The 111,696-nt window shown below is 37.1% G+C and overlaps 4 protein-coding genes across 4 annotated transcripts; 3 read left to right on the forward strand and 1 right to left on the reverse strand.

The window, feature by feature from the left end:
- The first annotated feature begins 39,099 nt into the window (after positions 1 to 39,099).
- smad3b (SMAD family member 3b) lies at positions 39,100 to 62,454 on the forward strand. Its single transcript, XM_048168544.1, has 9 exons — positions 39,100 to 39,524; positions 56,082 to 56,275; positions 56,398 to 56,526; positions 57,937 to 58,011; positions 58,101 to 58,151; positions 59,966 to 60,178; positions 60,277 to 60,414; positions 60,583 to 60,727; positions 61,455 to 62,454. The coding sequence occupies exons 1-9, from the start codon at positions 39,322 to 39,324 to the stop codon at positions 61,576 to 61,578; spliced, it is 1,272 nt and encodes a 423-aa protein (XP_048024501.1). The 5' UTR covers positions 39,100 to 39,321; the 3' UTR covers positions 61,579 to 62,454.
- Positions 62,455 to 64,177: 1,723 nt separating this feature from the next.
- On the reverse strand, positions 64,178 to 68,286 carry aagab (alpha and gamma adaptin binding protein). Its single transcript, XM_048168483.1, has 10 exons — positions 68,054 to 68,286; positions 67,005 to 67,195; positions 66,828 to 66,924; positions 66,661 to 66,750; positions 66,492 to 66,575; positions 66,089 to 66,168; positions 65,543 to 65,633; positions 65,266 to 65,370; positions 64,837 to 64,886; positions 64,178 to 64,757 (listed from the first exon to the last, which is right to left on the reverse strand). The coding sequence occupies exons 1-10, from the start codon at positions 68,145 to 68,147 to the stop codon at positions 64,680 to 64,682; spliced, it is 960 nt and encodes a 319-aa protein (XP_048024440.1). The 5' UTR covers positions 68,148 to 68,286; the 3' UTR covers positions 64,178 to 64,679.
- Positions 68,287 to 68,396: 110 nt separating this feature from the next.
- iqch (IQ motif containing H) lies at positions 68,397 to 99,265 on the forward strand. The gene is given in 22 exon segments (XM_048168482.1): positions 68,397 to 68,568; positions 68,677 to 68,799; positions 69,113 to 69,216; positions 69,327 to 69,402; positions 69,488 to 69,607; positions 74,175 to 74,292; positions 74,914 to 75,015; positions 77,160 to 77,347; positions 78,095 to 78,646; positions 80,314 to 80,380; positions 80,819 to 80,902; positions 80,984 to 81,162; positions 82,662 to 82,934; positions 83,004 to 83,192; positions 88,069 to 88,189; positions 88,682 to 88,779; positions 88,781 to 88,969; positions 92,797 to 92,967; positions 95,425 to 95,550; positions 95,639 to 95,700; positions 96,106 to 96,214; positions 98,729 to 99,265. Coding segments are annotated over 22 exon segments (3,240 nt in total). The 5' UTR covers positions 68,397 to 68,517; the 3' UTR covers positions 98,867 to 99,265.
- A 168-nt stretch (positions 99,266 to 99,433) lies between these two features.
- lg19h15orf61 (linkage group 19 C15orf61 homolog) lies at positions 99,434 to 100,489 on the forward strand. The gene is made up of 2 exons (XM_048168484.1): positions 99,434 to 100,139; positions 100,224 to 100,489. Exons 1-2 carry the CDS (start codon positions 99,797 to 99,799, stop codon positions 100,349 to 100,351), a joined length of 471 nt encoding a protein of 156 aa, XP_048024441.1. The 5' UTR covers positions 99,434 to 99,796; the 3' UTR covers positions 100,352 to 100,489.
- The last annotated feature ends 11,207 nt before the right edge of the window (positions 100,490 to 111,696 follow it).

Here is a 111,696-nt window from a genome sequence, read left to right on the forward strand (position 1 = left end):
TGAACTAACCCTTTAATACATCAACACTCCCTGGTTCTGTTAATGAAAAAGCAGCTTGGGAGCAAGCAGCGTTGTCATAATTACAGTAGAAATACTAGAAGAAATATTTTAGCCAATATGGGGGGCCTTTTAAGATTTGTATTGGAGAGTCTTTCGAGTCTAAAAAGGTTGAGAGCCACTGGTCTATATCAACATGCTAGATTCTAAAAGGATGTCTTTGATAACTGTTCTTGCATTCACAAAACACTAAACTTAATATAACATGACACATGTGTTTGTGTTTTAACTTCACTAAAAACATTGCCCTCAGATGCAAAAATTAGATGTTTGATGCCCTATAGCATATTTATATATAAAATCACACAGTGCAAAAAAAAAAAAAAAAGTGTATAAACAGCCCATTTAAAGTGTGTTTATTGACACCTGCATTTTGTTCCATTTCTCTATGCTGTTCTGTTTTCGAACACAAAAACATGTCCTGTGTGAATGGCCTATTACACCAGTTCTTAAAAGGCCATTAAAGGGATAGTTTTTTTTTTGGTGGTGGTGGAAATGGGGATCAGTGTTGCTTGAACCCCAACATTCTTCAAAAGATCTTCTTTTGAAAGAAAGTCATACAGGTTTATAATGACATGAGATCAGTCAGATCAAATAATGACAAAATTTTCATTTTTGGTTAAAATATCCTCTTAAAGGTATAGTTCACCCAAAAATGAAAATTCTGTCTTCATTTACTCACCTTCAAGTTGTTCCAAACCTGTTTGAATTTCTTTCTTCTGCTGAACCCATAAGAAGATATTTTTTAAAGAAGTATGGGTAACCAAACAGTAGATGGGCCCATTGACTTCCATAAGGATGGAAAAAAATACTATGAAAGTCAATGGGGCCCATCAACTGTTTGGTTTCCAACATTCTTCAAAATATCCTCTTTTGTGGTCAGCAAAAGAAATAAATTCATACAGGTTTGGAACAACTTGAAGGTGAGTAAATGAAGACAGAATTTTCATTTTTGGGTGAACTATACCTTTAAGAGGATATTTTAACCAAAAATGAAAATTCTGTCATTATTTGATCTGACTGATCTCATGTCATTATAAACCTGTATGACTTTCTTTCAAAAGAAGATATTTTGAAGAATGTTGGGGTTCAAGCAACACTGATCCCCATTTCCACCACCACCAAAAAAAAAAAAAAAAAAAAAAAATATATATATATATATATATATATATATATATATATATATATATATATATTTTTTTTTTTATTTTTTTTTTTTTTTTGAAACGACATGAATAAACCGAATTTTCATTTTTGGATGAACTATCCCTTTAAGCACATGTGTCATTTGGATGGCATACTTTTTAAGATTATATTTAGCCTCAGCTTCTTTGTATTCCAGAGAAATCTGCCACCTCATTTACACAGTTACAGTGTTTGAGGAATTTTGGTGTCGACCTTGTAGATGTCAGGGTGCGATACCCGATGAAGTTCCCAGCGGGCACTGTATATGTCAATGGCATCAGTGTTGCAGGTTTCAGAAGGTGTTTGCTATGAGGAGACGGAGCAGAGGGACATACAGGTCGCAGCTGACTAAGCCCAGTTTATAAAATGTCAAAGAGCCATTTTTATTTTGTTTTGACTGGACAAATATTTGTGAGTCCATTATGGGGTTACACCTACAGACACCCGCTTAGGAGACAGTAGGAGTTTGTTTTCATCCTTTTCATCTTTTCACTCCCTCCGTCACTCCCCACTCTCCCTCCCTCACTCCAGAGTTTTTAATATCAAAGTGCACTGTCTGACAGGAGTAAGTCAGGAACAAGGGGGCTTTTGTTGGATCTTTCTAGAACCAGCCAGGGACGACAAGAGCTTGTCAACCCTTGTTCAGCGTGAAAGGGAGATGCGAGGGGGAAAAAAAGACCAGGATGGAGAGAGGTTCTTCTGTGGAGCACAAAAGAGATTTTTCTCTCTCTGTCTGGTTCAGGCACAGGTTTGAAACTGAATAACTTAATTTCACTTTGTCGGGGCAGACAAGAGATGGGTAACAAAGGTCTCCTTTTTCTTAAACCACCCCAGCACTTTGTTATTTACAAGATCATGACTTCTAACAGCATGAAAATAGCTGTACTCTCCCGAAGGCATTTGGATGAAGTGAGGAGGGTTTTTACAGTGGTTAAACTGTGTCCTGGCATATTAGAGATGAAAAGCATACTTCAGCACGACTGATTAAGTGAGACCTGTGTATAGCTGAAAACTAAAAGGCTGCTCAACTGCCAGGCATTGCCCGAGGATGTGGTTTGTGTTGTTTTGCACATTGCACAACTGCTAAACAAAACTCGGTGTTAAGGACGTTTTTGTGTGCTACAGACACAAAGGGAGCGAATGCAACATCCTCACTTCTTCAAAGCTCCTCAGGCAGTGCGGCACCTGTGTGGTGAGGAACTGAATAAGAGGTTTACCTTCCTCCTAAAACATGTTCAGAGTAGCTGCTCCTCCATTGTATTATTTATTGCCTGTAATTAAAATGTACAATCTCCTGTCACGTCAGCTATATACTTCACTATGGTTCTAAAAAAAAAAAAAAAGCAATAAGAGTTGTGTTTGTCTTTTGGTCTGGTCTCTGAAGTCAAATTTTCTTTCAAAGTTTGATTCAATTTGGGTTTTTTTGTTGTTGTTTTTTTTCTGGAGCTTCCTTTTCCCAGCACCTTCGTCTAAAGCCTTTCAACCCAGAATGTGACACAAATGCTATGAAAAGCATGTAAAATGTAATCGAGAAACCTTTGTGTGCTTCCAAATGCTGTTTCGCCAGATATCATTTCATTGTATGCGCCAATGAACAACACGACGTGATGTCTAATTCGTGGAGCAATGGCTGTATCTGAAATCGCATTCTCTGAGGAGGTACTTGAAATGTATGTTCTTCACGACCATTAAAAAAAATTGTACTTATATAGACAGAGTATAAATGTGTCAATTATGAATATAATCTGGAATTCAACAACTTGTTATAGTCATGTGACCTACCAGCATCAGTTGTGTCTCTAACATAGAGTACCTCAGAGATGACGTGTTTTTGTATGCAAAACCCAGAAGCGAGTTAGCATTTTAGGACTTCCATCGCCCTAAAGTCTATGGGTTTTTTTAATGGATTCTTGCTAAATCACCTGAAATAATGTCTGTGGTTAACAAAGCCTTTAAATATTTTCATGTTTTGATCTATGACATAAAACACACCAGTTATAACCCCCTTGTGATTTTTTAAACCTTTAATGTGTCTTAAAAACGGCGGTTGCTAATAAGTTGCTAAAAGGGACTACTTCCTTTAGTGTGGCCTTTAGACATGACATGACATGACATTTGGACAGATTTTCTCATAAAAAAGTGGATAAGTATTCATACACAGTGCCAGGGCTTGACATTAACTTTTTTGCTCACCAGCCACTGTACCTAGTGGTTTTCCAAAGTTACTAGCCACTGAGCATTTTCACTGGCCACAATTTTGATGTTGGTAAATTACATTTTATATGATAAAAGTTGACTTTGTTATGCTTAAATTACTTTATTTTGAGTCATTTTACTTGATTTAGAAGATTTAAAACCCTTTCAAACTTTTAAATGCAGATTGACCAATCTGCATTGACCAATAAAGTTTGAGGAATCTTGCTGGTGGTGACGTTGATCCGCGACCATGGTGTGCTGTAGTCCCTTTAGCCTACTGTTAGCTTTTTATAGCTGACGAGTTTAGGCCGTGTGTCCACCAAAGTGTTTTTTCCAGCTGCTAGCGCACTTTGCGCCGCGTTTTTTAAACGCCAGGAGCGTAACTGTGTGTTCACACCGCCGGCGGCGAGAGCGTCAAAGTGACGCTAGTCATTCATTTTCAATGAGAGCCAGTGGCGAGCTCCTGCGAGAGCGGCGCGGCGCGGCGCGTCTTGGACGGTGAGAGCGTCGAGGAGAGTTGAAATCAGGTTAACTTTATGGTAATTAGCTATGACGCGGTTCGGCGGCAACCAATTGGAATGTAGAGGTCCTCGCTTGAGAGGCTTCCGATTGGTTGACGCGACTTGTCATTTACTTTGACCCTCCCGTCGGCGGCGGTTTGAACGAACAGTACAGCGTTGTTGGCAGGGCGGCCAAGGCGACTGTTGACGCTCTCGCAGGCGGCGGTGTGAACGCACGGTAACGAGGCGCTGTCTGAGCGTCTTTTTCACGCTCAAATGCCGAGAGCTCGGCGTTTTATACCGGTCGCCTCGAGTTGAAGAATGTTCGACTTTGAGTAAAACGCGGCGCTGTCACTTTTTAGCCAGCCGTCCAATCAGAGTTGAGGAGGGGCGGGACAAATACAACACCAACCAACTGTCACAACATTCTTGCTGTACAACGACATTAACAAGCAGAGAACGGAACAAAATGAATTAGAAATTAATATTGCTGGTCTCCGAAAATACATAGCAAGTAATTTCACATTGTGTCAACATTTTTAGTCTGAAACAAATTACCTGCAAAATCAGTTATAAGTAACAGTGCCGCGGATATTCCGTATCATAGCAACAAAGCATCTCAACGGAAAAAAACGCTGAGCAGCTGAAGTGCTCTCAAGCGCTCACAGATAGGCGTTTTCAGCCGGCTAAAAACGCTTTGGTGGACACAAGGCCTAAATTGTGTTAACTTGTAAAGATTATCTTGATAGACAAAACGTGTAAGTGTCATAACCCTTTGTTAAACACAGAGCTTATTTTTTGCCATTTTCCAAAAGTCTATGGGAAAAATGCATAGGTTTTCGATCGAGGGAACCCGTGCGCCGCTAACTTCCGGGTTGGCCTACAAAAACACGTGGGCTGCGTCCGAAAACCTAGGTAGCTGTCTTGCTGCCTCGCTGTCTTATAAGAGAATGACTTATACGGCAGCGTTTGTGCATGAAGGTACCTCACGAAACGATTTCGGACAGACTTCTGAGGCAGCGTAACAGTTTAATGATCTACAGCAATATAGAGCGGGCTTTGGTGAGAACTAAACAAATAATTAATTACTACAGTAGTAATTTCTCAATAGAAATGATATCAAAATTGAAATATGTTGGTCAAAATCGTACATTTACACACAAACTGAGCAGCAAACGCAACTTTCGGACGCCATCTTTATTTTTCTAGCTCAAGTGTCACAGAATGGAAAGCGGATAATCTCTGAGGTACTCTATTCACACTACCAATCACAACTCATCAACCTATGGCCTCTCATGAGACTGTAATGGACTATATGCACAGGTTACTTCCTGGTTGTCGTTAAGCCAGCTCGGGCACTTCCGGTGAACTGTTAGCTGTTCATTCTGTAGTCGTTGTACATCGACACAAAACCATCTATGGTTGACTTTTTAATGTTGTATTTATATTTTAATGCAGTTATTACATTTACCTAATTTGCCAATAAACCAGTTTTATTGATTGCAATAAAGACGAAGCTATTGGGACTGTTTAAAAATGCCGTGTCTGTAATTAGACACCCACCCACACACACACACACATTTTTTCCCCAGCACTTTAAATGTTATTTTTAATGCGATGACCACAAACATAATTTGTTCATCCTTCTGAAATTGTCCCCATTGTAAAACCGAACGTTTAAAAATGTAGGAAATTTAACATTTGATAAAAAACACTTATTTAAAATAAAAAAGACAGTAATTAGCACTTTAACCAGCAGGTGGCGGCAAAGTAGCATTTATTTGCGCACATATCAGCCATTTCCTCTAAACGTTTTTCACTTCGTTTTTGACTAAATATTAAACATTATAAAATAAATAGGTTTGAAAAAAAAACATTTTGTCAATGTGAAGTATGAAATACTCACAAAATCTTATGAAAAACAATAACTTTTATTGTGAATTAATTACACAGAAAGCGAGCACCGCGCTCTCCCTTTGTAATCACAGCAGATGTCAGTCAGTGCAGCGCAAGATCAATGATTTCAGCACACTTGTGAAAACACACATTTTATTCAATTAATCTAACTAAAGTACACAATAAATATTTAATTTTTGAAGCTTTTTTTCACATAAAAGTGTGAAAACTAATGGTCGAATTGAATTTAGCCGAGGAGGAACATTGAGGTACGTCTTTATTTATTTATTTTCTAAGATGTCTTACGTTTGAATAACTAAATTAATGCTATGCCTGACTATTTAAGTGACTATATTCTGATTATAAACTAAGTATTACACTACTGATGCTCAACACACCAGCAAATGACATCTCACCGGAAGTTATCGAGCTGGCTTATATTAATGCGGAAGTTCTAAAGAACGCTCCGTGCATATAGTCCATTGTGTTCATGGATGCGTACGTTATAATCTCACCGGAAGAAGCAGGTCATCCGCGTACTGTTTGCCTACTGTTTTATGAATATTGTGAATTCGGATGTACTCTTTTCACTTACTGTTTTTGCCTGCTATATAGTAGGGAATTGGAATATTCGTATGCAGCCAATGAGCCAATGATTGGTTGTTCATACATAACACTGGTCTTCTATTTTTTTAATATTTAAAAAATACTATTAATTATTGTTGTAGCTACATATAAGATTGAATTATAATGTTTAATAGACTGTAAGAGAAGTTTCTCTTTGTTTGACATCTTTAAAAGGCTTAGATGAAATCAATATATTTATACCACTAACGTTTATTGAGAGACCAAAAGATTGTTGAGTTGCACACAAAGAAGACATGTTTCATCACCCTGAATGTAGGAATATGGCTGTAGTGCTGACAGATATCCCCATAAACACCCTGATAGAATAGAGAATGCATGCTGAATCCATCGCTCAAGGTGCTTCTCATTTTCAATGTTGCAGATGAAATATTTTCATCAGCTCTGACAAAAAAACATTGATGGAAGACAGTGATGATGTACGATGACAACAGCAAGTCTGCTTTGAAGTGCTTCACAGTGCAAATCTTGAACATCTAAGGCCTTGTCCCAAATTGCACACTTCATGTGCACTTCGCTGTTTTATTCAAGATAACTTAAAAGGGAGCGAGCAAACATGAGCATAACTGATGTCCCCCGCATATGCAGATTGATATTTTCATTTTTCTTCTTCACACTAATGTTTAGATATTTAATTAGAATAAAACACCTATAACAATGTGAACTAGATGTGTGAAAATGTGTAAATGTGAAATAGATATGCCATCAGTTCATACTACTTTTAACACTTTCTCTGACAAGCGGATGCAATGAGACCAGTTTTCCAGTTTGGTCATGTGACGTTCGACATATACCCTATGGCCACCAAGTGCGCTTGTCTGTTAAAGGGATAGTTAATTCAACAATGAAAATTATACCATGATTTACTCACCTTCAAGCCATCCTAGGTGTATATGACAATCTTCTTTCAGACAAACACAATCGAAGTTATATTAAAAAATATCCTTGCTCTTCTAAGCTTTATAATGGTAGTGAATGGCATCCAAAAAAGTGCATCCATCCTTCATAAAACTAATCCATACAACTCCAAGGGGTTAATAAAGGCCTTCGGAAGCAAAGTGATGGGTTTTTGTAAGAAAAATATCCATATTTAAAACTTTATAAACTAAAATAACAAGGTTCTGGCAGACGACCTACGCAAATCGAGTTACAACGGAAGAGTAACCCCTGACGCGATGTTTCAAATAGTCAGACCAATGAGGACAGAGGATTACAACAGATCATCTGTGTTGGCTGCATCCGAAAATGTAGGCAGCTAACTTGTTGCCTCGCTGCCCTGTCAAGCAATGATTTTGCAGGCAGCATTTGCACACAAAACTAAACTGATTTCAGACAGACTTCTGAGCATAACAGTTTAATTATCAAAAGCAAAATAAACTGAGCTTTGGTGATAAATTAGTGATTATTTAAAGGTGCCGTAGAATGTTTTTTCAAAAGATGTAATTAGGGCTGCAACTAACGATTATTTCAATAATCGATTAATCTGTCGATTATTTTTACGATTAATCGATGAATCGGGGGGGGGGGGCATTAATTTCCAACCTTTTATTCAAAAACAGAACTGACAGTGCAAATTCACAGTGCAAAAAATCCTCAGAACGTGCAAAAACAGGTTGCTCTTTTAACATCCCTGAGCTGTTAAAGTAATAAAAAACAAAAAACAAATGAACTAACACAAAAAACATACACATGTATGCTTTACATCTGCCAAATATATAGGTTTTTTTAAAGTGCACAAAAAGATGTATATTTTTGTTTAAAGGGACCTGAGCTGTCAGAACAATACATCTTTTTTTTTTAAATAAATTAAAATACAAATCAGAAAACTTAACAGGATTTGTTTGAACGGTAGAACTTCTTCTCTACACTACACTCACTCACTCACTCACTCCCTCCCAAATATATTTGTCAACAATAACCGATATGGGACAAAGCACAGAATAAATACATGACGACAGATCAGTGTTAATTTTGACAGCAAATTTTTATTTAGTTTTAGTCATAGTCTTTTGACTAAAATGCCATTCAGTTTTAATCATGTTTTAGTCATTTGAATTGTTTTAGTAGTTGACTAAATATCACAAGATTTTAGTTGACTAAATCGAACGGGTTTAGTGAAATTGTAATGCATTAAGAATTTCTCTAAAATTTCCAAACCCATTATATACTCCTGGAGAAAACATCTACTGTATTAACCTATTAATATGAATAATATTAAAATCTGAACATGCAATACAGACACAGATTTAACTGCTGTGACAAAAAAAAAACAAATACAAATAAAAATATTAAATAAATCCACTCCTCCTAAAGAAGAACACAATGTCTTCTTTTCAATGAATGATATATGCATTCTTTATAACAACTTGCATACAACATTCCTTATGGATTAAATATAATTAATATATAATAAATCCTTATTAAAGCTAAAGAGCAGTGAGTGATTTTCTCTGTCTTTTGTTGTTTGATTAATATTAACCCTTTCGAGCGTGAGTTTAAAATATTCTAACTGTCCCCCCAGAGTGAGTTTTTTTAAGGCGACCATTATTTTAGTACGTTTGCCTTTAATGTTTCCATAGCAACGCGTCTTGCGTGTCACGAGCGCTGAACGCAGCCACAATAACACTGTATGACAGATGGATCGCTATTATTTTGTTTTTCCTTGTTTATTTTAAATATTCACAAACTTGCTTACTCTCTGATGGTCTTTCCTCTACCTCCGCTCTGCTATTCATTTATTTATTTAACCGCGCTTTTTTATACTCAAACATCTCCGCGTCTTATTGAGAGGCGTAATAGTCGCGCGACACAACGAATCGATAATGAAATTCGATGCCAACTCTTTTAATAATCGAATTGTATCGATTTTATCAATTCGTTGTTGCAGCCCTAGATGTAATGTAATGTCTAAGGTGTCCCCTGAATGTGTCTGTGAAGTTTCAGCTCAAAGTACCCCATAGATTTTTTTTTATTAATTTTTTTAACTGCCTATTTTGGGGCATCATTAACTATGCACTGATTCAGGCTGCGCAGCCCCTTTAAATCTCTCGCTCCCTGCCCTCCCGAGCTCTCGACTATAAGTGTAGTTATACAGTGCATAAACAAAGTTCACACAGCTAATATAACCCTCAAATGGATCTTTACAAGATGTTCGTCATTCATGCTGCATGCATGCATCGATTCCTGTGAGTGTAGTATTTATTTGGATGTTTAGATTTGATTCTGAATGAGTTTGATAGTGCTCTGTGGCTAAACAGGCTAATGCTACACTCTTTGGAGAGATTTACAAAGATTGAAGTTGTGTTTATGAATTATACAGACTGCAAGTGTAATGAATGAAAATAGCGACGGCTCTTGTCTCCGCGAATACAGTAATAAACGATGGTAACTTTAACCACATTTAACAGTACATTAGCAACATGCTAATGAAACATTTAGAAAGACAATTTACAAGATATCACTAAAAATATAATGTAATCATGGATCATGTCAGTTATTATTGCTCCATCTGCCATTTTTCGCTATTTTCCTTGCTTGCTTACCTAGTCTGATGATTCTGCTGTGCACAGATCCAGACGTTAATACTGGCTGCCCTTGTGTAATGCCTTGAACATGGGCTGGCATATGCAAATATTGGGGTCATACATATTAATGATCTCGACAGTTACGTAACAGTCGGTGTTATGTTGAGATCATTTTACATCAGTAATGTATTTCAGAGTGAAACAGGATATTGGTAACACTTCACAATAACATAACGTTACATTATTTAATGTTAGTTAATGCATTAAAGATACATTTATGCATTGTTTACTGTTCACTGATGAATCATTCAGAATAAGACCAGAAGCATGCAGTTAGAAAGTGACTCAATTTTGATTTCATGTTGATTTAAAAAAAAAATCTGTGTAACATTATAAGTTCATAGAAATAAAGCTACAGTATAAACCAGCCCAAGTGTAAGTTTGGTTTGATTGAGTGCCGTGTGTTGTTGGCAAGGAAGAGCTTTGCTCGCTTTGATATGGATAGTAGCCATCAGTCACTGAGCCCTGCACTGACCTCTGTTGTGAGCTATAGATCCAAAGACATTACAACTGACTGAGCATGAAGGGGAAGCAGGCAAGAGCTTTAGGGGGCTGCTGGCCAGCTGATACCCCAGATGTGCAGCTCTGTTTGGGGCCATGTCTGGCAGTGGAATCATGTTCTTACAATAAGGGCTTACCCTGAACAGACCCTGCTGGTCTGCCGAGCATATGACAGATTTCATTTGATATTCTCTCCTGATCTGGCTGGTTACAAAAATGAGAAAACATTGAATAGATATGGAAAAACCCTCACCTTTAAAAGCCAAACTACTTCACAAGGGGCTCTTGTATCCCATATGTCTTCCTAAATTAACATCTACTGCTCATTTACTCAGCAGCATAACATTTCCGCAGCTCCGCACTTCTTTTTCCATATACAGCGCTCTAAACAAAGAAATGCTAAACAAATAGACACTGAAATAAGCTGCGGTGCCTTGTTTATCATCCACATTTGGCTGAGTTCATGTTAGGTCACGTTGCCTCTCTTTCCCCTTGTACTTCCTTCTCATCTCTCTTTCCAAACTCTCCCCCCTCAGGTTCCGTGTTGAAGGACACGACGTGTCCCTCTTCTCCACTTGGCCGAAGCGTTTTCCATGCGCTCAGAGAAGTGGCACTACTTCGGTTGTCCTTTCCCATAGAAATCCTAGAGGTCTCTCGTCTCTCCGTGTGTTTACTTTCCATTGCCCGGTATAGCAACCTTATACCAAACTCCAAGAATGAGTCCACTTACTATTTCTAGAATATACAGCTGAAAAAAGGTACCTTCTTCCAAAGGTTATGTAATTACAAATACAAAATTGTACAATTTTTCCACATTGGATGGGAATTTTTTTTATACGCCCTTTCACTTTTTTTGTTAATACTTTTATTAATGTTAGTCCTGTTTAAGAAGGTTTTTTTTATGAGGCATGGGGCTGGATGAAAGATGTGCTCTTTACTGTCCTGGAAGTGCCTCAGTTGCTGACAACTGCACACTGAGTAGCAAAACTGAGTGTGGAGTGTTTCATGCTCTAACAAGGGCGTCTGGTCACGATTAGAGCTCATTGGTTTCTGTCAGAGTGTGGGGCTACTCGCCTGTCCTGTGATAGATGAATTAGCGTAACTGAACGAGGCTCTTGGAGAGAGCCCTCCAACTAAAGATTAGATTCACACTGACAGTATAATGTAATGTGCAATTTCTGTGGCACTACCGTCTCAAAGTTGAGCCAATATTGTTATGCCGGGTTGGTCGAGATGCTCTCTTCAACAAATTTGAACATATTAAATTAGAACATGTTAACTACATGCAACACATTTTAACAATAAATTACAATAATTAACTATACAAATTAACACTGGTCCTAAATTTCTTTTTTTTTTCCCATTCCCAACTTGTAGGTGTACTTCATGATGTCACATCTAGCTACAACTTAATTACAATACATTCTTCCTTCCCTTTCAGGCCACAAGGGGGCCCTCATATAACTTTTTATTCTGAGCCATAACAGCTACCCCAGTCTTAATAGCAGCTTTTAGTATATATATTTTTTTAAAAATAACATAAAAAAAATACTACTTTGCTTTGTGGAGCCCTAAGTGACCGGTTATACTATTTATACAGCTTTAAATGTTAAAAAGCTTTAAAAAAAAGAAAAGGGACTGCACTTAAATATCAAGTGTGTACAAATTTGCAAAATTAAAGTCTGTTTTCAAACAGGTTTCCCCATTTTCCATTGGTCAACCAACAAATAATCCCACCTCAAACTCACACTATATATATATATATATATATATATATATATATATATATATATAATTTTTTTTTTTTTTTTTTTTGCACACTTTACCTAAAGTAAAACGTAATTTTTTAAAGGTACCATAGAATGGAAAACTGAATTTACCTTGGCATAGTTGAATAATAAGAGTTCTGTACATAGAAACGACATACCGTGAGCCTCAAACACCATTGTTTCCTCCTTCATACATGTAAATCTCATGCATGCAAAAGACCACTGAAAAAAGTCGGATCATTATTATTTGCACCCACAAAATTTGCATATACTCGCCCATGTTCTAGGCAAGGCAGTATTAACATCGTGGAGCTGCACAGCCGAATCATCAGAAGTTCTTCAGGTATTGAGAAGAAGCAAGCAAGGACAGCAAAAATGGCAGATGGATCAATACCAACTGTTCATGATTCATGATATCATGATATATTTTGTGATATTTGTAAATTGTCTTTCTGAATGTTTCGTTAGCGTGTTGCTAATGTACTGTTAAATTTGGTTAAAGTTACTAATTGTTTCTTACTGTATTCACGGAGACCAGAGCCATGTCGTTATTTTCATTTTTAACCCGAAAACGCTTGCAGTCGGTATAATTCATAAACGCATCTTTATTCTTATTGAGTCTCTCCAACAGTGTGTGCTTTAGCCACGTTAGCCATGCAGCACACTATCAAACTCATTCAGAATCGAATTTTAGCAAACATTCTCAAAATACATGCCATACTTACATGATCTGATATGCTGCATCACGAACAGTTTGTAATGATCCATGAGAGTTATATTTGTGAACTTCTGTATTATTTATTATAATGTATTATGGAGTCGCAAGCTTGGGGGCGGGGTGCACAAGCTCATTTGCATTTAAAGATACACACACCAAATAAGCGCATTTTTTCTCCCACCCCAAAATAGGCAGTTAAATCATTGTATAATAAAAAAAATCTAAGGGGTATTTTGAGCTGAAACTTCACAGACACATTCTGGGGACACCTTAGACACCTTATATTACATCTTGTGAAATGGCCATTCTATGGCACCTTTAAATAAATCAATATCATTGTAAAAGACAAAAAGCATTTGAACTGGGTGTGTAATGACAAGGGTAATAATTAAAGGTGGGATAAGTCATTTTTCAAAAACACTGTTTGCAAGTTAGTCGGGCTGACACACCATCAGCATTAGGGGTGTTTAACGGTTGAGGAGACAGAATGAGAAAGAGGGAGATTTGAAGAAAAACTGAAAGAGAGATGAGACACAATACAAAAGATCTCAAAAGAATATCACTGGAATGAAGGTTTATGACTGGGCAAGCGCTTTAGGACACACGTTTATATTAGAAAAGCTTTCCAGCCGCTGGAGAGAGCTAAGCGGGAAGGCCTGAAAACAGGCTGCCTTTGATTCCGCTTCACATGTGAGTAACATTGGGTTTGAGTGTCATTGATTGTCTGGAGCTGTTGTGCTGTTGGCGACTAACAACGCTTGTTTGTATTTACTCTTGTGTACTGTACGTAACATTTTTTTGTGTTTCCTTGTCGTTCGTTCATCATCTGAACTTTATTTTTCATAAAGCATTATTTTGTTGTGCGTCAGCTGCGATAAAAAGACATTCTCTCTCACATTGCGTGTGTAACAGAGGCCAGAGAGTAAGAGTTGTGCAGGTAAACCGCTGCGAACTGACGACCGCTAGAGAATGCGGTGTTTAGCATCATTGTTAGTGCTCTCACCTCACCTGCCAGCAGCGATCGAGCCGGGGTTCAAAACCAACTTGGAGCAGGGTGGTTAGGATTGGAGGGTGAGTTTTGGAGGTGGAGCAATGAAGAGAGGGGTGGGTTTGTTTGGGTTGATTTCAAATATCAACAATGTCCAACAGCGTTTTTTGAAAAATGGCTTAACCCACCTTTAAAACATTTCTCTATTATTTTTTAAATATATTATCTGCTTATCTCTATATTTCAATTTCTCTATTCTCTCTCACTTCTACTCCACATATGTCTTACTACCGTTTTCCACTTCCTCTGAATTCTGTCTCGGCTCTGACAGATAAATAATACACACATGCACACATACATGGCTGTCATTGTGGATAATGCATGTTGCTTTTCTAAAGAGAAGAGATAATGGCTGAAGAAAGAATGTAGAGTGCTGTAGAGTCCTCCTCCCTCTCTGTATCTCTCTCTCTCTCTCTCTCTCTCTCTCCCTGGCCTCCCCAAGGGGATCGGATGTTCTCAGCAGTTATAAGCAAGCAAAGCTGGCGGCCGGCAGACCGGCTGGCTCCACAGCAGCCTGGGCACAGAGACAATGCCAGACCTTCTGTCATGAGGCTCGCTTTCACTGAGGTCAGCTAAACCAGCCTGCGGGCCATAACACAGACATACACACCCACAAACACACACACATACTAATACACAATGACATAAACAGCTTCACATTTAGAATATTTGAAATGTTAGATTTATTATGTTTTGGATCATTGAGCAGTGGCACTAGTGAATGACCGAGCCGCGTCAACATGTCCCCACTATCTCTCTCGTTTAATCTGATGGTAGACAGAAATCTTTATAAATAACACTGTTTTTGCTTTCTGTTTTGGTTTTGAGTGACAATAACCCCAGTCTTAGGCATTCTCTATTATTTATAAAGATATTTACTGATGTGAAACATGAAGCTGTCTTTCCCCATGTTGTAGCATGTTACTGGTATTTTTATGGGGGAAATGATAATGAAAAGGGAAAAATTATACTTTTAAATAAAATTCATGAGGAACTGGCATTGAGTTTTCTTTTTTTTTTTTTTTATAATTATACTTTAAAATGTAACTCCTGAAATGTGTCATTTTAGGTATTTCTACAGATGTAGATGATATGTGTTAAACAGATAGGTAAGGTAAATGGGTCTTTTAGATCAATTGAGTGTTAAAAGTTTTTTTTGAAACATCATATATTCTTTTCATTCCTTTATAAGAGAGGATTTTAGACACGTTTCTCTATTTAGCTGTCTTGTACACATTGGAAGTAGGGTCAATTTGGACTTTCTGAAACATATTTGAGGTCAAGTCTCTGCATGCCGGGTCATGTACTGAGTGTAGCCTCATTCCCCAAAGTGTTGGGATGATAGAGTCCAAATGTAGAACACAGACTGCCAGAGCTCACAATATTACCACTGTGTCTTGCAAACTACATGTATGTAGATCAATTTGATATGGTTTTGTCCAGAACAAGCTATATGTATGCTACATATACAGTATATATATATATATATATATATATATATATATATATATATATATATATATGTATATATATATATATATATACAAACCCAATTCCAAAAAAGTTGGGACACTGTACAACTTGTGAATAAAAACAGAATGCAATGATGTGGAAGTTTCAAATTTCAATATTTTATTCAGAATACAACATAGATGACATATCAAATGTTTAAACTGAGAAAATGTATAATTTTAAGGGAAAAATAAGTTGATTTTAAATTTCATGGCATCAACACATCTCAAAAAAGTTGGGACAAGGCCATGTTTACCATTGTGTGGCATCCCCTCTTCTTATTATAACAGTCTGCAAACGTCTGGGGACTGAGGAGACAAGTTGCTCAAGTTTAGGAATAGGAATGTTGTCCCATTCTTGTCTAATACAGGCTTCTAGTTGCTCAAACTGTCTTAGGTCTTCTTTGTCGCATCTTCCTCTTTATGATGTGTCAAATGCTTTCTATGGGTGAAAGATCTGGACTGCAGGCTGGCCATTTCAGTACCCGGATCCTTCTTCTACGCAGCCATGATGTTGTAATTGATGCAGTATGTGGTCTGGCATTGTCATGTTGGAAAATGTAAGGTCTTCCCTGAAAGAGACAACATCTGGATGGGAGCATATGTTGTTCTAGAACTTGGATATACCTTTCAGCATTGATGGTGCCTTTCCAGATGTGTAAGCTGCCCATGCCACACGCACTCATGCAACCCCATACCATCAGAGATGCAGGCTTCTGAACTGAGCGCTGATAACAACTTGGGTTGTCCTTGTCCTCTTTAGTCCCGATGACATGGCGTCCCAGTTTTCCAAAAAGAACTTCAAATTTTGATTCGTCTGACCACAGAACAGTTTTCCACTTTGCCACAGTCCATTTTAAATGAGCCTTGGCCCAGAGAAAACATGCCTGCGCTTCTGGATCATGTTTAGATATGGCTTAATTTTTGACCTATAGAGTTTTAGCCAGCAACGGCGAATGGCACGGTGGATTGTGTTCACCGACAATGTTTTCTGGAAGTATTCCTGAGCCCATGTTGTGATTTCCATTACAGTAGCATTCCTGTATGTGATGCAGTGCCGTCTAAGGGCCCGAAGATCACTGGCATCCAGTATGGTTTTCCTGGCCTTGACCCTTACGCACAGAGATTGTTCCAGATTCTCTGAATCTTTGGATGATATTATGCACTGTAGATGATGATAACTTCAAACTCTTTGCAATTTTTCTCTGAGAAACTCCTTGTCTGATATTGCTCCTGCTATTTTTCGCCGCAGCATTGGGGGAATTGGTGATCCTCTGCCCATCTTGACTTCTGAGAGACACTGCCACTCTGAGAGGCCAGTTGACCTAATAAGTTGCAAATTGGTCCTCCAGCTGTTCCTTATATGTACATTTAACTTTTCCGGCCTCTTATTGCTACCTGTCCCAACTTTTTTGGAATGTGTAGCTCTCATGAAATCCAAAATGAGCCAATATTTGGCATGACATTTCAAAATGTCTCACTTTCAACATTTGATATGTTATCTATATTCTATTGTGAATAAAATATAAGTTTATGAGATATGTAAATTATTGCATTCCTTTTTTATTCACAATTTGTACAGTGTCCCAACTTTTTTGGAATCGGGTATATATATATATATATATATATATATATATATATATTTGACCCTGGACCACAAAACCAGTCATAAGTCGCACGGGTAGATTTGTAGCAATAGCCAACAATACATTGTATAGGTCATAATTATCGATTTTTCTTTTATGCCAAAAATCATTAGGATATTAAGTCAAGATATTTTGTAAATTTCCTTACCGTAAATTCATCAAAAATTTATTTTTGTGAGTGGATATGCATAGCTAGGACTACATTTGGACAACTTTAAAGGTGATTTTCTCAATATTTTTTAGTTTTTTGCACCCTCAGATTCCAGATTTTCAAATAGTTGTATCAAACAATAATAAATAATAATAAAAAATAAATAGTTGCCAAACCATACATCAATGCAAAGCTTATATATATATATATATATATATAAAGCTCTAGCAATCTATCTGGAAAGTGGAAACATTATAGAATAAATTAATTAATTTGTGTGTTCAATTAAATAATTTATTAAGTAAAAAACAAATAATAATTATAAGACAATTTATATTCAATTTATATAATTTGTATTATATAACTGTGACGAGAACATTTGTGAAAGCCAGAGCCAATTGTCATGAAATTGCATAAAAGTACTTATTCAAACTTGTTTTTAGACCAAAATAATGTTTACTGTAATCTGAGCCATAAGAGACGAGCTATTGAAACTAATAAAACTCCAGTGACAGCTCATAATGATGTGTTATTCAGGAGGGAGGCACATACTGTTTGGATCATATGACGTGCTGATAGTCAAGACTTAGTCTGTGTATTTCTTTCTCCATAGATGTCAGAAAAATCAGCATGGCTCCTGCGCCACAGTGTTAAGGCGTTGAACTAGGTAGACAGGATTTGCCCTCCTGGCTTTTGGGACAGACAAATCTGCTCACACTCCAGAGAGAAAGAGTAACTTTTTAGAGAGAGTTATTCCAGCTGAGCCTGCTATAGCAAAGATGTCTCGGCTGGTTTTAATTTTACCCATCTGCCACCCCCATCCCCCTTTTAACCTATCATGCCCTACCTCCCCCGGCTCACACACATATGCACCTCTCCTGTTTGAATTCTGACATGCACCACAACAGGTGTTTACACTTCCCTATCTGTCTGCACAGGTCTAATAGTGATTTATAGAGGATAAAGGGAAATTAAGCATGAAAGATTACTTTGTGTATAAGATACTACAAGCGCTGGTGGTGTGTGAGTGTGGTGTAAGCATGCCAGTGCTGCAGCTCCTGACACATTTATGTGTGAAAGCATTAAGCTTCTCTGACTGCATGTTTCATATGTACATAAAACACTGGTAAAATATGTGTTGCCATACATCTTGTTGTACACATTCAAGTTTTATTATAAATACACTTGCCAGTGAAAAGTTTGTATATACTTACTTATTCTTCATTATTTCTATATAAATTAATAAATATATAATGTTTTATGTTTAGGAAAAAAATAGGAATGTGTGTGTGTGTGTATATATATATATATATATATATATATATATATATATATATATATATATATATATATATATATGGATTCAGTGTGGATTCAACGAGGTGCTGGAAACTTGATAGCATCACACAGTTGCTGCAGATTTGTCGGCTGCACATCCAAGATGCAAATCTCCCGTTCCACCACATCCCAAAGGTACTCTATTGGATTGAGATCTGGTGACTGTGGAGGCCATTTGAGTGTAATGAACCCATTGTCATGTTCAAGAAACCAGTTTGAGATGATTTGAACTTTGTGATATGTCACGTTATCCTGCTGGAAGTAGCCATCAGAAGATGGGTACACTGTGGTCACAAAGGGATGGAACATAGACTGTATAAAAAAACGGACAACACTTCACTCTCTTCCATTGTAAGTGAAGTTGCCAGTGTGCCAATATGGCATCTTGAGTCTTGAGTCTGCACATAGTGAACTTGGAGCCCGAGTCTGCGCAGTAGTGAGTGCGAAGCGGAGCCGCAATATCAAGTTCCCGCAAAATCAGTTTATACAGTTTACTGCAGAACAACACATTATGTCGGTGTGAAATTAATGAAGTTTTATTTAACAAAATTCGGGAGGCGCAGTTCAGGTAATCTCACCTCTATCCCATGACAAGTTTTACAGCATCCCTCCACCATCCCATCACCACACTCTTGGCTGGTTTCTATCCCAGTTAAGGAGGGGGAGTACTCTGGGTTCGGGCCAAATTCCGAGCTCGGAGCTCTCCCCCAGACCGCATGCCAAATACGCATAAATTACTATACAAATTACTTTATTTTGATTTTATGTACGTGTAAACTAGTGAAACAGTTCTGGAAATGTAGAAATTAAAGTTAAAGCTCCAATCTCCTCCCAAATATCCAGAAAAAAGTCTGTTGGTGCTTCAGTGACTACTTTGCTCAGAGAAGCTGTCAATCATAACATCAAAACCTGCGTTTTTATAGCGTCAAATAACTAACTAAAGCCAAACTTATTTAAAGAACGAACACTTGAACTAACACCAGCTTGATAAAAACTGGCTAAAATGACAGAAACCATTTCTGAATAAAAAAATTTTGACATGTAATTTGATTGTTTAGTTTGTTCCACGTCCCATTACATTAAATGGAGAGGGCAGAGTTTATGACCTATACTGCATCCAGCCACCTGGGGGCGATCGAGATGCTTTACTTTTCAGGACTCGTGTGGCATGCTTGGGATGGACATGGACATGGTCAGCAACAATACTCAGGTTGAGGCATTTAAACAATGCTTAATTGGTACTAAGGGGCCCAAAATGTGCCAAGAAAATATCCCCCAACACCATTACACCACCACCAGCCTGAACCATTGATACAAGGCAGGATGGATCCATGCTTTCATGTTGTTTGCGCCAAATTCTGACCCTACCATCTGAAAGTTGCAATAGAAATTGAGACTTTTCAGGCCAGGCAACATTTTCCAATCTTCTTTTGTCTGGTTTTGGTGTGCCCGTGTGAATTATAGCCTCAGTTTCCTGCTCTTTGCTGACAGGATTGGCACCTGGTGTGGTCTTGCTGCTGTAGCCCATCTGCTTCAAGGTTCAACATGTTGTGTGTTCAGAGATGCTCTTTTTGCAGACCTCAGTTGTAGCAAGAGGTTATTTGAGTTACTGTTTCCTCTCTATCAGCTCGAACCAGTCTGGCCATTCTCCTCTGACCTCTGGCATCAACAAGGTGTTTTCGTTCACAGAACTGCCGCTCACTGGACATTTTCTCTCTTTCTGACCATTCTCTGTAAACCCTAGATATGGATGTGTCTGTGAAAATCCCAGTAGATCAGCAGTTTCTGAAATACTCAGACCAGCCCGTCTGGCACTAACAACCATGCCACGTTCAAAGTCACTAAAATCACCTTTCTTTCCCATTCTGATGCTCAGTTTGAACTTCAGAAGATTGTCTTTTGCTTTTGAACTTTAAATCTAAAGGTTTTAAAATCATGAAACATAAATTGAGTCAAATAAGACCACATTTTTGACATATTTCTCTGTGGTACTGTGCACAAATGCATGTATAAAATATGCTGCTAATGAAAAAGATTTATTTTTGCGTTTGTTAAATGAATAAAAATTGCACTCAGACTGTTCCCGAGCTCAGCTGCAAAAGTGAAAATAAGATGGAGGAGAGGAACAAAATGTGAATGGAGAGACCTTGAGGAGAGTTAAATCATTCGTTTGTTTCTCGGTGTGACCGAGAGAGCACATCAGCGTGTGATTGAGCAGTCTTTAAAGCATGCCCCAGAGAACGGCAGAGAGAAAATAAACTGTTTAGTGTTTCAGTGGAAACTTTTTTCTCCCCCCTCCTCCCACTCTCTCTCCCTCTCCCCCCATTTCTTTCTGAATGAGAGGCTGAGTAGGAGTGCTGTGGAGTGCTAAGGTCTATCAGAAACATATGTGTGGAGTTCAAGGGCGGTTGGAGGAAGAAAGCGGATAAGTCTCTCAAAATGGTCTACATTCAGTTCAAGACTTATACCCTCAGAGAGGAAAAACAAACGCTGAAATGCCATCTCCTTGTTCAAAAGAAACTAGTGGAATGCTTAAACCAGCTGAAACCATAAAACCAAACTTGCCTTCACATCAATTGCAAAGAGAGCTGTATTTTTCTCTCATTCTTTCCTTCGCTATGTTCTCTTAAGTCTCTTGTGTCTCAGTTGGTCATTTGTGGGCTTTTGAAGGACCGAACCGTCATACAGTTTTGAAAAAGGAAGCGTATGTACATTAAGTGTATGCATTAATCTAGGACTCGAGTGATTTTTCAAGCGTTTTATTGATAGAAAGCGATCTAGAAAATTCAGAACAGTGAAGAGTGCTGAGGTGGCACTCTCTCTGTCTTGTGTGTTTATTGTGAGTCAGTGGCTAACACACATCACATTGGGGACGTTTCATTACTGACACATGTTACCAGAGTACCATAGCTCCCTCTTTTGAAGGCACATTTGTGGAACTTGTGCTCATCGATCCTGCTTGGAAATGAACTTTAAAAGGAGATTTTATCCCCACCTTCTGGTGGTTTAGCACAATTCATGCAGTGCTCTTTTTATGAAAGTAATATCTTCTCTGTGTTTCCATATAATGTAGAGCCATTGTAATTTCTACTGAATAGGTGACATTCCATAGTTTTTCCCTATAGTATTTTTTTTAAAAAGAAATGAATAGCCTACATTTACTCTGCAAGGACACATTAAAGGAGTAGTCCACTTTTAAATACACTTTTCCTGATAAATTTACTCACCCCCATGCACTCAAAAAAATGATTCTAGCTGCTTGTTCAGTTTATTTAAATAAAATAAGCTGAACCAACACAAATCTTTAGTTTTTTACTTAATTGGCATTTGCACTCAATTGTATTATGTTAAATGAAATTAAATTTGCAAAATGTTAGGTCAACCTAAACCATTTGTGTTGGGACTACATGAATCATTTATGTTGCATTGATTGAACCTGGGCAGTGGATTTCTAGTTCCCAGCATGCTTTGCGTAGGGAAAGATTGGGACAGTAAATGTTGAACTTAAGTGCTGTTTAATGTGTTTTTTAGTAAAGGGAAATACCTTTTAAAGTTTGATGTTCAGTTATATTTGACATTTAAAAGAGTTTATGTTATGTCGATTTTTTGAGGTTACCATTATGCTGAAGTGTAGACCTTGTGGTTAGGCTTTAGGTGGCTACGTAGAATAAATTTATATTGTTCTCAACGAGCATTAACTGTGCTAAAGCCAGTGATGAAAAGTTTTTATCTGATCATTACTTGCATGCTATAAATGTTACTTAGCATATGAAAAAGTGTTATTTTAGTTTAGTTTTTATAGAAATATAAATAAATTAGTTTGAGGGCTAGCACATAATTTACACAGTCTACATATGGTCATCAGCTTTTCCCTCTCAATGGTCATGAAACATGTATGTCTGTGTACAACAGCTACTCAAAACCTAAGCACAAGCGCACATCACTCATCAGTACAATTAACCTAGCTTAAGTTTAAATAAATCAGTTCAACTGTGTGGAAATAGGTGTCATAATTAAATTAAGTTAGACCAACAAGTTATTTTTTTGAGTGTGTCATCCAAGATGTTCATGTCTTTCTTTCGTCAGTCGAAAAGAAATGAAGGTTTTTGAGGAAAACATTCCAGGATTATTCTCCTTACAGTGGATTTCAATGGCTACCAACAGATTGAAGGTCAAAATTACAGTTTCAGTGCAGCTTCAAGGGCTTTAAACGATACCAGATGAGTAATAAGGGTCTTATCTAGCGAATCGATCGGTCATTTTCGAAAAAAAATACAACCGTTTATGCTTTATAAACAAAATATCGCCTTGAACGTACTTTCCGCTTCCGCATTCTTCATAACACTTACGCTGAATGTTCTACGCCTTCCCTATTCTACTTACGGAACGAACGCGGCGTTTTTTCCGTAACTTGAATAGAGTGTATGCATCGACGTCACTTTCCCGCCGAAAACGCGCTCCCTCAGCTGGACTGAGTGGCAAACGAACCTGCTGCGTAACTGGATTAATAGGAGAAAGGGCGAAAACGCGAGTAAAACTAATGGATTACCCTAAAGGTTGGACTCGAAAGTGTTTCTTACAACTTGTCAAATAAACCTAATCCATGGATATTGACATGCAGCCAGGAGTGTGTTTCCTGACATTTATATGTGCCTGATTTGACGCCGGGGAAATACATAAAACAAATCTGGCTGTGAATATTTTATATAACTACAATATCGGTAGGTTTAAATCTGCTTAATCACTTATATCAATGTTATATCGTCATATTGTCCAGCCCTAAAACATATATAGTTTTATAGTATAGTTTTTGACAGTGTTGTTTATTTAAAAACACCCAATTATGCATAATATAAGATGGAAAATATATAATTGATGAGTCGTCAACATAATATATAACAATACAATATATAAGGTATGATATTACCTCAAAATCCAACAATTCGACACAAAATGATAACTGCAAATCCATGTTTCTTTGCCTGGAGTCCAGCTGTTTCTGTGAATTGCAGTGATCCATTTGCTTCTTTTTCTGTTGCTTTCTCTAGTTTTTAAATATATACCTCAGGGTTTGTGTCAAACTATTTGTACGGTCAGCCGCAAAGCTCTTTCCCGTTTTGAATGTGTTTTGTGTGTTTTTCGCGACATTCATGCTGAAAACCAATGCAGCTGCTCAGTCTTTTGCCACTCAGCGTGCGTAACCGCAGTCCTAACGGTCGACGGTGACGTCACGTGCATACCCTCTATAGGGAAGGCGTAGGACATTCAGCGTAAGCGTTATGAAGAATGCGGAAGCGGAAAGTACGTTCAAGGCGATATTTTGTTTATAAAGGATAAACGGTTGTCTTTTTTTCGAAAATGACCGATCGATTCGCTAGATAAGACCCTTATTACTCATCTGGTATCGTTTAAAGCCATTGAAGCTGCACTGAAACTGTAATTTTGACCTTCAACCTGTTGGTAGCCATTGAAATCCTCTGTAAGGAGAATAATCCTGGAATGTTTTCCTCAAAAACCTTCATTTCTTTTCGACTGACGAAAGAAAGACATGAACATCTTGAATGACATGGGGGTGAGTAGATTTATCAGGAAAAGTGTATTTAAAAGTGGACTAATCCTTTAAATAGATCGAATGTGACAAATGATGTTACAAAAGATTTATATTCCAAATAAATGCTGTTTTGAAAAAAGAAAATGAAAAAAGTATTACGGTTCCCACAAAAATATTAAAAGTATATGGAGTCAAATTAATGCCTTAAAGTTTTGCACAAAAATAAAGTTTTGCAAAACACAAAAAAGAATTGAGCAATAAAAAAAATGTTTTGCAAACAAAAATAAAGAATTGCAAAGGAAAAATAAAGTATTGAGCAGAAAAAAATAAGTTTGCAAACAAAAATAATAAATTGCTAAATAAAATAAAGTAGTGCAAAAATAAAAATATAATCAATTACAAAAAATCAATGACAGCTGTAATCCTATTTTATCTTTGCCACATATTTTTCATGCTCAAACCTACTAAATCATTTGCAACGCTCATTTTATTCTGCGTTTCAGTCAAGTGTGCGCTCACGATACTGGTTTTCTTTTGCGCTGCACTTTTCTGTGCGGATCTCTTTATGGCACTGGTTTGACGTGGGGGTGGAGTCAAGAAACGGGGGCACGCCCCCGCGAAATGCATTGGAGGGGAACGTAATCAGCGACAGGTGAAATAATTCTTTGACATGGTTAAAAATAATGAATGGTTTGTTTTTGTTGGTTTGTTTAGCATATGTTGTCGCCGATTACGACCCCCTCCAATGCATTTCTTATAGTAATATGACCTGTTGTGCTCTGTCTCACTGCCTGTATCCACTTTTGTGTCCTTAAACATTCGTTTTTTGGGGTCGACAGCTTATAAAAACTTATTTCTGGGGTTTTAGCTTGTTAGCTGTACACCTTGTCACACAGCAGCTTTTAGGCATTGTTCTGTTTTTTGTAATGAGTCAGAAAAGACAAGGAGGCAGCATCATGCATTACAAAGTCAATGGAGACGGTTGGATTGATTTTTCCCCGGTTGGATTGTTTTTCCCCCGGTGGGCATGGTTTTCAGATTATAATAAATGCGCTCTGTCTCTATGCTTGATCTGTTCTGTTGCGATCTGCGTCTCCTGTCGATGACGTGTTTCGCGGGGGCGTGCCCCCGTTTCTTGACTCCACCCCCACGTCAAACCAGTGCCATAAAGGGAACCGCACAGAACAGTGCAGCGCAAACGAAAGCCGGTATCGTGAGCGCACGCTTGACTGAAACGCAGAATAAAATGAGCGTTGCAAATGATTTAGTAGGTTTGAGCATGAAAAATATGTGGCAAAGATAAAATAGGATTACAGCTGTCATTGATTTTTGTAATTGATTATATTTCTATTTTTGCACTACGTTATTTTATTTTGCAATTTATTATTTTTGCTTGCAAAACTTATTTTTTTCTGCTCAATACTTTATTTTTCCTTTGCAATTCTTTATTTTTGTTTGCAAAACATTTTTTTATTGCTCAATTCTTTTTTTTGTTTTGCAAAACTTTATTTTTGTGCAAAACTTTAAGGCATTAATTTGACTCCATAATAATCAGCTGTCTCCTCAAAATAGTCTGTTTGCAAGCAGCGGAAAACCGTCTACATGCCGTGCACACACTGGAACCCTAAGTGTCGTTTACTCTGCTGCACATAATTGCACCAAATTAATAAAAAAACACAATTTACTGACCCATGTTCTGTTTTCTATCATGCGCCGTGCACATGTGATGACGTAAGATGAACGCAAACGCACTAGGGTTTGATAGAATCAATTTGAGTGTGAAACCAGACCAACGCTACGTGGTGGTGGGGGGGGGGGGGGGTTACTGGGAAAAATCACGCCCGGCTCGAACCCCTGAAAACGAGCCCAGTGTGAAAGCCCCTCATGCTGCATTCACACCATGTCATAACCGTAATTACGTCATTTTAGTCAGAGCTGTTCATGTCCTCAGACTCAGATTTTTGTGTTTCTTTGTCAATACAGCTGAAATGAATCTGTAGCAGTCAGGTGTTACAAGTAAGAGTTCTGAGTGTTGTTTATGTTTATTATTATTTTAATGTTATACGCTTTGAGACATGAGGTAATTTAACGCTGTCGCTCATGACACTTTGCAGACTCTGCTCTGGCTGTGCGCATTCATGTGTTTTGGAGGAGGTGTGGATTTGGAGAGCGCTCTGAATGGAGGGTGGGATCTTATGCTTTCAAAGCTAGCTTGCTATTGCTAGCCTCTCTAAAATTGCCTACCCTACCTTTATGGAGTCAAATTAATGCCTTAAAGTTTTGCACAAAAATAAAGTTTTGCAAAACAAAAAAAAGAATTGAGCAATAAAAAATGTTTTGCAAACAAAATAAAGAATTGCAAAGGAAAAATAAAGTATTGAGCAGAAAAAAATAAGTTTTGCAAGCAAAAATAATAAATTGCAAAATAAAATAACGTAGTGCAAAAATAGAAATATAATCAATTACAAAAATCAATGACAGCTGTAATCCTATTTTATCTTTGCCACATATTTTTCATGCTCAAACCTACTAAATCATTTGCAACGCTCATTTTATTCTGCGTTTCAGTCAAGCGTGCGCTCACGATACCGGCTTTCGTTTGCGCTGCACTGTTCTGTGCGGTTCCCTTTATGGCACTGGTTTGACGTGGGGGTGGAGTCAAGAAACGGGGGCACGCCCCCGCGAAACACGTCATCGACAGGAGACGCAGATCGCAACAGAACAGATCAAGCATAGAGACAGAGCGCATTTATTATAATCTGAAAACCATGCCCACCGGGGGAAAAACAATCCAACCGGGGGAAAAATCAATCCAACCGTCTCCATTGACTTTGTAATGCATGATGCTGCCTCCTTGTCTTTTCTGACTCATTACAAAAAACAGAACAATGCCTAAAAGCTGCTGTGTGACAAGGTGTACAGCTAACAAGCTAAAAACCCCAGAAATAAGTTTTTATAAGCTGTCGACCCCAAAAAACGAATGTTTAAGGACACAAAAGTGGATACAGGCAGTGAGACAGAGCACAACAGGTCATATTACTATAAGAAATGCATTGGAGGGGGTCGTAATCGGCGACAACATATGCTAAACAAACCAACAAAAACAAACCATTCATTATTTTTAACCATGTCAAAGAATTATTTCACCTGTCGCTGATTACGTTCCCCTCCAATGCATTTCGCGGGGGCGTGCCCCCGTTTCTTGACTCCACCCCCACGTCAAACCAGTGCCATAAAGAGATCCGCACAGAAAAGTGCAGCGCAAAAGAAAACCAGTATCGTGAGCGCACACTTGACTGAAACGCAGAATAAAATGAGCGTTGCAAATGATTTAGTAGGTTTGAGCATGAAAAATATGTGGCAAAGATAAAATAGGATTACAGCTGTCATTGATTTTTGTAATTGATTATATTTTTATTTTTGCACTACTTTATTTTATTTAGCAATTTATTATTTTGTTTGCAAAACTTATTTTTTTCTGCTCAATACTTTATTTTTCCTTTGCAATTCTTTATTTTTGTTTGCAAAACATTTTTTTATTGCTCAATTCTTTTTTGTGTTTTGCAAAACTTTATTTTTGTGCAAAACTTTAAGGCATTAATTTGACTCCATAGATTATCATTCATTTGACGCTCTGATTGCACTCGCAAAGCGCGAATACACTGCGATCGGGATGTGAAGAGAGTTTCAACCAGAGTAACAAAAAGTGTTTATAAAAAAATGCCCTAACAACTTTTTTAAACATGGTAATAAATGTTTCTTAAGCACCAAATCAGCATATTAGAATGATTTCTGAAGGATCATGTGACACTATGGACTGGAGTAATGATGCAGAAAATTCAGCTTTGCATCACAGAAATAAATTACATTTTATTATATATTCAAGTATATATTATTAATTATAAATACATATACACTGACAGTGTAGTTAAAGCGATATTGGCCATTCATGTTGTTCACACACAATGTATATTTGAATTTCTTGCCTCTGTCTTGCTAAGCATTGTGAGTTTTTGGTTTGCCAGTGTGTATTTGGGCTGAGCACAGGAATGGAAAAATCTGTGGCATTTAGGTAGAGCCATGTCATAAAGGCTGCGCTAATGAGGCCAGGCTTTTGGGAAGGGGGGAAATGGTTTACATATGGAACCGAGAGCATACAGCCATCACAGCTATGCAGTCTGTGTGTAATGAGACAGAACAAGCTCACACACAAGCTATTTCTAACATTTATGCAAAATCTAACAAACAGGAAAAGAGTTAGAAATGGAGAATGAAAGATAAAAGAGGAGAAAAATCAATTTCTCCTTCTCAACTTCTCCCCCTGTCGCAAAATCTAACACCGTATCGCTATATCCACATACATCATTGTCCAAACCAACCGAGTTTTACAGGTCTCTTGCTAAAATAAACAGTAGAGTTGCAATAACCAGTTAAAGTGCTCTCAACCTCGAGCTGCTTTCCTTCAGGCACCGTAGTTCAACCTTTGACCCCTACATGCAAACACATATGCTCTCACACACACAGGCTCTCATGTAACTACACGCTCGCAGGCACACATCATGTCAGGAAATACCATTGACTGCTCATTGCTCTGCCAGAGGAGGGAGATGAAGGCAACAGCAAACCGCCCATAAAACGGCATAAAGTGGATAACGGTGGTGGGCCGAGCATCAAAAGGTCATCGCCCTCCCTTTCAGCGGGGAAGAGGAACAAATGTGCTCATAAAAAGTCAATTAATGTACTCCAAGAGCGGCTCCTCAGGCAGCATTAAAAGAAGAAAGTGGATGTAAAAATTAAATAAGCTTAGAAAATCTATATTTTTTCAAAGCTACTCGCTTTGTAAATAACTTCTCAGTTAACCAAAGAGGAGATATTATTGATTCAGAGACTAGATTAAACCCGTTACTACCAGCAGGGCAAGATATAATTAGTCTGGTATACTTTATAGACACCAAAACCCATTTCAATATGCAATAGGATGAAAGCAAAGCAATTTACATCCATTGTGTTTATTAAACCATAAAATAGTATTGGTCTTTTTATTGCCGTAGTATTTTTATTACATTGCCTGAAGCTTCAGAAATCAATCAGATTAAGGGAACAATGCTATTCGTGGCTCTTCTGTATAGTAATCAACTGCTATAATGTGTCTTATTGTGGCTGACCAATTTACATATCAATTAATTTTTTAGAAAATAATGATTATTGATGCTCTGCTGCATCCGAATATCTCTCCAAGCCAGTGGTGCAGAAAAAAAGCTTATGAAAGATATAAAATGAGAGGGTAAAAGTGTAGTGATAGCTTAAGGGATTGTTTAACAATTGTTTTTTTTTTCTTCTATAATGTTTTTTTTTGCACCGCCATTACCGTTTAGAAACGTGTTGTTTCCATAACTTATAGTAGAATTTATCTTAAAGTGAAATGATGGTTTAGTTTTGCTTTGCCATTTAGAGTCAAATCTAAATCTGTGGTCAGTGTTGGGGAAAGTTACTTTTAAAAGTAATGCATTACAATATTGTGGTACTCCCTAATTACTTAGTTACTTTTATGAAGTAGTGTTACATTACTTTTTTCTCTTTGTTTGTTTTTTAATAACATCAAAAGGAATGGAGGAAATGCATTTTTACGCCTGTACAGTAGAGGGCACAGCTCTAACTAACTTTCAGCTGTGCTGCCATTCTGAAATAAAAAAGAACAGGATACAGGACGAGGAAGTTCAAAACTCTTTTTCTAAATCTAAAGTAATTTTTGCTTTTTAGTATGGTTGAATTAGATCATTAAATGTGCAGTGTGTACATTTTAGCAGCATCTAGCGGTGAGGTTGAGAACTGCAACTAACAGCGCACACCCCTCCCTTTCAAAGAAGCTACATTCATGTCTGGTCGACATGTCGTCGTCTGAGAAAGCAGAAAGTAGTCCGTGTGAAGCAATGAGGTTTCTTCTTACTTCTAACAAAGAACGGTCTCTGCTTCTAATAAACCAGATGACGATTACTACTACTACCAAAGTCCTTTTAAGACAAGTTATTTCACTTGGCGGCTATCTTTGAAATGCCTCTTGGGCATGCAAGTTCTGCTCCTGTCTCTTTGAATGGGGAAACATCAAATTATCCAAAGCTGTTTGCCAAGCTTTCGATTAAATTTCATATTTGAAATCACCAATGAAATCTTACAACAACTGTCTCATAAATTTTGTTTCTAAACGTTGGAATCATGACCAAAAACTGTATTTTTCAGGCTGGATCAAGCTAATGTGCACATGCAGTCCTAAACGCGCAGTGACGCGATGACTTTACCAATTGGCGATTGGCTCTTATTTAGAAGGCGGGACTTATTCTGCCGCGCATTGCACTTTCTCCCATTCAAAACAATATGAGTGACGCATCTTGTGTTATTCTATAGTACTATTACTACTTCATGCATATTCAAAGTAATGACCATGCAAGCTGCCTCTAAAAACACGAACGATTTAGAAGAAGAACATAGTGACTAAACGCACTCTGTGGAGTGTTTGTCTGTGGTCTTTATGTACTACAGAAAACACAGTTATGTATATTATATTGCATTTATGTCAATAGTTCCTCCCAAATTTTACACATTGCACCTTTACAACAGCAAATATGTGCATGTTCACATTTAGTCTAACTACTACAACCATCATGTTTACACAGCCCACACAACACGTCTGCACTTTATTTCTCTCAACATGGGGACAGGAGAGCTGTCAGTCAATAAATGTGAAAAAGTAACTTAGCTATTTTGTTGTAAATTGAAAAAGTAATGTGTTACTGTACTAGTTACTTGAAAAAGTAACCTGATTACGTAACTCAAGTTACTTGTAATGCATTACCCCCAGCACTGCCTGTGGTGACAGGCTATTTGCCAATAATCGAAATAGTAGGACACACAATTACACAATCCGTGTTGTTTTAAGAGGAAAAATTGTTATTACAGCCCTCCGGCAACTATGAGCTATGAAGAAGCTCTGCGTTCACACCACAGAGACATTAGTCACCACACGAGGAGACGTCCCTAGCCACTGCCCCTCCAAAATAAGCATGTTTTAATGTTCATGAGGAATGCTTAATTATCCGTAAATGGCAATTTACAAGCGTCTTGCTGTAAGGCACAGCCACTTCAGTAAGGAGACAGGCCCTAATTTAATGGAAAAAGCATTACTGGGTGTGCAGTGGAATTATCCACAGCATTACCCCCATTTCATAACCCACTTTAACATTAGCAATTTCATGCATATGGAAACTGGCTCCTAGCATGGGGCGATAGGGGGATGAGGTGGGGTTGATTGCACTCAAAGTAATTTCACAATGATTAGGTTAGTTGGGTAATTTTATATATATATATATATATATATATATATATATGTGTGTGTGTGTGTGTCAGCATATGTCTTATTGCATCACAGTATGTTTTTCGATGACTCAGCGAAGGCAAATGTCATTGACGCCCATAAGTCTCTTGTCTTGCCTGAAGGTAAATGCACTGTCATGTGCTCATTTACCATAAAGCGTAAGCTGATGCACGCATTAACACGATTCCTATCCTTCCGACTCCTCCTGGGATATTACAGTGTGAAAGGGCCTGTTCTGGAGATGGATAGGCATGATCATTGACAATTAACATCTGAATAGTGGTGTTAGGTTTAAAATGTCCCCAGAGAGAGGCACACTGGCTCATGAATTAAATGCGGTTCAGCACTCAAGCTTTAGAAACACTGTGTGGAAGTAGATCATGGTATCTATAGAGTATTTTCCTCCTACTAACATAATTCAAAATAGTATAGCACGCAATCAAAGGAAATGGGAGGCTGAGCTATCAGTAGGGCTTCAGTTAAAGATTATGCTTTACTGAAAAATTCATTCTGGTGTTAAAAGGCTCCAACTGAGAGTGTATCGACTGGTTGGTTGTGAAAGCTTAAGTAGGTTCATATCTGTTTCATGTATGAAGAAGGCAGTATAGTAGGTAAATGAGTAACTGCTCACAGTTATAAGCAAGTTATGGTCTTTTTGTGTAAAACATGCAGCTTATGCAGGCCTGTGTGTAATGTGATACAAAATTGATATTGATCATTTTATCAATTTAGCTAGCATTTTAAAAAGTTTCTTATGCTCACCAAGGTTGTATTTATTATCAAAAATACAGTAAAAATAGTACCATTGTAAGATATTATTACAAATTTAAAATATCATTTTTTTTTTTTTTGATATTTTGATATATTTTAAAATGTAATTTATTTCTGTGATGTCAAAGCTGAATTTTCAGCATCTGTGTCACGTGACCATTCAGAAATTGTTCTAATATTCTGATTTGGTGCTTAAGAAAAAATTCTTATTGTTATCAATGTTCAAAACAGTTGTGCTGCGTAATATTTTTGTGGAAACGGATACTTTTTTTTAGAATTCTTTGATGAAAATTTAAATTTTTATAACGTCTTTTCTGTCCCTTTTTTCATTAATTTAATGCGTCCTTACTAAATTAAAGTATTGATGTCTTTTTAAAAACAAATATACTAACTTCAAACAGTATGCATATTAAATATTCACATTTTAAAAAATTATATATAAATAACAATAAAAATATTCAAGCATTTTAATGACAGAATTTTCATTTAGGAAATTAAAATATTATGCTGATTTTCTTGTTGAAAAACTTAATATATTAATGTTAAATATGTAATATGTTTTAAAAAATGTTTAATATCATGTAACAATAATAATGAGGAAAATATTGCAATACTTTAATTGACCACTATGTGGAGACATTGCTATTTTTAAAAGCATAGCTTTTGCTTTGCAACAGGATGACTTACATAAATTAAGTTTTAGTCCTAGCTCTAGTTTCTAGCTCTTAATATCTTCATATGCGATATATTTTTATAAGTTTGCAAAGTAGGAAACATATTGAGTGATTTTAATTAATGACATTATGCAAAAATATCACTGTATAAGAGTTAAAGGGATAGTTCACCCAAAAATGAAAATGCGGTCATCATTTACTCACCCTCAATTTGTTCCAAACCTGAATGAGTTTCTTTTTTTCTGCTGAACACAAAAGAAGATATTTTGAAGAAAGTCGGTAACCAAATTGGGCCCCACTGACTTCCATGGGAAGTCATTTTTTTTCCATACCATTGAAGCCAATGGGGGCACATCAACTGTTTGGTTATCCCTATTTTTCTAAATCTCTTATTTTGTGTTTATCAGAAGAAAGAAATTCATACAGGTTTGAGTAAGTAAATGATGACAAAATATTTTTGGGTGAACTATCCCTTTAAGACTCTCCTCTTCCCTTATGCCTACAATAGTCAACAGTGTTGCAGTGCAAAGAAAAATAAAAATACTTTATTAAAAATAAAAGTAGTAAACTTATTAAAATCAGGTTACCATTGGGTTATATTGCTAGATGATGCAAAGTCAGACAGCAGATAGTCTTTATCTGTGAGGAAATAAGTAAATAAGGTATTTGGGGAAACAGATTATAAGGTGGGGAGTGTGTCTGAGGGGTTTATTATGGGGTCAGGGGAGAATGATATGGGATGGGGGTGTGGGGGACAGCTCAGACAAGACTGATGCTGCCCCAGATTTTGTTTGGTGCGACTGATACATATGGTCTGCAGTTATAAGTCTGAGGTGGCACCCTACTTACCCATTCTGAATTCGTGTAATTAAAACCTGTATATCCTACAGTATTTAAAAAACAACAACAACTAGGGTACACATTTACTTGGAATATTTTAAACACAACTGGCTACTAATTGATATATAAATATATCTATGGATGTCAATCACGAAACCCCCCCCCAAAAAACTCTAATCTAATTGTTGCGGTAAAGCACACAATCACTTTTAGGTTTCCATCAGTGTTATTAAGTTTTATTGTGGTTACACAAAAGCCCCATAATCCTTTGCCCCCTCCTATTCACACCATTGTGTAAAGTCCAGCTGATCCTCCCACTCCCCCTTTAAATCCGGACTGCTTCCCATATACCCAGTGTGGAGTCCAGCACAATACCATTGTTATCCATCGGATTGTCTGCGGTCATTACTCATTCGGCCATCCACTCTGCTTTTTGTCCACAGCTATCTTTCACTCTGGCCATGGACCTGAGACTCTGCAGCTCTCCCATCCTTCTCGGTCTCAGCCCATCTGCCCCCAACACACACACACACACACACACACACACACACACACACACTGACACTCTGTCCACACTCCGTACCAGCTGTCCCGGTGAAGTCCCTGGGGTGGAAACAGGTGCTGGGCTTGTGCGGGCCGAAGCAGACGGCACATGGCAGCACACGCTGCCTCCTCCTCACCCTCCCCAAAAACACATGAACTTGATGTTGCAAGAGTCCTTTTCAGATGCAATAAAACTACACTGCCATTCGGAAGTTTGCGGTCAGTAAGATTATTAAATATAAATTAATACTTTTATTCAGCAGTGATGCATTAAATTGATCAAAAGTGAAAGTAAATTTCAAAATACTGAAAAAAAAAGGATCATGGTTTCCACAAAGGTATTAAGCAGCAACTGCTTTCAACATTGATATTTATTAAAATCAACATATTAGAATGATTTCTGAAGGATCATGTTACACTGAAGACTGTAGTGTAATGGCTCCTGAAAAATCAGCTTTGTCATCACAGGAATAAATTACATTTTCAAAGATATTAAGTAGAAAAAAAGTAAAATAAAATAAAAAGTAATTTTTTTAATGTTTTACTGTATCAAATAAATGCTGTCTTGGTGAGTATAAGAATCTTTAAAAAAAAAAAAAAATCCTACTGACCCCAAAATTTTGAATGGTAGTTTACAATTTGCTGTGTCAGGTTAAATTATTCCAGGTGTAATGCTGGCAGGAACAAAAGAGATGGCAGGCATAGAGCGGGGTCTGTGTGTAGGGTTTATTATTGCAAACAAACAAAACATAAACAAAGAACTAAGAGCTAGGGAACACAAGGAACAAAAGAACGCAGACCATGCATGTAACAGCAAACAAAAACTGACAAGGAAACAAACACAATATAACAAGGGCTAACAAGGCACAGGTGAAGGTGATTAGTTGCTATGGTAACAAACAAGGGTAACTATAGAAACTAATAAGGCAGGTAATGAAACAAAGGAAGTCAGAACACAGGAAAAATAGGAACAAAATATACTTCAAAATAAGAGTCCACAACACAAGAAATCATGACACCAGGTTTACTCAGTTGACAGCATTTGTGTCATAATGCTTATCACAAAATGATTTTTGACTTGTCCCTTGTTTTCTTTAAAAAAGGCCACAATTGAGGTTATGATGAGGCAATTACAATGGAGGTGAATTTTTGGAGGATAAAGGCCAAAGTATAGTTCACACATACAGTGTGCGTGACGTGAATTTCATCATCAGAAGAGTATGCGCATACTGTATGCGCACCTTCAAATTTTTTGTAACTGGTCATAGGTCGCACATGCGCATTTTATTTTTTTATTTTTTTTATTTTTTTGCTGTACTGCCCTTATTGGAGTGTCTATTTACACTAATTGCAAATAGCGTCCCTTGTTGGCAAATGCTATTTACACTACCTCCGCCCATTAATGTCTGGTTGGGCCACTCAAGTTTTAAAAAAGAAAAAAATTCAATGTTTTTAGTGGGGTAGCAGTAGCGAGTAAGGCTTATAGATCTGGCTTTTTACACTATCGAAGTGGGTTCGAATCCGCCTTTTGCATTTATTTTCAATAAAAATGTAAATAATGTACTAAAAGTGGAAATAAACTGCGAACGAGTGTTTAATAATATTAAAAGTATTTATTGGGTAGGGTTAGGGGGGTTTTTATTCTCCCAATAAGGAAGCATCCATCTAATTATTTTAATAAATATATATAATCATTTACACTCTATGATATTATTGCATCCTGTTAACGTACAAAAACACTGAGGTGCAAATAGTATCTGCCAATATAAAGTATAGATAGCATCTAATTACTATTTACTTTTATTGCAAAGAACTGATACTTTTACATGGTGTAAATAGAATCTACCGCTATTTTCACCTAGTGTAAATGGCGTATCGCTAAGAAAATGCTGCTGTTGTCACTTAGTGTAAATAGAATATATTGCTATTTTCACTTAGTGTAAATAAAATATATTGCTGTAAATAGCCGCTGCCTTAGTTTATCCACAAGGTGGCAACCGTGCCATGGGGGCGTCGATTCACAAGATAGTCAAAGAAAAACTGCATAAAAAGAACAGACCGGAACACATGCAAGCTACAGCGACAATGGAGGCCTACATAGACGAGAGATTGTGCGAAGAGGTTAGAAAGTACCCTCATTTGTACAACTCTAGCATTAAAGAATACAAAGATGTTTACATGGGTTGTAACTCGTGGCGAGAGATTGCTCAAAACTGCGCATGCGTCGAACGCCTGTGTATGCATACGAGTCAAATGAAGCATACTTTGCAAGGCTGTGCGTAGGGCATTAGAAGCAGAAATGTTTTGCAGCACATAGTATTATATAAAAAACATTCATTCTTATATGAAATCTTGTGTATTATTTGAGCTGTAAAGATGTTTACTTTTTATGGTCATTTTGGGTTTTATGTGTTATATTGTCATGGCAATGAAGCTGTAAAATCGGATACAACTTTGCACAGAAAAGGTTAGTAAGGGATTTTTTTTCCACACTAATATCGTATTAACAATCATACTGTTTATATCTTGTGGCTATATTTGTGAAACAGAGAGAATAATTTGACTTCAGCGTTTCTCTTTAGGGCTGATTGAAGAGATATGAAACCGTGCCAGATCCCAGCATGAAATTATTACATGGTGTCCATTGATGGTAAGATATAAATAGATAAAAGGAAAAGGGGACTATCAGTATGGGCCTCTGGGTAGAGTTATTTATATCATAAGTGCAGGGGGAGGGGGATGGTATTCAGTACATACTGTATGAATAACAGCCCACAAACAGATCAGAATACCCACACCCCAGTCACCTTAACAATTTCCACAGGATGCATTCAAGGTGAAATTAAATCACTTTTATTGGGGGGATCAAAGGGTTAGCCAGAGAGGGGTCCTCTATTTTAGGACCTTACATTGTGGGTTGTAAAACAGGGAATGTGTCGACACTTCACATGCTGGGGCAACCGACATGCCATTTCTCTTTACTATGCCAGTGCAATCTGTTGCTCTCAGAGGACATGGCTTTAAAAATAAGTCAGAGCTGTTTTTGTTTCACTGGGTGATAAGGCAGTGTTTTCGGGGAATTCGGTCTTGCTTAATATTTGAATTACTGAATAAATGTTGAAAGAATTATGGGATTCTCAGTTACAGTTATTTGATTTATTAGAACAGGTGTTATTTAAGTAGTGATCGTGATAAAACCGGTCATATTTTTGTTATCCGTTTTGAGTCATCCAAACATGGATGTGATCTTTAAAATGTCTTGATTAATGTGTCACAGAGGAGAGTGTCAGACAGAGATGGATTTCTGTGGACTCAAAGCCCTTGTACTCCCTCCAGCTGGCCTGAATTGACAGCCTTCTCCTGAATGAACGTGAACTGATTCGGGACATTCCCAGTAGTGCATGCCCGAGGGCAAGCTGCAACAGGCCTGAATATGTATGCAAGTGCACACAGGACTGCTGTTGTCTCAACCCCTGCCCCCTCCCACCCCCGTCTCGAGTCCAGAACCATTGTACACAACTTGAGCCAGAGCTTCAGATGCAAATAATGATGTCTCAGAAAACTCTTTTTTATTTATTCCCATTTATTCGATCAGTTTGATTTGTGTTACAACAACTTAAAATAGCATATTTATGGAATTGAATTAAATGTGAGGCATTTTGCTTAAACAAATAAGACTAAATGTTTAAGCAAAAATAGTTCAAACACAACTAAATAAACAAAACAAACTAAAATAAAATAAAATATAGTCAACATGCAATGACGATTGTTAAAAATCCAAGCTAGGCCATCATTAAAAGTTGTATTTAGGCATTTTTGAAGAAGAAGAATATTTCAACCCACACTAAACTTTTTTCTTTACAAGATAATTAAATACAAATAATCTTAATTTAAAACTGACAGTACTAATATAATATAATATAATATAATATAATATAATATAATATAATATAATATAATATAATATTATGGATGTGGATAATATAATGTATAATATAAAATATTATCAAAAATATTTATTTTAAAGCTGACACTAAAATGTATCTTATTTCAACAAATAAATAAATAAATAAATAAATAAATGTGTTAAGCACATATATAATATAATATAATATAATATAATATAATATAATATAATATAATATAATATAATATAATATAGTGTTCATCCATTTCCAAAATGCTAGGGTTTTGGATAATATAATATATAATACAAAATAATATAAAAAATATTCATTTTAAAGCTGACACTACAATGTATCTTATTTCGACAAACAAACATATAAAATAAATAAATAAATGTGTTAAGCACATATAGAATTTGGGTTTTTGAATGAATGTTTTTATTTTCAAAATCTCTTCATTTCTAAAAGATAATTATATAATGTGCAAATACTCTTAATTTTATGTTAAAACGGACAGTGCTATATATATATATATATATATATATATATATATATATATATATATATATATATATATATATATATATATATATATATTATCATTTTTAAAACTGACACTAAAATGTATTATGTCTTATTTCCAAAATCTCTAGTCTAAACTAAAGAGGAGGAGGAGGAGGAGGAGGAGGAGGAGGGGCGGGTCCAGACAGCGCTGCGTCTCGCCGGATTTCATCTGTGTGCTGCTGTTCACTTTCCACAGACATGAGGGGCTGAACATCTCTCATCAACCGGCAATGTGACTGGCCTTAAAAAAAACTTTCTGTTCTTTTTGATCTGGCCATTTAAACAACGACTTTAAAAGCATAGAACCTTGTAGTCCCCTGATAAGGAATATATTTAGAGCTGTTGTTGATTTACTAAAGATGTCTATACTGCCTTTCACGCCACCGATTGTAAAGAGACTTCTGGGCTGGAAGAAGGGCGAGCAGAACGGACAGGAGGAGAAATGGTGTGAGAAGGCAGTGAAGAGTCTGGTGAAGAAGTTGAAGAAGACAGGACAGCTGGAGGAGTTGGAGAAGGCCATCACCACCCAGAATATCAACACCAAATGCATCACTATACCGAGGTACATACTGTAGGCTGTCTAAAACATAGTGAGCTGCTTACCTAGATGGCATTTTGGACATCTTATTCACATTGTAAACATTCCGAAAGCAAATTTGGTTCCCAAAAGGTTGTCTAATTAGACAGCTCACTAGTTTTTTGAGACACATCCATACACGACCAAGAACTGTGAGGCTAACGCTGCTAACTAGCAAAAGCCAGCGGGTATTCTCATTTTAACAGGCTTTTCTAATACTGCTTAAATTGTTAATGCGTTGAGTACTTCTCAGCCGTTTTTTGGGGGTTCATTTGTCAATAAAACATTAATTGTTTTGACAGTTACGTTACACTAAAGTGAGCGCGTCGTTTGTTGGCTAACTTGCTAAAGCCATTATTGCTTTGCAGTGTCATTTGTCGTTTGACAGTATCAAGAGAAGGAAAAAATGTTTTTGGTTAATGGGTCATTCTACAGAAACGTCCACTTTTCTGTCCCTAGACTTTACAGAAATATTACACTTGAAAAACACTTTAGGATTACAATTTTTTTATATTTTAATATGAAACAATATGTTATTTGAACAATGAAACCTTGTTGAGCCATCAATGTGGCAATATTTGTTTTTTAATTAATTATAAAAATTCCAAGCGCCACAGAAGTGCTCGTCCCCACAGTCATGTACAGAGGGAAAGTGCTTTATTTTGAGCTCACAAACAGGTTTTTCTACCATTTCAAATACAATAATGTATACATAACTATCAAATATATAATGTAAATGACATAAAAAAACAAATGCTAAATAAATATTATAAAATATATAATGAATGTAGTGGTCCCCTGGTGTTGTGTCACTGGTGTTACCTTTAACAAAAATCTCTTATTTTGAAAGAAAAAATCACACTGATGACATCACTTGACTTCCTTCTACCTGTTTCCTGAAGATCAATGAAGAAAGGCCAATGGAAAGTCCACTATCTCTTTTCAGTTATCAGATATTTTAATTATAAAATCATATTTTCATATGAAGCTTTTAGTTGAAGTCACTGGTGTGACCTACTTTATTGCTAGGGAATTTTAAAAAACTAGAATACAAATGGATTAAATTACTTGATTTAGTGAATATATCATGATTGACAACATGTGGGTTGACACCTTGCAGCAGCCATTTTGTAAAATGCATTTTTTATGAAAAATGTCACTGGTGTTACTGTCACTGGTGTTACCTTTTTATGAAAATATCACTGGTGGTACCGTCACTGGTGTTACCCGTTTATAGATAAACTTTGTTTAAAGCTATTCATTTAGTTATTTTGCATAAAAAAAGCACTAAGATTACATGATTCTAACTTTTCTATCTCATTGTTAATCCTCCTTTGGTCAGATATGGCTAAATTAAGGGGATTTGGCTAAATTCAGTGCAGCGACTTTACAGACAGTTTTAAAATGTTGTTTATAATCTTTTACTGACTGCTTTCACTAAGTGTCAATGACAGTCTTTTATTGTACACCAAATGTAAAAATTTAGTCCAAACTACTTAATTATAGTTGAAAAATTAAGGATCTTTGGTCTTATGTATATGTCACTGGTGATTCATTGTGTCACTGGTGTTACTGTTTTTTGTCTGTCACATTAAATAAAATGTCATATGTGACATGATAATAATTTTATATTCATTGAATTCTGCTACACTCAAGAATTAAGATGTAAAGGATTGTATCATTACTTGTTTATTATTGTTTTTCAAATATTTTTTATTGTTATAGCAAATACATGGTTGCGCAATTGAATTAACATCATTCAATCACACTTTTAACAAACCTGATTAAAATAAATAACACACAATCTCCTTATTTTTTGCATTATCATTATTATTCTGTAACTCTGACTGCATGTGCTGAAAAAAAATGAGAAATAATATTTCATAAAATGTTTAAAAATGCCAGAGAAGTAAGGTAACACCAGTGACAAAAAGAGGGGACATGCAGTATTTAAATAAATGTACAAAAAAAATAAAAAATCATTAAGCTGTCATTTATGTGTATTCATAAAGTCCAAGTGTAAAATAATAATGTGGTCTAAGTTTAAATGTTAAAAAAAGAAATAGTTCTCATTTTACCAGTTTGCTAGCATTCATACAAGCAGTTGCTAGCTAGCCAGAATGGCTGACTATGTTGAAAAATATTAGTTACTTTTAACTGTTGAGTTGGCTTTGAAAGCTTATATGGATGACCATAAACTTCACCCATCTTTATTCATAACAGAGAGACAGTTTAAGCGGTTGCGATAAAGTTAAATGTTCAGGCTCGTACTAGTGAATAAAATGCCAACCACCACTGTGTGCCAAGCTAAGCTGTTATATAACAGTCTGTGATATCTGGGGCAGACTGAGGCTTTTTTTTATTTTTAACAAATATTAATTTTGAGAGCTTGACTGTGCGTCTTTTAATGCTTACAGATCAAACCTTGAATTAGAGGTAATGCTGAAATAACGCCCTTCAGCAGGGCCGGTTCTAGACATTTGGAGGCCCTAGGCATAATTTATGTTGGAGGCCCCTGACTCTTCTCCCCTCTTTAATATTGTAATAATTTTACCGTTACTCTCCAAATTAATGTAGAAACAACTTAAAGCAACAGCTTTAAAAAAAAATGTATCTGTGGCCTGGCCCAAATAAATGTATCCATATATTTCCTACCTTTTAGACAGGTAGGAAATATATAGTAATTGAATAAATTTATCAAACACTTTATGCAGTCTTCACTGCATAAATTATAAATTAAACATAAGCCTTATTAAAGCAATTGTCTCTGTTGGCTTTGTTCTTTGATGAACATTAATGACAGACATCACAGTAACTGGTTTATTAGGCTGCTGTCACTTTAAGAGCTCCCGCTGATGTGACGCGCATCTCATTTTCTCACAACTCTTTAAGTTCATTTAAGACGTTATTTAACTCTTTTAAGACTACTCTATGAGGATACTTGACAAAACAGGCATAATTCTGTGTGTTATTGTTTGTTCAAGAGTGAAAGGGAACTTGATATTGCTGCGCATTTCTGTCTTTTCTTTTCTGTGAGTCTTGTGTGTCAAATGCAGTGCACGTTATTAAAAAAGTAATTAGTTATAGTTATTAGTTACTTCTCACAAATAGTAAATGAGTTAATAACCGAGTTACATTATTATAAAAGGAACTAAATACCAGGGAAAGTAACTATTGTTTTTTACTTTAAAAAAAATGCCCCCAATATTGAATATTTAAAATAAATGAAATGGACATGCAATTTCTCTGTACTGTATACGTGTTGGTAGCCATTAAATACGTATTTAGTTTAATATTTATGTTTAAATAGGCCTATTATAATGTTATTTTTAAATTTAATCTATTTGATTATGAAAAGTGAACAGCATGAGTAAGATGCATCATGCGCAATATATCGGGACACATGGAATGGGTCAGACATGATTTTAAACACTTCATTAAGTTTTGTTTTGTAGAAAGCCTCTCTTTAAAGTGAATTTCGTTTTGTAAAAATTGTATCTTAATTTTAATCAATGTTTCATCAACCAATTGCCTGGATTTAATAAATAAGAAGCAAATATAGCAGGCAATATAATAATGACATGGAGGTGCCGGCGCGATCACTGGCGCATGAACTGGCGCGTCTTATAAATGAACCGAAACTCAGCGGCTGCTTGCCTCACAGACATGAGAAATATATAGAAAGCTTGAAATGTCTACTTTTAAACAAAATAATTCAAAACGAAAAGAAATAGGCTCTCTGATGATCATCCGAATGAAATGTGCATTCTCTCTCTAAGCGCGTCCACGGAGATGATGCGAGTCAGTAATGTCAACTTCATCTTCGCAGCCGACACTGATTCAGAAAACATTAGTTTATTAATAAACAATTAAAATGTCTCCTTGCTGTTTTTGTCACTTTCATAATCATTACTTTTGCAGGCTTTTTATGGCAAGCTTTATTTAGCATTTTGCTTCGCAACACCCACAGGATGTGTTCGTTTTGGCGAGTCCATCGGACCCACTCTGACTATGGTTAAGATAAACATCGTCACTATTTTTAGTTAATTAATAAATATTGAAATAAATTGTAGATAGGACATTTGTACATTTTATTTATTTATTTTTATTATTATTATTATTATTTTTTTTTTTTTGTCCCTCTGTCTGGGCCCCATCCCGCCAATCGGGCCCTAGGCACGTGCCTAGTTTGCCTTTGCGTTAATCCGGCTCTGCCCTTCAGTGAATATTTGACCAGTGGTGAGGTTAAAGACTATCAAAGCAAATAATTGAAACTAGTGGATGTGATGGCTCTTTATGTAATGTTAATGTTATTGGGTAAATTACCTGATGTTTTGTGTCTTTTGGTGTATTCAACATCGTCCATACACTGCCTTTGATAGTGTTTTTAAATCAATGTGCTGTGCTCTAGATGGTGCTGATGGAGGAGAGTAAAGCTTGTTATATCATAACCACTGTGGTAGTTCTATCCAATTGTACTCAGGACATTTTGTCATGGGTAAAAGGATTTGGAGAATTAGTAGCCCTACAGATGTAAACGCAAAGCCTTTGTGGCTGTTGAGAACTGCAATATGCATATTTTTACTTGACAATATCAGTACATGTAATTTACAGAGTACATGTAATTTTCATTCAATAATTTAGCAAGATAAAGTTGAAGAATTATATTGTGATTGCTAATTGAAAAAATATGCTTTGCATAGGTTAAGTCCAATGGCATTTAATTGTATCATTTATTTTGATGAAAAAATGGTTATCAGACATGTTTCTCGTACAACTCCCTCTGTATGCCATTTTGGTTCAGACAAACAGATAGCCTCGTTCCAAACTCGTGCCATTGGTTGAGTCAATGTTATTGTCTTGGCTGGCTAGTATTCTCAGATAAAACGGCAGTATTCACATTTTTTAGGGAAGTCAACCTTACAAATGACTTACTAATAGCTTTCTCTGTACATTAACCTGGGATATGGGATTTTAACATAAAAATGTTTATCACGGGTTAAAGAACTAGACTTCCACATCTTCAGCCTCATTTATGTTACTAATAAATAGGGCTGCTTGATTAAGGCAATTAATAATCACTGTTATTTTGGTCAATACTGAGAGCAAGATAACCACACACACACACACATATATATATATATATATATATATATATATATATATATATATATATATAATCTCACACATACGTACATGCGCGCTCATGTATATATATTTAGGAAGGGACATGTGAGCATTATTGTGAAACAGAATGCGACACAATAATTGTATTGTCTTAATTAGCCTTGTTTTCACAATCATGGGAAGCCAATTGTTTTCAGTAATTGAAAATAAAATGTAACTAATACCCCAGTCCTATTAATAATGTCAAAAAGTCACGTTAAGAACATTTTCAGTCCATACAGGTCTGTGTAAACAGATAAATGGTTGAGAATCAGGTCAAGAAATCTCAGTGGGATTCCCCTGGAGACAAACATAGTGTTAGTGGTGATATCAGCACGCAGCATTTGAGCCTGGGGTTACATACTTGAGCACGCAAGTGCATACCTTACCATCTGTGTCGATAAGAGCAGAGAATTCTGGAAAAAAATCTGTATTGTGTACCTTATCTCATCTTCCAGTTGTTTTCCATGTTTAGAGATCACAGATTATGGCAGGTCCGCTGGAATTGCTTAATCGTTACGCTGTGCTTGCTTACCACTGACATCCCACTGGGATATGTTCTTGTTTGCCGTCTTCCCGTTTGGCTTCTGATTTCCTCACACATCCCTCCATTATAGCTTGGCAAAGTTCAGGAATTACTCCAGCACTGTCCCTCAAAGGCTTTGAGGCTTTTAGTTCATGTGTGTTTGATGTCATCTAGTGTACTTAAAAACAGAACCAAAATATTGATTCTCACAATATGTCAGTATCAATATTATTGATTTTCACTACACACATTTTTGTCTGATCAAATCAGGGTTTATTCTAGCTTCATGCATTTAAAAAAAAAAAAAAAAAACATTTTGAACAAAAAAAGCTGAGAAAGTCGCATTTTTGTTAAAAGTCTATGTCCGGATCGAATTCAGAACGACAATCAAAACATAGAGTAGATTGCATCCATCAACACCCCCAAAGCTTCATAGTCCTGTACATCTTCATGGGTCAAAATTTCATTCACTAACGTTAGGCAGTTTTGATATATATCCTCTTTAATGTTTGATAGTCATGTTATTTTACATATGCAACTGTGCACAAGCAATGCTTCTATCACTTGTTTCTGCTGCTTCTTGATCCAGAGATTCTGTGCTGATTGCTCAGATTGACAGGTCTTGATTTATCATGCGCCATAGAATAAGAGCGCACAGCTGAAACAGCGCTGGAAGATCACTCATCCACCAGGATCTTATTACTTGTTTATTCTATGCACTTTTATTGTGCCGTTTACACAAGAAGTTCTTAGGCTCATTATATGACCTTGCTTAAAGGGGACCCATAATGCCCCTTTTACAAGATGTAATATAAGTCTCTGTTCTCCCCAGAATGTGTCTGTGAAGTTTCAGCTGAAAATACCCCACAGTTCATTTATTATAGCTTGTCAAATTTGCCCCTATTTGGGTGTGAGCATAAACGCACTGTTTTTGTGTGTGCCCCTTTAAATGCAAATGAGCTGCTGCTCTCGGCCCGCTTTCCAGAAGAGGGCGGAACTTTAACAGCTTGCGCTTCGGTTGCTCAACAACAACAACAACAAAGCTGGAGAATCTCATGCATCGAAAATGACGATTGCCAGTAACAGTGTTCAGCCTTACATTGTTCAAACCAGAGTCGAACACTGATGGAGAGACTCAGGAAGAAGTTTAGAATGCATCTGGATGTTTCTGAATGGTTGGTGGATAAATGTATGTAGTTGTTGTGGAGTTGATTCAACTTGACTCAACATGTTAATCTTTTGTGCAAATCCAGCAATTGAATTGACCCTCGTTTGTGAAGCAGTCCGGCGTAAAATGACGGCATGGCAACAACACTCTACTACAACAACTCTTCCTCTTCTCTAAAGCAGCCCAACATGGCCTCGCCCCCTTTGTTGTGTGTTCTCGGGGGCAGGGTTTATGTAAATTTTAGGGTTTGTGATGTCACCAACCTGGGAAGAAGCTCATTGTAGTCCCTACCAGCCATTTGTTATAGTCCTTAAAAAGCTATTTCTGTAAAAGAAAAATCTCTTTGCTTTGAACTTTGAGCGTCGTAAATTTGCAGATGTTGTTTATGCTCAAACAGCAACATTACACACTAACTAAAGTTAAAAAAGTGAAATCATAATCAAGGACCCCTTTAATAAGTTTTATTGATTTAAATTTTCGTCAATTAATCAATCGTCGATTAATCGTTAGCATACCTACTATCTACTCTACTACTTGTCACTTATGCAATATGTGCATTGTCAGTCATGAGCTACTATAATAAAAAGTGTCAAGAAGTTGTGCCTGACTTGATCGCTTGTGGTTTTAAATTTTGGCATTCTACAGTTTGACCACATACATCCTGCCCCTTTTAAAGAAGCATTCACACAGGAAATTAATGCTTCTCTGCTGCATCTCTTCTCTTGTCTTCACTGCTCTGTCAAGCAAACCTCCAAACTACTGTGTCATCTCTCATGGTATTATTTAACATTTTGTATTGATTTCTCATGTATATAGTCACAAAACACCATTTAAAACATTCACTTGGATGTCTATGTCACACACTCAAACTCAGACAGACTTTCTCTGTTCTTTAAACACAGCTGAGAGTGTGTTTATTCAACACACTATGTGGCGTGGTTATTCAGAGATCAAGAATGCAGTGCAAGGTCTGTGGAGGGCGTGGGTTGCTCTCTGGATTGTGGTTGAGTTTTGGAGTTAGGCTGGTCTGAATATACTCAACTGTGACATACAATCTGTGAGGTCCTGATGCTGCCTAAACTGATATGTTCTCTGCTCTTTTGGATGAAATCTTCTCTGCATTAGTGGCCAGCTGTGTGGCAAAGGGAGGACTGCACATATGTGCAACAGAACAAAAGCAGGAAATTAACACCTGCTCACAAGCTTCTCTTAGTTTCTGAGGTTACGCTACTTCCTGCTCCGCTCGCTTATTCAAATAGAGCACAGATATTCTGAGAGCCACTAACCAAAGTGAGACATGTTAACTGTTGAAAATATATTTTAATATAGGACTATCTCAGTTATGTTTACACATTCCAAAATAGTTTGATAATATTTAAATATTTAATAAATAATATTTAATCATCATAAATTATTTTACATTTAATTAAATAAATGCTCAAAAGTCTTATGTTCACCAAGGCTGATATTTTTTTAAATAAAAGTGCAAACAGTAATATTATGAATTACTGTTACAATTCAAAATGAATTTGTCTAGCGTAATTTCTGATCTTTTGCTTAGATAATTTAGCACAATGACAATTATGGAACAATTTCCTTAAATTGAGTAGTCAACAACAGCATAAAAAATTCAGTGGCAAAACTGGTTAGAGTTTAGGTCAGGGGCCTTTTAGGGGCCATGATGATGACTAATGGATTTAGTGTGACTCCACAGATGTGAATTGTGGGAGAGAGTAGATAACAAACACTGCTGCTCGAAGAGGAAGCTCCTGAGGTTACTGGTGAGCCACACACTCCCCGTCTTTCCTTCCAAATTCTCTTCGGTTGCCTTTTTTATTTTAAAACGCCCGTTTTATTCACCGTGTTGATTTCTGGTTTTAGTAATGTTGTTGTGAATGACTCCAGTGTTGATTTTAGAGAGGCAGTGTGTGTACAGGAGGGGGTGGGACAGAAAGAAGCTGCTCTTGGCTTTGACAGAAGGGTGAATGAGTTCTGCTGTGTGTGACTTTCAGGTCAGTCTGGAGGTCAGTTTGACTTGAACAGAAGGAATTGAAATTGTGTGTTTGTTTTCAGCTGAGCTGTGGCAGTGACTGTGGGAGACTCCAGGACTTTGCTTTGTCTACGTGGTCTGAGTCAGACAATGGGATAATCTGTCTTCTCTTTGTCAGGTTGCAAACTCGCAGAGGGTCTGGTCAACAGCTTTTTGTGCCGTGTCTGATGTTGCATTCAAGCATATGCAGTTGGCTGACTTGTTTCTTTAAATGTGATTTTGGTGTAGATGTTTAAAGAGCGAATTAAAGGAATAGTTCGCCCAAAACAGGCATGCTGTTGTTTTTCCTGTGATGCACAAAAAGTGCATTTTTAAAAAAAATTGTAAGCAGCTCATAGAGTTCATAGTGACGGTCAGGGTCCAAATATCCTGAAATGTTACTTTATTTAAAATCTTCCCTTCTCTAGTTCTCAACTCCAATATAGTTAAATGATGTAATTGGCATGCAACCTGATGCAATCCGTTGAAAGGTATCATATTCTAAAGTTCCAGTTGAGGGCAAGATTTGCAGTGACTAAACTAACTTCGGAAGACTTGTGGTGGTTGTGCATAGTGTTTGTTGCATTTCCTAGAGCTTGACAGATGTGGTCACTCTGAACTTTTTTTTTTTTTTTTATGGAACAGAGCATGTATGTGAATATTCTTCAAATTCTCCATTTGTGTTTTATGGAAAAAAAATACAGCATTCCATTTTGGAATGACATTAGAGTGACTAAATAATGACAGAATTTTAAATTTTTGGCAAACCATCCCTTTAAAGGATTAGTTCACTTTAGAATTAATATTTCCTGATAATTTACTCACCTCCGTGTCATCCAAGATGTCTTTCTTTCTTCAGTCGAAAAGAAATTAAGGTTTTTTAGGAACACATTCCAGGATTTTTCTCCATATTGGAATTGAAGGTCCAAATTGCAGTTTCAGTGCAGCTTCAAAGGGCTCTAACACGATCCCAGATGAAGAATAAGGGTCTTATCTAGCTAAACGATAATTTTCAAAAAAAACAAAAAAACAATTTATATACTTTTTAACCATAAACGCTCATCTTGCACTAGCTCTGGAATGCTCCACGCATTATGTAATCACGTTAGAAAGGTCACGCGTGATATAGGGACATTCTAAAACGCTTAACATGGCTTAATGTACTAAGACAGTGATTTTAACCGACCAAACTCACTAAATATCATGCTAATGAAGTATAATATGTACAAAAAACTCAGATGAGCCCAGAATATGATCTTAACGCATTTAATAACACGTTAAGCCTTTTCCTCCCATAGAAAACCCTTATAAGAAAAGGCTTAACGTGGCTTAATGTACTAAGACAGTGATTTTAACAGACCAAACTCATTATATCATGCTCATAAAGTATACTATGTGCAAAAAATCAGATGTGCCCAGAATATAACATACTATATACTTTATTAGTATGATATTTAGTGAGTTTGGTCAGTGGGAGGAAAAGGGAGGAAAAGGCTTAACGTGTTATTAAACGTGTTAAGATCATATTCTGGGCACATCTGATTTTCTGCACATAGTATACTTTATTAATATGATATTTAATGAGTTTGATCAGTTAAAATCACTGTCTTAGTACATTGAGCCACGTTAAGCCTTTTCTTATAACGGTTTTCTATGGGAGGAAAAGGCTTAACGTGTTATTAAATGCGTTAAGATCATATTCTGGGCACATCTGATTTTCTGCACATAGTATACTTTATTAGTATGATATTTAGTGAGTTTGGTCAGTTAAAATCACTGTCTTAGTACATTGAGCCACGTTAAGCCTTTTCTTATAACGGTTTTCTATGGGAGGAAAAGGCTTAACGTGTTATTAAATGCGTTAAGATCATATTCTGGGCACATCTGATTTTCTGCACATAGTATACTTTATTAGTATGATATTTAGTGAGTTTGGTCAGTTAAAATCACTGTCTTAGTACATTGAGCCACGTTAAGCCTTTTCTTATAACGGTTTTCTATGGGAGGAAAAGGCTTAACGTGTTATTAAACGCGTTAAGATCATATTCTGGGCACATCTGATTTTTTGCACATAGTATTAGTAGGGGTGTAACGATACACTCAGGTCACGATACGGTACATATCTCGATACGGAGTTCACGATACGATACGTATCACGATATTTTGAACAAAATGAAACTGAAATTCAAACAAGATTTATTAAAAAAACATGAACAAATTTCAATAATTTTCCTTGTTGTACATACAAGATCACATTTCAATCAAATAAATAAATTTTAATAAAAACCTTCTGTATTCAAATTAACAGTTGAATAGGGCTGTCTATCACTGAAAAAAAATGTTAAATTTAACATGAACTTAGAATTATGAATAGGGGCCGTTCACATATCGCGTCTAAAAACGCGTGGAAGGCGCGGCCGCACCGCTTCTCTTTCTTTCCAAAGCGCTTGCGCTCCCGTGGCGTCGGTCGTTGCTATGCAACCATGAACTGAGCTCTCCAAGAGGATCAGGATGTTTCTGCAAAGGATAAATGATTTCTAGCCCTTGCATTAGTTTTACTACGAGATATATTGATGGAGATAAGATATAAAAACCACCATGTACAGCTATGATCAGCTGTTCGGCTGAGCTTTTGATGTTTTGTTATGGAAAGGCCATAGCTGATCGGTTGATTCTTGTCACACGACCTGCGGTGCGCTTGCGGCATTCTGAGAAGTTGAGAATTGCATGCGCGTCGCGACCGTGTTGATCCCATTATGAGCGCGCCTGCCGCGCGGCTACATTTGAAAATAATAACTGACTTGCACGCGGAAAAGACGCAATATGTGAATGGCCCCACAGAATTTCTTAAAGCAAAGCATCGCAAGCGTCTTTTGCTTTTCTGTGAGCACAGCTGTTGCTGTGCACTGCGGTGAAAGAAAGCCACGACTTTTCTCACGCGACCATGCAAGAGACTGACATGAGAAACGTTTAAACCTGCTTGCAAGATTCAATGTGTGCCCGAAACACTTACTGAACTAGAGAGCTGATTGAGACACACCATCTACGATAAATCATTACACCCCTAATACTTATAGTAATTTAAAAATGTGGTAGCATTGGTTCTGGACAGGAAGGATAACTCTGGGAGTTGGAAGGGGTGTGTCGCGATTCTGCCTTCTCACATCGCGATACAGGTTCGTGGACCTGCGTATCGCGATTTCGGTTTCATATCGCATATCGTTACAGCCCTAAGTATTAGTCTTAGTACATTAAGCCACATTAGCGTTTTTCACGTTAAGTGTTTTAGAATGTCCCCGTGATATAGGCTGAATTACCGTGGTAGGGTGTTTGCACATTCACTTTTCTGGAACGGCCTACGTCACGTGTGACCTTTCCAACGTGATTACATAATGCTTGGAGCATTACAGAGCTAGTGCAAGATGAGCGTTTATGGTTAAAAAGTGTAATATATATATATATTCCAGGATTTTTCTCCATATAGTGGACTTCACTGAGGAACAACGTGTTGAAGGTCCAAATTGTAGTTTCAGTGCAGCTTCAAAGCACTCTATATGATCCCAGCCGAGGAATAAGGGTCTTATCTAGTGAAACGATCTGTCATTTTCTAAAAAAAAAAAAAAAAAAAAAAAAAAAAAAAAAAAAAAATATATATATATATATATATATATATATATATATATATATATATATAAAAAAAAAACTTCAACACGTTGTACCTCAGTGAAGTCCACTATATGGAGAAAAATCCTGGAATGTTTTCCTCAAAAACCTTAATTTTCTTTTCGACTGAAGAAAGAAAGACATAAACATCTTGGATGAAATGGGGGTGAGTAAATGAACAGGAAATTTTAATTCTAAAGTGAACTAATCCTTTAACCGATCTTTTGGAGATTGAAGATTTAAATATTTGGATTGACAGACCACTGAATTTCACACTATTGCAATTTAGGAATTTTCAGCAGATTTCAGCAGTTTTTTCTGAATTCATTTTATGTTCATATATTTTTCAGTCTTAAATGCATGTTTCACATTTGTTTTATAAGCAAAAATAACAAATTGTTGTAAATAATGTGTTTATTCAGGTAATCAGGTATCAGTCACCTTGTTCTCTATTTATAGGCTTCTACCTTTATATAGCTCATCAGTCAACCACTTCTTTTAAGTGCTATTGGGTTCAAGCTAAATTTACTAATATATTACGTAAAAGATGATAGGCAGCACATTAAATTCTGGGTTAATGTTTTTTGTTCTGTCTGGCAAATACAGACTTTTCTAGTGCAGAATGCTGGCATTCATACTGCTGGTGCATAGCTGAATGAATAGGTAAACATTACATTGGAAAAGTGTGCAGGCCTCGTCTGCTGTCTGCTCTGCCACGCTGTCTTTCCCCTCCTTCTGAACTCAAGTCAGGTACTTCCTCTAAATTCACTCACTCGCTTTCTCTGTTCGTCTTCTGTCAGTCCTCTGAGCCTGAGCTTTTTAAAGAATTAGGATAATCCTCCTGATGCTGGGTGAAAAATGCATTATTGTGATGAAATTCATTAGCAATGGCTGTCATGGTGCGTAGACCACAATAGCATGAGGATGATTCATGCTTTCTCTGTGGCTTTCTCTTCTCACAGCCGGTGACCTCTCCACCCTGTAGGAAAATAAGGCCTGATTCACTTTCCACCTAAAAGGGTCTCTTGCACCATTTGAATATCCTGACTTCTGCGAAAAATGAATGACCCAGTGCAAGGCTATTAAAAGACTCACAGGGTGTGATTTATAGGGCTTTCACTTTAATTACGTTGTACATTGGTGCAATCAGGGACGTTGTATTTTAGGAACAGTTTGGTTATAACATTTTAACTGAACTGTTTTCTGCAGTTATATATACAGTTTTGTAATGCAAATTTTGTGAATAGGAAACCAGTGAATTAATGTTAAAGGTGCAATATGTAAGAATTTTGCAGTAAAATATCCAAAAACCACTAGGCCAGTGTTATATATTTTGTTCACTTGAGTACTTAAAATATCCCAAATGTTTCCAACTATTTGAAAATCTTGAGAAAATTGCAATTTTAACCAAGGCTGCGGGACGTGTGAGGAGTCGCCTATCAATTGCGTCATACCCCGCGTTAACCCTCGGTTTCCAGTTTAATTTTGTAGAAACCATGGAAACACAAAAGACGCTTTAATATATTACATGTTTTAATAGACAAGGGAACAACTGTTTTGATATATTTATAGACATAAAACTAATTATTGTTATATTGCTCAACACGTTTACTCTTGTGTTCTAATTTTCTTGATTTTTTTTTTTTGAGTACCATGCTTTACCATGCCTCAGAGAAAAACACTATTTTGTGAAGTAGCTAACATAGCATAATCAGATGCAGCTTTATTTTCAGTAACAGTAATACAACATTTTCTCCATCATACAATATGTTTTTAAAATGAATTCCATGCCATTTATCAGCACAAGCCATCCAGCATTTATTAATATGATATTCTAAAATCGATCTAGCTTACCGCAGTGTGCAACAAGTGTCTCACAGCAGCCGCTGAGCGAACGCACAGAGTAACGTTATAGCATAATTTTAAACCCTCTCAAATGTATCTAATATAATAAACAGAGCTGTGTTACCTCATACTCATGACCGGAAAAACGGAAGCGGTGCTGACAACTGCGGCATAATAAAAGTCCCGCTGCTCGCGGCGTGTGTTGTGCAGTCGCTCCAGCTCCTCGTTCAGCTCCCACAACACTCGGTCCTGCTCTGCTTCATACTACAGTAATGTTAATAATCGCATCCATGAACATGATTTCTTCCCGAGTCCTATCCAAATTCTTTTCCACCGGCTGTGAGGTGAAGACCACATGTCCCAAGATTCCGTGCTCAAACTTGCACTAAAGCTACGCCTTTGTTTTGAATAGGCCTCTAGCGACCTTTAGCGGACAGAAAATTTTACATATTGCACCTTTAATAGCTTTGTCATTGTTTATTTTCCATTATTGTGGAATCATAAGGAATTTAATGAATCTGTTTCAAATTCTGTTCCACTAAATAGTACCATTAACGATTCTTCACTCCCCCTTTAATAATTAACAAACAAAAACATTACTATCAGCATTACTATTTATTTACATATTTTTCCTTATAAATGTTTTTTTTAAATCAGAATAAATTTAGCAAATCATGTAAAATGTCATCTTTTATTGAAAAATTAAACATTTTATCAAACTTTGATAACTGAGAAGATAGTGATCAAACTACATTTTATAAAAAATCATCTGTCAAGTTGATAATATATATTACATCAGCATATGAGTGTCAAATTGGACGACTACAGGGACTCGTCTCAAGATCACTTATTTAACATCTCACATCTATTACCAATTATGAATAAAGATCAGTTAAGAATAGGAAATGATTGAAAATGTTCAAATCAGGCATGTCAGAATCAGAATGCGTACTTCATGCATAAAAAATGTCAGTCAAAACCAACACGTTAACCGATATTCACTAACCTGGTGAAGTTTTTCAGTTGGACTGGCGTTTATTCTCTTTAGCATGCAGTGTGAAGTATTTAGTTCCCTGATCGTTCCGATTTAATCTCAGCGAGTAAAGAACAAATTTATACTCACGTGCGTTATGAATTGCATTTGTTATCGTCTGACAGACAGCATGTTGAAGCCACTCAGGCTGCCATTTTCTCCCTCTTCTCTGAAAGTGTTGACACATTCAAAACATCCTATAGTTTGGGTTTTCCAGAAAATGCGTGTACTCGCTGGACCTCTGCTTCTCGTAAATACTACCGCGTATTGTGCTCGTTATTTTTTGACAGACATCGATTTTGTGACGGATGTTATTTTTTGACAGATGTGATAACATGCGTGAGGGGTGAATTATGTTCATTATAACATAAGTAATTAAAAATCATGCTGAGGACTTTCTAAGTGCTTTTTGCGTAGTTCATTAAACTTAAGTTATGGAATGAAGTTTATTTTGTGGCTTAAATTACGTTACTCCGAGACTGACATGTTTGGCTTGCCAAAAATGTTACATTCAGCTGTCGCAAATTCATTGGCTTTTGATTTACCAGGAATGATACACAAAGTTGTTCTTCACAAAAATCTTTTATTTAAACCCATGAAAATGCAGATCCTGTTGTGAAGAAATCACTTTTTAAAAATGTTGTTCCTTTTTTAGCCCTTAGCCGATTTTGATTGATATATACTGTATTTCTATGTTTTTCTTTTTTAATTAGAGTACCATTCATTACAAAAAACTCAGTTGAGAATATTTACTTTATATACACTTTATCATATGTAAAAACAGTTAGTATTTAAACTGATTTAGATCTCATGGGCCATAAGTGAAACATAATGGTCACAGTTCTTGATTTGAATTTGACATTACTAACTGATATCTCACTGAAGAACTGCTTCAATTTAGTGATTCAGTGAGCAAGTGACTCATTAAATGGATTCAAACCAGTAATATGAGTCTTTGTTCAAAAAAAAAAAAAAAAAAAAAAAACAGTTTATAAATGGACTTTTCTAGTCATGCTGTATGTTTAATGTTCTGTCAGCATTAAGAAGGTAGAATGATTTTTTGTTAATTGTTAACTTTTATGGGACTGGTTGTTTAATTGTTACCTGTGCAGGTCTCTGGATGGCCGTCTGCAGGTATCGCACAGAAAAGGCCTCCCCCATGTGATCTACTGCCGGCTGTGGCGTTGGCCTGACCTGCAGTCCCACCATGAACTGCGTGCCGTAGACTTGTGCGAGTTTGCTTTCCATATGAAGAAGGACGAGGTGTGTGTGAACCCTTACCACTACCAGCGTGTAGAGACACCAGGTAAGCCCCGAAAGTGTTTTACCTGTAGTCAGTTTGCTTCCATAATCAGTTTTTCATTTGAAACTAATTTGAGTTATTTATTGGGATAAATTAGTTTTTTCCCCCTGTTTGTGTGTGTGCAGTTTTGCCTCCAGTCCTGGTTCCTCGGCATGCTGACATCCCCACAGACTTCCCTCCGCTGGATGATTACTCCATCCCTGAGAACACCATATTCCCAGCGGGCATTGAGCCTCCGAGCAACTATATACCGGGTGAAAATATGTTTTCTGTTTTCTCTCTGAAAATCACACATTAACTTTCACCCAGACATGCCCTCAGGACTACACAACAGGCATTACTCACTCTAACACACACACACACACACATGCTGGTTCATAGCCACATCTGCTTGAGTTGATTTTGTCACGTCTCGGTTCGTTTAAGCTGTTTTGTCAAAATCAAAGTGTTTAGTCTGGCGTCTTAATAAAGTTGGTAAAAGCGAATAAGACAGGGAGAGATCAAAGTGCTGATCTCATGACTGGTAACATCATATTGAGGATCAAGACTATTGGTGTTAAAAGTGTTTCACATGACTTGAGTGAAAGAATTCTTCTTTCTAGGTGGACCTTCTCTAGTCAATGGAATTTCATCATGCTGCATAATGTTTAAACTGATAATAATGATTTTTTTTGCTCAAAATGATTTGCAATGATTGTTGTCATTTTGAAAAAAAATATTCTGATTTCATCAGAATTATTACACTTTCACCAATAAGCACAAATCAATAAAATGTTGACTCATATGCATAGTTTATTTTACCTCACCTAGTGTACATATTTATTATAGGCTATTTATCATATAAATTAACATTCTCTGTCTACAAATAAAAACTGGTAAAACAACAAAAAGTTGAGAACCATGTTTGGATTTATTACAGTTCATCACTGAGAAGGTTTGATCGCAGATTTAGACGCAGACAGTGACAGAACGTAGACTGAATAACACTTTCATTTAAGCAGAATATCTCAAATGCAGATCGCTGAACTCCAGCTATCTTAACTTAACGGTAATTTCGGCACTTCTGCAGTGTAGAGAGAGCGTGTGCATGGTTGCCAGATTGCAAAGATTAATTAAAACACCGGGCAGAAAATGTAGCCTTTTAATAGAAAAGCTCTGATTGGGGGACTTAAACTCTTGACATCTGGTAACCGCAAACATGAAAGCTCGTAGTACAGGCTTGTACAGCAGTCTGTAATATTTTGTCTTCTTTTTTCTACACAAAAAATAGAGATTTTGGTAAAGTTTTTATTTTATAACTACATTTTAGTCTCATCTTTTTTGTCAACGATATTGCATGTTGATATAGTCACAGTTATCGTTTAATAATCTTACTGTCATCTTTGTCATGGGGAAAAAAAGGTTGTCAACGAACTTTTTTCATCATAGATTTAATTTAACGAAATTAACACTACTTTTAATTTTTAATTCTGCAACTACTATAGTTTCAGCCTCTGGTACCACAGTGTCAATTGATACTTAAAGCTGTAAATAATTGGTCAACGCACCCAAAACTGTTGAATCTTTAAATTTGTGCTCTGCAGGGAGACTGAATTATGTCTTGTATTGTACATTTGGCATAGGTGTGGTGATTAATAACACTACATGTCTGATTTATGTTTCAGAGACCCCTCCTCCAGGCTACCTAAGTGAGGATGGCGAAACTAGTGACCACCAAATGAACCACAGCATGGACACTGGTTAGAGCCCTGAGATCACAAACAAGCAGGTGCTATTAGATACCAGAGCTGAATATATTTATTTATAATTTTCTAATTCTATTTTTCAGGTTCCCCAAATCTTTCACCCAACCCTGTCTCTCCTGCAAACAGCAACCTAGGTAAGATCGCAGATTGTCAGAGTGATATAAATTTGTCATAGGTTCCTGATTGTCAAAGTGATATAGATTAATAAAATAACACTAATATTATATTAGTATAGGAATTATAGTTAAAACGTTAAACATCTTATGCTTAAAGTTTTTCAAAGTTGCCACATTTTGTTGCAAAATGCAACTTTGGCTTTCACTTTCGGCACCTTTCCCCTTGCATGTGTGGATGTGGTTGTTTTGTTTCATGAAGAAACAATCCTCTCCTTCAAGAGTGTTTGTTGTGATGGGAACCCTGGAGAGTCAGAGTGATTTCTGTAAGTACTCCACCCCACTGTGAGTCTGAGTTTAATCTGGCTGGATTATCTCCGACATATTATCTCCATAACGTTGGTCTGTGTGCCTGCCTGGTCCTGTGTGAGGTGATTAGTGAGAACGGAAGTCTGCTTCAGTGAGCCCATGAGAAAACGCTAGGACGAGTCACTGCCAGTAAAACAGATGAGTAACGTCACCAGCATCCTGTGCTATCTCCATTGAGCACGTCTACAGTTGTTAACTATAGGAAGGCATGGCTGAAAAAGAGAGAATGTTTTGGGGGAGTTAGCTGTTTAGATCATTTGGCCATATAACAAGTGGATTTGTGCATATACTTTCAAAATCAACTAGTTGAGGTGGTTCTCTGAACTATTAGTCAGATTAAGAAGTGTGATATAATGGTGCTGGCGTAGGGTCATGTTAAGCAGACACCAATCAGATACATTTCTTAAAAAAGGAACTCAGTAAGATTTGCGAAGCTCCCCCTACAGGTTCCTTCAGTGAATCACACTATCGTAAATACTCCAAGCGCAGCTCTGGACTACAACGACTACAACGCTTACCAGCGCAGTAGTTTTGCAAATACAGTACAAGAAAGAGGAGGTGGGTAATTTGCAAATACAGTACACTCGATGGAGGTGGGTCATTTTCGAAATTGTCTTATAAAGTCATAATATATACATTGTTTTTGAATTACCGCAAAGCATTTTGTCACTCTCGCGTGAACGTGAACATGAGGCGAGATTGTTTCGGGTCGGTGCAGCTCAATTTGCAAGTGCTGTATTCTGGCGTAGACGTGCCAGAGGGGGTTAGTGCTCGACTCAAACACACCACTACAAGTCAATTAACCATCGTAAGGACTTAGAAAACTATTTATGAAGGTAAAAAAGTTACTTAGTTCTGCTTTAAGGATTGACTGTATACTACCTTTCAAAAGTTTACAGTCTATAAGAATTTTTAAAGATTTTGAACAGTTTCTTATGCTCTCCAAAGCTGCATTTATTTGATGATAAATTCTGCAAAAAAAGTAATATTGCTAAATATAATCAAATTAAAAATAACAGTTTTTCTAGTGTTTTAGTATATTTTATAAATTGTTGTAATTTATCCCTATGTCATCCCATCCCTGAATATATTTTAATAGTTAGGGAGCCCCAGTCCCAGGCTTTGCCTCTCAGCTGTGCAAAAGGAAACCTCATATAAAAGAAGCCTTTGTTTCTGTCCTCTCAGTCAGCCCAGGGTAATGTAATAATAATAATATCCTGTCGCTGGGTTGTTCTATCTCTGCAGTGAGACACCAGGAGGCCCTGTAATAAAAATAACAAATAACCCATTTCACATGAGCTGCCTGCTGTTTTCAAAGGGCCACATTCTGTCAACAGTGTGATCACTATACACTGATTTACACCAGGATCCAAAGTCCAGTGCTTTTCCTGTTGTTTCACACTTTGTTCTGCACTTGTTTTGTTTCTCTCATCCTCTCTCATGCTCGTATATGTGTGTTTTTTTAGATCTGCAGCCGGTAACATATTGTGAATCCGCATTTTGGTGCTCGATTTCCTACTACGAGCTGAATCAGCGTGTGGGTGAAACTTTCCACGCCTCGCAACCATCTCTGACTGTGGACGGCTTTACAGACCCCTCTAATGCAGAGCGCTTCTGCCTAGGCCTGCTGTCCAACGTCAACCGCAACGCAGCCGTGGAGCTGACGCGCAGACACATCGGTACATTTAGCTCACATTTCTGAAAAATGTACAGAAAATACTGGAATTAGAGATTCTGAAATCTGTTTTTGCTCTTAAACCGCATTACCTTTCCCCAGGCCGAGGCGTGCGTTTGTATTACATCGGCGGTGAGGTGTTTGCTGAGTGTCTGAGTGACAGCGCTATTTTCGTCCAGAGTCCGAACTGTAACCAGCGGTATGGCTGGCACCCCGCCACAGTGTGTAAGATTCCTCCAGGTGAGTCAGTCTGTCTGTACACTGTGATTGGATGAATGTGCAGCTGTGTATATATACATCCTATGAGTCACTCAGGCATGTTCTAGTGTCAAGCCTTCCTCGTTATGTTCCATGGAAGCACTTAAGCATACATATTTTGTGTGTTTTTTGCTTTTGACTTCCTCTCAGGCTGTAATCTGAAGATCTTCAATAATCAGGAATTTGCAGCTCTGTTGGCCCAATCAGTTAATCAGGGATTCGAGGCCGTGTACCAGCTCACCCGCATGTGCACCATTCGCATGAGTTTTGTTAAAGGCTGGGGGGCAGAATACAGGTAAGCAAAGACACACATCACAGGAGACACATATAAATACATGCATATATTACATATAAACATCAAAATAACAGTGAAGATATTTTAATGTTGCCTTTTAATGTTATCATGATTTCCACAAAAATATTAAGCAGCACATCTGTTTCAAAATTAATAAGAATTTTTCTTGAGCAGCAAATCAGAATATTAGAGTGATTTCTGAAGGATCATATGATGCTGAATATTTGGAGTAATGAAGAATCATGTGACACTGAAGATTTGTAATAATGACTGCTGAAAATTAAACTTTGCCATCACAGGAATAAACAGTATTTTAAAAATATATTAAAATAGAACAGTTATTTTAAAAGTATTTTCCTGGAAGGTGTGTGTGTATGCACATATATATATATATATATATATATATATATATATATATATATATATATATATATATATATATATATATATATATATATATATATATATATATATAAATACAATTTTATATTTGTTTGTGTGAATTAAAATGTATTTCTTATTGCTCTGTACATGTAAATGCTGAGTACTTAAAAAAAAAAAACACACAAATGGCACTTAATCACTTTATTTCTGTGACAGTAGCACACAAAAAGCTAATGGCTGCCCTTGATTATGTAAAACGGTTATTCTGGGCTGCTCTGTAGTGTGTTAAAAATGATTGGCAGGCATGGAAGCACATTACTGACCCAGATTCTCCTTCCTGCAGGCGGCAGACAGTGACCAGCACCCCCTGCTGGATAGAGCTGCATCTCAATGGCCCCCTGCAATGGCTGGACAAGGTGCTCACTCAGATGGGCTCTCCAAACCTCCGCTGCTCCAGCGTGTCATAGGATGAACCCTCAGCTCATTTCATGTAACCATAATCATCTAATGACATCCAGGACCCACCCTCTATTACTGCTTAATGCCAAGCAAACAGAGCAAGGACGGGGGAGACAAACACCTGCTGGACTCAGTGTCACTTTATCAATTACAGATCCCAATGTTTTGCTGTGAGCAAAAATGGACACGTACAGTTTGAAGCACTTTGAACAATGACACTCATGGAACATGGCTGATATTTCCTAAAATGAGGCATTTTCCTCATTGTGAATTTAATGTGATCATGAAATTATGATTCTGTCAGTTTTTGTTCTGATCGAGAAATGTATCACACATTTAATTTGATCTTAAGGTATTAGAATCATGGGCTCATAATATGATTGCTCAAAATCATAAATGTCCTCACAGGGGGCCTAGTCGACATTTCTGGCGACTTAGTGCTGCACCAGACAAGCCTTCAGAGAAGAGTTCTTTGTTTCCACCACCTTCAGTGAAGGGGTCTTGAGTGAACTGTTACAGTATGTTAGCCTGGGCAGCTTTGTCTAGTTGTTGTGTCTAGTTGTGTTGTGCTCAAGTAAATTGCACTGCACTGGACAGATCTTAACGTGATTGTTGTCTTTTTAAAATACAACGGTCGACCAGGTTATACTTCTGACAGGAACTGAGTGTGTAAAAGCTGCTTTGCCTTGATTATGAAAAGCACTTGTTTTTACAACCTAATGACGCGGTAAACAATAGCTTTGCAAATTTGTCAATGACAAATGCTAGTAGCTAATAGTGCCATATTTCTTGAACTTGATGGTTACCATTTGATTTTTGCTCAGCAAAGACATTTTTGTAAAAAGTATTTTTGCATAATAAACCGAATGGAGATTGCGAAAGTATATTTTTACTGCTGCCCTAGAGTATTGTAATTAAGATTGTGTAGTAAAGTATTTATCACCCACATCTACAGGTGGCCATCGCTGTCATAGTATACATAGATTTTTAGAAAAATGTACACCCTTAAACGGATAGTTCACCCAAAAATTAACATTTTGTCATTTATTGCTTACCCTCAAATTGTTCCAAACTTGTATGAGTTTCTTTCTTCTGTTTAACACAAAACGAAGATATGTGGGTAACCAGACAGTTGATAGACCCCATTGACTTCCATAGTAGGAAAAAAAATACTATAGAAGTCAATGGGTGCCATCAACTGTCTGGTTACCCACATATCTTCTTTTGTGTTAAACAGAAGAAAGAAACTCATACAAGTTTGAAACAAAATGAGGGTAAGTAAATGATGACAAAATTTTCATTTTTAGGTAAACTATACCTCTAAGGTGTAGCGAAATTTGTGCAAAATTTCGGGGGTAAAACAACATTTCACTTGTCCATTGTATGGTAGGCTTCGGGGAAAAAAAAGCGTCTGATAAATGCATAAATGTAAACGTATGAAGCACTGGTCTCACAGAAGTCACTTTTGCGCATGAATCCATGTGACCAACTTGAACCTGATGTTATCCGAGTAGTGAAATCTTTAGCAAATTCATATCAAAATGACTGGATTTTTCAGACAAAAATTTGCCAAACAATGGTAAATGTGACCGCTATATTATTCACCATTTTTCTTTACAACATTCACTTGATTTCTTTGTCTTCTGTGTGCATGAAAGGGAAGTTTTAGACACAGGACTGTCAATCCATTAACTGATTTTTAAGCTCATGAAGTCATCTAACAACTAACAGCATTTCATATCTCTACATACTACACTATTTTACAGTAAGTGATTTTTGAGTGGGTAAAAATATTCACTATTGTATTTAGAGGGGTTTTTTTCACAGAAAAATGGAGGGCAAGTACTGCTGGCAGCTCTTGGAAAGCTTGTATTTTTACATAAAGATTGATTTCACTAGAGAACAGTGTCAATGGCTAGATTTTTGTGTGTACACTTTGATCTTCAGGTTATTTAAATCCCTGCATTTGTTGTACTGACATTTAACAACTAAATCAACGCATGGTCAGAAATCAGCAGTCCGTATGCATTTCTTATTTAATTGGGCGATGCCTGGTTTCTCAAGGAATAAGCACTGAATCGTGAAAGTCCTGACAATCTCCGCTTGATTTTGAAAATCAAATCGGATGTTTCATGAAACAACTGACGCTTGTGTTTGATTCCCCTCCAAGCTGTGTCTTTTGCTCTGAATCTTGCCGGCTCTTCATCTGAGACTCAACAGGGCCAAAGGATTGACAATGGACTGTTGATATTATTTAGATTTCTCCTTTTTGCTGGAATGTTGCTTATATTCTGTTTCTTTTCTTGCACTCTTGATTTGGAAGCAAATACAAATTTTTTTGTCTAGTAGTGTCAGTAAATCAATTCATATTCTTAAACCGGTGCTTAATTCTTGTTTTTCCTGAATTTCCCTTTTGCTTTTCTGTAATGTACACTCACTTCACTTTTCTTGTGAAGTCAAGACTTCACTTTTCTTGTTATATTGACTTTTGTTAAGTACGTTTTAATAATAAAATGTTTTAAGAGCATCGTTTTCAGTTTTTGCACTCACTTGTTTCTTATGTAAAGAATCAAATGTATTTCCAAACAAAACAAAAGAAAATCTAAATTGATTTGACAGATTATTCTTTTAATTGATGAAGAGCTAATGACATGCTCAAGCATAGTCCGTAATTGTGACTTATATCAAGAAAAATAAGGAAAACTAAGTTTAAAAACAATCCATATTTGTCAGCTCATCTGTCATATGATTTACAACAACTCTTGACAGAACCATAGGCTTCATCCTTGCATGTGGCTTGCACCAGAGAGCAGACAAGATAATTCTTCCCGCCTGCAACCCATCCAATGGCTCTGAGATTACAATGTTTAAAGCCAAAAGCCCATAATGACTCTGTACTGCCTGATTGAGGTGTTGGACGTTTAGATTATAGTAACAGCAGTAACATTAAAATCTCAGTTGCTGTTTTTGCCCACTTTCTTGCATGTTCCTCACGTCGGATCTTGGGTTCTTGGGCAGGACATGGCTTGGCTGGGCAGATTTGGGACGACGGGGTTCGAAGGGTGGGCTGAGTATCAACATTTTAAGCTGGTTAAGAGTAACTCTGGCCTTAACTCTCCTCCCCTGATGACAAGCCATCAATCTCATCCTGGTCTCCACCAATAGCCATCCAGAATGCTTTAGCAACCTGATTGAGGGTAAATCAACTGTTAGTTCAAGATTTAAAATTAAAAGTATTCGCATTAGTGTTAATAAGATAATATTACCTTCTCTGCATGTACTTTCCTCTGTTCATGTGGCAACGAAGAGGCCTTGTCTACAAGAAATGTAAGAATATAGTGAATACTATTTGTAAAAAAGGCCTTCAATCAAATGTTTCAATTCAATATATGCATACAAAATATAAATTGACAGTAAAGACAATTATATATACAACATTGACGATGATAAAAAAAGAAAAATTCAGCTTTACCATTACAGGAATACATTACATTTTTAAATATATTAATATAGAAAACAGTTATTTTAAATCATACTAATATTTCACAATATTACTGTTTTTACTGTATTTTTGATCAAATGAATGCAGCCTTGGTGAACAGAAGAGACTTCTTTGAAAATCTTACTGATCCCAAACATTTGAACGGTAATGTATATATATATATATATATATATATATATATGATTCTTTTTACCTTTCATCTCTTTCAATTTTGTAAAGAGTCGTTCAAAATTCTCCACATCTGCATCCCCAGCTGTTAGATTAGCCAACTCTTGGATATCTATGTCAATCATGGGATCTGTGACAGATTGGCAAATATTTCATTAAACACTGAACAGATATTCAAATACAAAAAAAAACAAAACAAAAACAGCTTGTTTCATTTGTACTTTATATGCTAATATGCTATTTTACCATTAATTTACCTCCAAAATGAGTATAAATATATAGCCCTTAACAAAAGTACATACCAACTGCTGTGTCTACTGTATTATTCTGGTTATTCTCTACTCTCTGGCTCTCAGTGCCTTCATCTGTACTGTTGGATGGGGATTGAGATGTCTAATAACAGGGGAAAAAAATAGCCTGTTACAACGAGATGACCTTAAAAGGGACAATTCACCCAAAAATGAAAATTCTGTCATCATTTACTCACCCTTAAGCTATTCCAAACCCGTATGAGTTTCTTTCTTCTGCTGAACACAAAAGAAGATATTTTAAACAATGTTGGTAACCAAACAGTTGACGGGCCCCATTGACGTTCATTGTATGGAAAAAATACCATGGAAGTCAATGGGGACCAACAACTGATTGGTTGTCAACATTCTATAAAATATCTTCTTTTGTGCTAAGCAGAAGAAATAAATCCATACAGGTTTGGAACAATTCAAGGGCGAGTAAATGATGACAGAATTTTCATTTTTGGGTGAACTATCCCTTTAAGACACTAACATACCCAGACAAAGCTAAATAATGTTCATCTATGTAATTTAAAGAGTAGAAAATTAGAGGCTAACCAGTGTTTCTTGACTGGGCCGTGGGTTGTTGTGATGAGAGGCCACCAGGCTGCTCATTAGCCCAAATCCCTGACTATGTTCTGAAGGGAATAAATGATAATCAGAAGAAAAGTTAATAAACATTGCTTAGAATGAACCTGTGAACATGGTTTGTTGTAGATGATAATGGCATTTCATAATGAATGATCTTTACACAGTTGAACTGAATTGAGCTGAATAATGACTCAGTTTGTGAATAATGAAAGAATTTGTCTCATATTTCATAAAGTTTGCATCATTAATTCTGCTACTTTCCTGTTTATTACTGTGAAGCTGCTTTGAAACAATTTCTATTGTATAAAGTGCTATAAAAACACAGGTGACTTGACATTGTACATTTTGCATTAGGACAGTACAATCTCACCATCTTTCATCTCGACACTGGACCACACGTTGGCGTTGAGGGCCTGCAGTATTCGTTTTATTCCAGTGGATTCTGGGAAGTCATCTACGGGATACACAACATAAACAATACACTGTAAACAAAACCATTTTTGTGCATAATCATGACTTCACCGTGATTTCTCTCTCACCATCTTCATCAGGTAGATCTTGAGGGTTGAGCTCTACTAATTCAAATGCGTGAGCCAGACACCATTGCTGGGCTTCATGTCTGCTAACACCTGTAACGGTACATTCACACCAAACTTAGCAACAACAAAAAAACACTAATGATGAACGATACCAAACACACACCCACCGCTGTCACACACATGGTCACACACTAGGATCAGCACTTCTGGAGCCAGTTCCTCCACTACTGATAACCAGGGGTTGACACTGTTAAGGCCGTCTTTCTGAAATACATAAAGAGGTGAATCAAAGCACATGCATAGAATGGCGAATTTGTAAGAAGATCAATATGTCCATCACTCACAGTTTTGCTGTCAAAATAAACGATGAATGCTTGCATAGAGCGGGCAACCTCTGCATTCATGTCGAATGTACTTGAAACCACACATAGACTGACATCTGCTGTGTAGTATTTGTTGTTAATTGTCCATGGAAACCAAGAAACTTTTTCCTCTATTTTGGAAGCTTGTGGTAGTGATTCTGAGCCCAAGATCTCTGGAATAAATACAGACAAAACTGTTATTGGCCAAGTGTGTATTTGATATCAATTAAAAAAACAAAACAAAAAAACATTGGCAGTGAAAACAGCCACTAAAATAAGCCATAATAAGTTAAATAAAGCTAAACACTGCCGCCTGCTGGACACATAAAAAAAATCACTGGATATAATGAATCAATAAATTTTTTTCCCTTAAAATGTGCTAAAAGTACACTTACACATGATTAGATAGATAGATAGATAGATAGATATATATAGATAGATAAACCATTGTCATTACAATAAACGTTATAAACATCATAGACAAGAATAAACCATACACAACCATTTTTACTGGATTTTATACATACACAGTCTAAACATGTGTTGTTTCACAAGAAGTACCCAACGTATAAGGTTATATATTGCATACATATTATGTAGTGTAGCACTGTATCAAGAATATCTGTATATATACCAGAAATTATTCACACATATTGTCCAATTGTATCGTGTTTTATCAATAATCCAAGAACAAAGTATTTCTAGACAACCACTACGAGAGACAAACGTGTAAAGAAAACAATTTAACTTTTAAGAAACACTTCAAGTTACATGAAATGAGCAAAAAGCCAGATGTATATTTCTAAGATGACAGTTGGGTAATCTTTACAAAAAATACTGCTTTATGCTATAGTTACACAATACATTAATGTACAATACATTTTATGCATTTAATAATTAAACAGTTATCGCGATCAACATATTTTAATCTGTAATCAGGAGACACCACGACGGATGTTTCTTGTTGACAGCTAACGTTAGCATAGCTGCAAGGCTAACGAGTCTTGGATACATTTCCCGCTTTTACTCACGTCTAATGAGCTCCTCTTCTTTAAAGCTTGAGTCACAACTTGTGACTAAGATACACGGCAGAGTAGGTACTTCATCTCCTTGATCATCTGCCATTTTAAGCTTTTAGACACTTAAAAACAGCTCCAAATGAAAGTTAGCACGTTAGCAGCAGCTGTCAACCTCCTCAAGGAAACCTTTCACCTCTAACCTCAACTTACTTCCGTGTCTGCGCGTGTGTGGGATAGAAAATCTAAAGTTTACTTCAAGAGTTAAAGCAAAGCGGCTTTTCAATGAAAAGATTAGTTTTTTCAATGAAATAGCGTAAGTTAGTAAGTGACACACACTACTTAATAACGAAATGATAATAATAATAATAAAAAAAATAAAAATAAAACTGCGTGACCGTGTTTCTCACAGAGAATGCGTCGTGTTGCCATAGTTACGGCCAGACCTTTGTTTAGAAGAAAAGTTATTTAGTTGAGGAATGGCCGACGTCCTTAAAAATAAGGATGAAGTTGGGCATATTTTAGTAAAGGTATAATAGACAAGAAGGCTTGACAACTATTGAAGTGTTAAATATACAAACTTACATTATATAACTGAATATGACATCATTATGTTTGTGAATTTTCTTGTGTCTTAGGTGCAGGATGATTTGAGACAACTAAAAAAGAACCTTGTTCGGTTGACTGTGCAACAGAACGGGGAAGTTTTGGACATTCAAGCTCTGGATACAGCCATCAGCAGGACAGAAAATGGAATAAGGGTATATAAATGACGACTTTATGACAACTTGATTAGAATATGTTTGTATAGTTGAGGTATATCCTAAATACACAACATACAGTACTAAATTACTGTATTGTCGTAGGGGGGGAGTGTGTAAAGAGTGAGGTGGGGACTTTATAAAATTGCTAAATATATTTTTTTCCCTCAAAGTAAACATATTTGAAATCAATATTAGGTCATCTTGCAGTCCCTGGCTTGTAAGATTCATGCAACAAATATGTGAAATGTGGATGTGTGAAGTGGAAGAATAATGTATTGTATGTAAATATGATCTGTTTATTGATTCATAGAGGCATGCAGACGATTATCTGAAAACCATTAACAATCAAGTTTTGACTTTACCGTGTATTGAAGAGCCTGAAAAGAAGAATGCCCCTGCCAAGCCTGTAAAATGGTATTTTAAAAAAACTCTGATACTCTCATAAATATATCAAAATCTACAATATCAGAAATAGTTCAATTACATAATGTAAAATTGTATGAACATATCTAACATTTGTGTAGGCAGCCACCATACGAGACAATACCAAATGCACGTCCTCAGAGAAGCCATATTTCTGGTCCATCACCAGGGGAAAAGGTTTCCATCTTTACACTTATTCATAACATTTGTGAAGATAAAAAATATCTGTATTCTGTACTCTATGTTTATATTTCCCACACAGCACAAGTCAGCATTTATCACGCGTCTCCTCAACAACCCTTTTCACCCGAAGAACAAGGAGCTCATGCAACAAAATTATGGGATTCAGTTTCCTAACCTGCACAAGAGAAACGAGGCTAGCGTGAGTTCCTGACAGGAATGATTTTATTTATTTCTATTCTTATTCAAAAAAGATCTATTAAAGGGACAGTTTACCCAAAAAGAAAATTTTGTTATAATTAAAGGGTTAGTTCACCCAAAAATGAAATTTATGTCATTAATTACTCACCTTCATGTCGTTCCACACCTTTGTTCATCTTCGGAACACAAATTAAGATATTTTTGATGAAATCCTAGAAGTTTCTGATTCCCCACAGAAAGCAATGAAATGACCACATTCTAGGTCCAGAAAGTTAGTAAAGACATCGTTAAAATAGTCCACGTGACTACAGTAGTTCAACCTTAGTATTATGAAGCGACGAGAATACTTTTTGTGTGCAAAAACAAAGCAAAAATAACAACTTTATTCAACAATTTCTTCACTTCCCTGTCATTTTCCTATGCTGTTTACATTGTAAACACAGTGCAGCGCTTCTGGGTTCTACATCAGAACGCCAGCTCATTATTGGCCGGCTCTTGCATCAGCATCACACGCATGCACCATGCTGCTCACGTGAACAGCATTGGCTAATACTGAGCTGGTTGAACCACTGTAGTCACATGGACTATTTTAACGATGTCTTTACTACCTTTCTAGACCTTGAATGTGGTAATTAAAGGAACACTCCACTTTTTTTGAAAATAGGCTCATTTTCCAACTCCCCTAGAGTTAAACAGTTGAGTTTTACCGTTTTCGAATCCATTCAGCCGATCTCCGGGTCTGGCGGTACCACTTTTAGCATAGCTTAGCATAGTTCATTGAATCTGATTAGACCGTTAGCATCTCGCTAATAATCAAGGAACTTTGCTGCCGTACCATGGGTGCAGCAGGCGCAATGATATTACGCAGCGCCTGTGACACCCTGCTTGCACAGGGAGCGTGCCTTGCAACCATGGAGACGTTTGTCATTGCGCCTGCTGCACCCATTGTACGGCAGCAAAGTTCCTTGATTATTACGCCGGAATGAGAGTATAGTTCCTAACCATATTGGCCTAGAAAATTGCAACTTTTCATTTTCCGTCGGACTTAGTACACAGTGTAACTACAGAAGAGTCAAGTTTTAAATAGGAAAAATATTGAAACTCTGGTCATTTTTGAGCGAGATGCTAACGGTCTAATCAGATTCAATGAACTATGCTAAGCTATGCTAAAAGTGGTACCGCCAGACCCGGAGATCGGCTGAATGGATTCGAAAACGGTAAAACTCAACTGTTTAACTCTAGGGGAGTTGGAAAATGAGCCTATTTTCAATAAAAGTGGAGTGTTCCTTTAAGCTGCTTTCTATGGGGTATCAGAAACCTCTCAGATTTCATCAAAAATATCTTAATTTGAGTTCAGAAGATGAACAAAGGTCTTAAGGGTGTGGAAAAAGTGTCGTGAGTGTAACCCTTTAACTCACTTTCGTGTTGTTCCAAACCTGTATGAATTTCTTTCTTCTGCAGAACACAAGAAAATATATATTTTGAAGAATATTGGTAGCCAACCCGTTTTTGTGACCATTGACATTGTAATGAAAAAAAAACAAAAAAACATTTCTCAGAATATCTTCCACAGAACACAGAAAGTCATACAGGTTTGTAACGACATGAGGGTGAGTAAATAATGACAGAATTTTATTTTTTTCAGTGAACTATCGCTTTAATACTATAGTGTTCTCATTCCTTTATTTTACATGTGTGTCTGCATTAGATTCCAACAGCTTTTATGATTAAGGCTTAATGATAGTGTTGATTATATGGTGGCCAGTGTTGACTGTTACCTTAACACCAGCGTCTGTCACATGAGCCTCACGAAAAGAAATGACGTGACTGGCGTGTAATAATAGATGACTCCAGTCACTTTGCTTTCAAAGAGGAGATGTGGATTTGAAGGTCACCTGATTTGGCAGTGACAGCTAAATCTGTCTGTTGGTAAACAAATTAATCTTTCTAAAGGTCACCATTTGTTTTGGTGCTCTGTTTCCCCCCTTCTGCTTTCCGCTGCGGTTCTTCCTCTGTCTCCTGCATCCTCTGCCTGTCACTCGTGAGGAGGCTGTCATGTTGTTGAGAAGAAGGTATGAGACTTGGCTGCCGAAAGCAGACAGACGCAGATTGCGGCACATCAGCATTCTTCTGAGGACGGCCACCGCCTGATTGCAGTTGTATGGGCTGCTGCTTTACAGCTGTCTCAGGACAGGCACTGGTACCTGTTCCCGCATGCCAATAAGACAGCCGTGGCTTACCCAACTGGCACTCGCTGGCGCTCTGCCTGCTGCGTCAATATCTCTATGCTGTCGGCTAGTTCTCTGCTGAGTCTCCAAAGGAGCTCCCACTGTTGTCCCCTTGTACCACTTAAACAGCTGCGAGCCTCAAAACCACTCCAAACACCTGGCTGGTGCTCGTGGTTTGTCAAGGAGCTCAGTGGTGTGACAACAGGCAGGCCAGAGAACATCAGGGGGAGAATCCGGAACAGCAGGATGAGGAGTGTACAGAAGGGCTCTGTCTGGCATGTGCCCACAACTTGACAAACTCACAGTGCGCTCTCCATTATATGTTTTTCGGCAATGTGGAAGTGACTGACCTTCTTCTTTGATGCTGTTTTGTGTGCTATGATTAATGCACGTCCTACTCGTTGCATTTTTTTTTTTTCAACAAAATAAAAGAAAGTTTATCTTGCTTTTAATAGGCTATAAATTGTCGGTAGATAACATGTTTTTATTGGGCTTTTTGTCTTTTGAAGTGACATTATGTATAATTTGTGACTTTTGGTACTTGTTTTTATCAAAATGAGTGTAAAAATTAATGATGTATTATATTAGTCACCATATGACTATTGCGAAAATCCTAATTATTGCAGTACATCCATTTTATTGTGGAATGTGGAGCACGACTTTCATTTGATTTATGAACTATTATATGATAATGAGGAGGTAGGAGCATTTTAGGCATTGCTCTGATGGAATTTAATTCTAGAAGATTTCAAACAGCTGTTCACTTGAGAGAAGGTGCGAGACAAATAAACCAAGCCGTGCTCAAAGTATCCAGAAAGCATTGCCAGCATGTGATTGATTGCTTCAGGGAAGGGGGCTTATTGGCCAGTTTACAATGTCATTAACTGCCTGTATTTTAGCTCCAGCTTTATTTTAATGAATGCGGAAAATCTGTTGGTTGTAATCACACAACATCACCGCGCTCTCTCTCTCTCGCAAATGTGCACGCACTTGTGATTCGCTACAGCCAACGGAACAGAGAGAAAGAGAAACCATATTTCTTGACATCTACAAGCTGCCACCAGCCTGATTAATGGATAGTCGTCTCCAAGCCTTTTTCAACAAAGTTTTGTTTGGAGGGAGAAATCTGATCGGTGACCCGAAGCTAATAGCATTCTTCATGAGCAAGTTATTGAGTGAAGTATGTTCCCGCTCTCTCTTCTTCTAGTATTGGGTGAATGGTGGCTTTAGAGCCTGCAGGCAGGTCTTTTTGGCCCAGTGAGATGGGGCAGTAGGTTAATACCCTTTGTTCTGTCACTTTCAATACCTCTGACCTTTGACCACAGAGCTATCATTCAGGGCTCAGTAATTCCTCCATGTTTGGACAATGTTTTATTGCATTTTGGAGACATTCCCATTACTTCCCATTACTAGTTCATCCAAGCTTAAAGGGATAGTTCACCCAAAAATGAGAATTCTGTTACCATTTACCTTGTTGATGAAAGTGAATGGGGACCATGTTTGTCTTAACTGATCGGAACACAACAAACTTGAATAGCCACGTGAGATTTGAACGCTAAATTATGAATTTAATGTATCAAGTACAATGAAATAAATCATGACAGATTTTCATTTTCTTAACTACAGTGATTACGGAAAGTATTCAGACCCCCTTAAATTGTTCACTCTTTGTTATATTGCAGCCATTTGCTAAAATCATTTAAGTTCATTTTTTTTCCTCATTAATGTATACACAGCACCCCATATTGACAGAAAAACACAGAATTGTTGACATTTTTGCAGATTTATTAAAGAAGAAAAACTGTGCCTTGCCACAGTTCTGTCTCTGAGCTCTTCAGGCAGTTCCTTTGACCTCATGATTCTCATTTGCTCTGACATGCACTTTGAGCTGTAAGGTTTTATATAGACAGGTGTGTGGCTTTCCTAATCAAGTCTGATCAGTATAATCAAACACAGCTGGACTGAAATGAAGGTGTAGAACCATCTCAAGGATGATCAGAAGAAATGGACAGCACCTGAGTTAAATATATGAGTGTCACAGCAAAGGGTCTGAATACTTAGGACCATGTAATATTTCAGTTTTTCTTTTTTAATAAATCTGCAAAAATGTCAACAATTCTGTGTTTTTCTGTCAATATGGGGTGCTGTGTGTACATTAATGAGGAAAAAAATGAACTTAAATGATTTTAGCAAATGGCTGCAATATAACAAAGAGTGAAAAATTTAAGGGGGTCTGAATAGTTTCCGTACCCACTGTATATTCTAGCTTAGGTGACAAGGGTTAGAAAGAGTATAGTGTACTTTTATGTAATGAAAATTTGCTTGCCTTGGTTTTTCTAGGTTGGGACTCAAAGAGTGGTCACTGGCCCTGCTTTAGGGAATTTCGCCACAACACATGGAGCTCTGCCTAAACAACTACACCCCAAATCACCACCCGAATGTGAGCACACGAATGCAGGTATAAATCTCTTTGAACAACGGATATTTCTTCATACACTACTATTGTAAAAAAAGTTTTGAGTCAGTAAGATTTTTACTTTTTGAAAGAAGTCTTTTATGCTCACCAAAGCTGAATTTATACAGTAATATTTTTAAAAGTAATATTGTGAAGTATTATAAGAATTTAAAAAACAGTTTTCTATTTTAATATATTTTAAAATGTAGTTTATTCCTGTAATGGCAAAGCAGAATTTTCAGCATGTATTACTTCATTAATCATTCTAATACACTGATTTGGTTTTTAAGAAATTATTCCTATTATTATCAATGTTGTAAACAGTTGTACTGCGTAATATTTTTGTTCAAATGTTTTTTCAGTGGACAAAGTTCAAAAGAACAGCAGTTATTTTTTGAAATATATATATTTTTTTAACATGTAAAAGTCTTGCTGAATAAAAATCTTACTTAATTTTAAAAGAAAAAAAATCTTACTTTTGAATGCTAGTATATATGCATGTTTGCATAAATTTGTTTGTTTGTGCCCTCTTTTTGTGTTCATGAGTAATGTGCTGAAATATTTTGTGTACAGCTCCTCTCTGCAGATTGTAATGAGACTTGTTTGGTGTTTCATGCATTTCAGTGCTGCAACCCTCAGCAGCTGACCTCTCTTCAGTGCAAACTCCACCACAGCCCAAAGCTGTCCATGTGCTCCAGAGAGAGGACAGTGGCCAAAGTAAGATGGGTCAGTCTATTTCCATAATGCCATTATACACTTGCGGCTTACATTTAAAGTTAGAAGGTCAATTTTTATGTATCCAAAAAAATTAGCTTTTTTGTGTATTGGATCCCCACGATCTACATTCATAGATTAATTAAGGGGGTCACATAAATAGCTTTTTTGTTCAATTAACATTTGATTGTGATATCTGTGATATCTTATTTTAAGTGTCAGTCATGTATTTAGTATTTTTGGGGAAAAAAAAGAAGAAAACATTATATATACACTGTGTGCAGAATTATTAGGCAAGTTGATTTTCTGATCATATTTTTTTTTCCAAGCACATTTTACCAATTCCAATACACATCAATCTTAATAACTACTATTAATATTGTTTTTAATCATTTATAAGTGATATATAATTTTTCATGAAGGCTGGAAATGAAAAATGCCTTATATTCAGGTGTGCAGAATTATTAGGCAGGTTTTCTTTTACAGGCAAATGAGCCAAAAAAGAGATTTAACTCTGAAAAGTCAAAAATTATTAAATACTCATGAGAAGGATGCAATACTAATTGCGCTCTTAATAAGAATCACAAGCTGAAGTGTTATAAAATACATGAAGACTGGGTTTTTATAGGCCTTATAGACAGACAGCTTGAGAGTGACTCCTGAAGGACCAGCACCACATCCTCTTGTACCACTGTTTGAAGAATTTATCTTCCAAAATATGGCAGTAAGGTGTGGGAGTTCACTTTTAATCTCTTATCCTGAAATGTCCGTCTTGCAGATATGGACTAAAAATGATCTTCCAAAACTTACTGGCAGATTTTGGAAGATAAATTCTTCAAACAGTGGTACAAGAGGATGTGGTGCTGGTCCTTCAGGAGTCACTCTCAAGCTGTCAATCTGTATATATATTTATATATATATGTATATATATGCTGTCTGCATATATATATATATATATATATATATATATATATATATATATATATATATATATATATATATATATACGCCAATCATTCATAACATTATGATCATTATGACAGGTGTGACAGGTGAAGTGAATAAAACTGATTATCTTCACGGCACCTGTTACTGGGTGAGATATATATTAGGCAGCAAGTGAACAGGAAGAATTTGAGCGAATTTGACGAGGGCCAAATTGTGATGGCTAGATGACTGGGTCAGAACATCTCCAAAACTGCTGCTCTTGTGTGGTGTTCCGGGTCTGCAGTGGTCAGTATATCAAAAGCGGTCCAAGTAAGGAACAGTGGTGAACCGGCGACAGGGTCATGGACCCATGCTGTCCAGTCAGGGTGCCCATGCTGACCCCTGTCCACCGTGAAAGCGCCCACAGTGGGCACGTGAGCATCAGAACTGGACCACGGAGCAATGGAAGAAGGTGGCCTGGTCTGATAAATCACGTTTTCTTTTACATCATGTGGATGGCCGGGTGCGCGTGTGTCGCTTACCTGGTGAACACATGGCACCAGGATGCACTATGGGAAGAAGGCAAGCTGGCGGAGGCAGTGTGATGCTTTGGGCAACGTTTGCAGCATTGTTGCAGACCATGTACACACCTTCATTGAAACAATATTCCCTGGTGGCTGTGGCCTCTTTCAGCAGGATAATGCACCATGCCACAAAGCAAAAATGATTCAGGAATGGTTTGAGGAGCATAACAACGAGTTTGAGGTGTTGACTTGGCCTCCAAATTCCCCAGATCTCAATCCAATCGAGCATCTGTGGGATGTGCTGAACAAACAAGTCCGATCCATGGAGGCCCCACCTCGAAACTTACAGGACTTAAAGGATCTGCTGCTAACATCTTTGTGCCAGATACCACAGCACACCTTCAGGGGTCTAGTGGAGTCCATGCCTCGACAGGTCAGGGCTGTTTTGGCAGCAAAAGGGGGACCAACAAAATATTAGGAAGGTGGTCATAATGTTATGCCTAATCGGTGTGTATATATATATATATATATATATATATATATATATATATATATATATATATATATATATATAATAAAATGGTCAGCTTCAATGAAATAACTAAACAAATATTACATATATTTTATCATATTTTTTATTATCTGTTGTAGTTATAGTATTTGACATATGACTGTAGTATGTTCTTCTTACCTGGTTAATGATAGATGAGTCAGAAAAGGCTTGTAAACGGGAGATGGATGTTTGCAGAGACGGAATGGCTCTTGGAAGATCATCAACCGAGAGTCCAGCATCCAGGACCATGCGCACTCCCCCTCCTTCAGCTGCTTCTGCGAGCTCTGACAACAGAGTACTGACTCGTGGGTTTGCCCGACTCACCCCACTTAACCTGCAGGTATTATTTATTTATACTGAGGTGCATAAAGTTATTTATGACAAGGATATAGTGTGCTCTGCTCACTGAGGTAACAAACCGTTCATTTTCCATTCCCACTACTGTATGTGTCTTCTGTTTTAAATAATCGTTTGTTTCTCAAAAGTACTGTTATTTTATGCTGCATTTTACCTATGAACACATACTAAACATGCAATCTGGTCATGAAAGCTTACTGACTGATAATCAATTTTCCTTTTATGTGTAAATTGACCTTTTACCCCTAATGTAATGTTAAATGTGTCAGAAATAGCTTCAGGGCAGAAATAGGCAATGATTTGAAATGGTCAAGCTAGTGGCCTTTCGATTTATGACTGCAAAAAATAAGCTTTTACAGTTGCTTCATTGTTTTATTTATTTATTTATTTATATGTTACAGTTTTTACAACAAAAGTTGTGTCCCAAATGACATACTATACACTATGCACTTAGACTATGCACTATGTATTCAACCGTCTAGTGTCTGAATTTTATAAGGTTATATTTGTCATTCAGCATCAGAGTCTGACAGCCAGTTGCATGAAGTGTCCAACATTCTACACTTTTCGGTTAATTAAGTGCATCATTCGAAGTGAATTTTTTCTTTTTGGAATTTATACTATGTAATGGCATAGAGTAGTGTATAAGTATGCAAACCGGGACCTATCTATAGTTTTCTTAACCCTTTTTTTAATTATTAATTTCAATAATGTATTTCTCTCTCCTTAGAGCATTCCTGTGCCAGCTGCTGTCAGCAAATATCCTTTCACCATAGTTGAGGGTCAGATTGACACTGATGCTCCTGACTACTGTAGGTTTAAAAAGCAGTACTGTCTGTGCTGGGGTGCAATTGTGGAGGCTCTGGACCAGCTGCAGCGGATGCTACTGGACTTTGCGGTGCCATTGGCGCGGGTGTGCGGGGAGAGGCTGGCAGCTTGTGTCCAGAGCAGTGAGCTTGACTGGAGAGGCAGCAGAGGCTGGTGCGCCCATGTGGAGAATCTGCTCTCAGTGCTGGAGAACAGGGATGAGGTATGGGATCTGATGTGTCAGCCCGGCCAGCGCTACAAAGGCAACGGGGGGCATCAGACAGCGGCTGTGTGCATCCAGACCTGCTGGAGGCGTTACTCTGCCCGTACCGCCTACCTGCTCCAACTCAGGCCCAAATGGGCGGCACAAATTATTGCCATGTCTCTGCTGAAACGTGCCAAACTGGGCCATTTGAAGAAGAGTCTGCAGGCTTCACGTCTGCGCCAACTGGAAAACTACCGCATACGGGCAGAGGTAAATCATATACACATTTATACAACAGTTAGTTCTGGTCCTCAAATCTGATAGGTCGAACAGCATTCCAAAAGCATTGATATAACGTTTTAACAGTAGACTTTTCATTGTATCGCTAGATTCGCTATGCTTGTCTTTTTCTAATTCCAGATGGTCATTCTGATGAGGAACAAAGTATGAGGAACAAGTATGAATGTACATTATGTAATATAAATGAAATCTAGACATGCTATATTCACCATGTTGGCTTTGTCATGTGTTCACTGCCATTAACAACAACTTCCCTGTGACGTAATGAAATAGTAAAGTGTCTACTGGATGCAAACTTCAGAATCTCGCCAGAAATAGTAGGGTATCCGGGTACTTTTCACCTACTGTGTTATGAATACTACAAATTCAGACATACTATTTATTTCAGATTTTTTGCCTAGTACAGTATATAGTAGGGAAGTATGCATATTCAGTTGGACGGACTATATTATTAGTTAGTCATTAAATTGTTCAACCAATTGGTTCACTCAGGAACAAAACAATTGTTTCTATTAGTGAATCATTGAATCTTTCATTCAACCAATTCTTTTAAAAACGGTGATTCATTCAAGATCGAAACAACTGTTATTTTTTGTGAGTCATTATTCAACTGATTCAACTGATTCTTTGAATTGATTCTTTAATTGAATCATTCATTCAACCAATTCATTCAAAACACTGAATCAGTGTTGCACCGGTTCTGCTGTTGCTTTGTTTGAAAAAATAAAAGTAACTGACAATATTGTGTCTAAAATGTAAGTTACCCTATATTAACTTTGTTTATTATTGTATAAAAGAGCAAAATCACACAACCATGCTGCCTCCTTGTTATTTAGAATGATTTTTAAACACTGTATAATTAGTTATTGTTCTTGGTGTGACCAGGTCTTTACTCCAATAACTTTTCAGAAGCGGCTTAAGCTGTTATTGGTCAGATCTTATGAATGGCGTGACATAAGAAAGAGCAGTAGTTCTTCTCTCAAGACGTTTTCTGGGACATTCTTTGGTTTTATCCTTACTTATTTACATACTTGTTCACTAAAGTGTTGTATGAAATCAGGCTGTTGTGCAAACACACCTGTAAAGAACAAGTTTTGTCAATATAGCATTGGAGAGAACTCAACTTTCAATACAGAGGTGCTTATACAACGAGGAATTGTGATAGCACAAGCTCACGTTTAGATTAAGTTTCTATTTTTCAGAACAGATGTTTCATCTGTGCTGTCATTCCTGTAACATCTTTATGAATCTAGCATGTCTCTTAATTAGTGCCCACATGTTCATTTATCCTCACCGTCACTCACTGTGAGAGGAGACACAAGCTTGTGTATGTTTCCACCCTTTAAACACTCACATCCTTTTAATTAAGCCTTAATCTTCCCCTGGCAGAAAGCTTCATGTAGCCTGCTAATTGAATTAATAGAGGGAAGATGTTTCTAAGTATGCACTTAGCTGATTTAATTAATGTGATTTATGCTTGGTTTGTCTCCATGAGACCCAGGGAGAAAGACAAGCATAATTTCCTCACTTTGCTGCCATCGGTGGGCCGACAACATGATAAATCCATGTGCTGCTGGGTGCTGTCTGTCACTGATCACTTTTATTCTCTTTTATTCTCTGCTGTCTGTGATTCACAGAGTCTGGCCGCCAAATGGAAACACATCACCTCCGCCAAAAGGACTATCATCCACGTCCCATCATTGGGTAATTTCTTTGCGCCTGCTATGATGATTCCCCTGGTCACATAATTATTTTAAGGGAAGAATAATTGAATTTATGTGTACTTGCAGAAAAGGCCACAAATAAACACAAGTTTAGTTATCAAAGACTTGTCATTGAGACCTGCACTGGCTATTGAGATGATGCTGAGTGTGAATTGTAATCACCAGCAGATGGAGTGTGATTTTTGCACTGGGGGTGGCTGAGAAGAGGCCTGTGTGAGCTCAGATAATTAAGAAGTTGAACCCTATTGTTTTTATTGCCTCGCTCTGTTAGTTTGCATGCGTTTAATCATTTCATTACAAAGATTAGTTTCTTACAGTCTTTTTGAGGATTTCAAGTGTCCTGACTTAGAATAAAGTCATTAACTTATTGATAAAATGTTTTAAATCTCATTTCAAATCATTTTAATTTGTTTGACAGGATATTCCCAGCATCAGCGACTCAGTCTCAGGGGATTTGATGTACTTCAGAATACCCAGATGGGACGACTATGTGAGATCAGAGGTAAGGGTCTTAATCACGACACAATCAAATTGGATGAAAGACACATGAAAGCAAACACGGTAGTGTTTGTGTCACGTACAGATGAGAACATCGAGGTCATCTATGTGTCTCCGGTGTGCCTGGGAGAGGATGTTCTCCAGTACTACACTCACCTGCTGGGCCTGCAGACAGCCATTGAGCTGGGTGACGCTTCTGCGCCTGAGTCCAACTGTGCCAAACGCTTCACCATCCTCATGCCAGAAGCAATGGAGTATTTTTCGGTATGGTGCACTACATACACACACACGCAAAACCTAGATGTTTATACACAGACCTTTTGTCTTCCCTCAAAGTGATTTCTTAAATATGGTGAAGAACACAAATTTGTAAAGAAGAATTTGTTGTGTTATTTCTCGCCTGTAGAGGGTGACAGAGGTGACCTGTGTACACTGTGCAGATCTCCTATTAATGGATTAATATTAGCATTTTTCTACATTTATAAACATTTGATATTGTATGAAACTAAATGCATACATTGACTGAATGAACAGATAGATAGATAGATAGATAGATAGATAGATAGATAGATAGATAGATAGATGGTTGCCAAATTAAATAATTAGCTGTTATATATGGTAATTATAAAAATAAAAATGTAAATGTAATCTAAAATATTTAATTGTGTATCTTTGTCTATTCACTGTTAGTGTTAGATGTAGAAACCTGAAACAATTTCAATAAAATTCTAATTTATTTTAATAGCGTCTAATTTTATTTTAATAGCGTAATGGGTTAGTTTGCCCAAAAATGAAAATTCTGTCATTAATTACTCACCCTCATGTCGTTCCAAACCCTAAGTGGCAATAACGTTGCAGGTCAGAAAGCTCTCGGATTTCAGCAAAATTATCTTAATTTGTGTTCCGAAGATGAATGAAGGTCTTACGGGTTTGGAAAACATGAGGGTAAGTACTTAAAGACAGAATTTTCATTTTTGGGTGAACTAACGCTTTAAAACCCCGATTATCAAGCAGAAGGTGACGGTGGAAAAATTAGAAAAATACAACACAAATGTGAACTATTTTTGAAAACATCATTTGTACATTGCAAGGAGAGTTTTTTCACAACACTATGCAAATTTGTTTCTACAATTATTGTAGACCTGACTGCCTGCACGTGCAATACAACGCGCCTCTGTTATTTATTGCCGCATAGTGCACGAGTGGCATGCGCTGCCTCTTCCCTGTCGATTCCTCTCCGTGTGTAAACTCTGCCAGACGTGTCAGCAGGATAAATCTCTGTTAGCCGTTGCTGCCAGCGTGGTGTGCCAATGACAGACGGGACAATTCTGCTTGGATCAAACATACAGATGTGGAGTAATTAGTGCTTTCCCCACGGAGCCCATCACTAAGCACATAGTAAAGACAAGAGGCTACAGAGGTGTATGGCCCTCCCCTGACTCTCCTTTATCAATTTAACGTGTTGGAGTACAGGAGAGGTCATGACCCCTCCGGCTGCATGTAATGGGCCCAATGTGTTTGCACTCGTTCATAAATTACAGCCATAGACAAAGGGAGGGGTAAGACCTTAGAGCTGGAGTGGAGAGGACAGTTATTTATGTACACAAAGACCTCAGAGATTTCACCTTTGTGGGGGAAATATACATAATAACAATTTATTTTAGTAATGTATTCTCTTTATTAGAGCTTACTATCATTATACAGCTTTTGTGCTCGTCAAATTGACCATTAACTCACAACGGTGCATTATATTCCTCTTTCAGACCCGAAACATGTGTCTAGCTTCGCTTCTGAAGTACAGCCCACGAACACTAAAGCGCATCAAGAATTTAATCCAGGGGAAGCAGGCCTACATGGTTGGCGGTGTCATCCACATTGATGACCTGGCTGTGGCAGATGAGCTCGAAGTTCCTCTTCTGGGCACAGAGCCTGCGGTCGCCCAGCTATACGGCACTAAATCCGGAGGGAGAAGGATCTTCACTGGTGCAGGAGTCGATATGCCTCCGGGAAAGGAGGATATATACACCCTGGAGCAGGTCAGTGTGCCATCCTCCGGCCATAATATATATATAATATTAAGAGTAATTTATATGTCTGTCTCCCAGCTTTATGAAGGTCTGGCCCAGTTGATGACAGAACACATGGAAGTCCAGCGATGGCTATTCAAGGTAGATAGCGAAGTGGGTGGAAGGGGAACGGCTTATTGTGACGTCTGCTACCTAAAATGCCACCCATGGGCACAGCAGGAGTTCAGCCGCCACGGGCCTGAACAGTGGAGAGTGTCACTGCCTCAAGTAAGGGTAGGACTGCTTTATTTTTAATTGAATTAACTTTAAAGGCCCACTGAATTCCCTTGAAATGCGCAGCATTATTCAATTATTCAAGTGTTGACGTAATTTCCACTGAAACAGCAAGACAGGGCCGGACATATCGAACAGCTCCTCCCCTTTTTTAAAATAGCCAATAGCGTTTCGTTTATATCACAGCTTAGACAGAGCTGTTGAGCTTGGTAAAGCCTCAAAATCAAACCTAGCTTTTTTTTTATTCCAGCCTTTTATTGTAACTTTCTATCCCAGGGGCAATAGGAGGCCACGTTTCCAACCTCCAAGCTATTAGCTCATACCTATTAGGACATATCGAACAGCTCCTCCCCTTTTTTAAAATAGCCAATAGCGTTTTGTTTATATCACAGCTTAGACAGAGCTGTTGAGCTTGGTAAAGCCTCAGTTTCCTTCTAAGGTCTAGCCGTTTGTCCTCCTAATCTCCTCCATATCGCTTTTAAAATATAGCATTCTTTGTTGAATTCAAATGAGTCAGATATGTTTTCTGGTCTGCGCAGACTCGCGGATATTCCACTCTCTGCTATCGTGTCTCTGGGCCGGAGCAGACTGTGAGCACACTGTGGCGGTTCGCGTGACACTAACGTGAAACCAGACTTCATTCACCTCAATAGAAAGCAGATACACTCTCTTAATCGTTCCCTATGTGCCATTCACCATGTAGAAAATAGTAAATATGTGAACAAGTCACCGATTTTAGCCGCATCTTCAGTATCTATTTATAATGTAGAGGGTGGGACGCTTTAGATTCTAGAGAGCATTTGATTAGACAGAAAATCAGATGAGAAGCTGAAGTGCAGGGTGATGTCATCAAAATCATTGATCCATTCATTTAATTTCCTTGAACTATTTCAGTTCTAAAATACCGTAATATGTTAGCATTATGTCTAATAAAACCCAAATGCAATAGTGAAAATACTAAACATTTCACAAAAAACAAAGCTTTTGGGAAAGCAGGGTATATGCTAGTGGTTTTTCCCTTTATAACAAATAAAATAATCGTATTTGTTCTGATTTGTCCTAAACGCAGTTAGACCTTTAAAATGCACAGTCTGCATGAGTGCGTGCCTATTGTGCAACTGTAGCAATTTAAAAGTATCAAGTAGCTTGTTTTTAAATGCAAAATGAAATGTGCCATTTCTTTTATTTCGCAAATGCAGCTACACTTCAGTCACGAGCGCTGTTCATTAGAATTTCCGCTTTGCCTGTTTTTTATATTTATATTATGTACAAAATGCACCCTTGTCTCAATGGCAAGCCTGTCATTACTGACCAAGGCCAAACTTTGATGCCATCATCATGATTTGTCTAGAGAGTGCTTATGACTCAAATTCATGGGAAATAAATAATGAGTCATTTGAATTTTAGCATATTTATGTATTCTAATTCAAATGCGATGTATTCAACACTCTGTTGTGTGCTTTAAAACACATCAGTTTTATCCGCCGGTAATCATGTTCATAACCCTCTCCTGCATCATATGCTTACAATTGGCCCTTGATTTAAATACCGTGTTTTGCCATTACACCGTGAGCTTTGTATATACTAATTACAGGGTTATCATCATCATATGCGGCTGTGTGCAAAATCAGACCTAGCTTTTTTTTTTTATTCCAGCCTTTTATTGTAACCTTCTATCCCGGGGGCAATAGGAGGCCACGTGTCCAACCTCCAAGCTATTAGCTCAGTCCCTAATTCACACTGAGGCCGAAAGAGGAATCTGGGGCTGTAATTGTGGTGGCATTGGCGCTGTTAATTACAGAGGTAAGCGGTTGAGGCCCAGCCAAGCTCCATTATGGTGATGGCGGTGAAGGAGCTTTAAATGGGGGGCTCTTCACCAGCTGGGGTCCCAGTGAGAGGAGAGGGAGCTGGGTCCTGATGAGCTGGCCTGCACCCTTAGGGCTTCTAGGCCATATGGAAGCCAGTACGGGCTTTTATTCTACCTCTTCAACCTTTTTAATCAATGGCAAGCTCTGCTAACAGAATGGAGAGCGTAGAGGTTATTTCAGCGTGTCATTCATTTTCTACAAATCTGTATTCACTCTTTTAGTGGCAATTTTGCCGTTCCGCAGCGCCCCTCATGCCTGAATTTTGCTAAATGCTCACTGTTCTGTTTACGGTTGCGTATTTGCATGTCATTCGTTTTATTTATCTTTTTGTTATGCTCATTGCATTTTATCTTTATTACTCTAAGCTAATAAATTCAGCAACAAATGCGGAAATATTGTAGAGCAGATTTATCAGTGTAATGTTTTAATTGCAGTGGGTAATAAAGGGTAAATATTGCCTTTTGTTCTTTAAGTACAAAAATTAGTATGTATGATGTCTGCTGCATATTTGCAATTAAATTTTAAAACGTGCATTTGAAGGGCCACTATCCTCAGAGAAAAATATTATAATGATTTTATAATTATCAATGCTCAGTGGCTTCACTTACGTTTTGTGTTTGGCTTTAGTTATAGGAGTCATAAGAGTTTAAATGCTGTTTTGCTTCTCTAGGGAGCTGTTTTTTAGTATAATGCATCCTTTAATTTTCCCCCTGTCAAGCCCGGGCCTATGGTGAGCTCCTCCTCTATTTACCCTATTTACTTTGTGCACATTGTTTAATTATTGATTGTGTAAGGAGCCTCTTCTAATGCAGGCGGAAGAATAGCAGAACCCATGTGGTCCTATAGAGGAACAGTCACAGAGATAAGTGTGAAAACAAACCTAGAGGCAGTGTAAAGAAAGACCGTGTGACTCTTTGCAGTGTGTTTGGGAGGCCCACATCCCGAGGGGTGTTTCAGCCTGGGGCGAGCCTCGCAGCTATTCAGAGAAGATGGGTTAAAGACATGCGGATATCACTCTATTCAACGGCTGGGTGGACCCGTACACGCAACACTTTACACATTACAAACATGCACGTTCTGCCAGCACATGGGTCATTAGACACGAGGGAGCATTATACTAATAGCATCAACAGATAGACAGATTGTCTCCTACTTATTTTATTCAATGCATGTAGGATTACGTGTTGTACCATGTTTATTATATTCTATTTTGAATGTAACGACACTTTCTGTATTCCCCTTTGGTTAATGTTGCATTTGGGAAGTAATCCGCAAATACGTCCATATAATAGCCAGGCTTTATTTTCAGAACCATTCAAAATGTCGATTTACCTGATATCATCACTTTATATTTGTGCAGGAGTTTTTTGTATGTCTAACATCTGATGTATTAGAAAGTTATATCAGATGGCTTAAGCAAAAAAAAAAAAAAAAAGACGAATGTTTCACCTGTTTTTGTCCATATAATGAAAGTTAATGGGGTCCAAAACAACACTGGACCCAACTGAATGTCATTTTGTGGACATTTTTCAAAATATCTGCTTTTGTGTTCCACACAGCAAAAACAGGTTTGTAATGACATGGAAATTAGTAAATTATCGCAAAATGCTCATTTTCAAGTGAACTATCCCTTTAAGGAAAGCTTTGAAAAAGCCCCATTGTCCCTCTTAGGAGGTATGCTGTTGAACATGCTTGCAACTGCAATGTCGCTCTTCCTAATGTAGAGATCAAACAGCAATCAAAGCACACAGGAGACATTTATTTTATTTATATATTTTCAAATAGCTCATCTTTATGTGGAAGCCAAGCAAGGCCCGAATCCTCTCTCACAGTACAGTTCGCAGTTTAAGTCCAAATAAAGAATGGCAAAAATTATTCCCTCTCGCTTTTCTTCCCTCCCTGCTGTTTGTGTGAAGTGCATTGGCAAATTCTCAGAGCGCGCCTGCTCTTTCGCGGGGAACGAAGGCCGTTTCCTTACACTTTTTGCCGCACCATTGTGTGCTTTATGGCTTGTGTCGGGGGTGAAATCACTGCGCAGCGATTGACCCTGGCTCTTCTGGTACTTGAATATGATGATGGCTGTTTCATGACTTGAATATCAACAGCATCGTATCTCCGTTTTGAAACTTCTTCAGTTATGTCAGTGGTGACATTTGTTTGAATATGACAAATGTACTTGAAAAGGATAAAGACTTAATGAAGACCACAAACATAAAGAGCATAACCTGCTCTTCTCAAGGTTGTAAAACAGGACCTATTGACATTTTATATGCGCTTAAAATAAAAAAGATCTTTTATTAAATAGTTTCCCACCAAAAAGGTTCTTTACCCTTTTATGTTGTACTTAAGTAGAAACAGTTTTCTATATCTCATTGCAGCTGTAAGCACATAAATTATGTACTTACTGTGTTTGTGGTGGCAATCCTTAAGTGCTCTGTCCCATTCTTCTCAGTTCTGAGAGGTCCTTAAGGTGAAATTCTTTCCCTTACTAACCAACAGGTTTTAAGAGGCACTCCTGGAAAGTCAAACATTGCAATTAACAACTTAATTAAGTGTCAAAGCCATTATGGTGTTTTCTAGTTACAGAAACAAGGGCTGTATTGATCAGAAACAGACCCTGATTGATCTCTTGATCGATTGGCTTGCATAGGTATTTATCTGCCAGCATGTGTCAGTTCGTATTGGGGACAGGTGCAGTTACTATTGCCTTCAGTTAAAGCTATTAGACTACTGTGATGCCCTGGCAATGGGCTGTCAATCATTGTCCCCCACCCCCATACACAACCACCTTCTGTGCTTTTGTAAGGACATGTCAAATTAAGACACACTTCAGTAGTTACTGCTTCATTAGGGGTATCGACAATGTTTTTTTTTTTTTTTTTACATCAGAAATTGCTTTATGGCATAAAGGTTCAGATATTAGTTTTATTTAGGTCCCTATATGGAGTTTATAGGATTTTCAGTATGGCTGACTGTGCTTTTGTCTTTTATTTTTTGTGCAGGAGCCAGTGATGACCAAGTTCTTAGAGGAAGTTCCTCATCTTCTGGCATCCTATGCCCAGCCGGCCAACACATCCTGCTATTCCACATGGACCTGTTTCTTAGAACACTTCCTCAGGGAAGGTATTTTTGCAAAGTGCCTCCAACCGAAAACACAGTAAAAAAATGTTAAAAAGTAAAAGATTATTGGAGTACATTTCATGTTTAATTCAATGTGCTACTTTCCATTTCTTTGTAATTGTTTGGGAAATTTACTAGCAATTTCTTAGTGAAACTTTTTAGTGTACTTGGTGTACGCTTTCTTTTTCTTTTTGTACACTCTTACATTCCAACACTTTTTTTCATCCGGGTATTTAAAGTGCACTTTTTCTTTTTGAAATTTTCAGTGTGAACATAATACTCACACTATTTATACTACAAAACGGCATAGAATAGTGCACACTGTAAGAACGCAAATTGGGACGCACCTTTAGTGTGAAGAACATAATCTAAAGAAACTTTTTTCTACTATAAAGTACATTTTGTGCTACGGAAAGTTTTAAGTTTTCCATGAAGAAACCACAGATGACAAAAAAGAACCTTTATTTTTAAGAGTGTATCCATCTCCTTCCCCAGGTGGAGTGATAGAAGCGTTCCCTCCTTCGGATAGTGTGACTTGTCTGACGGTGGATCTTCTGGTGGAGCCGGGTGGAGATGTACACATGCTGTCCATGTGGAGATCAACTGCGTGGGCCCAGTGGGTTGGAAGTGGTGGGCTGCACTGTACCCCAGTCCTCCATCTGCCCTGACGTCCTGCACTCCGTCTGTAATCGCATAGGTCAGGCCTGTCAGCAGCGCTCCATCATGGGCCACCTTTCCCTTGATCTAGTCACCTTTTTGGATCCCAGCAACCTGGAGCAGCAGGTTAGAGAACCAACTCAGTCTTTAAAACACTTTCAATATAAAACACTTTATTTTTACACTACCATTTAAAAGTTTGCGGTCAGTAAGTTTTAGAGTTATAATACTTTTATTCAGCAGGGATGCATTCATTTTTTTGCATTACAAAAAAAATTGTAATGTAAAGATTTACGTTACAAAAATGTATTTCAAATAAATGCTGTTTTAAAGATTGATTATAATAATAAATGTTTCTTTAGCACTAAATTACCATATTAGAATGACTTCTGAAGGATCATGTGACACTGAAGACTGGAGTAATGATGCTGAAAATTCAGCTTTGCATCACAGAAATAAATTACATTATAAACTATATTGAAACGAAAACAGTTATTTTAATTCGTAATAATATTTCACAATATAACTATTTTTTACTGTATTTCAGATAAAATAAATGCAGAGACTTTTTTTAATTGAATGGTAGTGTATATTTTATTTTTTTATATTTTACAGATATGAAGCATTGAATAGTATTCACTTATAGTGTACAATTGAGTATGAATATAGATAAGATTTAGGTTAAATTTATAGGTATGACATTTCCATTCACATTTCTCAGACACTTTTATCCAAAGCAACTTGGTATACGTTTTTATTTGTAGAGTTTTCTAGAATCAAGCCCAAAACCTTGGTATTGCTAGCGCCATGCTCTACCATTTGAGATACAGGAACAATGGAAGCACTCAGCTCTATCTATCTTTCATCAAACAAGCTCGCTCAGAAACAAATTGACCCTTAAATGTCAGTGGTGTGTTTTACAGCTCTATGAAAACAGAACCTGCCATGTTAAGAAGCTGTTGAAAATGATATGGGATCTGACATGTGGCACTGTTCTGTCAGAGCCCATAACACCGTTCTCACCTTAGAATATAGATAGTGTGAGGGTTCAATCGACTGACCCGGGGCTCTTATTGAGATGTTATAAGATCACTCCTAGGTTCCCCTTAGGAGCTGTACAGCTGAGACAATGACGGGTGACTAATGTGCCAAAAGGCTATCTAATAAACCGTCAGGTCTTATTGTGTCAATAAACTAATTCGCCTTTTAAGGCCTTGCCCCCTGACCTTACAACACCCCAGCTATGTACTGGTGTCAGACAGAAGGTCAGGCTGGAGTGTCTTTTCCTTTAGACGTTGGGGTTCTTGGTCACTGTCGAAGACAGATTGAACAATATGTTGTTTTTCTAGCACATTACTGTTCTCAAGTAAATAGAAATAGAACATTTTGGCTTGGTTATTTGCAAGATTTTCCCCTTCCTTTTTTCAATTTCTGCAAAAAATACAGTAGGACGCTACATTGAGTAGATTTTAGGGACTATATGTACTTTAGAAATGCTATCTAAAGAGCATTTTATACCTAATTTTTAGACTGCATAAGCTAATGTAGTAAGGTTGTAAACAGTTAATTTAGATGTTAATTTAGACCTCATTTTTAAGGTTACTAAATAAACATTTTTTACAGTGCAGAGCCACCCCTAACAGTAGGAGGCTAACTAGCATTCCTCGCGTTTCAGATCGTGCACGGTTTGCTTTGCATCTCTGCCAAAGGACATGACAACTGAAAAATCTCTGTGGGGGAAAGGGAGGGGATACATTAAAATAAATTCAAGTCTAATGCAGAAAAAATGAAATGGATTTGACCTCACTGACCTTACTGTGTTGGATATTGATTTAGTCATTTTTCAAAACTTGTGTTCCTAAATTTAGGTCTGTTTATTAAGTCATGGGATGTTAATATCCCCTGTGGAAATGTTGTACATAGTGCAAATGATTAGTGAGCAAAGAAGTGATTATATAACTAGGCAACATGATGCATAATTAATTAGAGCACTGTGATTTTTATCAATGATCCTTGCTGGCAGGCCTAAGATGGAAATGTGTCTTGTCACATTGTTCTTTTAGCGGTCCAATTCCCTCTGCCACTAGAGGGTGGCAGAACACACTCGCATTGAATTCACTATATCTATCACTATTTCAAAAAGAAGACCTCCTCTCAATTGTTCTTAATGTTGGAGGGCCTGTCTGGAGATGGACAGACATTTTGGAGTGAGCCAAATCTTAGTGTTCTAATCACTCATGTATGTGCTTGAAGTGTAAGGGTTCAGAAAAATAGCTTATGATGTTTACTTAACACAGTGAAAGTCAGTGATTTATTTTTACAGCATCATATTCACATACTATTTATCACTCTGAAAGGGTTAGTCTAGTATGAAATGCTATAGAACAGATATGTTTTCAAATGAATGTCATATACTGCTGTTTTAATCATCGACTCAGTTGGCATGCTGTGATTTTAAAATAGATGATTGACTTCGGAAGGCAGAGAACAGCAGCTTTTTTGGATAAATTACTCATCGAGGTGGAGTGTACTTTTCCACAGAAAATTTCACACTTGAATCTCATACCCCAATAGAATGTCTTTTAGTCCTGCAAATGAAAGTAATTGATACATTCTTCTGATTGAATAGCACCAGGATTCTCCATATTGTGCATTCACAGAGGCACGGGATGAATTTTATTCAGCGTGTCTTACTGAGAATAAACTGCACACACAATTAAAACCGACAAAAGGAATTCGGGCGGATAAATCCAAACATCACTGTCCCATCTCTCCTGGCACAGAGGAAGACAGATCTGCCAGACTAGTGCTAACCTGTCTCTATTTAAACATCAATTTACATTCAAACCTGTTGCTAAAAGCAGTCTGTATTTTTTTGTATGTGTGGGGGAGAGGTGGGTCGCATGTGTTTGCCCTTGCAGGCTTGCCTCACATTGTGTGCGGAGGGAGGCTCAGCTGCAAGATTGCAGTTTTTAATGAAAGTGAAGGGGCTATAGAAGACAGGTACAATCTGGGCGTATATATCAAGCGCCTTTGTTGAGGTTGACAATGAAGCAGGCTTGGCTGATTCTACAGACTGGCTAAATGGTCCCACCTATCCCACAAGCACAGGTATTAAGTATGGACGGGAGGCACTGACTGCTGGATGAATTCAGCTCTATACTGAGGTCTTCCTGTGAGTCATCACTCTACTTGATTCCTTTACAAGGGCTTATTTGGACAGGGATTTGTGCTTAGTTTTTAAAGAGCTTTGAAATTGTCACATTTTGAATTAACTACTTTTGCAAGCAAAAAAAAAACATAAAAAGGTAAAAACAATGTGGTGGACATCATAACATTTTCTTTTAAATAGTTACAAAAAGGAATTTTTAGAAGTTATTATATACTGAAATTAATTCATGCTTGCAATTGAATTAAAGCCAGTGTAAGATGATGATGATTTAGTGCACTGTATATTTCAGCATGTGAACGCTGAGCACAATGCTGTGATCAGAAAGTGATTTCAGCAGCCGGCCCACCATTTGCATTTGCTGGCAGCAGCGTTTAGGTTGACAAATAGGGACGACAGGAGAGTCAGCCAACTGCCACTTAGTTATTAACAACTCCTTCAGTGGTGATTTATTTGCCACTTTTTGAAGAAAGGGCATAGCTATTAGATTATTATCAGGGAAAATTAGCCCTGTTTAAGCATAAGGCCACGACTGGGCCTGACCCCTTAATATCCTTATAATGATGCCATTAACCATACAGATGTGAAGAGTCTCCAGTTGGGCTTTAGACACAGTATGTTACTCTCTCTCTCTCTTTCTCTCTCTCTCTCTCTCTTTCATACACACATAATCTCTGATTTTGAGCTCTATTTTTTTCGCCCTGCAAATACAGTTGTTCATCTGTCTGTTTGTTTTGGATTTTTTGTCATTGTCTTTTTGTGTGCTGGTTTGTACTGTATTTAGGTATGGGCTATTGATCTTGACCTGGGCTACAGTAACCAGCTGGCCATGACTCAGATGATGCTCATGATGACGAGGGGGACGCTGGACTGCCGCACCAGTAAATTGGAGGTTTCTCCTCCAGTCAGAGATGTGAAGTCTTCCGTACGACATGTAGGAGTAAAGACCAAAGCTGTAAGGATCTCTAATTTCAAGTAAAATATCACTCTTTCTATTGGCATTAAAGGGTTAGTTCACCCAAAAATGCTCACCCTCATGTTGTTCCAAACCTGTAAGACTTTAGTTCATCTTCTGAACACAAATGAAGGTCTTTTTAATGAAATCTGAGAGCCTTAAACCCACTTTATTCACAAAATATTAATCCCTTAATATTAATAATATTAATGCATGTTCATGAGAGCACCACGATGCATGTGTGTTGTATTGATGCGAGAGCAGACGTTGTTGCGTGAATGCGCGTTGGAGATTAACGTTTTGTAAATAAAGTTGTAAAACAAAAATTTTGAGCAAACAAATCACTCGTGTCACTTCATAAAATTGGGGTTAAACCATTGAAGTTACATGGATTACTTTAATGATGTCTTTACTACCTTTCTGAGGCTTGAAAGTGGTAGTTGCGTAGGCTGTCAATGGAGGGACAGAAAGCTCTCAGATTTCATTAAAAAAGATCTTCATTTGTGTTCCGAAGATGAACGAAAGTCTTACAGGTTTGGAATAACATGTGGTTGAGTAATTCATAACAGAATTTTCATTTTTGGGTGAACGAACCCTTTAAGAAGAGATGATTGTTATATTCTGGATTTGAAATATGGTATTAAAACATTTGTCAGATATTCAAGACTTTATATAGTTTAGTAATAACCTCGTAGAGATCCAAAATTAAAAATTCTGCTACTTACTCACACTTATGATGTTCTAATCCTACTCTACCATTCTGAAGTTTGGGGTTGGTACGTTTTTTTGAAAGAAGATTCTTATGTTCTCGAAATGTGTCATGTGTCACATGATCCTTCAGGAATCATTCTAAAATGCTGATTTCATGCTCAAGAAACATTTCTTATTATTATCAATGTATAGTTGTGGAAACCGTGATAGATTTTTCAGGATTCTTTGATGAACAAAGTTCAAAAGAACAGCATTTATTTTAAATGGATGATTTTGTACAGTCTTTACTGTCACTTTTGATCAATTTAATTTAACATTTGAATGGTGGTATATATGACTTTCTTTTTTCTGTGGAAGGAGAAGTTTTAATGATCATGCTATTCTCATCCATACAAGAAAAGTGGACTATTGGCTGTCAAAAAACCAGCGTATGCACCTTGTGTGTTTTATTCCAAATCGTCTTTAGCCATGTGACAGTGTGAGGAAAAGACTGAAATTGAAGTAATTATTCTCTGAAAATCTTGCCTTGGAAATCTTGCTTGACAGCCTTGGTCACCATGGAAAATGGCAGCTTGTAAATTCTGCTATAAATAACAACCCTTTTATGTTCAACAGTAGAAATAAAGTCCTATGGGCCATAAGGGTGAGCAAATGATGACAGAATTTAAATTTTTGGCTGAACTATCACTTTAAACGTTAATGCTCTGAACTGGGATGCTTTCAGCTCTTTAAAGCACAAGAATGCTATTATCCAGAATGTGTTCCTTGAGACCGGACCAAAGAGCAATAAGAGTCCTCTGCTGGATATTATCCCGATAAATCACCGCATCCATAAAGATTGATCCAGCTAAGCTTTGTTGTTTTATTTTGGTTAAATACAACTAAACGCTGTAATTACGCTTCCGACCTGATTGGTGTTTAGAAGAAGCTGAATTCATTATCATTTTGATAGATGAGCCTAAATAATCAGCCCATAAATAATGCATACCATATTCATTATGCATGTGTATGCATGCCTGAGCACCTCATCAACCTGATGCCAGCCCCTAAACAATAGAGTTCCTTTATTAGCGGCAAACCGGAGTTTACGCTTGTTAATCTGCGACTTGTATTATTTTATCAAACATTCATTTAGTTTGTATGTCCTCATATCGCCTGGCTCCCGCCTGCCTGTCTTAATGGCTCCGGCTTTGGCCATCATTTAGGCCTAGAATATTACAAACACAATTAAAACCCTGCAGGAAAAGCTTTTTATTGTTGTTTGAGGATAGTGTGTCTGACAGCTGAAAACAGAGTTCCATAGAAGAGAATTACTCATGCCCCGCACACCGTGCGAGGGCTTTACCCTCCGCTTCATATCTGTCACTGAGAATATGCCTCATGCCCGCTACGAGTCCTGCGAGTCCTGCCACTCTTAACTAATCCGCTCCTGTGGCGTTCTTTTAGACACATCTTTTATCTGCCGTGTCTGTGAGCATCGTTGGGTTTTAGAGGAAACCTCTCTGTTTTCTGCAGCGGTGTAACCTAATAACACAGGACTCTGTCTCCCTAGTGCCCTATATGACTGTGAGACTAATGCCCCTTTCTCCATGTGGGCTTTTGAAACTCTTCTATTTGTTTCTAGCATGGCTGTTATTGCTGTCCCCGAGAGGTCAATTTATCATTTAGATGTACCGGTCAAATTTTTAGCAACAGAATCACGTGCAATTTGTTGTCTAACTCTCTGTGTGTATGTGCTCTCCTCAGCAAACCTCCGTGACCAGTCGCTTTGCAGTGATGTGCACCCGACTTCTTCACACCAATCTTTCTTTGGTGTATTATAGCACTTTTTTTCTGATGTGCAAAGCACAGGGCATAGGCTATGATGTCAAGGTAAAACCTCTGCTTGTGTCCCAATAATACAACTGGAGTTCTTTGATTGCAGAGCAAGTGTTTTTATATGCTTCTGCTAATGTTTCAGGCAAGGCAAGGCACCGTGTTCGCCCTCCATGACAGCAGAGATAGAAGGAGTCTTGGCATGCTGTGAGTTCCCACATGAAGCAGGCAGACGCATTACCCTTTCTCCAGCTCTGTTTTTCTTCCTCTGTCCCCATTACCACTAGAGATATATCTAGACCTTGAGCACACTCCCAAGAGCAGATTAAACATTATGTAGTGAATACCTCAACCTGAAATGTGTCAGCCCTACAAAATACTGCCGAGTCGAATTAAAGGCATTCATCACATAAATCCTATACCTATCGCATTGAAGCCCTGCTTTCCTTCCTCATTTCTCCCTAAAGAATAGCACACTCTTTAAGGCTGAGAGTTCTCATTAAGCTCCTTACAGCCCCACAGCCAAACAAGGTGATTGTTTTTTTGTTTTTCTCTGATGATGGTTCTGGGGGATCATTAGTAAGCTCGTTTGTTTCTGTGTGTCGTTAACAGAACAATCTCAGAGAATCTCCAGGGAGCGCTGCTGACCTTTGCTCGCAACCTGTCAGTCATTCATCAGGAAATATCAGCTCCAAATATGCAAGGAACAAACAATTTTAAGGTATGCGGATGTATTTTTTGGACCCTGCTCTGAAAAGTCCTTATGCTAATGGTATGTTCTCTGCTTCACTTTAGTCATTGAAAAAACACTATTCGGATGTTTCATGTTCAGGTCATGTATCTACAAATTAGGACAGAAATCATAAGCATTTTTGACAGTTTCACCACATTAAAGGGTTAGTTCATCAGAAAAAATGAAAATTCTGTCATTAATTACACACCATCATGTAGTTCCAAGCCTGTACGATTTTCATTCATCTTCGGAACACAAATTAAGATTTTTTTGATGATATTTTGATCTCCTCCATAGACAGCAGTTTAATTACCACTGTCAAGGCCTAGAAAGGTACTAAATACATTGTTAATACAGTGGTGCAACCTTAATGTTATGAAGCGACGAGAATACTTTTTGTGCGCAAAAAAAAAAAATTTAAAGCTGCAAGCAGCAATGAAAGGGTCCTTGCACCCTGGCTAACCATCACCTGGTGGCCTTAGGAAAACTGTGAACAGTGGACGATATTCATTTAAGATTAGACTGACCAAATATGATGTTGATCTGATTAAAGCTCTAGGAGGAGTTCATTAAAGTACAATGTCTGGAAATGGCAATAACTGCAAAAAAATTCCAGAGAAAATTCAAAATATCTCACTTCCTGTTGGGTTTTCAGTTTTTGTACTCAGGGACTTTTTTTGTAGGTATTGCGCTGTTACATGTGTCTCCTGAATTTCATACCTGTACGTGGAACTTAGCTCAAAAGGTGCGTAGTTAAAATTTTGTAGGTGGCGCTATAGAGCCATTTTGCCACACCTAATTCTGAAACCAATATCAGATGTAAAAGTTCACCACTTCTGACGCGTGTGCAAAGTTTCATGAGTTTTCGAGCATGTTTAGGCCCTCAAAAATGCGATTCATTTCAGAGAAGAAGAAGAATTGACCAAGCAATTACAATATGGTCTAATAACGACTTTATTCAACAATCTCTTCTCTCCCCTGTCAGCAGTGTTGTAGAAAAGTGTTTTAAAAGTAATGCATTACAATATTGCATTACTTCCTAAAAAAAAAGACATTACTTTCTATGAAAAGTAATGTTACATTACTTTTGCATTATTTTTTCTCACCTGGGCTGGTCTTGCTTTTTTGTTTTTTAATAACAACAAAAAAAGGAAAAGCCCTTTCACACCAAAAGTGAAATGAATATTCATGCATATTTACACCTGTACTTTATTCATTTCGAGGAATACTGAATGTTTTTGTGCAAGTGAGATGAGTAAATGTATATTTGTACATTTAGTCTAGAACTAAAATAACCATCATGTTTATACAGCGCACACAACACCTCTGCACTTTATTTCTCTCAACATGGGGACAGGAGAGCTGTCAGTCAATAAATGTGAAACAGTAACACGTTACTTATTTGAAAAAGTAACTTAGATATTTTGTTGTGAATTGAAAAAATGATGTTACTTTACTAGTTACTTGAAAAAGTAATCTGATTACATAACTCAAGTTACTTGTAATGAGCTACCCCAACACTGCCTGTCAGTCTCCTATGCTGTTGTACTCACAGTGCAGCGCTTCCGTGTTCTACATTAGAAAACTGACTCATTATTACTATGGGGGATAAAATCAAAAATATCTTAACGACATGAGGGTGAGTACTTAATTACAGAAATTTCATTTTTGTTTGAACTAACCCTTTAAAAAAAGAATAGTTTTAGTGCTTTTTGAACATTCAGGGTCACTTTACAAAGACAAAGAATGAACTGACAATCAAGTAATTAACACAAATATATCCACAACACAACAGTAAGAATCAGTCACTCAGTAGAGGAGTTCCTTCAAATCCACTTCTCCACTACTTGCTCCAAAAGGCTCTGCGAAACTTCATGCTTCACATTATTCAAGGTTGTTCAATTCAATTTGGGTGTTTTTTGGTTATTATTTGAGTCAAATTGAGTTTTGATACAACAATTGTCAGCATATCACCTTTGGCAAATGGTGAATAGACTGGACCATACAAGTGTAGTGAAAAAAAGGGTTAACGGTTTGCACAAAATATTTGTCACAATCTTGTTTATACATTCTATTCTAAATAAATTACTGTAAGTATTATAACTAAAGTTTATTATTATACTAGCATCATACCAAAGTTCTCAGCTGAGGGAATATTTTACTTGAGTACATTTTTTGAAAGAAAAAAAAAAACATGCCAATTGTCTGTCATAATAACATCTTATACAATACACAAGGTATTTATTACTTATTCATTTATTAAAGTCAAGGCTTTATCTCTGGCCATTATCTGCAGCTGAAGTCATACAAATGTAAAATGTTGTGGACATTGTCGGACATTGTGAGTGAATTGGAGATTCTTTGACACTTGCTAAATTACTGCATTCAACACACTATTACTTAATTTTATAGAGGAATTTTCATTCACTGTTCAGTGGTTAGAGGTTACGATGTCTGTAGTCAGACATATACTGAATGTTTGCTATTGTTTGCTTTTACAAGGGCCTTATCAAGGACATCGAGGAGGTCCTGGGCATGACTATACAAAACCAAACCACATCTCAAGAAGAAAAGGAGATTTCTGCAGTCAGAAACGAACAGATTTCACCTCATAAACCTCACAGACCAACCCCAAAATAAATCAACATAGTTATACCCTATCATACAATACCACATTTGTGCATTCAGTTATAATTGCTGTCAACAAACATTTCTGTAGAACTCGGTTATAGCTGTAAGGTGGTTAAGATACATCTTGTCCATGACCTTTTTTAGGTCACATTGTTATAGGGATCTAAAATGTTGTGCAGTTTTATTTTTGTTTGTAAACATTAACAATGCCAAAGCAAATGATTGATGTGCCATTTATGACATTTTCATAGCTCTTCACAGGTAGAGACTACCTGAATTATGTTCCAGGGACACAAAACATACTGTAACTATGCATTAATTATATATAATATATATAATTACATATAATTAATATATTAATTATATATAATACTTAGATGTACCATATATAGTCAATCTTAGGTTATAATGAATTGTATAACTAATGTTATATTACTATATTGTATTTTATGTGTAATTCCAGATATGATTGGAAGTAAGTGGGCATGAGAATAAAGATCCATACTACACATACTGCAGCCTCTATGCTAGAGCAAATAGGAACAAAAAAGCGCTTGGTTGTTTCTTCCCGGAGAAGATATTTATCGTACCGCTGAATGTTATATTGAACACCTCACAATAATTTCTGCGAAAAACTAACACATTAATCGTACTTTCGTCAAAGTAGCAATGTAAATGTTTGTAAGACGAGTTTTAAAGCCGCTCCGGTAAGTTGTGTAACCTTCACTGACAACCGAACCGGGGCTAAGTTATTTTAGCTCTGACTAAAGGTCACAAAGCTGCTGCTTGTTGCGGTTTGATACTCTTTATTTCTCGTGGCTATGTAAACAAGCTGTCACGTTGGTTAATTTATTTTTTATGATGAAATAATGACGTGACGCGCCAACAGTAGCTCTAGAAACGCATTTTTAATATCAGACTTTAAGGGTTTACTCAGAAATGACAGAAATTCTGCGGAGAATCCACAGCGGCATCCTAAAAGTGGCGTTGTTCCCCAGCACATTTGGGAATAAAGCGCTTCGTCCTGTCGCCTCTGAAGTATTAACATGTCACCTCACACAGCGCGCGCTCCCGCCCTGGACTTCGTTCTGCGTGCGCTACCGTGATGTCATCAATGACCAGTTCGGTCTGTCCAACTTCAACTGGCAGGTGAAGGGAGCGAACTACCACATCCTTAGGACTGGTGCTTTCCCTTTCATCAAATACCACTGCACCAAAGCGCCTCCACAGAACCTGGACTTTGAAAATATGTTTTTTGGTGCACTGAAAGTCATCAATCTTGGTGAGTTTAAATACACGTTCTATCTGATGCTTCTGAAAACACTCCAAAGCCATTTCTAATATGTTTTTCCTCTCTTTCTGTAAGGTATCCCATGCTTGGCATATGGCTTGGGCTCATGGATGGTAGTTGGTGTGACGGAGACAGTTCAGACATCTGCAGGACCTGTTACGGTTTACTTTGCATACAAGGAGGTGGAGGGCGCTCAGTTCTAACATCAGAGACACAAGGACACTCGAGTTTCACAGGCCAATTTTTGTCTTACAGAATCTCTGAAAATGTATGCAAATGGCCTGGAATGAACAAATGCACTTTTGCACAAATGATAATAAAATAAAATTATTAATTTTCAATTTTGGGTTTTTCTTTTCAATATAAAACAAGTTTGGTAACTACAAATTAATAAAGACAGTGAAAACAAAATAAAACTCCAAAAATAAAGTTCTATTAGCATTATTTAACAATAGTATTTGCCTAAACTATATTTTCCCTAAAGTTTGAGAGATATGTGAAGCTATTTAAATAACCAATTATATAACACTTTACAATAAGGTTTCATTAGTTAATATGAACTAAGAATGAACAATACTTCTATAGCATTTATTAATCTTAGTTAATGTTCATTTCAACATTTACTAATACATTATTAAAATCAAATGTATTTGTTAACATTAGTTAATGCACTATGAACTAATATGAACAATCAATGAACAGCTGGATTTTTATTAACTAACCTTAACAAAGATGAATAAATATTGTAACAAATGTAATGCTCATTGTTAGTTCATGTTAGTTAATACATGAACTAATGTTAACAAATGAGACCTTATTACCACATAAATTATAAAAGACATTAAATAATAAAAAATAAAAAAATTGAGGGGCAAAATTCTACTAAAAAAATTGACCAGGTTTTTTAAGAACTTCTGATCTTTTCAAAGTAAAGGCATAGACTTAATTACATGTCTTTTATTATTATTATTTATCAAATTAGTTATTGTCTCTTTCAGCCATTTGTTGCAAGTAGGCAATTTAAGTAGGCAAACATAGGATGCAGATCATTATGTCATTATTAGGCATTATTGTGATCTAAATGTATTCTTTGAAGTTTACAAGCTATGCAACTCCTCGTTTTCCCACTTGTTTTCCTCCCTAAAGCTAATGCAGAATTTTAAATACCTTCAGCTCATTTATTTAAAGTCAAATTAGAGCCCACGCCCTGCCTGGCACATTGTCAATAGGAAGCAAGAGGGATTGTTTAGAGGACAGGTCTGATAAAATGGTTTTTAATTACAATAGAGGAAGTGTGGCCTTCGTTCAGGGCCCACCCTAACCCCCTCCCCCTGTCATTCTCAGATGCTTTGATTTCTGATAATGTGCTTTGCTGACTCTAGCTCTCTTCTGCAGGATCTTTCGTCACATTACCTCTGAGATCGGCTTTGACAAACTACCATATTGATCCCTTAGACTTCTCAAAGCTTTCTGCTGGCCACATTAATCAGAGGCCTCGATTTTCTGGCCTTGCCGCCTTCTCTCTTAGTAGCAGTAGCAATGTAATAATTTCATGTATTACATGCAAATCAATGGACCTCTTGGCTCGTGTCTTGCAAATCGTAGCCATTTGATCGAGCCAATGTCTGATGGCTAAATCTCTTAAGAATTAAGGCCGTTTCAAACCATCAGGGGTGTATTGAATTACCAATAACCCTTATGAAGAATTTCATCAAATTTGACCACAAATAATGTAAAAGTCTTTTTTTGGCTGTATTACATACCTGCTTCCTCATTCCCAGGCAGGCAGCCCCTATATTACATCATCAGTGAGTGGGCTAATTGGCCTTAATGGAAATCATTTAGACACCCAGCGAAATCTGATCAGCACTATTAGCCTGAACGGCTGGCTCTTCCTTTTCATCTTTGAGTGTTGAACTGCTGCATGGGGAATGCTCAGGGAAGCATGTCTTAATTCCTCATTGACTCTTTGACCTTTTCCTCATCGCTGATACTGTAGCAGACCTGGAGGAGGAGTAGAGTGTCACAGCGTGGTGACAGGCCAGGCCTTTGTGGCTTTGACATGCTGACGTGAGCCCTGAGAAACTCGAGCCGATGTCGCGGTGTTCCTGTTTTTGGTCTGGTCCATGAGTGGTGCCAAGACACAGGAGACGACATTAGTCTGAGCTGGTGCTTATCGCTTACACCTCACCTCGGTCAACGGTCTAGGATAACGGAGCAGCAAATTGGCTACTGTAAAGTAACGGAAAATTTAACGGTGCCATGTTAAGAGATCAGTGCCTTGTTTTAAGGGCCGTGCAATCAAGACTCGTGTTTGTAATTGGAGGTCTAAATTACCCTCTCTTGAATATAAGGTACTAATCAACAAAGGATTAAGCACTTGTATTAACAAGTTCAATTACATGCAAATAAAGGAGACCAAGTTGAAATCTTTAAATACAAACACTATTTACATCTTAGGTAACTAATGAAAATGTGAAAGCTGGATTTGATTGTGATATGAGGGGGGGAAATCAGAGCTACATGGTGCATAATCTATTATTTAGCAAGAAAAATCACATTAATTTTTGGATGACATGGAGATGTATGGGTTTGGCAGAAACAATTATTGTATGAATAACCCCTGCAGCTAATTCTGTGAAGGTTATCATTGAGCTCCCAGACCAACTACAAGATCCTCTGCCTCGCAGGGTGCTCTATCAGCAGGGGAATGTCAGCTGCGTTACAGTTTGTCTCGTCTGTTTCAGGTATCATGATCTTCATGTCAGCAGAGGTGCTGAGACAAATAGGTTTGGAATTTAACTTCTGTTGTCATAAGTCATTAAATGATGGTGACAAACCAAGGTAAGCAATTATAGCTCAACTGAATCACATTCATGAGGACATCTTCAAGAATGTCACAAATCTGCCAGTGTATTAATTGCATTTGTGTCTCGTGATATTACAGTATTGGCTGCAGTCCTGAATTCTGATTAAATTCATTTTAGTGAGGAAAATGATTTTCTTATATAGAATAGGATTACTATTAAGAGTGTAATGAAACCATCATGTGAGTCTAGATAAAATAATAATAATATTTATCTATTTATATTTTTGTCAGTTGCTCTTTTTCCATTATTTAAACCCACAACTACAAACCCCATTCCAAAAAAGTTGGGACACTGTACAAATTGTGAATAAAAAAAGGAATGCAATAATTTACAAATCTCATAAACTTATTATGAATTATTTATTCACAATAGAATATAGATAACACATCAAATGTTGAAAGTGAGACATTTTGAAATGTCATGCCAAATATTGGCTCATTTTGGATTTCATGAGAGCTACACATTCCAAAAAAGTTGGGACAGGTAGCAATAAGAGGCCGGAAAAGTTAAATGTACATATAAGGAACAGCTGGAGGACCAATTTGAAACTTATTAGGTCAATTGGCAACATGATTGGGTAAAAAAAAGAGCCTCTCAGAGTGGCAGTGTCTCTCAGAAGTCAAAATGGGCAGAGGTTCACCAATTCCCCCAATGCTGCAGTGAAAAATAATGGAGCAATATCAGAAAGGAGTTTCTCAGAGAAAAATTGCAAAGAGTTTGAAATTATCATCATCTACAGTGCATAATATCATCCAAAGATTCAGAGAATCTGGAACAATCTCTGTGCGTAAGGGTCAAGGCCGGAAAACCATACTGGATGCCCGTGATCTTTGGGCCCTTAGACGGCACTGCATCACATACAGGAATGCTGCTGTAATGGAAATCACAACATGGGCTCAGGAATACTTCCAGAAAACATTGTCGGTGAACACAATCCACCGTGCCATTCGCTGTTGCTAAAAATCTATAGGTCAAAAAAGAAGCCATATCTAAACATGATCCAGAAGCGCAGGCGTTTTCTCTGGGCCAAGGCTCATTTAAAATGGACTGTGGCAAAGTGGAAAACTGTTCTTTGGTCAGACGAATCAAAATTTGAAGTTCTTTTTGGAAAACTGGGACGCCATGTCATCCGGACAAAAGAGGACAAGGACAACCAAGTTGTTATCAGCACTCAGTTCAGAAGCCTGCATTTCTGATGGTATGGGGTTGCATGAGTGCGTGTGGCATGGGCAGCTTACACATCTGGAAGGCACCATCAATGCTGAAAGGTATATCCAAGTTCCAGAACAACATATGCTCCCATCCAGACGTCGTCTCTTTCAGGGAAGACCTTGCATTTTCCAACATGACAATGCCAGTCCACATACTGCATCAATTACAACATCATGGCTGCGTAGAAGAAGGATCTGGGTACTGAAATGGCCAACCTGCAGTCCAGATCTTTCACCCATAGAAAACATTTGGCGCTTCATAAAGAGGAAGATGCAACAAAGAAGACCTAAGACAGTTGAGCAACTAGAAGCCTGTATTAGACAAGAATGGGACAACATTCCTATTCCTAAACTTGAGCAACTTGTCTCCTCAGTCCCCAGATGTTTGCAGACTGTTATAAAAAGAAGAGGGGATGCCACACAGTGGTAAACATGGCCTTGTCCCAACTTTTTGAGATGTGTTGATGCCATGACATTTAAAATCAACTTATTTTCCCTTAAAATGATACATTTTCTCAGTTTAAACATTTGATATGTCATCTATGTTGTATTCTGAATAAAATATTGAAATTTAAAATTTCCACATCATTGCATTCTGTTTTTATTCACAATTTGTACAGTGTCCCAACTTTTTTGGAATCGGGTTTGTATTTTCACATGTTCAATGCACAAATATCTTAGGGTTAGTTCACCCAAAAATGAAAATTCTGTTGTTAATTACTCACCCTCATGTCGTTCCAAACTTGTAAGACCTTTGTTTATCTTCGGAACACAAATTAAGATATTTTTGATGAAATCTGAGAGCTCTCTGACCCTCCATTGAGAACAACACGGCTACCACATTCAACTACACAAATGAAGATATTTTTAATGAAATCTGAGTGATTTCTGTCGCTCCATTGACATCTATGCAACTACCACTTTGACCCTTCAAAAAGTTCATAAAGAAATAGTAAAACTATAATCCATATGAATTGGGCGGTTCAGTCCAAATTTTCTGAAGAGACACGATTACTTTATATGATGAACAGATTGAATTTAGGCTTTTATTCACATATAATCATTGATCAGCAAAGATAAACAGAAGCTGAACCTGCTTGACACGCGAGAACAAACCTCTTGTGGGTGATGAACACGAGAATGAACCTCATTGATTCTCGCACGTCAAGCGAACATGCTTGAGCTTCCGTTTACCACAACTGATGTGTGTGCATTGATGAATGTTTACATGTGAATAAAAGCCTAAATTCAATCTGTTCAGCAGAAAATTTGGACTAAACCGCTCAATTCATATTGATCAGTTTTACAATCTCTTTATGAACTTTTTGAAGCTTCAAAGTGGTAGTTGCATAGCTGTCAATGGAGGGTCAGAAAGCTCTCAGATTTCATTAAAAATATCTTCATTTGTGTTCCGAAGATGAACGACAGTCTTATGAGGGTGAGTAATTAATGACAAATTTTTTTAATTTTTGGGTGAACTAACCCTTTAAATTTATGTCAAGTACAAATAGTGCTGCTGTTACAAACTGAGTAGTGACAATAGGTGAGGAGGGGTCGTAACACCATTAGAAAACAAGGACAGTTAACATTTCTACATGCATTGAATGTTTTAAAAAAAAAAAAAAAAAATCATTTTAAAATCATTACAAGTTAGAAAAACTACACTCAAAAAAATTAAGCCTTTTTTTAAGATTTATACAATTTAATTAATAGTACAATTCCATCAAATTGAATTGAATAATCCTTACACAATTTAATTGAGTAATTGAACAATCCTTAAACAATTATTCAATTAAATTGCATAAGGATTATTCAGTTCAATTTGATAGAATTTTACTATTAATTAATTAATTAACTTTATTACTATTAATAACTATTTCTAGTTGTGTGTGTATTATTTAACTTTTACAGTTGGTGATGGTTTTGAGTAAATGTTATATTTCAAACAATCAGATTCAGATAATACCATTTTGGCATTAACCTGATCAAATTAGATTCAAGAAGTGAAATGTTGCATCTCAAAATTGTTTTTCATCATGTAAATCCTTTATATTTTATATTTGACTGTCAGCTCAGGAGGAAGGTGGTCATGCATAATGGTTATTTCATCCCTGTACTTTCCAAGTGTTGTTGTTACAACTGACCCTGTCCTACAACCATCCCTGGTCTTCTCTATAGCCTTTGATAGTTAGTAAGTATATTTTAATGGAGATTTCCCTTATTGCATCATGTTAGCATAGCATTATCAGACTGAAAAATGAAAATGGATTTAGTGCAATTGTTAAAGCCTTAGTGATTTCTGTGTATTATAATTGCTGACCTCACACCACTGAGGCTGGAATTACTTGATGCTTTTTTCACATGCTGTTGGGTGCCGAGAGTGGTTCTTATAGAGAGGGGAAAAAAGCCATTAAAAATCTATTAAAGCAGATCTTTTTACCCAGAGGGGAAAGCCTTCTCATTACTAAGCAGATTGGAAGGGATGACAAGTGGCTGTATATTTCTATTTTATTTTCCTTTCTTCTTTTTTTTTCTCTCTGCATTTTTTATTTTGAAAAGGCCAGCTGAAAGGCAGCATGCCCACTGTGCCAATCAGTATTTCTACAGCTACAGGCTGCAGGTGGTTCCAGTGGCTGTCAGTCATGCGAGGCGCTGACCCTTTCAAGTCTGGATTCAGGCAAGTAATTCACGATTCTCGCAGAACAATTCCTCAAGGCCGTCTGTGAAGCGCTCTTTAGTTCGTGTTTAAATAAATGCAACATTAATTAATGCAGAAGTTCATTAAAAAGTTGTTCATTTGAAGTGCGCAGTGCAGATGATGTTATTTATGAATGTGTGATAAAACGTGCTTCATGTTAATGGCTCATCATCTGACTGACACATCCGTGTAAATGTATCCCGTCTGAATTCAAGTTTTCTGTTTTGATATTTAGCTTAATGCATTGTTTTTGGTTCTCCTTCGAGCTGATTACAACATCGCTTTTGCTTCTCCCTTGGAGCTTGGAAGATGCCTCGCTCATATTTACTGTTTACAGTGTTGACATTAAGAATAATGGATACTAATGGTGTCTCCATGAATTATTGTGAGAGTTAAATGAACTCTCCATTTTATTATATATTATGCAGTATTTAAAGTTTTGGGTCATTAAAAACCAGACGGCCCCCTCCCCCCACCCCAAGTTTGTCTTTTACCCCCTGCCAGTGTGCAGTGATGCCCTTGTTGCCACAGGCTACATCATATCTGTTCTTCAGAAAAGCATTATTACAATATTCTGAACTAATGCTTTGTTTTTTGATTCTGCATTCAGATACTCTTGTAGTTTTATTGGAAGAGTCTACACTAATCTAAGCAACCTGAGGTGCTATGACTTGTTTATGTTTAAAATAAGTATGAATGTTGTAAAGCTTGGTCAAAGACTATAAAATAACACAAGACGCGTCACCCTTATTGTTTTGAATGGGAGAAAGTGCCAGCCGCTGATTGGTAAAGTCATCGCATCACTGCAGCGGCCGTTAGAAGCTCCGGTTTCTATAGAAACAGCCAAACGCGCGCTTCCTACAGAGACGCGCTTAGGACTGTGTATGCGCATTAGCTTGATCCAGCCTAAAAAAAATAGCGTTTTTTTGTCATGATTGGAGCGTTCAGAAACAAAACTTATGAGACAGTTGTTGTCCGATTTCATTGGTGATTTCAAATATGAAATTTAATTAAAAGCTTGGCAAACAGCTTTGGAGAATTTGATGTTTCCCCATTCAAAGAGATAGGAGCTTCACTTGCATGCCCAAGAGGCGTTTCAAAGATGGCCGCCGAGTGAAATGACTTGTCTTAAAGGGACTTTGGCTTGGTCCAGTCGAATGTTTATCGACAGTCCCTAAGGCGTGTGTCCGCCAAAACGTTTTTTTTTCCAGTAGCTAGCGTACTTTTCCAATTGTTTTCAATGGGAGCGCCACGTTTTTTAAACGCTAGGAGCGTTTTTTTTTACCGGTCACCTCTCCCCCTAGAGGTCAATGTCATCTACCAAAGGTCAAGATTGAGTTTTATTCCTCTTAGAAATGTGTATGTGTGTGGATCCGCCTTCTATACATCCATATGTATGCATTCTCATAGTTACAGCAGGAATCGTGCCTAGCCAACGCAGCTCTTATAGTTGCATTCAGTGGAATCGCCATCCACTTTAAATACACTTTTTCAGAGAGCAAGCAGCAAAAGGCAATCCTTTACAAAGGTAAAATGTGGAGGAAAGAAAGTGAAATAAATCATTCCTGTTATCCACTTTGATACTCATTCTCTTTTTTTTTTCTCAAATGTGATGTTAGATCTCCAATCTTTCTGCAAATGAGCCCTGGCTCTCTGTAATGGCTTTCTGCTTCTCATGGGAAGTGTGAGTCGTACGCTCGACCCAAAAGCTGCTGATTGAAGAGGAAAATGTAATACAGGTGTAAAGCAGACTTGATGGGGGTCTTATGCAAGGGTTATGAATTTTAACCATTTTCATCTACACACTTGTATGTACATACATATCCAATTGGATGTGAATGTGCTGGCTGGACTGTTTGCTGCTCCACAGAGACCGAAGGGTTTCTGCTGGGCTGTCGCTAATTCCAGATGAGAGGATTGCTATTATGCTAAATTAATAGGAATTAAGGAGGATTGAGTTGGTTAAGCAAGCACTTGATTAAGCTTTACACAGTCCAGCAGCTTCATGAATGTAGGTGACACAGACTGTGACTATACAGGACAAAAGAGCTTGGACAGAGATCTTAAGATGCTTACTTTTTTTTTTTTCATTTTGGAAATCGTTAACATTTTCATAAGTAATGGTAATTTAATTATACTTTTTTTTTCTCAGTAACATTAACGGATTACAGTTACATTTATTTTGTAATTAAATTACATAACTGTTACATGTTGTAACCAGTTACCCCCTCAACACTGTATATATATATATATATATATATATATATATATATATATATATATATATACAGTCAAACCAAAATTTATTCAGACACCTTGAACATTTCATTCATTATTACAGTTTATTCACTATAGTTTAAAAAAATGGTAATAAAATATGACAAGATCTCAGAGTTAAACTGTGTCAGAAAAACATTATCTTAATTATGTCAGACAACACTTAAGCAAAACATGGTCAGATCAAAGTGTCTGAATAATTTTTGGTTCCAGATTTCTATCATTTTTACTGGTCGGCCACTGTATTTAGAATTTTTGGATATAATATTTCACAGTTTACTTTATTTTGCTATCCTCACTTACATAAATGAACTATAGTGTCCTGCACCCATTAGTAAAAATATATAAAAAATGTTTGAATAATTTTTGGACATATATACAGTGGCATGAAAAAGTATGTGAACCCCTTGCAGAATCTGTGAAAATGATAATTATTTTAATAAAATAAGAGGGATAATAAAAAAAATGCATGTTATTTTTTGTTTAGTACTGTCCTGAGTAAGATATTTTACATAAAAGATGTTTGTATTTAGTTCACAAGACAAAACAATAGCTGAATTTATTAAAATAACCCCATTCATAAGTATGTGAACCATTGATTCTCAATACTGTGTGTGGTTACCTGATGATCCATGACTGTTTTTGTGTTTTATGATGGTTGTTCATGAGTCTCTTGTTTGTCCTGAGCAGTTAAACTGAGCTCTGTTCTTCAGAAAAATCCTCCAGCTCCTGCTGATTCATCAGTTTTCAAGCATTTTTGCATTTTTGAACCCTTTCCAGCATTGGCTGTATGATTTTGATATCATCTTTTCACACTGAGGACAATTGAGGGACTCAAACTCAACTATTAAAAAAGGTTCAAACATTCACTGATGCTCCAGAAGGAAACACAATGCATTAAGAGCCGAGGGGTGAAAACTTTTGAATTCAAATATCAAGGTAAATTGTACTTAATTTTTCTGCCGGGAAACATGCAAGTATCTTCTGTTGGTTCCGAAGGGCAGTACTAAATGAAAAACAATGATATGTAAACAAAATAAGAATAATTGTGACATCTTCATCCTGTTCAAAAGTTTTCACACCCCGACTCTTAATGCATCGTGTTTCCTTCTGGAGCATCAGTGAATGTTTTAACCTTTTTTAATAGTTGTGTTAGAGTCCCTCAATTGTCCTCAGTATGAAAACACAGATCTCAAAATCCTACAGTCACTGCTGGAAAGGGTTCAAATATGCAAAAATGCTTGAAAACTGATGAATCTGCAGGAGCTGGAGGATTTTTCTAAAGAACAGAGCTCAGTTTAACTGCTCAGGACAAACAAGAGACTCATGAACAACCATCACAAAACATAAAAACAGTCGTGAATCATCAGGTAACCACACACAGTATTGAGAATCAATGGTTCACATACTTATGAATGGGGTTATTTTAATAAATTCAGCTATTGTTTTGTCTTGTGAACTAAATAAAATTTTTTTTAAATTAAATTAAATTAAATTAAATACAATACAACTTTTATGTAAAATATCTTACTCAGGACAGTACTAAACAAAAAATAACATGCATTTTTTATTATCCCTCTTATTTTATTAAAATAATTCTCATTTTCACAGATTCTGCAAGGGGTTCACATACTTTTTCATGCCACTGTATATTTATAGTTCATTCATGAAACTCTAGATGGCACAGGCTGATGGGTCCTTAACGCAAGCTGATGATAATTACAGCATTAACTACTTGGTACAAGTTGATTGGTTTATGTCACTTCTGCAGCCAATGAGCTTGTTGCTCACACATTTTAATGGCTGGTTACATTCACTATAGCAGTTTCCAGTGCGCTTCAGAGTTCCTCTGACACCCTCCACCTTCCCCAGCTCCACCTGTATAGATCTGCTATGGGTGATTTTATATATGCTATTTGTGCAGCAGCAGTATGTCGTACTCGCAGCAGCATGTTGGCGTATGTATTGGCAGTACCTGTACTTGCTCTGCAGCAGCAGCAATAATCTAACAACAGCAGCATAGCAGATCTATTCTGCCAAGACCAAATACATATACATTACCATGCCAAAAATCTTCCGAAAGTTGTCATGATTGAAATATGATATATATATATATATAAATATATACATAATAAATATACACAGTACACACACACACACACACATATATATATATAATGTAAACAAACTTTTATTTTGGATGTGATTAATCAAGATTAATAATTAATAAAAATAAAAAATATTATTTTCATCTTTGTTATGGGCTATGCATATTTGTTAAGTTTAAAATGCTACATACTTTTCACTTAAGAAGGAATGGCTGTAAAAAAAAAAAGGAAAAAAAAGTAGTTAATATTAGTAATTATGAGAAGAGTACATTAAGTAAGTTTCTACATCTGTGCACAGTGTTTTTTCCTTTTGAAATGTCAGGTGTGTGATGACGTTTGTGGGCATTATTTTTCATAGATCCACCAAATTTATTGATTTATTGA

Source organism: Megalobrama amblycephala, linkage group LG19 (genome assembly GCF_018812025.1).
Source record: "Megalobrama amblycephala isolate DHTTF-2021 linkage group LG19, ASM1881202v1, whole genome shotgun sequence".
NCBI lineage: Eukaryota > Metazoa > Chordata > Actinopteri > Cypriniformes > Xenocyprididae > Megalobrama > Megalobrama amblycephala.

Coding starts and splice junctions, on each gene's coding strand:
- smad3b (XM_048168544.1), top strand. CDS start 39,322: ATGTCTATACTGCCTTTCACGCCACCGATTGTAAAGAGACTTCTGGGC. Junction 58,012..58,100: donor GAACCACAGCATGGACACTG/GTTAGAGCCCTG, acceptor TCTATTTTTCAG/GTTCCCCAAATCTTTCACCC. Junction 58,152..59,965: donor TCCTGCAAACAGCAACCTAG/GTAAGATCGCAG, acceptor GTGTTTTTTTAG/ATCTGCAGCCGGTAACATAT.
- lg19h15orf61 (XM_048168484.1), top strand. CDS start 99,797: ATGACAGAAATTCTGCGGAGAATCCACAGCGGCATCCTAAAAGTGGCG. Junction 100,140..100,223: donor ACTGAAAGTCATCAATCTTG/GTGAGTTTAAAT, acceptor TCTTTCTGTAAG/GTATCCCATGCTTGGCATAT.
- aagab (XM_048168483.1), bottom strand. CDS start 68,147: ATGGCAGATGATCAAGGAGATGAAGTACCTACTCTGCCGTGTATCTTA. Junction 66,169..66,491: donor CAGTGTCGAGATGAAAGATG/GTGAGATTGTAC, acceptor TATTCCCTTCAG/AACATAGTCAGGGATTTGGG. Junction 64,887..65,265: donor AAAATTGAAAGAGATGAAAG/GTAAAAAGAATC, acceptor CATTTCTTGTAG/ACAAGGCCTCTTCGTTGCCA.